The sequence below is a fragment of the Heteronotia binoei genome, chromosome 19, assembly GCF_032191835.1.
Source record: "Heteronotia binoei isolate CCM8104 ecotype False Entrance Well chromosome 19, APGP_CSIRO_Hbin_v1, whole genome shotgun sequence".
NCBI classification, from domain to species: domain Eukaryota; kingdom Metazoa; phylum Chordata; class Lepidosauria; order Squamata; family Gekkonidae; genus Heteronotia; species Heteronotia binoei.
This window is the reverse complement of record NC_083241.1, coordinates 6,036,604-6,179,757: the sequence shown is the minus strand read 5'-3', so window position 1 is coordinate 6,179,757 and position 143,154 is coordinate 6,036,604. Positions and strand designations below refer to the sequence as shown.

At 48.7% G+C, this 143,154-nt stretch overlaps 2 protein-coding genes across 2 annotated transcripts in view; one reads left to right on the top strand and one right to left on the bottom strand.

Moving 5' to 3' along the window:
• The first annotated feature begins 64,806 nt into the window (after positions 1-64,806).
• ANKDD1A (ankyrin repeat and death domain containing 1A) lies at positions 64,807-126,294 on the top strand. Its single transcript, XM_060260338.1, has 17 exons — positions 64,807-65,119; positions 80,397-80,589; positions 85,712-85,769; positions 87,009-87,110; positions 88,562-88,657; positions 89,628-89,726; positions 99,393-99,497; positions 101,503-101,601; positions 105,101-105,199; positions 105,708-105,806; positions 107,476-107,574; positions 111,317-111,415; positions 115,806-115,904; positions 118,624-118,719; positions 119,968-120,169; positions 122,840-122,971; positions 125,974-126,294. Exons 1-17 carry the CDS (start codon positions 64,807-64,809, stop codon positions 126,033-126,035), a joined length of 2,052 nt encoding a protein of 683 aa, XP_060116321.1. The 3' UTR covers positions 126,036-126,294.
• A 2,676-nt stretch (positions 126,295-128,970) lies between these two features.
• Positions 128,971-143,154, bottom strand: part of SPG21 (SPG21 abhydrolase domain containing, maspardin) — a 42,471-nt gene continuing 28,287 nt past the window's right edge. Inside the window, exons 3-9 of the mRNA XM_060260372.1 lie at positions 140,694-140,855; positions 139,428-139,508; positions 136,824-136,969; positions 135,183-135,291; positions 134,888-134,995; positions 131,308-131,448; positions 128,971-129,697 (exon numbers count right to left, since the gene is read on the bottom strand). Of these exons, the coding sequence (XP_060116355.1) occupies positions 129,572-129,697; positions 131,308-131,448; positions 134,888-134,995; positions 135,183-135,291; positions 136,824-136,969; positions 139,428-139,508; positions 140,694-140,855 (873 nt within the window). The 3' untranslated portion in view covers positions 128,971-129,571. The remainder of the gene's footprint in view (positions 129,698-131,307; positions 131,449-134,887; positions 134,996-135,182; positions 135,292-136,823; positions 136,970-139,427; positions 139,509-140,693; positions 140,856-143,154) is intronic.

Below are 143,154 nucleotides of genomic sequence, written 5' to 3'. Positions count from 1 at the left end.
GCTAAGTCTAGACTATTCAAGCTATTTTTATTTTCATAAATTCACATAAAGAGATGTATTGATTTTCTGCTTTTTTCAATACATTGCGGGAGTGACTTTCAGAGCAAAAGCAATTAAAAACACTGCTATTCAGGGCTTTTTTTGTAGAAAAAGCCCAGCAGGGGCTCATTAGCATACAAGACCACATCCCCTGATCCCAAGCCAGCTGGGAGGAGGAGGAGGAGAAGAAGACTGCAGATTTATACCCCGCCCTTCTCTCTGAATCAGAGACTCAGAGCGGTTTACAGTCTCCTCCCACAACAGATACCCTGTGAGGTGGGTAATCTCCTGACAAAAATATGTAATCTTTCATTGAAATCTGCCTCCGTTCCTGAGGACTGGAAGGTAGCACATGTCACCCCCATCTTTAAAAAGGGTTCCAGAGGAGATCCGGGAAATTACAGGCCAGTCAGTCTGACTTCAATACCGGGAAAGTTGGTAGAAGCCATTGTCAAGGACAGAATGAATAAGCACATTGATGAACACAAGTTATTGAGGAAGACTCGGCATGGGTTCTGTAAGAGAAGATCTTGCCTCACTAACCTGTTACAGTTCTTTGAGGGGGTGAACAAACATGTGGACAAAGGAGACCCAATAGATGTTGTTTACCTTGACTTCCAGAAAGCTTTTGATAAAGTTCCTCATCAAAGGCTCCTTAGTAAGCTCGAGAATCATGGAGTAAAAGGACAGGTCCTCTTGTGGATCAAAAACTGGCTAATTAATAGGAAGCAGAGAGGGAGTATAAATGGGCAGACTTCAAAGTGGAGGATGGTAAGCAGTGAGGTGCCGCAGGGCTCAGTACTGGGTCCCATGCTCTTTAACTTGTTCAGTAATGATTTGGAGTTGGGAGTGAGCAGTGAAGTGGTTAAGTTTGCAGATGACACTAAATTGTTCAGGGTGGTGAGAACCAGAGAGGATTGTGAGGCACTCCAAAGGGATCTGTTGAGGCTGGGTGAGTGGGCGTCAACGTGACAGATGAGGTTCAATGTGGCCAAGTGCAAAGTAATGCACATTGGGGCCAAGAATCCCAGCTACAAATACAAGTTGATGGGTTGTGAACTGGCAGAGACTGACCAAGAGAGAGATCTTGGGGTTGTGGTAGATAATTCACTGAAAATGTCAAGACAGTGTGCAATTGCAATAAAAAAGGCCAACGCCATGCTGGGAATAATTAGGAAGGGAATTGAAAACATATCAGCCAGTATCATAATGCTCCTGTATAAATCGATGGTGCAGTCTCATTTGGAATACTGTGTACAATTCTGAAAGAAGAGAAAGAAGTCCTTTTCTCCCTTTCTCACAATACAAAAACTCGTGGGCATTCAATGAAATTGCTGAGCAGTCAGGTTAAAACAGATAAAAGGAAGTACATTTTCACCCAAAGGGTGATTAACATGTGGAATTCCCTGCCTCAGGAGGTGGCGGCGGCTGCAAGCATAGCCAGCTTTAAGAGGGGACTCAATAAATATATGGAGCAGAGGTCCATCAGTGGCTATTAGCCACTCTCTTGGTCAGTCTCTGCCAGTTCACACCCCCTCAAAGAAATGTAACAGGTTAGTGAGGCAAGATCTTCCCTTACAGAACCCATGCTGAGTCTTCCTCAATAACCCGTGTTCATCAATGTGCCTACTCATTCTGTCCTTGATAATGCTTTCTACCAACTTTCCCGGTATTGAAGTCAGACTGACTGGCCTGTAATTTCCAGGATCTCCTCTGGAACCCTTTTTAAAGATGGGGGTGACATTTGCTACCTTCCAGTCCTCAGGAACGGAGGCAGATTTTTGTTAGAAGATCCACAAGTTCAACTTTGAGTTCTTTCAGAACTCTCGGATGTATGCCATCTGGACCCAGTGACTTATTAGTTTTTAATTTGTCTATCAGTTGTAGGACCTCCTCTTTTGTCACTTCAATCTGACTCAGGTCTTTCAACACCCCTTCCAAAATTAGTGGTTCTGGGGCGGGCAAAAAGTCCTCATCTTCCACAGTGAAGACGGAGGCAAAAAATTCATTCAGCTTCTCAGCCATTTCCCTATCCTCCTTCAGTAACCCTTTTACCCCATGGTCATCCAAGGGCCCCACTGCCTCCCTGGCTGGTTTCCTACTTCTAATATATTTGAAGAAATTTTTATTGTTGGTCTTTATGTTTTTTGCAATATGCTCCTCATAGTCCCTTTTTGCCTGCCTGATCACAGTCTTGCATTTGATTTGCCACAGCCTGTGTTTCCTTTTACTAATCTCACTTGGACTGGTTTTCCACCGCTTAAAGGAGTCCTTCTTACCTTTTACAGCTTCCATTACTTTGTTTGTTAGCCTTTTCTTATGCCTGTTTGTGCCTTTCCTAACTTGTGGTATGTATTTTATCTGAGCTTCTAGGATTATAGTTTTAAATAGTCTCCACGCTTCCCCAAGGGTTTTGACCGTATTTACCTTTCCTTTCAGTATCCTCCTCACATGCCTCCTCATCTCAGTGTATTTACCCCTTTTAAAGTTAAACGTGGTTGTGGCAGTCTTTTTGGGCAACTCCCTATTTATACAAACGGTGAAATCAATAACGTTATGGTCACTGCTCCCAAGCGGCGCAATCGCTTTTACATCTCTCACCAAGTCTTGGGCATTACTTAGGACCAAATCCAGGATCGCCCCACCCCTGGTAGGTTCTGAGACCATGTGCTCCATAGCACAGTCATTGAGAGCATCAAGAAACTCAATCTGTTTCTCTCGACCAGAACACATATTGACCCAATCAGCTATGGCTGATTCAAGGCCATTCCAGCAGCTGCAAGTGGGGGAGTGGGGAAAAACCCGGTTCTCCCAGATAAGAGTCTGCACACTTAAGCACTACGCCAAACTGGAAGTGCGTTCCTGTGCATTCCTGCTCAAAAAAAAAAAAAAGCCCTGCTGATATTTGTATCAATGGAGAATCTAATCACCTTCACACACACACATACACACACAAACGCCTCAACTGTAGAATGCATAAGCAATACTGACCTGGATTTCAATACTCGCCACCTACACTTTGGTTACGCAACACAGAGGATTCTGCAGCTTTTCACATGGGAGTGCGAAACATTGCGTGGGAGGAAATTCCCTCTTTGGTATAACTGCAGGAGGCGCGATAGCCTAGCCCTCTCTGGTCATCCAAAGCACGAAAAGGAGCCTGAGATCTCAGCACAGGATTTCATGGCTCATATACAGGAGAGGCTGCGGCTCAGTGGTAGAGCACGCAGAAGGTCCCAGCCCAGGTTCAATCTCTGGCATCTCCAGTTAAAAGATCATTTAGCAAGTGATGTGAAAGACCCCTGCCTGAGATCCTGGAGAGCAGCTGCCGGCCTGAGCAGACAATTCTGACCTTGATGGACCAACATGATTCAGTATAAAGCAGCTTCAGGTATTCCCTGAGGCAGCTCTTTTGTTCTTTTGCATTAAAAAAAAATAAATGAAATCCCTCTGAAAGTACGGTATAGCAACCATAATAATAAAAAAGCCTATGTTTTCAAATGGACATCTGTTCTATTTATCTTAGCGGGAGGCAGAAAGAAGACAAACAGAAAAATACAATCCGGCACGGAGCTCATTTCTATTTACACCCACAGCAAACAAAACAGAAGGCAGAATGGAGGCGGGAGGAAAATTAAAGAAGCAACGTCTCGCAGGGCTGATTCGAAAGTGGGGGATTTGGGGCTTCGTCTAATGTGGAATCTTAGTAACGTACTGAATTGAAAGTTAGTTTGGCCTAGACTAGAATCAGTTTAGAATTGCAGAGCTTTCACAACCCCGTGGGGTAGTTACAGCCAGGGCAGTTTTTGTAGTAGGAACTCCTTTGCATATTAGGCCACACACTAGGGTTGTCAAATCCAACTCAAGAAATATCTGGGGACTTTGGGGGTGGAGCCAGGAGACTTTGGGGGTGAAACCAGGAGACTTTGGGGGCGGAGCCAGGAACAAGGGTGTGACAAGCATAATTGAACTCCAAGGGAGTTCTGGCCATCACATTTAAAGGGACAGCACACCTTTTTGAATGTCTTCCTTCCATAGGAAATAATGAAGGATAGGGGTACCTTATTTTGGAGCTCATAGAATTGGACCCCCTGGTCCAATCATTTTGAAGCTTTGGGGGTACTTTAAGGGAGAGGCACTAGATACTATACTGAAAATTTAGTGCCTCTACCTCAAAAAACAGCTCCCCCAGAGCCCCCGAAACCTCCAGATCAATTCCCCATTATACTCTATGATAATCGATCTCCACATAGGGAATAATGAAGTGCTCAGCAGACGTTCCTCCCCCCCCCCTTTTCTGGCGACTCTGAAGTGAGGGATTGGCCTCTCTACTCACGAGTTGCAGCCAACTTCTTCCATGTAACACAGACACCCCATCCCAAGAGGAAGCCTTTCCAATCAGAGACTGGAGCCTCCTGAGGGGGATAGTCACATGGTGGCTTTGGGGGCGGGGCTTCCCCCCCACCGGCCAGCTGACTGGGGGTGGGAAGCAGCCTGGGAAAGCGAAAGAACCCCCGCTGGGACCTGGGGATTGGCAAGCCTACCACACACCCCTGATGTAGTCAATCCTTCTGGAGCTTAAAGGAGGCCCTGTACTAAGAGGCCTGTGAGCTTCTGGAGGACTGGCTCCATTGGAGGGTGTGGCCTAATATGCAAAGGAGTTCCTGCTACCAAAAAAAGCTTCCACAAGGTCTTGCATAAAGGACTCGATCGACTTTATTAACAAACAGAAAAGAGCAAATTCCATATGAGTGGATTACAATTGAACATATGAAGCTGCCTTACATTGAATCAGGTCCATCAAAGGCAATCTTGTCTACTCAGACCGGCAGCGGCTCTCCAGGGTCTCAAGCGGAGGTTTTCCACACCAAGGATTGAACCTGGGACCTTCTGCTTACCTGGCAGATGCTCTATCACTGAGCCACTGTCCTTCCCCAAAATCCCAGTGACCCGTTTATTTACTTCCTTATTTACAAAATTTGTAGCCTGGCTTTCTGCCCTTCTGAGGGCCACCACGGTGGCGAACAATCTAAAACATCCGTGATAGAAATCACATTTTAAAATCTTTAACATCAAGTTGCCTGGCCGACATGCGTCATTAAAACAATTTTTAAAAAAGAGTTGAAATACATATAAAACATAAAAAACATAGCAGAATAACTCTCTCTCCGATGAATCTTTATCCTACCCTTCCACTAAGACGCTCACTACACACGGTTCATTTTGTTCTCATAACAACCCTGTGGGGTAGGCTGGCCCAAGATCACCCACTGAGCTTCAAAGCAATGCAAGCATTCGAACCCAGGTCCTAGTACAATACTTTAACCAATATTCCACACTAGATGGCAACATGTTTTTTTATGGGGCTTTATTTCCCTTGAGAGGTAAGGCAGATCTTGAAAGCTAAGAAGGGCCAGTACTTAGATGGGAGACCACCAAAGAAGACTCTGCAGAGGCAGGCAATGGCCAACCACCTCTGCTTCTCGCTGGCCTTGAAAGCCCCTTGCTGGGGCTTCCATAAGGCTTGGATGGGAGACCACCAAGGAAGACTCTGCAGAGGCAGGCAATGGCCAACCACCTCTGCTTCTCACTGGCCTTGAAAGCCCCTTGCTGGGGCTTCCATAAGGCTTGGATGGGAGACCACCAAGGAAGACTCTGCAGAGGAAGGCAATGACCAACCTCCTCAGCTTCTCACTGGCCTTGAAAGCCCCTTGCTGGGGCTTCCATAAGGCTTGGATGGGAGACCACCAAGGAAGACTCTGCAGAGGCAGGCAATGGCCAACCACCTCTGCTTCTCACGGGCCTTGAAAGCCCCTTGCTGGGGCTTCCATGAGGCTTGGATGGGAGACCACCAAGGAAGACTCTGCAGAGGAAGGCAATGACCAACCTCCTCAGCTTAATCACTGCCCTTGAAAGCCCCTTGCTGGGGTCACCCTAAGTCATTTCTGATGTGACAGCATGTGCCTATGTATATTTTCCTTGATAAAAGCCAATCTTGTGCAGACACTCACCACTTCTGCCCTGGCACAAGGAGAGGTAATTTGTGAAAAGCCCAGCTATAGCGAGAATCCAGGGGCTCTCCTGCACATACACTACAGCTGAGATTTGCAACCTGCATTCTTAGGAACCCTGTAGCGCATGAGAACATTAAGTGCTGTGCGGGGAAAGGGCTTTTAATAGCCAAACAGCTTCCCTGAAGGACAGATGGCCCATCGCTCCCCATCTCTGCTGGCAATGCACTGCCAAATGGATAATGCACAGACTTACGGCAGAGACAGATGTGCTGGGCTGGACATGGATTTGCTCCAATCATGTGACAGAGAGAATCCTAAGCCCTATTCAACTGCTACAGTGAATGGACAGACATCCTCTGCATTGTATGGACTTGTGTCTACTTCTAGGAAAGAACCAATGCATATTTGCTTTACGAATGAAACTGGGGGGTGTGGGGGGGGAATACTTGGATGAATTGTTGGGGTTGGAAACACACATTTACAGACGCACCTGCATTTCAGAAGAAGAAGACTGCAGATTTATACCCCGCCCTTCTCTCTGAATCAGAGACTCAGAGCGGCTTACAATCTCCTATATCTTCTCCCCCCACAACAGTCACCCTGTGAGGTGGGTGGGGCTGAGAGGGCTCTCCCAGTAGCTGACCTTTCAAGGACAACTCCTGCAATAGCTACGGCTGACCCAAGGCCATTCCAGCAGCTACAAGTGGAGGAGTGGGGAATCAAATCTGGTTCTCCCAGATAAGAGTCCACACACTTAACCACTACACCAAACTGGCTCTTTGAACGCAACTGGAGCATGACTCAACACATGTAAATAAAGGAGTCAGTACACTGTGTATTAATTTCAAGTGGGAAGAAGAAGAAGGAGGAGGAGGAGTTGGAGATTGGATTTATACCCCACCATTCACTCAAAGTCTCAGAGTAGCTCACAATCTCTTTTCCCTTCCCCTCCCCACAACAGACACCCTGTAAAGGAGGTGGGGCAGAGAGAGCTCTGAGTGAACTTCTCATGAGAGAGCACCTCCTTCAAGAACTGTGACTGACCTAAGGTCACTCCAGCAGGTGCATGCAGAGGAATGGGGAATCAACCCCAGTTCTCCCAGATTACAGTCCACACATTTAATCACTACACCAAACTGGCTCCAAGCTGCAGCCATGTCGGTCTACAGTAGAAACGTATGACTTGAATCCAGCAACACCTTAGAGGCAAACAAGATTTCCAGGGTATAAGATTTCAAGAATCAAATTTCCCTCAGTTTGATACATCAAGGTGCTACTGACTTGAAGCTTGCTCTTCTCCCCCCCCCCTTTTACGCCAACAAGCAGGGCTTTTGGCCACACCCCTTGATGCATATTAGGCCACACCCCCTGATGTAGCCAATGCTCCTGGAGATTACAGCAGGCCCTGTAAGAAGAGCCCTGTAAGCTCTTGGAGGATTGGCTACATCAGGGGTATGTGGCCTAATATGCAAAGGAGCTCTTGCTAGAATTCCGTCCCTGGGCCGCACACCCCTGATGTAGCCAATCCTCCTAGAACTTACAGCAGGCCCTGTAAGAAGAGCCCTGGAAGCTCTTGGAGGATTGGCTGCATCAGGGGAGTGAGGCTTAATATACAAAGGAGTTCCAGCTACAAGAAAAGCCCTGCCAACAAGTCACACCTGACTTAGATGACCTCATAGAGTTTTCAAGGCAAAAGACAGTCAGAGGTGGTTTGCCTTACCTGCCTCTGCGTAGCCACCCTGGCCTTCCTTGGTGGTCTCCCATCCAAACACTAACCAGGGCTGACCCTTCTTAGCTTCTGAGATCTGATGAGACTGGGCTAGCCTGGCCTATCCAAAGCAGGCTTCCTCTTCAACTGTCCATTTATAGAAGGAGGACAAGGAGGAAGAGAAGGAGGAGGAGAAGAAGCAGCAGCAGCAGAATGAAGATATTGGATTTATATCCCGCCCTCCACTCAAGAGTCTCAGAGCGGCTCACAATCTCCTTTCCCTTCCTCCCCCACAACAGACACCCTTTGAAGTAGATGAAGATATTGGATTTATATCCCGCCCTCCACTCCGAAGAGTCTCAGAGCGGCTCACAATCTCCTTTCCCTTCCTCCCCCACAACAGACACCCTGTGAGGTAGATGAAGATATTGGATTTATATCCCTCCCTCCACTCTGAAGAGTCTCAGAGCGGCTCACAATCTCCTTTACCTTCCTCCCCCACAACAGACACCCTGTGAGGTAGATGAAGATATTGGATTTATATCCCTCCCTCCACTCTGAAGAGTCTCAGAGCGGCTCACAATCTCCTTTACCTTCCTCCCCCACAACAGACACCCTGTGAGGTAGATGAAGATATTGGATTTATATCCCTCCCTCCACTCTGAGGAGTCTCAGAGCGGCTCACAATCTCCTTTACCTTCCTCCCCCACAACAGATACCCTGTGAGGTAGATGAAGATATTGGATTTATATCCCGCCCTCCACTCCGAAGAGTCTCAGAGCGGCTCACAATCTCCTTTACCTTCCTCCCCCACAACAGATACCCTGTGAGGTAGATGAAGATATTGGATTTATATCCTGCCCTCCGCTCCAAAGAGTCTCAGAGCGGCTCACAATCTCCTTTCCCTTCCTCCCCCACAACAGACACCCTGCGAGGTAGATGAAGATATTGGATTTATATCCCGCCCTCCACTCCGAAGAGTCTCAGAGCGGCTCACAATCTCCTTTACCTTCCCCCCCCCCACAACAGATACCCTGTGAGGTAGATGAAGATATTGGATTTATATCCCACCCTCCACTCCGAAGATTATCAGAACGGCTCACAATCTCCTTTACCTTCCTCCCCCACAACAAACACCCTGTGAGGTAGATGAAGATATTAGATTTATATCCCGCCCTCCACTCAAGAGTCTCAGAGCAGCTCACAATCTCCTTTACCTCCCTCCCCCACAACAGACACCCTGTGAGGTAGATGAAGATATTGGATTTATATCCCGCCCTCCACTCCGAAGAGTCTCAGAGCGGCTCACAATCTCCTTTACCTTCCTCCCCCACAACAGACACCCTGCGAGGTAGATGAAGATATTGGATTTATATCCTGCCCTCCACTCCGAAGAGTCTCAGAGCGGCTCACAATCTCCTTTACCTTCCCCCCCCCCCACAACAGATACCCTGTGAGGTAGATGAAGATATTGGATTTATATCCCACCCTCCACTCCGAAGATTATCAGAACGGCTCACAATCTCCTTTACCTTCCTCCCCCACAACAAACACCCTGTGAGGTAGATGAAGATATTAGATTTATATGCCGCCCTCCACTCAAGAGTCTCAGAGCGGCTCACAATCTCCTTTACCTCCCTCCCCCACAACAGACACCCTGTGAGGTAGATGAAGATATTGGATTTATATCCAGCCCTCCACTCCGAAGAGTCTCAGAGCGGCTCACAATCTCCTTTCCCTTCCTCCCCCACAACAGACACCCTGTGAGGTAGATGAAGATATTAGATTTATATCCCGCCCTCCACTCCGAAGAGTCTCAGAGCGGCTCACAATCTCCTTGACCTTCCTCCCCCACAACGGACACCCTGTGAGGTGGGTGGGGCTGAGAGCTCTCCCAGAAGCTGCCCTTTCAAGGACAACTCTGCGAGAGCTATGGCTGACCCAAGGCCATTCCGGAAATGGGGTATCAAACCTGGCTCTCCCAGATGAGAGTCCACGCACTTAACCACTATACCAAACTGGTTCTCAGTTTGTAAGAACATTCATTGTGATTTGTCAACAGAACTCTGAACAGCACTGAATTGCATGCTGAAGATGATGTCACTGGAGTGGTGTTCTCCTTACTTGGGCATGGACATCGCTGCAGCAGATCTGCGCACTTGGCATGCGTGCTTTCGAACATCGCCCTTGTCCTCCTCCCAGGGAATCCATCACAGCCCCGCCTCTTCCCCCCACCCCCCGTGCTCCAAATCAACAACTGCATTAACATTCTCTGGGACTCTCCTGGCAGGAAACTGCCGCTGAATATAAGCAAAGAACCATTTCTTCCTCACTACTGAATAAGTGCTGCGGTGCTCTGAAGACACTGAGCATTACAACCAGGGGTCATTGAAGGGGGACCCCTGAATAATTAATGAATACCCCTATAATAATGAATAAAAGCATGCTTATGCCTTCAAAAAGAGAATGTCTGATGCAATGTTTGAAGCAACTGTCCGTTAGAGGCCAGATAGTCTCAGTGGGTGTGGATTCAAGGTTGTAAAGTAGATAACAAAGAGGCCTCAGAGAAGCTTCTTGCAAGAGCTGATAACACATGGAGACAGAAGAGAGAAGGAGAGCAAGGAGGGTGGAGAATGTTGAGTTAGATAAGCTGCCTGCTTGTTTTGGGGTGTGAATAAAAATGGTCTGAATAAAAATAACTTTAACTTAGTCATATTGGGCCAATGGCTGGCTAAGTTCTGCCTTGATATCAAAGTAAGATTCGTTTCAACCCAGCAATGTGCGGACCTCGTTATTTCTCTGCTTCATCATCTTATAGAAAAATAGGTGACGGAGCTCATTAGCATAACTCATTAGCATATGCCACCACTACCCCCCAGCCAGTTTGGCATAGTGGTTAAATGCACGGACTCTTATCTGGGAGAGCCAGGTTTGATTCCCCACTCCTCCACTTGCACCTGTTGGAATGGCCTTGGGTCAGCCATTACTCTGGCAGAGGTTGTCCTTGAAAGAGCAGCTGCTGTGAGAGCCTTCTCAGCTCCACCCACCTCACAGGATGTCTGTTGTGGGGGGAGAAGATATAGGATATTGTAAGCTGCTCTGAGTCTCTGATTCAGGGAGAAGGGCAGGGTATAAATCTGCAATTCTTCTTCTTCAATTCTTCCAAAAGCAACCCGATGCAAGAAAGGAGAGACCTGAGCAAGCGAGGCCTGTTTGGGCTGGATAGAGATCCAGCCAGCCCAAGCAGGTCTCGCTGTCCTGGGGCTCTCCTGGGCCGACCCCTCCGCCTCCCCCAGTCAAAAGGCCAGCAAGCCACCCACCACCCAAAATCACATAAGAAGTGTAGCCAATCCTCCTGGAGTTTACAGTAGGCCCTGAACTAAGAGCCCTGTAAGCTGCTGGAGGATTGGCTACATCAGGGGTGTGTGGCCTAACAGGCAAAGGAGTTCCTGCTACAAAAAAAGGCCTGGACTGTTATCCACTTTTGTTGCATGATTTCCAGGGTTGTTGGGGGTTTTTTTGTTTTGTTTTGTTTTTTTTTTTTAAAAAAAAGCAGGAACGCACAGGAACGCAGTTCCGGCTGGCTTGGTGTCAGGGGATGTGGCCTAATATGCTAATGAAGTCCTGCTCGGCTTTTTCCTACAAAAATCCCTATGTCAAACAATGGTGACATCAAAGGGTTGTGGCCTAATATGCAAATGATTTCTATTGTCTTGATGATTTCTATCGTCTTCCTCATTTTGTCTTCTGCACTGATCTGACTTTCTGCCCCGAAACCTACCCCACAAACCCGCAGCCTCCTATTTGATGCAGAAGGGCGGGGTGGGGGGGGTGTCTGTGGATGCAGAAACCGTATTCAGAGTCCAGAGCCACTCCAGAGTCCCTTGACCGACATGCAAATAAGCTTTCGGAAGGAGGCATTTTCCATGCATTGCAAGGCATTGTTCCCATATAGCATTTCCCCCCGCCCCCCGGGTAGGCACATGGCCTGAGCCTCCCCCCTCCCTTCTGCATTTCCGCTTTGGCAGCAGTATTCTTTCCCTCGGTGGGATCTGAGCTGTTTTCCACCTGCCTCGAGGGGCAGCTGAAGGCCTTCCCTGCTTCCAAAGCCAAACGGGAGCTCCGCTTGGAGGCAATATAAAAAATTTTGTGTTATCATCCCCTGGTTTTTATTGCAGAGGTCTCTTTCCCCTCCCTCCCCACTAGGGTTGCCAAGTCCAATTCAAGAAATATCTGGGGACTTTGGGGTGGAGCCAGGAGACATTGGGGGCGGAGCCAGGAGCAAGGGTGTGACAAGCATAATTGAACTCCAAGGGAGTTCTGGACATCACATTTAAAGGGACAGCACACCTTTTAGAATGCCTTCCTTCCATAGAAAATAATGAAGGATAGGGGCACCTTCTTTTGGGGCTCATAGAATTGGACCCCCTAGTCCAATCCTTTTGGGGAGAGGCACTAGATGCTATACAGAAAATTTGGCACCTCTACCTCAAAAAACAGCCCCTCCAGAGCCCCTGACACCCGCAGATCAATTCCCCATCATTCCCTATGCGAATCGTTCCTGGAGGTGCATAATGGCTGTGGGGGTGGAGCTTCCCCCGCCGGCCAGCTGGCTGGGGGAGGGGGGAAGCCTGTAAAACCAGGGGATCCCCCGCTGGGACCTGGGGATTGGGAAGCCTACTCCCCACCCATGCGAACTTACGCTGCTGTGCCTGCCTGATACTTGTACTCAGGGGTCGTTTTGTAGAAAAATAGGTGGTGGAACTCATTAGGATAACTCATCAGCATATGCCCCCCACCAGCCAAAAGCAACCTGATGCAAGAAAGGAGAGCCCCAGGTGAGCGAGGCCTGCTTGGGCTGGCTAGAGATTGATCCAGCCTGCCTAAGCAGCCCTCACTTACCTGGGGCTCTCCCGGGCCGCCCCTCCCCCCAGTCAAAAGGCCAGCAAGCCACCCACCACCCAAAATCAGAATAAGAAGTGGAGAAAGGGTGGTGTGGGCTTCTCCAGGGGTTAATTCCAGAGAAAGCCAGTTTGGTGTAGTGGTTAAGTGCGCGGACTCTTATCTGGGAGAACCGGGTTTGATTCCCCACTCCTTCACTTGCAGCTGCTGGAATGGCCTTGGGTCAGCCAGAGCTCTCTTATCTGGGAGAACCGGGTTGGATTCCCCACTCCTCCACTTGCAGCTGCTGGAATGGCCTTGGGTCAGCCAGAGCTCTCTTATCTGGGAGAACCGGGTTGGATTCCCCACTCTTCCACTTGCAGCTGCTGGAATGGCCTTGGGTCAGCCATAGCTCTGGCAGAGGTTGTCCTTGAAAGGGAAGCTTCTGGGAGAGCTCTCTCAGCCCCACCCACCTCACAAGGTGTCTATTGTGGGGGAAGGAGATATAGGAGATTGTAAGCTGTTCTGAGTCTCTGATTCAGAAAGAAGGGCAGGGTATAAATCTGCAATTCTTCTTAATGAGGGCTGCTGGAGTGTGTGTGGCAAAGCCCCTGGTGGCTGGCTGGCTGCCCACTCTCCTAATCCAGGGATTGTTATGCAGCTGCACCTCCTATTCAGTGGACAAGTCAGAGGCAGCACCTCATACTGCGGGACCAGCTGCAGAGGGCGGGATGCTTGTAGCTTCAAAAACGTACAAAAATGAGCCAAACTACAGGCCCGAGTAGTCCTGCAGCATCCACTATGACCAGAAGCAGCTCTCCAGAGACTCAGACAGAGACAGATCATTCCAAACACTGGCTAGCTAAGAATCTTTGACCTGGAGGTGCCAGAGACTGATCTGGGAGGCATCCTACATGTTAGGCAAATGCTTGACCAACTGGGCTACAAGCAGGCCTCTAATTCAGCAGGAGCTCACAGGAGCACAGCTCCTGAACCCAGAAGCCCTCCTTAACCCCTGGAGAAGCCCACCCCACCCTTTCTCCACTTCTTATGTGATTTTGGGCAGTGGGTGGCTTGCTGGCCTTTCGACTGGGGGGGAGGGCAGCCCAGGAGCAGTCTTCCCTCTAAGCTGAGTTAGCGTGAGCTAGCTCACAGATTTTCAGCCTCCAGCTCACACATTTCTTTCTTAGCTCAGGAAGGATGACCCCAGAGCACACTCATTTATGCAACAGCTCACAACTTCAATGCCAGAAGCTCACAACTTTAATGCCAGTAGATCAAAAAGTAGAATTTTTGCTCACAAGTTCCTGTAGCTTAGAGGGAACATTGCCCAGAAGAGCCCCAGGAGAGCCCCAGGTGAGAGAGGCCTGCTTGGGCTGGCTGGATCTCTAGCCAGTCCAAGCAGGCCTCGCTCGCCCAGGGATCTCTAGTCAGTCCAAGCAGGCCTCGCTCACTCAGGGCTCTCCTTTCTTGCGTCGGGTTGCTTTTGGCTGGGGGGGTGGCATATGCTAATGAAGAAGAAGAAGAAGAAGAAGAAGAAGAAGAAGAAGATATTGGATTTATATCCCGCCCTCCACTCCAAAGAGTCTCAGAGTGGCTCACAATCTCCTTTACCTTCCTCCCCCACAACAGACACCCTGTGAGGTGGGTGGGGCTGGAGAGGGCTCTCACAGCAGCTGCCCTTTCAAGGACAACCTCTGCCAGAGCTCTGGCTGACTCAAGGCCATTCCAGCAGGTGCAAGTGGAGGAGTGGGGAATCAAACCCGGTTCTCCCAGATAAGAGTCCACACACTTAACCACTACACCAAACTGGCTCTCCAATATCTTCTTCTTCTTCTTCATATGCTAATGAGTTATGCTGATGAGCTCCACCACCTATTTTTCTACAAAACGAGCCCTGCTTCCTTGAATCTCGTAACACCAGAAGGGCATTCACACTAGCTAGAAGCCTGTCCTTACCGTCAGCTGTGTTAGATGGGAAGTATAAAGCAATTCCTTACACTAGGAGACTCTGTTCATGCCCCTTACAAGAAATTGACACATTAGAACATAGCTTTTTTTTTTTTCAATTGTCCATATTATAGGAGAATAAGAGAAGAAGTCATTAATCCCCTGACAGAAAGATCAATCAAAACTGTGTTGGAATATTTGCTTTCAGATAACAATCATGCCACTTACAACACGCCAGGTTGCGAGATGCTGTGCGCAGGTTTACAAACGTCGAACGCTATAGGTGGTCATTTGAGCAAGGCCTGTTTTTTAGGTCGACAACTTAGGATTTTATTATAGTACAATATATAATTTGTTTAGAATCAGGGGTGTCAAACCTATCCCTGAGTGCTGGAAGAAATGTAAGCAGGAAGGGTCATTTTTTGCATTGTTGGTGGCTATGCCCGGAAGTCAACAAATTTTGGAAAGAAATTAAACCCATAATAGATAACATTATAGAGGGTGATATTCCTTTTACTCCAGAATCCTTTCTTTTAAATTACTGGCCAAATACAAAACTTTCTCCATTTGAAAAAAAGAACTGGCAACTCTTCTATTGATGGCGGCTGTAAAGTACTGGGGTCGGCGCAGTAAGAGACCAGATTCTGAGAGTGATTTCAGCAAGCTTTACTTCAGGAAAACACACACAACAGCAACCCTGTTCAAACTTCCCGCTCCTTTATACAATTCTTGCCCCCTTCTGATTGGTCCTTAACTATCTACACGGATTGGCTATTTACAGGGCCCTAAGGGCCTATCAGGGTACAGTATGAGCCTGGATGTTGATTGGCTACTTATGTTTCAATCCTTCCCCTGATTGGGCACGCTTAGGACTTCTCTGGAACCCTGGTGTGGAGTTCAAGCTCTGGCTTGTTCGGCTTCCCTCCAAAAGTAACAGTTCTCCCATTTGAACCTAGGACACAACAGCGGCCAAGCTTTTGATTGCCCAATATTGGAAGCGAGATGTGTCTCCCAACAAACTGCACTGGATGTCCAAAGTATGGGAAGTAGCAGCTTTAGACAAATTAGCCATACAAATAAGGGTACTTGGTATACAGCAGACGAACAATAATTTTGTTGAGAAATGGTTCCCCTTTTTTAACTATATAAATTCAGAAGAAGACTTTGAAAAGCATATTCCAAAGAAATATATTAATTTCTCGTACTATTGAAGAATTTTTTTCCTAAATCCCATGCTATATAATGAATGACAATGTATTGGAAATATGGATGATATATACAACATTGTGAAATGATAGAAAAATGTAGAGGTGCTCTGCTTAGTACTAATGAGAATTATGCCATGGATATAATGTATGTATTTTATTGTAATTGTTTTGTTGTTTAGTGTGTATTAAGGTTGTTGGTTATGGTTGAAAATTAATAAAAAATTTAAAGTTTTTTTAAAAAAAAAAGAATCAGGGGTGTCGAACTCATGAGGGCTGGATCTGACATAAAGGAGACGTTGGGCTGGGCCATCTCGGGCCGGGCCCTGTGTCTACCTATTTAAGATAAGGTAGCAGAGACATAAACTTTTTAAAGGACACAAACAAACGCAACTAAAGATTTTTTTTTAAACCCTTAAAATAAAACATGCTTAAAATGTTAGCACTCGTTGGTCTTAAAGGTGCTTTCTTCGTATTTCTCCCATGGGATCCAGGGAACTGGGCAAAGGAAGCTCTGGCTCTTTCCTTCCTTCTTCAGGGGACCAGAAGGGGGAGGAGCCTCAGCCAATAGAAGGAAGAGAGGCTTGGCTCAGTTGCTCTGCTGTGTGATTGAACAAGCCTTGCAAAGCAAGTTGAGATGCAGAAGGAAGCAAGAGGGAGGGAGAAGGAGGCAGATGACAGCCAGTTGCTCAGGGGCCTGATAGGAACCCTCCAGGGGCCTGATTCGGCCCCTGGGCTGCATGTTTGACACTCCTGGTTTAGAGTTTAATATTGAAGCTAAGATGTTAAATTTTAAATCTTAATTGATTTCCTAATATGACTTGTCCTGTTTCTTTGGACTGTACCGGTCGTTGAATGCAATAATAAAGTATGAGTGTGACTTAAAGCGTACTCCACCTTCCATACATGTGGTGGACACGCAGATGAATAAGCATGCTAGGAGAACCCCCAACCCAGCAGCCCCTCTCAAACAGACGCCAAGAGATCCCTTAAGCGATAAAGGACAGTGTTTCCGCCACTGTGTTTTATGAGGCCAGCTGCCTCGGCCTCCTGATTTCAGACTAAAAAGCAGCTGTAAGCTACATAAATCAGCAATGCAATTGCACATCGCTGCCAGAGTTTCATCGTAGGTTTGTAAAAACTTCAGGGCAGCGGCTTTTCTTCCCAGCACCGCAAGCTGGCCCTGCCAGCAATCCAAAGACGCTCCGTCTGCATGTGCAAGCAGAAGAAGAAGATACTGGATTTATATCCCACCCTATAATCTAAATCTCAGAGTGGCTCATGATCTCCTTTACCTTCTTCCCCCACAACAGACACCCTGTGAGGTGGGTGGGGCTGAGAGGGCTCTTCCAGCAGCTGCCCTTTCAAGGACAGAATCTCAGAGTGGCCTACAATCTCCTTTACCTTCCTCCCCCACAACAGACACCCTGTGATGTGGGTGAGGCTGAGAGGGCTCTTCCAGCAGCTGCCCTTTCAAGGACAACTCCTGCAATAGCTATGGCTGACTCCCTTTCTCACAATACAAGAACTTGTGGGCATTCGATGAAATTGCTGAGCAGACAGGTTAAAACGGATAAAAGGAAGTACTTCTTCACCCAAAGGGTGATTAACATGTGGAATTCACTGCCACAGGAGGTGGTGGCGGCCACAAGCATAGCCACCTTCAAGAGGGGTTTAGATAAAAATATGGAGCAGAGGTCCATCAGTGGCTATTAGCCACAGTGTGTGTGTGTGTGTGTGTGTGTGTATAAATTTTTTGCCACTGTGTGACACAGAGTGTTGGACTGGATGGGCCATTGGCCTGATCTAACATGGCTTCTCTTATGTTATGTTCTTAAGGTCATTCCAGCAGCTGCAAGTGGAGAAGTGTGGAATCAAACCCGGTTCTCCCGGATAAGAGTCTGCGCGCTTAACCACGACACCAAACTGGCATGAGTTTCTGGCACCTCTGGAGCAATGCAGAAGTTGTCCTCGAGGCCCCTCCGATCTCCAAGAGATCGGTTTAAACTTTACGCCGCCAGTGCAAATAATACAACCCCCTGCCGGATACAAGCAGCCCATCGCTGCCCCAAATCAAAAGGGGTTCATGAGCAGATGCATGAAGCTGCCTTCTACCAAATCAGACCCTTGGTCCATCACAGTCAGGAATGTCTCTTCTGATACGTAGCGGCTCTCCAGGGTCTCAGGCTGATCCTTATCATTGGAGACGCTGGGGATTAAACCTGAGGTTTTCCGCAGGAGAAGCAGCTGCTCCGCCACTGAGCCATGGAGTCAGTCTTGTCTATTCAGACCGTCAGCAGCTCTCCAGAGTCTCAGGCAGAGTCACACCACTGCCTACCTGATTCTTTTAACTGGAGAAGCCAGTTATGCCAAGCAGATGCTCTACCACTGAGCCACAACCCTTCTGCATTGGTCTCCAAGGCCTCAGGCTGAGGTCTTTCCCATCACCTACTGCCTGATCCCCTTTAAATGGAGATGCTGGGGTTTGAACCTGGGATCTTCTGCATGCCAAGCAGAGACTTTACCACTGAGCCACAGCCGTTCTCCATTGGCCTCCAGGGTCTCAGGCTGAGATCTTTCACATCATCTCCTGCCTGATTCTTTTAACTGGAAAAGCCAGGTATGCCAAGCAGATGCTCTACCACTGAGCCACAGCCCTTCTCCATTGGTCTCCAAGGTCTCAAGCTGAGGTCTTTCCCATCACCTACTGCCTGATCCCCTTTAAGTGGAGATGCTGGGGTTTGAACCTGGGATCTTCTGCATGCCAAGCAGAGACTTTACCACTGAGCCACAGCCCTTCTCCATTGGGTGCAAGTGGAGGAGTGGGGAATCAAACCTGGTTCTCCCAGATAAGAGTCCGCACACTTAACCACTACATCAAATGAGCAGCCAGCCAGCCACCAGGACTTTGCCATGCCCCCAGCAGCCCTCATTAACCCCTGGAGAAGTCCATGTCCCACCTTTTCTCCACTTCTTATGTGATTTTGGGTGGCGGGTGGCTTGCTGGCCTTCTAACTGGGGGCGGTTACCCAGGAGAGCCCCAGGTGAGAGAGGCCTGCTTGGGCTGGCCGGATCTCTAGCCAGCCCAAGCATGCATTGCTCACCCAGGAGTCTCCTTTTTTGCATCGGGTTGCTTTTAGCTGGGGTGACATATGTTAATATGCTAATGAGCTCCACCACTTATTTTTCTACACAACGATCCCCGACAGCAGATCTCTGAGGTCTCTGGTCTTTCACATCACCTCCCACCTGATCCTTTTTTAACTGGAGATGCCAGGGATTGAACCTGGGACCCTCTAAATACCAAACAGACGGTCTGCCACTGAGCCACGAATTCTTTCTAAATGAAGCTGACTTCCACTGATCAGAGCGAGGGCTTTTTCTGTTGCAGGAATTCCTTTGCATATTAGGCCACTCCCCCCTGATGTAGCCAATCCTCCCTGAACTTACAGTAGGCCCCGTAAGAGGCGGCCTGTAAGCTCTTGGAGGATTGGCTACATCGGAGGGGTGTGGCCTAATATGCAAAGGAGTTGCCGCTACAAAAAAAAAAGCCTTGAGCAAACGTCTTTCAAGGTCACTGTTGTCTATGGCTCTCCAGGGTCTCAGGCAGAGGTGTTTCCCATCACTTTTCAGCTGGTAGTTTTAGCTGGAGATGTCGGGGATTAAAGCCAGCCCGTTCTGCATGCCAAGCAGAGGCTCCTCCACTGAGCCACAGTCCCTTTGAGCAGAATTCAAGCAGCTGTATAAATCAAGTCCAACACTTTGAAAACCCATCTTCTTGCCTCTAGAGGAACCAGGCAAAGGAACAGACAATCAATCTCCCGAGTTTAGCTAGCAACGATGCATCATAGACCGGGCAGCAGCTGCATCTTATAGAATCAGAGGGACCCAGGCCCTGTCTCCTGCTTCCTCTGGAGCAAGCAACAGTGATGGAGAGGCATGAAGAAACAGCTGTTTAGAGGGCCAAGGTGGTGTAGCAGTTAGAGGAGAGGTGTCAAATATGTGGTCCGAGGGCTGAATCAGGCCCCAGAGAACTCCTATCAGGCTCACGAGCAACTCACTGTCATCTGTTTCCTTTTCTCTTCCTTCTTTCTGCATCACAGCTTGCTTTGCCAGGCTTGTTCAATTGCACACAAGAGCTGCAGAGCAAAGCCTCTATTTTCTCTATAGGCTGACCAGCGCATGAAGCAACTTACGCACACAAGCTCGCAATGCCCAGCCATTTCGTGTTTTCCCCTGGGTCTTAGGCTCAAAGCATTGAGCATGAGATTTCTGTAACGAATGTCAATAAATCAAAAGTAGGTTTGCAACTTACAATCACGCACCTGAACAGCATACTCAAGATTGTTACAGCACAGACATTGTCCTCAGACTTTGATGCAATAATTCAGAACAAGAGGCGTCAGTTATCAGAAGTTGTCACAGAAACAAAATATTGCAAGAGTCTGATCTTTTAAGCATATTTGAAGGGTTTTTTTAAAAAAAAAACTTTAATTATGTTTGTGTCCTCTATAAGGTTTATATCTCTGCTTCCTGGCATTATATTTTATTACACAGATGGCCCGGCTCAACAAGGTCTCCCATATGTTGGATTCGGCCCTCATAACAAATGAGTTCATCGGCCCTGAGCTAGAGCATTGGGCTAGAACTTGAGACGGCCTGGCTCAAATCCCTCACTTAAGCGTGGATGCCTGCCAGGTGACCTTAGGCCTCTCACAAACTCTCAGCCTAACAAGGTTGTCGTTCAGACCATAAAGTAGAGGAAGGGGAAACTGTTTGAAAAACTGCTCTGGATCCCTGATCACAGACAGAAGCAGGCTGTATCATTTCTTTAAAAAATGACGGTAGCTACAGAAATAATTGTAGGGAGTGGAGGGGGTCAAGTCTGTTCATTGTAACCGCAGATCACTTGATGCCTATCAGTAAATTTAGAATTCCAGAGAGGGCATGAATGGGGATCATCTGATAACTCACAGGTGAATGAGCGAACCAACCCTCCCCCACCACCACCAAGAGGCAAAATGCAAGCGTGCCCATTCACACATGCATGGTTCACAACCCATGTGGCACATGATGAACACAGAGGGATGTGAGAAACAGAAGTTGGGGTACCACAGCATGTTTGTCTAATACTCCCAAACCTAACATTGGGAACCTGGGATGAACCTGTGGGGCTACTGATCAGATTTCCTGCCTCCGGTATCGATCTGCCCACCCCAGGGGTGGCCAAACTATGGCTCAGGAGCCACATGGGGCTCTTTCACACATATTGTGTGGCTCTTGAAGGTCACACCACCCTGTCAGCCGGCTTGGAGAAGGCATTTGTCTCTTTAAATCACTTCGCCAAGCCAGCTTTGAGAATGTGTTTAAATTTGCTTTCTTTCCACCTCTCCCTCACCCATCTGTTTGCCTTCCTTCCTTCCTTCCTTCCTTCCTTCCTTCCTTCCTTCCTTCCTTCCTTCCTTCCTTCCTTCCTTCCTTCCTTCCTTCCTTCCTTCCTTCCTCCCTCCCTCCCTCCCTCCCTCAAACATCTGGCATTCATGTCTTGTGGCTCTCAAACATCTGATGTTTATTCTTTGTGGCTCTTATGCTAAACAAGTTTGGCCAGCCCTGGAATAGCCTCCCCAAGAAACCCTAGAATAATAAATTTATTTATATCCCGCCCTCCCCGCCTAGGCGGCTCAGGGCGGCTAACAATATTTCATACATTTACATTAGTAGATAAAAACTTTAGATTTAACAATTAAAAGATTAAACATATAAAAACCAGTTAATAGATTTAAATACATAGTTTAAATTTGATTAAATTTATATTTATCTGGCAGCAATAGTGATATTCTGACGCTGGTTCTGCCAGTTTGAGTGGTTCCATAGTAGTGTAGTAATGTAGATGGCGAATCCTTTATTCACAGCAATTCAGCAGTCAATATCGATGTACGCTTGTTTAAAAAGGACGGTCTTGCAGGCCCTGCAGAACTGGTCAAGGTTCCGCAGGGCCCGCACTTCCTCCGGAAGCTGATTCCACAGTGCAGGGGCCGCAGCTGAAAAGGCCCAGGCTCTGGTGTTTTGGAGCTGCTAGTTCAGCTGGGGAAGGAAAGAGCTCTCCGTGGTGCTGATCTAAAGTTTGTGATAATCGCCAGCCTAGACTTTGGTTCTCCCGCCCTGGCTGTTTATGGCTCAGCTTCGAAAGGGCAGATGTTTGTAAAATGTGAACCACGACATATGAGTTGGGGGCTGTAGAAAGGATAGGGCACAGACGGTCTTACTGGGTTGCCACCCTTCTCCAGCATTCTTTGCAGTTCCCTTCTCTCACGCTATTCCGAGCTACTTAAAAGACCTAACAATCCCGCATCATAACAAAGCAGGAGTCCAGTTGCACCTTTCGGACCAACAAAGTTTTATTCAGAACGTAAGCTTTCGTGTGCTAGAAGCGCACTTCGTCAGACCAAAGTATGGAACAGCGAGCAGTCCTAAAGACAGAGAAAGTGGGCAGTGAGTTCGTATGCAGAGTCATGGAAACAACAATTATTCCAACTTTGTTATTGTTGTTTCAGTCCAGTTAACATAAACTAACCAGATCCCCAACTTGTGACTCTTTTAATATGCTAAAGAGCATTTCCATGACTCTGCATACTAACCTCACTGTCCACTGTCTCTATATTTAGGACTATAATAATAATAATAATAATAATAATAATAATAATAATAATAATAATAATAATAATAATAATAATAATAATAATACATTTTATTTATACCCCGCCCTCCCCGCCGAGGCAGGCTCAGGGCAGTTTACAGGACATGGCAAAAGCATGGCAAAAAAACAATAAAACAAGATAATACAATTCAATACAATTAACAATTAAATATCTAAATAATCTAAAAACAGTCTAAAAATATACTCTTATAGTGCTACTGTCTCAGTTATATTAATGATGGCATGATGCTTATTCCAAGCTCCATCTCGGAAGGCTAGCCGGAAGAGGGCGGTTTTGCAGGCCCTACGGAATTGGCTAAGGTCCCGCAGGGCCCGCACCTCTTCCGGCAGCTGGTTCCACCATTTGAGGTGCCTTTATAGAGAAGGCCTGTTTCCCTAGTTGTTTTTAATTTGGCCTCCTTTGGCCCAGGTGCTTCCAGAAGGGACTGCTTGCGGTTCCATTCTTTGGTCTGATGAAGGTGTGCTTCTAGCACAGGGGCGGCCAACGGGAGCTCTCCAGATGTGTTTTTGCGTACAACTCCCATCAGCCCCAGCCATTGGCCACGTCTGGCTGGGGCTGATGGGAGTTGTAAGCAAAAAACATCTGGAGAGCTACCGTTGGCCACCCCTGTCCAGCACATGAAAGCTTAGATTCTGAATAAAAACGTGTTGGTCTTAAAGATGCAACTAGACTCTTGCTTTGTTCTACTTGCTTCAGACCAACACGGCGGCACAGCTGGATCTATCCCTCATTATAGCCAGTTTGGTGCAGTGGTTAAGAGTGGCAGATTCTAATCTGGAGCACCAGGTTCGATTCCCCCACTCCTCCACATGCAGCCAACTGGGTGACCTAGGGCCAACTGCAGTTCTCAGAGATCTGCTCTCTCCAGAGCAGTTTCTCTCAGAGCCCTTCTCAGCCCCACCTGCCTCACAGAGTGTCTGTTGTAGGGGAGGGAGAGGGGAAAAGAGATTGTAAATCACTCGGAGACTCCAAGGGAAGTATAAAATCCAGCCCTCTTCTTCTTCTTCTTATGCCCACCATGGAGTTCTTAGGGAGCAGAAAGACCACGGAGAGGGGCAAATTACATAATTTCCTCCCCCCACCTTGCCTTCAATGTAGTCATTATTTTTTTAAAAAGAATGCCTTCAACTTAACCAGAAGATCCCCGTGGTGCAGAGTGGGTAAAGCTGCAGTACTGCAGTCGGAGTCCTCTGCTCACGACCTGAGTTCGATCCCCAGCTTCACCCGGTTCAGGTAGCTACTAGCTGGCTCAAGGTTGACTCAGCCTTCCATCCTTCTGAGGTCGGGTAAAATGAGGACCCAGCTTGCTGGGGGGAAAGTGTATGATGGCTGGGGAAGGCATTGGCAAACCACCCCGTAAAAAAGGTCTGCCGTGAAAAACGTTGTGATGCGACATCACCCCAGAGTCAGAAACAACTGGTGCTTGCACAGGGGACCTTTTCCCTTTCCTTTCAACTTAACCAGACCAGGGCTTTTTCTTGTAGCAGGAATTCCTTTGCATATTAGTCCACACATGCCTGATATAGCCAGTCCTCCAACAGCTTACAGTAGGCCCTGTACTAAGATTTGGGGGTGGCATATTTGCTACCACTATGGGTGGGAAGAACATAAGAGAAGCCATGTTTGGATCAGGCCAATGGCCCATCTAGTACAACACTCTGTGCCACACAGTGGCCACAAAAAAAAAATCCCAAATGCCATCAGAAGGTCCACAAGTGGGGCTAGAAGCCCTCCCACTGTGCCCCCCCCAGCACCAAGAATACAGAGCATCACTGCCCCAGACAGAGAGTTCCAACAATATGCTGTGGCTAATTCGGACCCTGAACCTCTGCTCCACATGTTTATCCAATCCCCTCTTGAAGCTGGCTATGCTTGTAGCTGCCACCCCCTCCTGTGGCAGTGAATTCCACATGTTAATCACTCTTTGGGTGAAGAAGTACTTCCTTTTATCTGTTCTAACCCGACTGCTCAGCAATTTCATTGAATTTCCACGAGTTCTTGTATTGTGAGAAAGGGAGAAAAGGACTTCTTTCTCCACCTTCTCCATCCCATGCATAATCTTGCAAACCTCCAACTGCATGTCACCCCGCAGTCGACGTTTCTCCAAGCTAAAGAGCCCCAAGCGTTTTAACCTTTCTTCATAGGGAAAGTGTTCCAACCCTTTAATCATTCCAGTTGCCATTTTCTGGACTTTTTTCCAATGCTATAATATCTTTTTTGAGGTGCGGTGACCAGAATTGTACACAGTGTTTCCCCAGGGCTTTTTTTTTGTAGCAGGAACTCTTTTGCCTATTCAGCCACCCCCCCCCCCCCCCGATGTAGCCATCCTCCAAGAGCTTACAGGGCTCTTAGTACAGGGGCCTACTGTAAGCTCCAAGAGGATTGGCTACATCAGGGGTGTGTGGCCTAATATGCAAAGGAGTTCCTGCTACAAAAAAAGCCCTGAATCAGATCATCAGTCCATCAAGGTCTACTCAGATTGGCAGTGGCTCTCCTGGGTTCCAGGCAGAGGTCTTTCCCATCACCTACAACTACAATTTGCTTTTGAGCTGTGGTGCTGGGAGAAGTCCAAATCCGTCAGTCCTAAGGGAAATCAACCCTGACTGTTCCTTGGAAGGTCAGATGCTGAAGCTGAAGCTCAAATATTTTGGCCACCAAATGAGAAGGGAGCACTCACTGGAGAAGACTCTGATGCTGGGAACGACAGAAGGCAAAAGAAGAAGGGGACGGCAAAAGGTGAGATGGCTGGACAGCGTTACTGATGTAACAAACATGAATTTGAGCAGACTTAAGAGCCCCGTGGTGCAGTGGTGAAGCTGCAGTACTGCAGTCCTAAGCTCTGCTCACAACCTGAGTTCGATCCCGGTGGAATCTGGGTTCAGGTAGCCGGTTCCAGGTTGACTCACCCTTCCATCCTTCCTTCCGAGGAAACCACCCCATAAAAAGTCTGCCATGAAAACGTTGTGAAAGCAACATCACCTCAGAGTCCAGTAAAGTCCCCCAGTAAAGGGGACTACCTTTACCTTTAGGAGGAGGATGGAGGAGAGGAGGGCCTGGCGTGACTTGGTCCATGGGGTCGCAAAGAGTCAGACTTGACTGCGACTGAACAACAACAACACAGCCAGATCCTTTTTAACTGGAGATGTTGGGGGATTGAACTGGGGACCTTCTGCATGCCAAGAAGATGCTCTACCACTGAGCCACAGCCCTTCCCTAAGAATCTTTAAGCATCTTCTAAACTGTTGTTCCACTGTGTTGCTTTTTTATTGTAGAAGAAGAAGAAGATAGAAGATATTGGATTTATATCCTGCCCTCCACTCCGAAGAGTCTCAGAGCGGCTCACAGTCTCCTTTCCCTTCCTCCCCCACAACAGACACGCTGTGAGGTAGATGAAGATATTAGATTTATATCCCGCCCTCCACTCCGAAGAGTCTCAGAGCGGCTCACAATCTCCTTTCCCTTCCTCCCCCACAACAGACACCCTGTGAGGTGGGTGGGGCTGGAGAGGGCTCTCATATCAGCAGCCCTTTCAAGGACAACCTCTGCCAGAGCTATGACTGACCCAAGGCCATGCTAGCAGGTGCAAGTGGAGGAGTGGGGAATCAAACCCGGTTCTTCCAGATAAGAGTCCGCACACTTAACCACTACACCAAACTGGCTCTCCGTACACCAAACTGGCTCTTCTTGTATTGAAAACTCATTTGTTTTGGAAACTGCTTCTGGTCATTTTAAGCAGACGCTGTCTAAAAGGTGACCCTGAAGCGGTCACACTGCCAGCATGACCTACCTCGTAGGGTTATTGTGTGGATAAAACAGAGGAGAATGTTGCAAGCTGCTCTGGACCCCTGTCAGGGAGGAAGGCGGGGCATAAGTGAAGAAAATAAACAAACAACCATAGCCCCACTAAAGTTCCCTCTACGTTGAGTTAGTGTGAGGTAGCTCACAGTTTTTTAGCCTCTGGCTCACCCATTGTTGTCTGAGCTCAGGAAGGAGGGCCCCAGAGCACACTCATTGATGCAGCAGCAAAATCGCTCCCTCGCAACGTTAATGCCAGTAGCTCACAAAGTAGAATTTTTGCTCACAAGCTCAAAGGGAGTACTGGCTCCTACCAGATTGAATTATGAGGCTGGGGGTCTTACCCTCGACCATATAAACAGCCTTGTCCTAAACCGAGTTACAGCAAGTCCATTTAAATCTGTGGGCTTAGGAGGGTGTAATTCCTCTTCCAGCAGCACCGCTAATGGATCAGTTAATCTGCCCCACAAATGCATTCTAGCACTTTCCAAGGCCCCAGAAAAGCTTTGCTATAGCGGCGGCCATCCAGATGTCCAATAGTAATTAAAAACATATGCTTTTTAAAAAAAAATAATAAAAAAGGAAATCTCATTAACCGGATTGGTGGCTGCTCAGTTCAAGATTTCTCACTGTCCCCTTTAAGTAATTGTTTCCCCTGCAAATGAAGACGGTGCTTGGCCTACAGTAAAAAAAAAAACCAGCTTGTCATTTTTCCCCATCTGGAGGGCCAAGGCTGGCTCCCAGCCTCTCACATTTCATCCTAACAGCACTGCTTTTCCCAAAGAAGGGGAAGGCCATAAAAGTGATTTGTGGGCAGGAACGAAAGTGGACTGAAAACCCAAGCAGGGCCCTGAGTCTGAAGCGAGTGTTTTTCCACTGGAGAAAGAGAACAAGACACCTAGGTTTGGGAAGGGTGGGGATTTAAAATGGCATTGATACATTTGGAAATGATAGCATTGCCATTCCCCCGTCGGAGGACTTTCCCCCACTTCAGGGTTACCAGAAAGCGGGGGGGAGGGGAAATATCCACTGAGCGCTCCATTCTACCCTATGGAGATCAGTCCCCATAAGGTATAACGGTGAAACAATCTGTGGGCATTTGGGGCTCTGGGCTGGTTTTGGAGGTAGAGGCACACATTTTCAGCATAGCATCTGGTGCCTCTCCTCAAAACATCCCCCCAAGTTTCAAAAAGATTGGACCAGGGGGTCCAATGCTATGAGCCCAAAAGAAGGTGCTGCTATCCTCCATTATTCCCAATGAAGGGAAGGCATTTGAACATATGAAGTAGCCTTCTACTGAATCAGACCTTCGATCCATCAAAGTCAGTATTGTCTACTCAGACTGGCAGTGGCTCTCCAGGGTCTCCAGCTGAGCTTTTTCACGCCTATTTGCCTGGACCCTTTTTAGTTGGAGATGCCGGGGATTGAACCTGGGAGCTTCTGCTTACCCAGCAGATGCTCTACCACTGAGCCACAGGCCCAATCATGGCTCTCCAGGGTCTCAAGCTGAGGTTTTTCACGCCTATTTGCCTGGACCCTTTTTAGTTGGAGATGCCGGGGATTGAACCTGGGACCTTCTGCTTACCCAGCAGATGCTCTACCACTGAGCCACCGTCCCTTTCAATGTTATGGCCAGACCTCCCTTTGGAGTTCAATCGTGCTTGCCACAACCTTGCTCCTGGCTCCACCCCCAAAGTCTTCTGGCTCCACCCCCAACATCCCCAGATATTCCCTGAGTTGGACCTGGCAACCCTAGGAGACAAACACCTTGTGAGCAAGCCCTGCCTCCACAAGAAGCACAGATGCCATTGACTGCAGTTCAGTAGCACCAGCCAGCCATTCCCTCCCATCCTGTGCAAAAGGAGGAACAGCAGAGGACTCTTGGTGCCACCCGGGGTGGGGGGTGGGGTGGGAAAGGCTCTTCCATTTGCAAGGTGAGAAAGATGAGAAAGTAGAAAGGGGAAGAAACTGCAGGCCAGCAGGCTTTTCTCTGGCAGCTCATCAGGGCAATGTCGGTAGCCAGCGTTTCTGCCATCCAAAAGACTGCTGAAGCTTTAATGGAAAGGAAAGGAAAGGTCCCCTGTGCAAGCACCAGTTGTTTTCGACTCTGCGGTGACGCTGCTTTCACAACGTTTTCACAGCAGACTTTGGGGGTGGTGGTTTGCCATTGCCTTCCCCAGTCATCTACGCTTTCTCCCCAGCAAGGTCATTTTAACGACCTTGGAAGGATGGAACATATGAACATATGAAGCTGCCTTATACTGAATCAGACCCTCGGTCCATCAAAGTCAGTATTGTCTTCTCAGACTGGCAGCGGCTCTCCAGGGTCTCAAGCTCAGGATTTTCACACCTATTTGCCTGGACCCTTTTTTTTGGAGATGCCAGGGATTGAACCTGGGACCTTCTGCTTCCTAAGCAGATACTCTACCCCTGAGCCACCGTTCCTCCCCCAAGGCTGAGCCAACCTCGAGCTGGCTACCTGAACCGGGCAAAGCTGGGATCGAACTCAGGTCATGCGCAGAGAGCTCGGACTGCAGTACTGCAGCTTTACCACTCTGTGCCATGGGGCAATTTTGTAGCTTTAACGAGGAAGCTATAAACAAACACCGGGAAGAGCTTTTGTTCTGCTCGGCTCCACCCTGATGTTCTAAAAGCCCTTGGAAATTTGGGGGAGGAGGGCGGGCGCCGGTATTCCCTCTAAGCTGAGTTAGTGTGAGCTAGCTCACAGTTTTTTAAAACTCCAACTCAAGACATTTTTTTGTCTTAACTCAGGAAAAATTGTCCCCAGAGCAAGTTATTTTATGCAGGAGCTCACGAGTCACAACTTTAATGCCCACCGCTCACAAAGTAGAATTTTTGCTCACAAGACTCCGCAGCTGAAAGGGAGCGTTGGTAGGTGTGTCTTTTCTCTACAGGGAATGGGAGGAGGGGGACAACGAGAAAAGATGTTCCCCTCTGAGAAAGCAGTTCCTAAACATCTTTGTTTGGGCACCAGCCAGTTTGGTGTAGTGGTTAAGTGTGTGGACTCTTATCTGGGAGAACCGGGTTTGATTCCCCACTCCTCCACTTGCACCTGCTGGAATGGCCTTGGGTTAGCCATAGCCCTGGCAGAGGTTGTCCTTAAAAGGGCAGCTGCTGTAAGAGCTCTCTTAGCCCCACCCACCTCACAGGGTGTCTGTTGTGGGGGAGGAAGGTAAAGGAGATTGTGAGCCGCTCTGAGACTCTTCTGAGTGGAGGGCAGGATATAAATCCAATATCTTCATCTACCTCACAGGGTGTCTGTTGTGGGGGAGGAAGGGAAAGGAGATTGTGAGCCACTCTGAGACTCTTCGAAGTGGAGGGCGTGATATAAATCCAATATCTTCATCTATCTCACAGGGTGTCTGTTGTGGGGGAAGAAGGTAAAGGAGATTGTGAGCCGCTCTGAGACTCTTCTGAGTGGAGGGCAGGATATAAATCCAATATCTTCATCTACCTCACAGGGTGTCTGTTGTGGGGGAGGAAGGGAAAGGAGATTGTGAGCCGCTCTGAGACTCTTCGGAGTGAAGGGCGGGATATAAATCCAATATCTTCTTCTACCTCACAGGGTGTCTGTTGTGGGGGAAGAAGGTAAAGGAGATCGTGAACCACTCTGAGACTCTTCGGAGTGGAGGGCGGGATATAAATCTAATATCATCTTCTTCTTCTTCAAATAAATAATTAAATACATAATCCAAGAAGTACAGACGTCCTGAACTGATGTTGCTTGTTTCGATGTAAAGCCATTCTGTGTATGCTCACAACTGAGAATGTCCCGATGCGGCTTTTTGCTCCTCAGCCTCATGCGCAGAAGGGGCCGCATATTATCATGGATTGAAAATGTGCACCTTGAATTCTCAAGGTTCCTACAGCTGCCACAATCTTGAGCATAAACAATTTTATTAGTAACATATGGTAGTAGAACTATATCTACAACTTATAAAAGGCTTAAGATAAAAAAAAAACATCATTCTACCCCACATCTTACTTTTCTCTCACCCCTCCCCCCAATACTTGACCCCCGCCAGTGTTATTTTTTTTTGAAAAAAACAGATATTAAAGGTACCTTTAACTATCAAGAAAAAACAAAAATTGATAAAGAAAAAGATCCCCCCTTCAAAAGTTATATTTTTGTCTTAAATGTCTTAATCATCAAAAATTGTCCAATGTCCTTTTATTTTCCACTCTTTTTCTACATATCTTCTGAATTTCTTCCACTCCCGATTAAAAAGTTCTAGATCGCAGTCTCTTAGTTTTCTTGTTAATTTGTCCATTTCTCTCCATGACATAACTTTTATAGTCCAATCCCATTTTTCTGGTATTTTTTCTTGCTTCCACAACTGCGCATACAGTGTCCTAGCAGCTGAGAGCAAGTACCATATTAAAGTTCTATCTTCTTTTGGAAATTTTTCCATTTGTAATCCCAGCAGAAAAGTCTCTGCTTCTTTGTTAAATTCATATCCCAGGATCTTAGATATCTCTTGTTGAATCATCTGCCAAAACATTTTAGCTCTTTCACAAGTCCACCACATATGGTAGAAAGAACCTTCATGCTTTTTACATTTCCAGCACCTATCTGGCATCTTATTGTTCATCTTTGCTAATTTTTTTGGAGTCATATACCATCTATACATCATCTTAAAACAGTTCTCTTTAATACTATGACATGTTGCAAGTTTCATAGAGTTTTTCCACAGATATTCCCAAGATTCCATCTTTATTTCTTTATTTACATTAATTGCCCATTTTATCATTTGAGATTTCACTACTTCATCTTCTGTAGTCCATTGTAAAAGTAATTTGTACACTTTTGAAATTAATTTCTCATTATCTCCAAGCAGAACTCTTTCCATTTCTGTTTGCTCTTTCCTTATTCCTTCAGCTTTAATATCATTCTCCATCAAGCTTTTTATTTGTTGCATTTGAAACCAATCATATTTATAATTCAATTCTTCTGCAGTTTTCAGTTCTATTTTCCCACTTTGTATTTTTAGTAGTTGGTTGTATGATAGTTGCTTTTCCTTAACTGTTTTGGCCATTAACTTTATCACTTCAGCCGGCACTATCCACAAAGGTCTTCTCTCATCGCCATATTTCTTGTACTTTATCCACACATTAGTAAGCTACTCCTTATATAATGGTGAGAGAAAAGACCATCCATCTTCTTTTTCCCATAATACAAGTAGGCATGCCAGCCGAATTTTTTTCCATGGCCTTCTAACACTAGAAGTTTTTTATTTAATAGCGTTATCCATTCTTTCAACCATACTAAACAAATTGCTTCATGATACAGTTTCAGATCTGGTAATTGAAACCCACCTCTCTCTTTTGCATCTATCAGGACTTTCATTTTAATTCTGGGTTTCCTCCCGGCCCACACAAATTCCGAGATTTTTCTTCTCCATTTATCAAATTGCTTAGCATCTTTCACAATGGGGATGGTTTGAAACAAATACATAATCCTTGGTAAGATATTCATTTTTACTGCAGCTATTCTGCCCAACAATGACAAATTGAGCTTGTTCCATTTTAGCATATCTTCTTCTATTTTACGCCAGAGCTTTTCATAGTTGTTCCTAAACAGATCAATATTTTTCATTGTTATCTCTACCTCTAGGTATTTTACCTTAGAGGTAACTTCACAACCCGTTAGTCTTTGTAGTTCTTGTTGTCTATTTTTCTGCATATTCTTACATAAAATTTTTGATTTTTCTTTGTTTATGTAAAGTCCCGCCAACTTCCCAAACTCTTGTATTCTCGTTAACAACAACGGTGTAGCTTGTAAGGGATTTTCATTTATAAACATTATATCATCCGCAAATGCTCTATATTTATAGGTATACCCTTTTATTTGTAGTCCTTCTAAATACCCTTTTATTTGTAGTCCTTCTGCCACAATCTAATGTGCACTCTCTTCTTTTTCCCGCTTTTCCAGGTTATGTATTTTCAACCCCACTGCATCATGGGGCCGCATCCCATCATGCAACGCTCTGGGTAAGTTGCAGACACAATCCATCAAAAGCAGGAAGAGACAGACACCGTTTAGAAAAGCACTTGGGCAGTAACAGACCTCTATCTGGAGAGTTGTCCCCATTGAATTCAGAAGGTCTGATTCAGAAGGCCAGTTTGGTGTAGTGGTTAAGTGTGCGGACTCTTATCTGGGAGAACCGGGTTTGATTCCCCACTCCTCCACTTGCAACTGCTGGAATGGCCTTGGGCCAGCCATAGCTCTGGCAAAGGTTGTCCTTGAAAGGGCAGCTGCTGTGAGAGCCCTCTCAGCCCCACCCACCTCACAGGGTGTCTGTTGTGGGGGAGGAAGGTAAAGGAGATTGTGAGCCGCTCTGAGACTCTTCTGAGTGGAGGGCAGGATATAAATCCAATATCTTCATCTATCTCACAGGGTGTCTGTTGTGGGGGAGGAAGGTAAAGGAGATTGTGAGCCGCTCTGAGACGCTTCTGAGTGGAGGGCAGGATATAAATCCAATATCTTCATCTACCTCACAGGGTGTCTGTTGTGGGGGAGGAAGGGAAAGGAGATTGTGAGCCGCTCTGAGACTCTTCGGAGTGGAGGGCAGGATATAAATCCAATATCTTCATCTACCTCACAGGGTGTCTGTTGTGGGGGAGGAAGGAAAAGGAGATTGTGAGCCGCTCTGAGACTCTTCGGAGTGGAGGGCGGGATATAAATCCAATATCTTCATCTACCTCACAGGGTGTCTGCTGTGGGGGAGGAAGGGAAAGGAGATTGTGAGCCGCTCTGAGACTCTTCGGAGTGAAGGGCGGGATATAAATCTAATATCTTCTTCTACCTCACAGGGTGTCTGTTGTGGGGGAAGAAGGTAAAGGAGATCGTGAACCACTCTGAGACTCTTTGGAGTGGAGGGCGGGATATAAATCCAATATCATCTTCTTCTTCTTCTTCAAATAAATAATTAAATATATAATCCAAGAAGTACAGAGGTCCTGAACTGATGTTGCTTGTTTCTATGTAAAGCCATTCTGTGTATGCTCACAACTGAGAATGTCCCGATGCGGCTTTTTGCTCCTCAGCCTCATGCGCAGAAGGGGCCGCATATTATCATGGATTGAAAATGTGCACCTTGAATTCTCAAGGTTCCTACAGCTGCCACAATCTAATGTGCACTCTCTTCTTTTTCCCGCTTTTCCAGGTTATGTATTTTCAACCCCACTGCATCATGGGGCCGCATCCCATCATGCAACGCTCTGGGTAAGTTGCAGACACAATCCATCAAAAGCAGGAAGAGACAGACACCGTTTAGAAAAGCACTTGGGCAGTAACAGACCTCTATCTGGAGAGTTGCCCCCATTGAATTCAGAAGGTCTGATTCAGAAGACCAGTTTGGTGTAGTGGTTAAGTGTGCGGACTCTTATCTGGGAGAACCGGGTTTGATTCCCCACTCCTCCACTTGCAGCTGCTGGCATGGCCTTGGGTCAGCCATAGCTCTGGCAGAGGTTGTCCTTGAAAGGGCAGCTGCTGTGAGAGCCCTCTCCAGCCCCACCCACCTCACAGGGTGTCTGTTGTGGGGGAGGAAGGTAAAGGTGATTGTGAGCCGCTCTGAAACTCTTCGGAGTGGAGGGCAGGATATAAATCCAATATCTTCATCTACCTCACAGGGTGTCTGTTGTGGGGGGGGGGAGGTAAAGGAGATTGTGAGCCACTCTGAGACTCTTCGGAGTGGAGGGCGGGATATAAATCCAATATCTTCATCTACCTCACAGGGTGTCTGTTGTGGGGGAGGAAGGGAAAGGAGATTGTGAGTCGCTCTGAGACTCTTCGGAGTGGAGGGCGGGATATAAATCCAATATCTTCATCTACCTCACAGGGTGTCTGTTGTGGGGGAGGGAGATAAAGGAGATTGTGAGCTGCTCTGAGACTCTTCGGAGTGGAGGGCGGGATATAAATCCAATCTCTTCATCTACCTCACAGGGTGTCTGTTGTGGGGGAGGAAGGGAAAGGAGATTGTGAGCCGCTCTGAAACTCTTCGGAGTGGAGGGCAGGATATAAATCCAATATCTTCATCTACCTCACAGGGTGTCTGTTGTGGGAGGGGGGGGAGGTAAAGGAGCTTGTGAGCCGCTCTGAGACTTTTCGGAGTGGAGGGCGGGATATAAATCCAATATCTTCTTCATCTTCTTCATCTTCTTCATCTTCATCAACAAGTCTGATGAAGCATGTGCCGTAAATATGAAAAGACCACCTGATCTTTAGATGGAAAACCTCTTTGAAGGGCTTGCCTGGGCTATCCAGGTCAGGGTGAATTTGAATTGTTTTTACAGGCATGATTAGATATAAAAAGAAAAGTTTTACTCTTTGTGTTTCTTTTCTGGGCAGTATTAATATCATGACTTTTTTGTAGCAGGAACTCCGTTGCATATTAGGCCACACACACCCTCCAGCCAATCCTCCTGGAGCTTAAAGTAGGCCGTGTAAGAAGAGCCCGGTAAAATCTTGGAGGACTGGCTATATCAGGTGGGTGTAGACCAGGGCTTTTTAAATAGCAGGAACGCAGCTCTGGCTGGCTTGGTGTCAAGGGGTGTGGTCTAGTATGCAAATGAGTTCCTGTTGGGCTTTTCTAAAAAAAAAAGCCCTGTGATAAACTATGGTAACATCAGGGTGTGTGGCCTTAATATGGGAGGGATAGTGGCTCAGTGGTAGAGCATCTGCTTTAAGCAGAAGGTCCCAGGTTCAGTCCCCGGCATCTCCAAAAAAGGGTCCAGGCAAAGGGGCGTGAAAAACCTCAGCTTGAGACCCTGGAGAGCCGCTGCCAGTCTGAGTGGACAATACTGACTTTGATGGACCAGTGGTCTGATTCAGTAGAAGGCAGCTTCATATGCTTCATATGTTCATATGCAAATGAGTTCCTGCTGGGCTTTTTCTACAAAGATAGCCTTTGCACTAATATGCAACGGAGTTCCTGCTACCAAAAAAGCCTTATTATTATTATTATTCATTTTATTTCATGATTATTACTGAAAATAATTTTGTTGTATTGAGGAGGGGCCCAGATGTGGATAACCCCAGCCTAGCCTGATCTTGTCAGATCTTAGAAGCTAAGCAAGGTCAATGCAGAGGCAGGTAATAGCAAGCCATCTCCAAACATCTCTTGCCTTGAAAACCCTACGGGGTGTCAAACATGTGGTCTGGGGGCCGAATCAAGCCCCCGGAGGGCTCCTATCAAGCCCCCGAGCAACTGGCTGTCATCTGCTTCCTTCTCCCTCTCTCTTGCTTCCTTCTGCATCACAGCTTGCTTTGCCGGGCTTGCTCAATTGCTCAAAAACTTAAAAAAAAATAAAACACGATTAAAACATTAGCACTCTTTGATCTTAAAGGTGCTTTCTTTGTATCTCTCCTATGGGATCCAGGGAACTGGGCAAAGGAAGCTCTGGCTCTTTCCTTCCTTCCCCGGGGGACCAGTCAATGGAAGGAAGAGAGGCTTGGCTCTGTAGCTTTGCTGCACAATTGAGAAGTCCTGAGAAAGCAAGCTATCCCTCCATTCCCCCAAGGGAGGAATCTCAGCAAATGGAAATAATAGAAGCTTTGCTCTGTAGCTCTTGTGCGATTGAGCAAGCCTTACAAAGCAAACTGTTATGCAGAAGGAAGCAAGAGAGAGGGAGAAGGAAGCGTATGACAGCCAGTTGCTCGGAGGCCTAATAGGAGCCCTGCGGGGGCTTGATTCAGCCCCTGGGCCACATGTTTGACACCCCTGATCTAGGACAAGAGGATTCATTCCCTTAATATCAACCTTCCTTTCCAGCACTACCTCTGTCTTGTCCAGATTCAGCTTCGAAAGTGCAGTACTTTCAATAGGGTTGCCAAGTCCAATTCAAGAAATATCTGGGGACTTTGGGAGTGGAGCCAGGAGAAAGGGTGTGACAAGCATAATTGAACTCCAAGGGAGTTCTGGCCATCACGTTTATAGGGATCGCACATTTTTAAAAATGCTTTCCTTTTTTTTAAAAAAAAAGGAAATAATGAAGGATAGGGGCACCGTCTTTTGGGGCTCATAGAATTGTACCCCCTGGTCCAATCTTTTTGAAACTTGGGGGGTATTTTGGGGAAAGGCACTGGATGCTATACTGAAAATTTGGTGCATCTACCTCAAACCACCCCCCCCCCCCAGAGCCCCAGATACCTGTGGATCGATTCTCCATTATTTCCTATGGGAATTAGACTCCGTATATAACAGTATAACAGTTCCTAGCAGGCATTTCCCTCCCCTCCCCCTGCTTTCTGATGACCCTGAAGCGGGGGGAGGGCCTCCAAACTGGGGGATCCCCTGCCCCCCTCTGGGGATTGGCAACCCTAACTTCCAAAATACCAACTGTATTTTATGCAACTGCCACAAGCTTTGTTTCAAATTTCTGTAATTCTTAGTTGCATTGCATTGCTTATGAAACCCATCCTCCGTCTGACTGCATTGATTTAAATGGTGTCGCCGGCCCCGATTCTCAGTGAAAAGCGGACTATAAATAATGTGAATAATTACATAAGGCTGGTAGTTCGCATAAGAGAATACAATATTCGATTTTTAACCCCGGAGCGGGTTTGTAAGCCGCTACTTGTTCATTATCCCCAAGCGAGTAATAGAGCAGCCCTAAACGGACCCTGAAAAGCCCGAACTAAGCTGATCTTGTTCGATTTTGTAAGCTAAGCAGGGTCGGCCCTGGTCAATACTTGAACGGGAAACCACCAAGGCAATCCCAGCTTGCTATGCAGAAGCAACCTTCTCTTCTGGCTTGAAAACCCCATGGGGGATCACTGTGAGTTAATTGTAACTTGACAGCACTCAATAATTATATTAAGCAAAATCACATTCTTCTGACTCCAATGAACGTGGCTGGGCATAATTCTCCTTAGAACTATAGTGTAAGCATTCTTCTCTGGACAACTAGATAGAAAAAGTAGGTCTTTTCCCCGCTACCAGGGCTTTTTTGGAGCAGGAACTCCTTTGCATATTAGGCCACACACTCCTGATGTAGCCAAAAACTCCTGGAGCTGACAGTAAGCCCTGCACTAAGAGCCCTGGAAGCTCTTGGAGGATTGGCTGCATCTGGGGTATTTGGCCTCATACGCAAAGGAGTTCCCGCTACAAGAAAAGCCCTGCCACTACCTACTTTTAAGACACATAAAAGCATTTGGCCAGGCAAGCCGGCGGAAGGGTACTGAAGACCTGTTAATCTCTGTGTGCTTACTTGCTGAACTGATAGACTGAGGTCAACCGGGAAAAACCTAATGACTGCCCCTGGGCCGAAGGAAATTAAATATCAGAGTACCAGAGCACGGGCCTTTTCGATCGCGGCCCCTACCCTGTGGAACCGACTCCCAGAGGAGGTGCGGGCCCTGCGGAACCTTGAACAGTTCCGCAGGGCCTGCAAGACCACCCTTTTTAAATTAGCATACTCGGACTGCTAGGAAAAACGGTAACCAAGGGTCCGCCAATGCGGTCTAAAGATCTATACCGCATCACAACTGTATTACTGGATTGGTTTTAAGTTAATATTTTAATGTTTTATTGCTCTATATTGTAATTTTAAGGTTTTACTTGTTATTGTATGATTGTAGAATGTTGTTAGCCGCCCTGAGCCTGCCGTGGTGGGGGAGGGCGGGATATAAATGAAATAAATAAATAAATAAATAAATAAATAAATAAATAAATAAATAGACGCCCAAGCCAACAGAAATAAAATTACAATTCCCGGGAACCATTTGAGCTTCTGTGTTTCCACTACTTTTTACCAACTCAACCAACCAGAAGTTCAGTCTCTCCAATTAATCCAGAATGAGAAATGGTTCTTTTCCTTCAACAACAAAAAAACCACTTCCGAACCCGGAAGTTGCAGCTAGTGCAGAACGCTGCCACCCGGCTGTTATTAGGGCTCCCAAGATGGGAGCACATTCAGCCGGGGCTTCGGGGACTGCACTGGCTGCCAATAATATACCGAGTTCAGTACAAGGTGCTGGTCATTACCTTTAAAGCCCTATATGGCCTAGGACCTGCCTACCTTAGGGACCGTCTCTCCCCACATGTTCCCCAGAAAGTGCTGAGATCGGGTTCTCAAAATCTCCTTACAATCCCCGGGCCGAAGGAGGCCCGTCTGAAGTCAACTAGGGACAGGGCTTTTTCGATCACAGCCCCTTGCTGGTGGAACCAGCTGCCGGAAGAGGTGAGGGCCCTGCGGAACCTTGGGCAGTTCCGCAGGGCCTGTAAGACAGTCCTCTTCCGGTTGGCATACAACTGACCGGCATCTGAATACTTCTAAGGAAGACTATGGGATAGCACATCGACGAATTGTTGTTTATTTTTATTGTTTAAATTATTAATGTATTTTAATTCTTAATTTTATTGTTAGAATTTTTGTGCTGTGAGCCGCCCTGAGCCCGCTTCAGTGGGATAGGGCGGGATATAAATCGAAATAAATAAATAAATAAATACTTGTAGTTTTGGAATATTAGTCAACATTCTTATGCCTTGCTTAGAGCTTTAATTTTAAGAGGCACAGGCTGGGATCCCCAGGGGCTTACTTATGTGCAGCCCTGCTTAAAAGTGCTCCCCTCGATGTTTAACCCGGTTGCTCTCTCTGCCCCGCCTGAACTTTCCTGCACATGAAGACAATTTGTTTCTTTTACGTATGCCAGATTTAAAGCAAAGGCTATTAGACAGAAACCCATGCAAAGCAGCCTCTCTAGGGATTAGCAAAAGACCCAGCTGCTTGGTAGAAGAGACTGTCCTAGAGGTTTAATGTGACTGTCCTATAAACCTTCAGGGATCTGGGACACAATTAGTATAGCTAGCTGCACAGTGGAGACAGTGTGGGGGTTTTTTTGTTTGTCTTCAGCAGCTACAGATATTTGTGCTTTAGGGCAATGTGCATGCGCTGAGACAGTGGTGGCTATACTGGATTCTGGTCTGCATGCAAACACGTTTAGCCCAGGCCGGTCCCATTAGAAAGCCAGCACGAATCCTTTGCAAAAGCGAGCACGAATCCTTTGCGAAAGCAAGCACGAATCCTTTGCGAAAGCAAGCACGAATCCTTTGCGAAAGCCAGCACGAATCCTTGACGAAACTTCGCCATTGAAAGTCGGGAAGCTTTTTGACATATTCCCAACTCTCTGTGGCAAGACCCAAGCACCACTCATTGCAGATGGGTTCTGTCCAACACTGGGAAATCTAAAGGACTGAGTCACAAACCTGTCTTTGGGTTCGCCAGCCACACTTCTTGTTCCACTCACACGTGACGGTTTTCTCTTGCTGGGACAGACCCTCGGCCAACCTAGCACAGCCACAGTGGTTCAATCTTAAGACTTTTGCTTTCATTTAAAAAAAAAAAAATTAAAGGCCACCTTTATTTTTATGAAATGTCACGATTTGGGGAGAGCTGCCAACGGTTTGTTCTCTCTGCTCTGCTTTCCAGACTGCCTTGGGCGTAGACCGCAAAGCCATCATTTTTCAGAAGGAAATGCAAATTCCCAAACAGCGTAATATTCACACATACAAAATAACTTATGGCCCAAAACCTTTTTTTTCCAGTTAGCTGAAAGTTATCAATAACAGACTAGTGAATCACAGTCATCTCTAGATTCCCTGGTATCTTCCCCCCCCCCCCTCGTTTTGGAAATTCATGCCAGGAAAACGAACGCTCTAGAAAATATAAGTCAGCGTTTGCTGCCGAAACTTGCTTATGTGAAGACAAAAATCTTGAAATGGGTCTCCTCTGATTTTCCTGGAAATGGGTTTCACTACTGACCTGCACCAAAGACCTATCCGGAAAAGGACATTTGCTAGAAACCCGTAGCTAACTGAACAAAAAACACCCAATCACACCATGGCAGAAGGAAGCTTTCCAAATCTGCTGCTGAGATCAAAATGCTACCCAAACCGTGGCACACCAGAGAGGCACAGAAACCAGCCACACACCCACCTGCCACCCTTCCGGCTGCCCAGACAGACTCCCGGGTTTATCCATTATATTATCCAAAAGTCTCGAGATCAGGTATCAGCTGCCGGGACTTGGCCCCCAGAGAGAATTGTGTTGCGAGGACTTCATGCTCTGCTGTCTCTCCACCGCCCTTTTCCACCATGCATGCCCAGCCCTGCCTTTTCTCTCCGGGTGCCTCCTCTCTTCTTACTTCCAATTGGGCCGCACGCAACAGAAATCCCACAAAACCAGAAGAGAAAGAAGAAAACCCGCCTTACCAGAAGTCATCAAGGTTTCATTCCACAGCCACTGGGTCATTCAGTTTTCCATACGGCGGTCATTTCCTCCCCTTTTTCTTCTGCTTTACCCTCCTGGCCACTGGGATATGGCCGTCGGGAGGGATTAGGAGAAGCCACTGAGCTGCAAAGCCCAGGTGATCATCCCACCAAGGACAGACTTCCAGGTAAGGAGGCACCAGCCGGCAGAAAGGCCATTGGCAAGGCAGCCGAAGACGCTCTCCCGTTCACGTACATGCGCTTCCACCACCACCGAAGCTGAAGGGGAGAGCAGGGAGGCTGCAGGCAGAACAGATGGGAGGGGTGGGAGGGAGCCGGGCGGCACATAGCACATGACAGATGTGTTGACTTTAACTTGCACAGGAAATTGATGATGCTCGGCCCGGAGGGGTGGAGGCACGGAGGGGAAAGACAATAGCTGGCATCGCAAGGAGAAGCCAGGTTTTGCACGCTGGGCTCAGGTGTCTTGTCTCTCTTTCCCCTCCCCCTCCCTCCGTATCTGAGGATCAAAAGCAGCAATAACGGATGCGGAAAAAAAAATGCTTTGCTGGGGGAATTGAGAGCGTCCCTTCCGTTCACCCCCCGCCTTTTGCAAAAACAGAGCGCCGTTCGCCAAGATGGAGGGCAGGGGCCGAAAGCATGGGAGTCATCCTCTGTGGCTCCCATGGACAATTCTCTGGTGGTTGTTTAGCCACCCCCGGGGCTGCCCACACATGGGTGGGGCTCAGTACAAGAAGCCGAAGTGTGCTGCGGTCCCTGATACCCCTCTGCCTACTCTGATGTCTCCTACCTCGCAGGACACTTTGCTCTGATCCTGTTGGCAGGAGTGGACTGGCCAAAAAGGGATTGGATGAACATCTGGAGCAGAGGTCCATCAGGGGCTATTAGCCACAAGGTCAAGATGGAACTCTGTTTGGAGCAGTGATGCTCTGGATTCTTGGGGTTTGTGGGGGGGGGGCGGGAAACAGTGGGGGGACTTCTAGTGTCCTGGCTCCATGGTGTATCTCCTGACAGCGCCTGGTTTTTTGCCACTGAGTGACATAGAGTGTTGGACTGGATGGGCCGCTGCCTTATCCAACATGGCTTCTCTTATGTTCTTATGTCTGCGGTAGTGATGCTCTGTATTTTGGTGCTTGGGGGGCACATGGGAGGGCTTGTAGTGTCCTGACCTTATTAATGGACCTCCTGATGGCACCTGGGCTTTTTTGGTCACTGTGTGACACAGAGCATTGGACTGGAGGGGCCATTGGCCTGATCCAACATGGCTTCTCTTATGTTCTTATGTGACACAGAGTGTTGGACTGGATGGGCCATTGGCCTGATCCAACATGGCTTCTCTTATGTTCTTATATGACACAGAGTGTTGGACTGGAGGGGCCATTGGCCTGATCCAACATGGCTTCTCTTATGTTCTTATATGACACAGAGTGTTGGACTGGAGGGGCCATTGGCCTGATCCTACAGGGCTTCTCTTATGTTCTTATGTGGCACAGAGTGTTGGACTGGATGGGCCACTGGCCTGATCCAACAGGGCTTCTCTTATGTTCTTATGTGACACAGAGAGTTGGACTGGAGGGGCCACTGGCCTGATCCAGCAGGGCTTCTCTTATGTTCTTCTGTGACACAGAGTGTTGGACTGGATGGGCCATTGGCCTGATCCAGCAGGGCTTCTCTTATGTTCTTATGTGGCACAGAGTGTTGGACTGGATGGGCCACTGGCCTGATCCAACAGGGCTTCTCTTATGTTCTTATGTGACACAGAGTGTTGGACTGGATGGGCCACTGGCCTGATCCAACAGGGCTTCTCTTATGTTCTTATGTGACACAGAGAGTTGGACTGGAGGGGCCACTGGCCTGATCCAGCAGGGCTTCTCTTATGTTCTTCTGTGACACAGAGTGTTGGACTGGATGGGCCACTGGCCTGATCCAACAGGGCTTCTCTTATGTTCTTATGTGACACAGAGTGTTGGACTGGATGGGCCACTGGCCTGATCCAACAGGGCTTCTCTTATGTTCTTATGTGACACAGAGAGTTGGACTGGAGGGGCCACTGGCCTGATCCAGCAGGGCTTCTCTTATGTTCTTATGTGGCACAGAGTGTTGGACTGGATGGGCCACTGGCCTGATCCAACAGGGCTTCTCTTATGTTCTTCTGTGACACAGAGAGTTGGACTGGATGGGCCACTGGCCTGATCCAACAGGGCTTCTCTTATGTTCTTATGTGACACAGAGTGTTGGACTGGATGGGCCATTGGCCTGATCCAACATGGCTTCTCTTATGTTCTTCTGTGACACAGAGTGTTGGACTGGAGGGGCCACTGGCCTGATCCAACATGGCTTCTCTTATGTTCTTATGTGACACAGAGTGTTGGACTGGAGGGGCCATTGGCCTGATCCAACATGGCTTCTCTTATGTTCTTATGTGACACAGAGTGTTGGACTGGATGGGCCACTGGCCTGATCCAACAGGGCTTCTCTTATGTTCTTATGTGACACAGAGTGTTGGACTGGATGGGCCGCTGGCCTGATCCAAGATGGCTTCTCTTATGTGACACAGAACGTTGGACTGGATGGGCCATTGGCCTGATCCAACAGGGCTTCTCTTATGTTCTTATGTGACACAGAATGTTGAACTGGATGGGCCATTGGCCTGATCCAACATGGCTTCTCTTATGTTCTTATGTGACACAGAGTGTTGGGCTGGATGGGCCGCTGGCCTGATCCAACATGGCTTCTCTTATGTTCTTATATGACACAGAGTGTTGGACTGGAGGGGCCATTGGCCTGATCCAACATGGCTTCTCTTATGTTCTTATATGACACAGAGTGTTGGACTGGAGGGGCCATTGGCCTGATCCAACATGGCTTCTCTTATGTTCTTATGTGACACAGGGTGTTGGACTGGAGGGGCCATTGGCCTGATCCTACAGGGCTTCTCTTATGTTCTTATATGACACAGAGTGTTGGACTGGAGGGGCCATTGGCCTGATCCTACAGGGCTTCTCTTATGTTCTTATGTGACACAGAGTGTTGGACTGGATGAGCCATTGGCCTGATCCAACATGGCTTCTCTTATGTTCTTATATGACACAGAGTGTTGGACTGGAGGGGCCATTGGCCTGATCCAACATGGCTTCTCTTATGTTCTTATATGACACAGAGTGTTGGACTGGAGGGGCCATTGGCCTGATTCAACAGGGCTTCTCTTATGTTCTTATGTGACACAGGGTGTTGGACTGGAGGGGCCATTGGCCTGATCCAACAGGGCTTCTCTTATGTTCTTATGTGACACAGAGTGTTGGACTGGAGGGGCCATTGGCCTGATCCAACATGGCTTCTCTTATGTTCTTATGTGACACAGAGTGTTGGACTGGAGGGGCCATTGGCCTGATCCAACAGGGCTTCTCTTATGTTCTTATGTGACACAGAGTGTTGGACTGGAGGGGCCATTGGCCTGATCCAACAGGGCTTCTCTTATGTTCTTATGTGACACAGAGTGTTGGACTGGATGGGCCACTGGCCTGATCCAACAGGGCTTCTCTTATGTTCTTATGTGACACAGAGTGTTGGACTGGAGGGGCCATTGGCCTGATCCAACATGGCTTCTCTTATGTTCTTATGTGACTCAGAGTGTTGGACTGGAGGGGCCACTGGTCTGATCCAACAGGGCTTCTCTTATGTTCTTAAGTGTCCCAGCACAGGGAAAACCTTACAATCCAAAGAAGTGTCCTCACACAGGAAAGCTTATACCTTGAATAAAACTTTGTTGGTCTTAATGGTGCCACCCCTGGACTCGGACTTTGATTTACAACCAAAAGGTATGTGAGATAACGTTCCAGGCAGGGTTTTTTTTTTTTGGTAGAAAAAGCCCAGCAGGAACTCATTTTCATATTAGGCCACGCCCTCTGACAGCAAGCCAGCCAGAACTCCATTCTTGCTCAAAAAAGGCCCTGGTTTTAAGCATGGGGAATCCATGGGGCCACCATCACAAGTAAAGCTACTCTTCAGAATCTACCCAACAAATAGCAGAGGGGGAAGCATTTCTCCCAGGCAAGGGAATAGGCCTCTAATTATTTGGGGATAGTCAATTGATAAAAACAGAAGGGAAGAGCAGGGGAACAACGCCCCAAAAAAACCCAGAACATTGTCTATGAGCCCCAACAAAGGCTGATCTAAGGCCTCCCAATGCTCTAGCAAGGGAAAGTCTTGTGCCGAGATGGAGAGCAGAAACACAGCGACAACTAGGGTTGCCAAGTCCAATTTAAGAAATATCTGGGGACTTTGGGGGTGGAGCCAGGAGGCATTAGGGGTGGAGCCAAGATCAAGGCTGTGACAAGCATACTTGAACTCCAAGGGAGTTCTGGCCATCACATTTAAAGGGACCGCACACCTTTTCAATGCCTTCCTTCCATAGGAAATAATGAAGGATAGGGGCACCTTCTTTTGGGGCTCATAGAATTGGGCCCCCTGGTCCAATCTTTTTGAAACTTGGGGGGGTATTTTGGGGAGAGGCACTAGATGCTGTGCTGAAAATTTGGTGCCTCTACCTTAAAAAACAGCCCCCCCAGAGCCCCAGATACCCGCAGATCAATTCTCCATGATTTTCTATGGGAATAAATCTCCCCTGGAAGAGGAGATTTTTGAAACTTGAAACTTGGGGGGTATTTTGGGGAGAGGCACTGGATGCTATACTGAAAATTCTATACTGAAAATTTGGTGCATCTACCTCAAACCACCACCCCCCAGAGCCCCAGATGCCTGTGGATCAATTCTCCATTATTTCCTATGGGAATTAGACTCCGTATATAACAGTATAACAGTTCCCAGCAGACATTTCCCTCCCCTCCCCCCGCTTTCTGACGACCCTGAAGCGGGGGGAGGGCCTCCAAACCGGGGGATCCCTTGCCCCCACCTGGGGATTGGCAGCCCTAGCAACAACCCTAAAGTAGTTTATTTAGTTTATTAGTTTAGTTTATTTATAATTTATATCCCGCCCTTCTCACCAAAGTGGCTCAGGGCGGCTCACAACATACAGTACAGGATATAAGATCCAAAATTAACTCTCCATTGCAAAACTTAACAGTCAGAAAACAGAAAAGAAAGTAGAAGCTTCCCTGGAAAATAAAAAAAAAAAATCAAGAAAAGGTGGAAAGCCAACTTTCCCCAGCTTTCCAGTACCCATTTCCAACTATTGGAGGGTGGCGGGGGAAGCAATACAAGGCAAATTTGACTCAGCTCCTATTGTGCCTAACACCCAATAAAAACTGGGGTTGCCAGCCTCCAGGTGGGACCTGGGGATTCCCTGGAATTCCAGCTCGTCTCCAGACTACAGAGATCACCCTCTGTAGGGGTGAAAAGGCTGAATCGTATAAGGCTGCACTCAAAGACTGAAGACCAGGCACCACGCATGTGAAACAAAAATTATTAAGGGAGCTTCTGGGGAGGGGAGCACGGCACAGGGGTCTGCCCCAGGCCTGGGAGGTGAAGCCTGAAGAGGGCAGGGTTTGGGAAGGGGCGGGGTCTCAGTGGGGATGTGATGCCATACAGTTCATCCTCTGAAGCTGCTCATTTTCTCATAGAGTTTCTGGCAGTTCCTAGAGCTGCCCTGTATCACTTCTGGGTTCTGCACGGGAAAACCAAGAACCTCTCGCAAAAGATTGTTGGGAATGGCATAGATCGGCACAAGATTTAAATTGATTCGATTTAAATCATCTCCACCCTGCTCCGGAGTAAATGAACATTGTGCACCAAAGAGCAGCTGGAAACACCAGCAAAGGGAAGAAACAAGGCAACCATCCTAAACACGAGAGATCAGAAATGTCACATGGAAAACCTACGCCCGACAGAAGTGGTGCATTCATGTAAGTCGACTTTCGAAGCTGCCATCCATTTCGGTCTCTACACTCTTTACTCGACCACATTTTATTCTGCAAAAATGGTGGTAGCCTTCTGGAGCAGGAGAGGTTTGGCGAGGAGCTTAGAGGGCTTAATCCCCCCCCCCCACCACCAAGCAAGATAATTCGGGGAAAGAAGATTACCTGCCCTAAACCCAGCCCTCACCTAAATATAGACAGGTACTGCCTTTGCATTCCTTTCTGTCTAGCACAGGGATCTCTCTCTCTCTCTCTCACACACACACACACACATATACACACACACACAAACACACACGCAGACAGAGAGAGAAAGAGAGAGAGAGAGAGAGAGAGATCCTATTCTAGCTTTTGCAACTAATTTTTTTTTTTTTTTGCTATCCCAGCTGAAACACAGCCGGCTGGCTCTCTCCCACCCCTTTCTTCTCTCTCCCAAGCAATCTCCTTCTGGATTCTAAAGGCCCAAGTGAATTTTAATTCAGCGAACTGAATTCTAATCAAGTGTACGGAAAAACGTTTACATAACGTTTCGAAAGGAAAACCACCGAAAGGACCAAAATGGACAAAAATCTTATAACTCTGTTCACCCTTCAACGTACTATATCCCTTTAAAGTGCAAACAATCATCGAGGCAGAGGAGTTTTAAACAGCAAAAACCATGGAGGGGGGTGAAAGTGGGGTTGCCAACCTCCAGGGGGGGAAGAGAGAAAACGAGCCCTAAGGCATCCACGAAAGACCAGCCACAATATGAAAATATAAAGTTTTTCAAACAGTTTAAGCAAAAGTACAAAAAATCACCCGGAAACCCAATGTCCTTTCAATTCACAATAGAAGTTCATAGTCTTTATGATGGAGATCCGGGAAAGAAGCTGGCAAAGCCGTGAATGGAGCGTCCAACACTCCAGAGGTTTCTTTCAACACATGCCGGTGCAGAGACCATCGGCAGCCCAGCATAAGAACGCAACAGGGAGGCACGTATTGCGCTGTTTCACCAAACGCTTTTACAAGCTTCAAAATACATCCAAAAAATTTACAAGAGGCACAAAGCTCAAATATTCTGCAGAGTACAAATGGCCTCTTGTAAATTTTTGAAAATGGCTGCTTTAAAGGCGGCATGTTTGGCATTGTACCGTGCTGAGGCCCCTCCCCTCCCTAATCTTGCCCCCCCCAGGCTCCACCCCCTAAATCTCCAGATATTTCCCAATCCAAAACTGGGAACCCTAGATCAAGGGATTAAACCCCAGATGGCTCCAATCCAAAACAGGACTGTGCATGCTTTCCTTTTATGGATGCACACAGAGGTCATCAATGATCTTTACTGGGTCTACTTTGCTTCTAAAAACAGATATTCCACCTCCTAATATCACACCTTGTATGTAAAATGAAGAAGAAGAAGAAGAAGAAGAAGATGATGATGATGATGATGATGATGATGATGATGATGATGATGAAGATATTGGATTTCTATCCCGCCCTCCACTCCAAAGAGTCTCAGAGCAGCTCACAATCTCCTTTTCCTTCCTCCCCCACAACAGACACCCTGTGAGGTAGATGAAAATATTGGATTTATATCCCGCCCTCCACTCCAAAGAGTCTCAGAGCAGTCACAATCTCCTTTTCCTTCCTCCCCCACAACAGACACCCTGTGAGGTAGATGAAGATATTGGATTTATATCCCACCCTCCACTCCAAAGAGTCTCAGAGCGGCTCACAATCTCCTTTACCTTCCTCCCCCACAACAGACACCCTGTGAGATGGGTGGGGCTGGAGAGGGCTCTCACAGCAGCTGCCCTTTCAAGGACAACTCCTACCAGAGATAAGGCTGACCCAAGGCCATGCTAGCAGGTGCAAGTGGAGTAGTGCGGAATCAAACCTGGCTCTCCCAGATAAGAATCCGCACACTTAACCACTACACCAGACTGGCTCTCCAGTTTGGATTCCATTGACCAACGGGCCTATTAGAATATAGTACTGCAGCAGAGATCAAGCACTATATAAGAGTGCATTGCTAGATGCCGCAGACCTTATTATGAAATAGGATTGCCACTTCACAGGTGGATAAATTAAAAAAAAATGCTAAGAGACACCATAAATTTTAAACAAAAAAAACAGTGTAATGTAGAGGTCAGTGGTGTTCTGACAAGGCTTGCACGTCGAACTTCAAACAGACAAGAAAGAGCAAGTAGCAAAAAGACATTCACAGAAGACAGTTCAAAAACAGTCTTTCCAAGGAGTAACAATATTCCAGTATTTAGTTTGCGGAACTAAAAGAAGCCTTTCCAAAGACTTCTGTTCTAGATATCAAGACATTTCATCCGTCTTTTCTTCAGTCTGGAGGCTTATTTATCACTGGAAGTAAAACTATACATGAGCCCCAAAAGAAAGTGCCTCTACCCTCCATTATTTCCAATGGAGGGAAAGCATTTAAAAGGTGTGCGGTCCCTTTCGATGTGATGGCCAGAACTCCCTTTGGAGTTCAGTAATGCTTGTCCCAACCTTGCTCCTGGTTCCAGCCCAATGTCTCCTGGCTCCACCCCCACATTCCCCAGATATGAAACTTGACTACTTTCGAAGGAAGTCGTTTTCACAGGTTGCACCGCATGCACGTACAAACCATGTGTAGTATACACTCAACTGTTCGTTAGATTTGCACTGAAAAATTCTCATGTCGTAGTCAAGGCTTGTACTCATTTAGAACACCCGCATTTATCCCAATATTGGTCCCCGATTTAATTTGTTAGAACGAACTTGCATCGGCTCTTTCTTACAAATGGATGTATAGGCTGGGTTACCAAACTTTAAGTGGGGTCTGGAGTTCAAATCACAGCTGATCTCCAGATTACAGAGATCAGCGCCCCCCGAGAAAATGGTGTCTTTGGAGGTTGGTCTCTACGGTGGCCCATCCCTCCTTCCTCTCCCCAAAGCCCACCCCCTAGTAGGGTTGCCACGCCAGGTTCAACTATCAATCCAAGGGGTGGGGATTTGGACGGTATTCCCATGGTGGGCGGGGATGTCACACAGGGAATGCTCTGTTTTTTGGGCAAACCTGATGGTAAAATTGGGCTTAAACCATAGAGCTTTGCCCAAAAAATAGAGCGTCCCTGTGTGATGCTCCCGACACGATGACATTTCTGGGAGACTTCATCATGTGACCTCTCCTTTTTAGGGATGGGCAGGGGTGGAATTCTAGCAGGAGCTCCTTTGCATATTAGGCCACACATCCCGGATGTAGCCAATCCTCCAAGAGCTTGGAATTCTAGCAGGGGCTCCTTTGCCTATTAGGCCACACACCCCTGATGTAGCCAATCCTCCGAGAGCTTGGAATTCTAGCAGGGGCTCCTTTGCATATTAGGCCACACACCCCTGATGTAGCCAATCCTCCAAGAGCTTACAGGGCTCTTTTTTGCAAGCTCTTGAAGGATTGGCTACATCAGGGGTGTGTGGCCTAATATGCAAAGGAGCTCCTGCTAGAATTCCACCCCTAGGGATGGGGTTTCCCCCAAAACCAGGGGATCTCCTGCCCGGATCACAGCTTACTTCTTCAGATATTCCTTCAGATACAGATTCTTAAAAGCCACTGTAATGCCAAACTGCACATTAGCACCAAAGTAATTCCATAATCTTTTTTGTGCAGGGGGGAAATGCTATCAGGCTATTCTGTACATGATTGGGGAGGAGAAATTAATTAAGCAACACGCCGACGTTCAAAAGGCCATCTCTCTGTCGGATTTGTTGGCATTCTATCAGAATCCTATTATGCCAGATGCTCAAAGGAGATGGAGGGTGGTGTGAACAGCTACCAGGTTCATACCGCACGCCTTTTGGATGCTTAATCCACACCCGGGTGGCCTTAGCCTACTACTTCTTAGATACTACCTTAAAAGGTGCCACTAGGTTCAAACTTTGCAGACAAACATGGCTACTCACCTGAATCTACCAAGCTGAGATATATTGATTCAGTCGAGGAAGCCGTGGCCCTCCATTTGCAAGACCTGAACAAGGAAACAAGAACATAAGAGAAACCATGTTGGATCAGGTCAACACTGTCCCACAGTGGCCAAATAACTTGGTGCCATGTGGAGGTCCACCAGTGGGACCAGGACACTAGAAGCCCTCCCACTGTTGCCCCCTCCCCCGAAGCACCAAGAATACAGAGCATCACTTCCCCAGACAGAGAGTTGAAACAATATGCTGTGGCTTAGAGCCACTGATGGACCTTTGCTCCATATGTATAAGGCCAAAGTAATCCCGCAGTTCTTGCATGGTATTCCAACTTGGATTAGTGCCTTTGAGTCTGATATCGAAAGAGTTCAGTCCAAGTTTGCTAGGAAAACCATGGGCCCACCATGCTGTGTCTCAAATGCCACTCTTTGTCTAGAAACAGGCCTCAGACACTTCCCCAGACAGAGAGTTGAAACAATATGCTGTGGCTTAGAGCCACTGATGGACCTTTGCTCCAGATGTATAAGGCCAAAGTAATCCCGCAGTTCTTGCATGGTATTCCAACTTGGATTAGTGCCTTTGAGTCTGATATCGAAAGAGTTCAGTCCAAGTTTGCTAGGAAAACCATGGGCCTACCATGCTGTGTCTCAAATGCCACTCTTTGTCTAGAAACAGGCCTCGATATGTTAGAAACTAGAGCATGGCTTATATCGATGAAATATTGGCTACATGTGCACTATTCCGCCAACCGTGGGAGTTATTTATATCAAATGCTGTCTGAATCCTCCTCGTCCAAATGGATTTCCTGCATAGAGAGGAAAATAATTACCTTAGGTTTGCCGACGGATTCTCTTTGCATGCTTCCTCTTGCAAATGCATACTATGCAATTAAACGCGGAATTTTAGATAATGGATTACAAAAACTAATGAGTGCTGCGAACAAATCTTGCTCCCCTCTGAATTTTGGAATTTCCCCAACTGCTGGTCACCTGCCTTCTTATTTAGCAACTCTCCATGTTCCAAAATTGCGTAGAGCATTTACCCTTGCTAGATGAAATACAATCCCATCAGCGGTTACCTATGGTAGATATAAAAAAATCCCACTTTCATTATAATAATAATACTTTTTATTTATATCCTGCCCTCCCCGCAAAGCAGGCTCAGGGCGGCTCACAACACGTAAATACAATGTACAATAAAACCATATACAATAGTTACAATTTCAATTATAAAATCATCCTTAAAATCATTAAAACTTACATTAAGATTAACATTATGGTGCTATAGTTAAGATCGTCCATAAAATCCAGTGACTAACACATACAACATATCCAGCAGGACTTTCTTGGCTCGGTATTAAGTGAAGGCTATTTTAAAGAGGTAGGTCTTGCAGGCCCTGCGGAATTGGTCTAAGCATCGCAGGGCCCGTACCTCCTCCGGGAGTTGGTTCCACAGTAGGGGAGCTGCTATGGAGAAGGCCCGATCCCGGGTGGTCTTCAATCTGGCCTCCCTTGGCCCAGGGATATTCAGCTGGTTCTTTCCAGCTGACCTCAGCGCTCTCTGGGGTTCATACGGGGAAAGACGGTCCCTCAAGTAGACAGGTCCTCGGCCATATAGGGCTTTAAAGGTAATAACCAGCACCTTGTAACGAACTCGGTATACCACCGGCAGCCAGTGCAGTCCGCGCAGTATATGTAATTTAAAACAAGTTGACTCATTGTCCCAAATTCTTCTTTATTGTCCCCTATATGATACTCTACGTCTTAGGTTTCCAGATCCAATTCTGTTCAATATGACAGGCTGCTCACACATTGTAAAGGTTTGGCATCTTCTGAATGATTTGTCATCTGAAAGAACTGAAAGGGTTGCTTTATTCTTGAGTCTGGTAATCAAGGATCGATTGTCCAATGTATAGCTGCATCGGACTGTTTTATTATTTCTATATCTGTTTGTTTGTTTATAATCTGATGTATACCAATAAAGGTTTTTGATTGATTAATTGATTGATATGTTTATCCAATCCCCTCTTGAAGCTGGCTAGGCTTGCAGCCACCCCATCTCCTGTGGAAGTGAATGCCACGTATTAACACATTAAGTTCCTCAGGAACAATTTTGCATGGACTTTTATTGGGGACTTGTCTCTCCTTATTGTTTGTTTTATTTTAATATATACTAGTAATTGGGTGAAGAAGTACTTCCTTTTATCCGTTTTAACCTGTCTGCTCAGCAATTTCATCGAATGCCCACGAGTTCTTGTATTGTGAGAAAGGGAGAAAAGTACTTCTTTCTCTACTTTCTCCATCCCGTGCATAATCTTGTAAACCTCTATCCTGTCACCCCCTCAGTCGACATTTCTCCAAGCTGAAGAGCCCTAAGCGTTTTAACCTTTCTTCATAGGGAAAGTGTTCCGACCCTTTAATCTTTCTAGTTGCCCTTTTCTGCACTTCTCCCAATGCTATAATATCTTTTTGGAGGTGTGGTGACCAGAATTGTACACAATACTCCAAATGAGGCCACACCATTGATTTATACAGACATTTGGAAGGATATTGACACAACGAGTCAGAAGTCAAAAGCACCTGGATGGCACATAATACGCACAAATATATACACAATCCAGGTATACACACAATCTGCCTCCGCGTGCCTCTCTCTGTGTCACAAACATTCACACCTCAAGAGCTTGATCAGCGCTTCTCCGAACGAGATGAAGGAAGCAGATGGCAAATCCAGAGCCCAAAATTAGAAACTACTTCTCCGAAACCACGTTTCTTCTTGCTTAGCTGATGGGTTGAGCTACACTTTCTGAACAACCCGTGGGAAGGAAAGGGTTATTTGCAAAAGGCAGAGCTGAAGCTGGGCTTGGAGCGAGGAGACCGGCAGCGGGGAATAAACCCACATAACAGATCTCTTCTGATACCAATATCCCTCACACAGGCCTGTAACCGAGCAGAGCGCATACAAGAGCTCGCCCGCCTGCCTCACCCACGCACTCCCGCGCACAACCTGTCTGCACAACGCGCATGGCTTTCCCATAATGATCCCTTTCTCCATCCTAATCATTTGGAATGTTCCAAGCCTATGACTTGGAAAGAAGGAGGAGGAGAAGGAGGAGTAGGAGATTGGATTTATACTCCACCTTTCACCTTTATTGGATTGGATTTATACTCCACCTTTCACTCAGAGTCTCAGAGTGGCTCACAACCTCCTTTCCCTTCCCCTCCCCACAACAGACACCCTGTGAGGGAGGTGGGTCAGAGAGAACTCTGAGAGAATTGCTCTTGAGAAGATGATGCTGATGTTGTTATTGTTATTGTTGTTGTTGCTGTTCAGGGGTGGAATTCTAGCAGGAGCTCCTTTGCATATTAGGCCACACACCCCTGATGTAGCCAGTCCTCCAAGAGCTTACAAAAAAAGAGGACTGGCTACATCAGGGTGTGTGGCCTAATATGCAAAGGAGCTCCTGCTAGAATTTCACCCATGATGATGGTGATATTGGATTTATATCCCGCCCTTCACTCTAGATCTCAGAGTGGCTCACAATCTCCTTTATCTTCCTCCTTGACAACAGACACCCCGTGAGGTGGGTGGGGCTGAGAGAGCTCTCCCAGAAGCTGCCCTTTCATGGACAGCTCTTCAAGAGCTATGACTGACCCAAGGCCATTCCAGCAGCTGGAAGTGGAGGAGTGGGGAATCAAATAGATAGATAGATAGATAGATAGATAGATAGATAGATAGATAGATAGATAGATAGATAGATAGATAGATAGAACGAACCCAGTTCTCCCAGATAAGAGAGCTCTGGCTGACCCAAGGCCATTCCAGCAGCTGCAAGTGGAGGAGTGGGGAATCAAAGCCGGTTCTCCCAGATAAGAGAGCTCTGGCTGACCCAAGGCCATTCCAGCAGCTGCAAGTGGAGGAGTGGAAAATCAAACCCGGTTCTCCCAGATAAGAATCCACACACTTAACCACCACACCAAACTGGCTCACTTAACCACTACACCAAACAAGCACAAGAACTTATTGTGGGCAGGCAGCTGAGAAAGAGTACACTGAGTTTTCCGATATCCCAAAAATGCCAGCGTTTCCATCGACGAAAAAATGACCAATCACGGAGAGCACGGCTTCTTTACCATCCTCCTCCCACTGTGTCCCCAAATGCCACCCCACCACACCCCAAACGCTCAGTGGACATCTTGTGGCAGCAATAGAGAAAGTCAGACTCCACAAAACCCTTCGGTGGGCAGGAACGCTCCAGGGAATCCATGCCACGGATCTGCTTACAATTATTTCTGTGCATGCAGGAGTAGTTAGCTCATGCATCCAGCGGGCTACAAACTCCACATTTTGGCACCCCTTCGCTCCAGTTGCATTATAGAGTCTCATCTTACGACGTTTTTGCAGCAGAGAAAGCACGCTGGTGACAGCTGGGAGCCAACAGGTATGCCAAGGGAGGGCCAGAAGATGATAGATAAAGCCACAGGCCGCTTTCTTTTGACTCTGATGCAGTATTTCTGAACATAGGGTTGCCAATCCCCAGGTGGGGGCAGGGGATCCCCCGGTTTGGAGGCCCTCCCCCCGCTTCAGGGTCGTCAGAAAGCAGGGGGAGGGGAGGGAAATGACTGCTGTGAACTCTATTGTTCCCATAGAAAATCATGGAGAATTGATCCTCAGGTATCTGGGGTTCGGGGGGGGCTGTTTTGGGGGGTAGAGGCACCAAATTTTCAGTACAGCATCTAGTGCCTCTCCCCAAAATACCCCCCCCCTCCAAGTTTCAAAAAGATTGGACCAGGGGGTCCAATTCTATGAGCCTCAAAAGAAGGTGCCCCTATCCTTCATTATTTCCTATGGAAGGAAGGCATTGAAAAGGTGTGCCGTCCCTTTAAATGTGATGGCCAGAACTCCCTTTGGAGTTCAATGATGCTTGTCACAGCCTTGCTCGTGGCTCCACCCCTAATGTCTCCTGGCTCCACCCCCAAAGTCCCCAGATATTATCTTGAATTGGACTTGGCAACCCTATCTGAACATGATGTTACACCAGTGCAGGAAAAAAGCTTGCCCTTCATTTTGCAGGTGCAAAACCCCCTCACAGTCTCTTTTCCTGGGGCATCTCTGGCTAATCAAAGCAGATGTTGGAGGGGGGGGGGGAAAGACAGCTTGAAAAGAACTTGTTCTTCTTACCTGGAAGGAGAAGTTGAATGCTGCTGACGAAGCAACCGACTACCCCCCCACCCCAAGCCCCCGTTTCTCTGTATGCTTCTCAGCTCCAGGAAGAAAGGAACGCACCACAGCGGAATCTCCCCTCCGGGGTAGCGATGCAGTCTTGACAGGCCATGAATTTTAATGATGCGCCTGGAGGGGATCCCAGCAAAGGGGAAAGCGGGCTGGAGAAGAGACCTGCATCGTCCGTCCAAAGCACAAGAGAGAAAGAGGGACTTTAAAGGGCTGTGCAAAATGCAGGCAGAAGGAGGGACCGATACAGAGAAGAGCAGCCGGGGAGGGGGAGGAGGAAGGGGGGGGGGAGAGAGAAGGATGTGCTGGCTCATCTGGGTAATAAAATAGCCAGTCCATTTCTTCGGTATTAAAGCCTTTTATGGGAGCTCTCTTCTTGCCAATGACAACCCTGCAAAGGGAAGTTGCCATTTCGGTAGCCGCTCTTTTAACTCTCTTTTCTGCTTTCCATCCCTCTCTGGTTTCGCCCCACCCTGAAGAACTTCCCTGCCGGTGTTCCTGCAATAACATTTTCACAAACCTTTTTTTGGCAGATAGCAGGAAAGACAGGTGGAAGCAGGGGTTGTTTTGTAGAAAAATAGGTCACGGGGCTCATTAGCATAACTTATTAGTATATGCCTTCCCCCCAGAGCCAAAAGCAACCCAATGCAAGAAAGGAGAGCCCCGGGCGACCGAGGCCTGCTTGGGCTGGCTAGAGATCCAGCCAGCCCAAGCAGGCCTCGCTCACCTGGGGTTCTCCTGGGCTGCTGCCCCCCAATCAAAAGGCCAGCAAGCCATCCAGCACCCAAAAACACATAAGAAATGGAGAAAGGGTAGTGTGGGCTTCTCCAGGAGTTCATGAGGGCTGCTGCGGGGGGGGGGGGGGGGTGGCAAAGTCCCTGGTGGCTGGCTGCTGCCCGCTCTCCTAATCCAGGGATTGTTATGCAGCTGCACCTCCTATTCAATGGACAAGGTAGGTGGGGAGGAGGGGGAACCCTCAGAAAGGTTCAGGAGCTGTGCTCCTGTGAGCTCCCGCTGAATCTGAGGCCTGGTTCCTGCAATAACATTTTTACAAACTTTTGTGGCAGACAGCAGAAAAGGCCGGCAGACGCATCAGTCAGCAGGCTGCTGTTAGAAGTTGCCAGAGCATAGGTTAATAGGAATTGGGGTGGGGGGAGCTCCTAGAGTGCAGAGAGGGATAACTATCTCTAGGGGCGTTTTCGCACTTACCTTAATCGGCAGCGACGCCCCTCTTCACCGCGCAGGGTCTGCACGGTTTTCACACTAATTGCTGCGGAGCACCCGGAAGAGCCGCAAAGTACCGCGGCTTTTGCGTCGCAAATGTAAATCGGGTTTTGGCCAAACTGTAGCTCGGGAGCCACCTGTGGCTCTTTCACACGTATTGTGTGGCTCTCGAAAACCCCCACTGCCCCGTCGGCCATCTGGGAGAAGGCGTTTCTTTCTTTCAATCGCTTCTCCAAGCCAAGGCAGCAGGCAGCTTGGCGAATCCATTTCAAGTTGCTTTCTTCCCACCTCTCCCCCCCATTCTATTTTCTTTTCTTTCCTCCTTCCTTCCCAGCCTTGTGGTTCTCGAACATCTGATTTTTATTCTGTGTGGCTCTTACGCCGAGCAAGTTAGGCCACCGCTGCCCTGTAGAGACCAGTCCCCTTATATAACGGAGAATAGATCTGTGGGTATCTGGGGCTCTGCGGAGGCCGTTATTTGAGGAGGAAGCACCAGATTTTCAGCATAGCATGTGGTGTGTCTCTTCAACCCTCCCCCCTCAAGTTTCAAAAAGATTGGATTTGAGGGGGCAACTCTATGGGCTCCCAAAGAAGGTGCCCCATCTTCCATTATTTCCAATGAACAGAAGGCATTTAAAAGGAACACAGTTCCTTTAAATACGATGTCCAAATCCCTTTGGAACTCAATTGTGCTTGTCACAACCTTGCTTTTGGCACCACCCCCAAAGTCTCCTGGCTCCACCCCCAAAGCCCCCAGATATTTCCTGAGTTGGACCTGGCAACCCTGTTCCATTGCACACGTGCATATACACAATATATACAATAAATATGCCACAGCCGTGGAAGCTTGCCACTCACACAACTCTCAGACTCCTCGTCTTCAAGGGTGGAATTCTAGCAGCAGCTCCTTTGCATATTAGATCGTTTGCATGCAAGGCTCTTTTTTGTAAGCCCTTGGAGGATTGGCTACATCAAGGGGGTGTGGCCTAATATGCAAAGGAGGTCCTGCTAGAATTCCACCCCTGCCTACCTCACAGGGTTGTTGTGAGTATAAAGTGGAGGCGAATCGAGTTCTTTCCTCTACTGAGGCAAAACAAGATGCCAAAAATCCCACCCAGGTTTCCTGTTTGCTAATTAACTTCCTGTTGCTAATTGACTTCCCGTTGCTAATTAGGCTCCCAAATCAGATTAAATCTGCAAGTCGCCTGTCAAGGCAGGAACAGGACAGCCGATTGCAAAGCCCCACAGCGGAGGGTCGGCCATCTCCCCCACAAGGAATCGCCTGATTGGCTTAGCTCCGGGCAGACAGACACCAGAGCACCTATTGATACAAGGGGGTGTGGCCGTAGCAAGACAGACAAAGCCCTAATTGGTGAAGGGAGGGCCCGTGGCCTTCCTCAGGAGCAAGCAAGGGAGAGGAGCCCCTTGCAAGGTTTAGGCCTAGGTTAGGCTGTGGCTCACTATCTATGGGAAAGGGTACGTCTTCATGGGAACCAGTTTGACTGGATTGTGTTAGATTTCTGCAGTCTTTGAGTGTTTCTGGGGGTGTCAACCTCCAGGTTTGGGAGGGGGGAAGTCAGGAGTTCTCCTGGAACTACATTTGTTTTCCAGTCTACATAGATTATTTCTACTGGAGAAAATTCAGATTTAGAGTGCAAACTATATGGCAGGGATGGCCAAACCGCAGCTTGGAAGTCACATATGGCTCTTTCATACATATTGTGTGGCTCTCGAAGCCTCCGTCGCCCTGTCAGCAAGCTTGGAGAAGGTATTTGTCTCTTTAAATATCTGACGGCTTGAAGAAGAAGAAGATATTGGATTTATATCCCGCCCTCCACTCCGAAGAGTCTCAGAGCGGCTCACAATCTCCTTTACCTTCCTCCCCCACAACAGACACCCTGTGAGGTGGGTGGGGCTGGAGAGGGCTCTCACAGCAGCTGCCCTTTCAAGGACAACCTCTGCCAGAGCTCTGGCTGACCCAAGGCCATTCCAGCAGGTGCAAGTGGAGGAGTGGGGAATCAAACCCAGCTCTCCCAGATAAGAGTCCGCACACTTAACCACTACACCAAACTTGGAGAATGCATTTAAAGTTGCTTTATTTCCACCTCTCCCATCTATTTTCCTTCCTTCCTTCTCTCAAACATATGACGTTCATGTCTTGCAGCTCTCAAACCTCTGACGTTTCTTCTATGTGGCTCTTACGCAGGGCTTTTTTGGTAGTCAGTAACTTCTAGCTAATTGGTCAATAACTTCTAGCTAAGGGTCAGGAAAAAAGACCTTTCAGAACTGCTCATAGGAACAGAAAAATGACCATTATAACATGGAACCTGAACTTCTAGTTTTCTGCTGAAAAACATAGTTGGCCTCTGTTGTCTATAGAGAATGAAGAATGGTGTCTCTCCATGGTCAAATCCTGCACGCTGGGAAATACAGTGAAAACCAGTTCGGTCTTATACTAGAAGGGGAAGGACCGTGGCTCAGTGGTAGAGCATCTGCTTGGGAAGCAGAAGGTCCCAGGTTCAATCCCCGGCATCTCCAACTAAAAAGGGTCCTGGCAAGTAGGCGTGAAGAACCTCAGCTGGAGACCCTGGAGAGCGGCTACCAGTCTGAGTAGACAATACAGACTTTGATGGACCCAGGGTCTGATTCAGTAGAAGGCAGCTTCAGATGTTCATATGTCTGCGGGAGGGACGGTGGCTCAGTGGTAGAGCATCTTCTTGGGAAGCAGAAGATCCCAGGTTCAATCCCCGGCATCTCCAACTAAAAAGGGTCCAGGCAAGTAGGCATGAAAAACCTCAGCTTGAGACCCTGGAGAGCCTCTGCCAGTCTGAGTAGACAATGTTGACTTTGATGGACCGAGGGTCTGATTCAGTAGAAGGCAGCTTCATATGTTCATATGTAGGTCACTACGGATGCCTTCATGAGGAACGTATCTTCTGGATGCCACTGCTTCATCAGAATTCATACAAGTGGTCTCCTGGTTCCCGGTATGTTTTCCAGCTAGCAAATTGATCCGTAAACTGGGGGCACCAGCAACTCTTTAAGCTTTCACCCTTCAAAAAGAGGGCTTATGGATTACACACCTTTCCTCTGAGCTGGAGAATCCCTGCAGCTATTCCTAGAAAACTGAAAGGGTTCTTCTGGCTCAGAAGGGTATGAGAAACCTTACCCTACAAGGGATATGTAGACCTTCCCCTCCCCCCCCCACAAGCATTTTCAGACCCCAGTTAAAGATACTCGATTCTAGCCACTTCCTGAAACTAGGGTTGCCAGACTCCAGGAGGGGCCTGGAGATCTCCCACTTTTACAACTGATCTCCAGCTGGCAGAGATCAGCTCCCCGGGGAGCAAATGGTAAATATCAACAGGTTCCGATGTAAGTGAAAAGAAAGTCAAAAAACACCGAGATAACAATAACACTTTTACACAATATAGTGTATATGCAACCTACATTTATCCAAATACATGCATAGCAATAATCATCATTAGTAACTATAACCACACCTAATACTAAACTCACAAATGCTCTTAATACAAACGCAGCTGGGCAAAGAGTTCTTTTCACTCCCCCACACTGTCTGCTGTATGAAGATAATAAGGTACAGTTCCTCAAAGGCAACTGCCTTCCTGCTGTTCTCCCTTATGTTCAGCAACTTGAGTGGAGTTCTCAGATCTCCAGCACAGCTTGTCTCCGAGAGAGTAAGGGACCGCAGCCCAGGATTCCTCACAGTTTCAGACCTTCGTCAGCCTTTTTCTGTCAGTATTTTATCCTGGAGCCTCAGTACAACATTTAACCAGTTGGATCAACGCATGTTAATTGCTCTTTTTGTTTCTGGCTTACTAATAATGCTTGTTGCTATGCATGTATTTTGATAAATGTAGGTTGCATATACATTATACTGTGGAAAAATGTTATTGTTATTCCAGTGTTTTTTAACTTTATTTCCCCTGGAGAAAATGGCTGCTTGGAAGGGTGGACTCTATGGCAAAGGTGTCGAACTCATTTGTTACGAGGGCCGGATCTGACATAAATGAGACCTTGTTGAGACAGGTCATGTGTGTCAAATGTAGTGCCAGGTAGCAGAGATATAAACTTTATAAAGCACACAGCCACAATTAAAGATTTAAAAGAAACTTAAAATAAAACATGCTTAAAACATTAGCATTCATTGGTCTTAAAAGTGCTTTCCTTGCATCTCTCCCTTGAGATCCAGGGAACTGGGCAAAGGAAGCTCTGACTCTTTCCCTCCCTCCTCAGGGGATGAGGAGGGGGAGGAGCCTCAGCCAACGGAAGGGAGACTTGGCTCAGTAGCTCTGCGGTGCGATTGAGAGAGCCTGGCAAAGCAAGCTATTCTTCCTCCCTTCCTCCTCAAGGGAGGAGCCTCAGCCAATGGAGAAAATAGAAGCTTTGTTCTGTAGCTTCTGTGTAACTGAGCAAGCCTGGCAAAGCAAGCTGTGATGCAGAAGGAAGCAAGAGAGGGAGAAGGAAGCAGATGGAAGCCAGTTGCTTGGGGGGGGTGGCTGATAGAAGCCCTCCGGGGGCCTGCTTCGTCCCCCAAGCCACATGTTTGACACCCCTGCTCTATGGCATTGGCCCTGCTGAAGTCCCTCCTCTCCCCAAAATCCATCCCCTCTCAGCTCCACCCCCAAAGTGTCCAGGTATTAGGGTTGCCAAGTCCAATTCAAGAAATATCTGGGGACTTTGGGGGTGGAGCCAGGAGACTTTGGGGGTGGAGCCAGGAGACATTAGGTGTGGAGCCAAGATCAAGGCTGTGACAAGCATCATTGAACTCCAAAGGGAGTTCTGGCCATCACATTTAAAGGGACGGCACACCTTTTCAATTCCTTCCTTCCATAGGAAATAATGAAGGATAGGGGCACCTTCTTTTGGGCTCATAGAATTGGACCCCCTGGTCCAATCTTTTTGAAACTTGGGGGGTATTCTGGGGAGAGGCACTAGATGCTATACTGAAAATTTGGTGCCTCTACCCCAAATAACAGCCCTCCCAGAGCCCCAGATACCCGCAGATCAATTCTCCATGATTTTCTATGGGAATAAATCTCCATAGGGAATATTAGAGTTCCCAGCAGACATTTCCCTCCCCTCCCCCCGCTTTCTGACGACCCTGAAGCGGGGGGAGGGCCTCCAAACCGGGGGATCTCCTGCCCCCACCTAGGGATTGGCAACCCTACCAGGTATTTTCCAACACAGATCTGGCAACCTTACCTGAAACTGCAGTTCCCGGGAACTGTGACCCAGCAATTTTGGAATCGGTTTCAATTTACAGGTTAACATGTCCTATTTTTTTCCCCCTAAAATAAGGACAAGAAAAGTTCTGACAGTGGTGAAGCCGCGGGAGGAAAGGATGTTCTGAGACATGAGTTCAAACTAACAGGAAGGAAAGTTAGTGCTTGGGGAAAGAGGCCCTGACTTTCATGTCCAGAAGCCTGGGAAATGAAAAGATAATGAGGAAAGGCAGAGAATGAAGTGATAATGAGGAAGGGTGTTCATGGTGCATTATTGGCGGGTATTATCGTTAGTGCAGAGTTATAAGCTGCAGTACTGCAGTCCAGGCTCTCTGCTCACAACCTGAGTTCGATCCTGGGGGAAGCTGGGTTCAAGTAGCCGGCTCAAGGTTGACTCAGCCTTCCATCCTTCTGAGATTGGTAAAATGAATACGCAGCTTGCTGGGCAGAGCCAGATTAACAATTAGACCAAGTAGGCACTGGCCTATGAGCTACCACGCCTTTAAGGGCTCCGGGCTGGCTATTCCCCCTGGTTTCCCCCTGCTTGCACACACACACACACACACCCCGCAGCCTGCATGTTCAGCCAGCAACTGAGCCACTCTTTGCCCGTTTTGCCTGGTGTGGCTGCTGCTGGCGTCGTTGCCAAGTTTGCCTCTCTCTGCCTCTCCCCCACAGCTTTGTCAAAGGGGCTTTTGAGAAGGGGCCTGCGGGCAGCAGCAGGGGCTACGCGCAGTGGGGTGGGCGCTCCCACTCTGAGAAGCAAGATAAAATAGCAGAAAAAAATGGGACTGGATTATAAAAGTTATGTACTGGAGTGAAATGGACAAACTTACAAGAATCTTAAAAGACTATGATTTGGAGAAGTTTAAAATGGAGTGGGAGAAATTTCAAAGAGATGTTGAAAAGCACTGGAAGATAAAGGGACATTTAGCAATTTTTGTGAAGTTTTGTGGAAGAATGGACTAAATATTTAAAGGAACACTTCTCTTTTGTATTCTCTTTTGTTTTGGGGAGGGACGGTGGCTCAGGGGCAGAGCAGCTGCTTGGGAAGCAGGTTCAATCCCTGGCATCTCCACTAAAAAAGGGTCCAGGCAAATAGGCGTGAAAAAACCTCAGCTTGAGACCTCTGCTTCTCACTCACCTAGAAAGCCCCTTGCTGAGGTCACCATATGTCTTGGGTGGGAGACCACCAAGGAAGGCTCTGCAGAGGCAGACAACAGCCAACCACCTCTGCTTCTCACTTGCCTTGAAAGCCCCTTGCTGGGGTCACCATGTCTTAGACGGGAGACCACCAAGGAAGGCTCTGCAGAGGAAGGCAATGGCCAACCACCTCTGCTTCTCACTTGCCCTGAAAGCCCCTTGCTGGGGTCACCATAAGTCATGGATGGGAGACCACCAAGGAAGGCTCTGCAGAGGAAGGCAATGGCCAACCACCTTTGCTTCTCACTTGCCTTGGAAACCCCATGCTGGGGTCACAATAAGACTTTGATGGGGGACCACCAAGGAAGACCCTACAGAGGAAGGCAATGGCCAACCACCTCTGCTTCTCACTTGCCTTGAAAGCCCCTTGCTGGGGTCACCAGAAGTCTCGGTTGGGAGACCACCAAGGAGGACTCTGCAGAGGAAGGCAATGGCCAACCACCTCTGCTTCTCACTTGCCCTGAAAGCCCCTTGCTGGGGTCACCACAATTCTTGGATGGGAGACCACCAAGGAGGACTCTGCAGAGGAAGGCAATGGACAACCACCTCTGCTTCTCACTTGCCTTGAGAGCCCCTTGCTGGGGTCACCAGAAGTCTCGGTTGGGAGACCACCAAGGAGGACTCTGCAGAGGAAGGCAATGGCCAACCACCTCTCCTTCTCACTCGCCTTGAAAGCCCCTTGCTGGGGTCACCAGAAGTCTCGGTTGGGAGACCACCAAGGAAGGCTCTGCAGAGGAAGGCACTGGCCAACCACCTCTGCTTCTCACTTGCCTTGAAAACCGCTTGGTGGGGTCACCATAAGTCTTGGATTGGAGACCACCATGGAGGACTCTGCAGAGGAAGGCAATGGCCAACCACCTCTGCTTCTCACTCGCCTTGAAAGCCTCTTTCTGGAGTCACCAGAAGTCTCGGTTGGGAGACCACCAAGGAAGGCTCTGCAGAGGAAGGCACTGGCCAACCACCTCTGCTTCTCACTTGCCTTGAAAACCCCTTGGTGGGGTCACCATAAGTCTTGGATTGGAGACCACCAAGGAAGATTCTACAGAGGAAGGCAATGGCCAACCACCTCTGCGTCTCAATTGCCCTGAAAGCCTCTTTCTGGGGTCACCAGAAGTCTCGGTTGGGTGACCACCAAGGAAGACTCTGCAGAGGAAGGCAATGGCCAACCACCTCTGCTTCTCAGTTGCTCTGAAAGCCTCTTTCTGGGGTCACCAGAAGTCTCGGTTGGGAGACCACCAAGGAAGACTCTGCAGAGGAATGCACTGGCCAACCACCTCAGCTTCTCACTCGCCTTGAAAGCCGCTTGCTGGGGTCACCATGTCTTAGACGGGAGACCACCAAGGAAGACTCTGCAGAGGAAGGCACTGGCCAACCACCTCTGCTTCTCGCTTGCCTTGAAAACCCCTTGCTTGGGTCTCCATAAGTCGATTAAACTCCACCGCACCATAAATTGAGTAAGCTTAACATATATGTCATGCAAACATTGGCAGATGTGGGATTTGGGTCAGCATCCAGAGGCTGAGATGGAACAACCAGGCACCCAAACACCGCTCCTGCAGGTCTTTTATGTTCAGAGACATGTGGAGTACGAAAGCCGGGATCGACGCAAGGATGCACTGCTTTGCAATGCCATCGGGAGTGAATGCGTAAGTAAGCAGTATTACGGCTTACTTAGAACTGGTGACAGTGAGAAGGGTGTGGGGGGGACTCCTCCCTTTTTCTCCTCCGGCAACAGTTGGATGAGTGGCATCACAATGGGGTTTGGAGAGCACCCAGGGAGCTGGCAACGAGCCGGAGGGGAAATATTAATTACGGGCAGCATCCGCTCTCTGCGAGGTGAGTCACGCTGAGCGCAGCACATCTCGCGCCTGCTAATGGGATTCCCAGGGTTCCAGCTCCAGGAAAGAAGCAAGGCAAAGTGAACTGAGCAGGGTGTTTGTTTTGCAGACTGGGGCGAGATCAGCTTTGCATGACCTTCTTCTCCCAGGAGAACAGCTGCGTCCTGACATGCCCATTCTCCACTTTTGCCATGTGGCGGATTGCTATTTAAATGCAAGAGACCCCGAAGCAAAACAGAGTAGGATTGCCACAGCCACAGGAGGCGACAGTGGTTGCAAGCATAGACAGCTTCAAGTGGGGATTGGATACATATATGGAGCAGAGATCTATCAGTGGCTATTTGTTGTTGTTCAGTCGCACAGTCGATTCCGACTCTTTGCGACTCCCTGGACCAAGTCACGCCAGGCCCTCCTGTCTTCCACCATCCTCCGAAGTCTGCTCAAATTCATGTTTGTTACATCAATAACGCTGTCCAGCCATCTCATCTTTTGCCATCTCCTTCTTCTTTTGCCTTCTCTTTCCCAGCATCAGGATCTTCTCCAGGGAATGCTCCCTTCTCATTTGGTGGCCAAAGTATTTGAGCTTCAACTTCAGCATCTGACCTTCCAGTGAACAGTCTGGGTTGATTTCCCTTAGGACTGACTGATTGGATCTTCTTGCAGTCCAAGGAACTCTCAAGAGTCTTCTCCAGCACCGCATCTCAAAAGCATCTATTCTTCTGTGCTTGGCCTTCCTTATGGTCCAGCTCTCACAGCCATACATTACTACTGGGAATACCATTGCTTTGACTATACGGACTTTTGTTGGCAGGGTGATGTCCCTGCTTTTTATTTTACTGCTCAGGTTCGCCATAGCTGTCCTCCCAAGGAGCAAACGTCTTTTAATTTCATGGCTACTGTCACCATCTGCAGTGATCTTGGATCCCAGAAATGTGAAGTCTGTCACTACTTCCATGTCTTCCCCTTGCTATTTGACATCCTTGTCGAATCCTTTTCCTATTCTAAACCAATCAGTTGTTCCATATCCGTTTTGACAGTTGCTTCTTGACCCTTATACAGATTTCTCAGGAGGCATGTGAGGTGATCTGGTACTCTTATCTCTTTAAAGACTTGCCACAGTTTGTTGTGATCCATACAATCAAAGGCTTTAGCATAGTCAATGAAGCAGAAATAGACATTTTTCTGATACTCCTGTGCTTTCTCCATAATCCATCGAATGTTGGCCATTTGATCTCTAGTTCCTCTACCTCTCCAAAACCCAACTTAAACTTCTGGTAGTTCCCGATCTACATACTGCTGAAGCCTAGCTTGTAGGATCTTTAACATGACCTTGCTGGCATGTGAAATGAGTGCAATGGCGCGATAGTTTGAACTTTCCTTGGCATTACCCTTCTTTGGGATTGAAATATAAGCTGATCTTTTGGAATCTTGTGGCCACTGTTGTGTTTTCCAAATTTGTTGACATAATGTGTGCATCACTTTAACAGCACCATCTTTTAGGACTTTGAATAGCTCAACTGGGATACCATCATCTCTACTCGCTTTGTTGTTAGTAATGCTTTCTAAAGCCCATTTGACTTCACACTCCAGGATGTCTGGCTCAAGGTCAGCGATTTCACTGTCATGGTTGTCTGGGACATTGAGATCTTTCTTGTATAATTCTTCTGTGTATTCTTGCCACCCCTTCCTGATCTCTTCTGCTTCTATTAGGTCCCTATCATTTTTGTCCTTTATCATGGCCATCTTTGCACGAAACGTTCCCCTGATTTCTCCAATTTTCTTGAATAGATCTCTTGTCCTTCCCATTCTATTGTTTTCCTCCATTGCTTTGCATTGTTCCTTCAGGAAGGCCTCCTTATCTCTCCTTGCTGTTCTCTGGAAATCTGCATTCAGTTGGGTGACTCTTTCCTTTTCACCTTTGCCTTTTGCTTTCCTTCTTTCCTCAACTATTTGTAAAGTCTCATCAGACAGCCACTTTGCTTTCTTGCATTTCTTTTTCTTTGGGATGGTGTTGATTGCTGCCTTCTGTACAGTGTCACGAACCTCTGTCCATAGTTCTTCAGGCACTTTATCAACTCTAGTTCCTTAAACCTATTCTTCACCTCCACTGTATATTCATAAGGAATGTGATCAAGGTCAAACTTGAATGGCCTAATGACTTCCCCGGTTTTCTTCAGTTTAAGCTTGAATTTTGTGATGAGTAGCTCATGATCTGAGCCACAGTCACCTCCAGGTCTTGTTTTTGCTGACTATAAGGAGCTTCTCCATCTTTGACTGCAGAGTATATAGTCAGTCTGATTTCTGTGTTTCCCATCAGGTGATGTCCACGTGTAGAGTCGCCTTTTAGGTTGTTGGAAGAGCGTGTTCACAATGACCAGCTTGTTCTCTTGGCAAAACTCTATTAGTCCTTGCCCGGCTTCATTTTGTTCTCCAAGGCCACCTTTTGACTTCCTATTTTGGCATTCCAGTCCCCTATGATGAGGAGGACATCTTTTTTTGGTGTTAATTCTAGGAGGTGTTGTAGATCTTCATAGAACTGGTCCACTTCAGCCTCCTCTGCATCAGAGGTTGGAGCATAGACTTGGATTACTGTGATACTGAATGGTTTGCCTTGGATACGGACTGAGATCATTCTGTCATTTTTTAGATTGTATCCTATTACTGCCTTCCTCACTCTCTTGTTAACTATAAAGGCCACACCATTTCTTCTATGGGACTCTTGCCCACAATAATAGATGTAGTGATCCTCTGAGCTAAATTCACCCATTCCCGTCCATTTTAGTTCACTGATTCCCAAGATGTTAATGTTCATTCTTGCCATTTCTTGTTTGACAACATCTAGCTTACCTTGATTCATAGATCTTACATTCCACGTTCCAATGCAGTATTGTTCTTTGCAGCATCGGACTGTTCTTTCACCATCAGACACATTCACAGCTGAGCATCGTTTCGGCTTTGGCCCAGCCGCTTCACTCTTTCTGTGGTTACGAATGCTCTCCCCCAGTAGCATATTGGGCACCTTCTGACCTGAGGGGCTCATCTTCCAGCGCCATATCTTTTAGCCTTTTGTTTCTGTTCATGGGGTTTTCTTGGCAAGGATACTGGAGTGGTTTGCCATTTCCTTCTCCAGTGGATCACATTTAGTCTGGGTTCTCAGCTGTGGCATGTCCATCTTGGGGGGCCCTGCATGGCATAGCCCACAGCCTCATTGAACCACACAAGCCCTCTCGCCACGACAAGGCAGCAATCCATGAGAGGATTGGATACACATCTGGAGCAGAGGTCCATCAATAGCTATTAGCCACAGGATATTGATGGAACTCTCAGTCTGTGGCAGTGATGCTCTGTATTCTTGGTGCTTGGGGGGGAGGTGGGCAACAGTGGGAGGGCTTCTAGTGTCCTGGTCCCACTGATGGACCTCCTGATGGCACCTGTTTGGGTTTTTTTGGCCACTGTGTGTAGCCCCTGTGTGACACAGAGTGTAGGACTGGATGGGCCATTGGCCTGATCCAACATGGCTTCTCTTATGTCTGGGGCCAGTGATGCTCTGTATTCTTGGTGCTTTGGGGGGGGCACAGTGGGAGGGCTTCTAGTGTCCTGGCTCCACTGGTGGACCTCCTGATGGCCCCTGGGTTTTTTGGACCACTGTGTGACACAGTGTTGGACCAGATGGGCCATTGGCCTGATCCAACATGGCTTCTCTTACGTCTGGGGCAAGTGATGCTCTATATTCTTGGTGCTTGGGGGGCAATAATGGGAGGGCTTCTAGTGTCCTAGAATGGACCTCCTGATGGCGCCTGGGTTTCTTGGCCACTGTGTGACACAGAGTGTTGGACTGGATGGGCCACTGGCCTGATTCAGCATGGCCTCTCTTCTGATTATGTCTGGGGTAAGTGACGTTCTGTATTCTTGGTTCTAGGGGGGCAACAGTGGGAGGGCTTCTAGTGTCCTGGCCCCACTGATGGACCTCCTGATGGCACCTGTTGTTGTTTTTTTTGGCCACTGTGTGTGGCCCCTGTGTGACACAGAGTGTTGGACTGGATGGGCGATTGGCCTGATCCAACATGGCTTCTCTTACGTCTGGGGCAAGTGATGCTCTGTATTCTTGGTGCTTGGGGGGGGGGGGGAATAGTGGGAGGGCTTCTAGTGTCCTAGAATGGACCTCCTGATGGCACCTGGGTTTGTTGGCCACTGTGTGACACAGAGTGTTGGACTGGATGGGCCACTGGCCTGATTCAGCATGGCTTCTCTTCTGATCTTATGTCTGGGGCAAGTGATGCTCTGAATTCTTTGTTCTTGGGGGGGGGGGCAACAGTGAGAGGGCTTCTAGTGTCCTGGCCCCACTGATAGACCTCCTGATGGCACCTGTTTGTTTGTTTTTTTGGCCACTGTGTGTAACCCCTGTGTGACACAGAGTGTTGGACTAGATGGGCCCTTGGCCTGATCCAACATGGCTTCTCTTATGTTCTTTTGTGACATAGAGTGTCGGACTGGATGGGCCACTGGCCTGATCTAACATGACTTCTCTTGTGTTCTTATGCCAGATCTGTGTTAGAAAATAGCTGGAGACTTTGGGGGTGAGAGGGCGGAGTTTAAGGAGAGGAGGGGCATTAGCAGGGTCCAAGACCACAGAGTCCACCCTTCCAAGCCACCATTTTCTCCAAGGGAGCTGATCTAGGCCAGCTGGAGACCAGTTGTCAAATCAGGAGATCTCCAGGCCGGTTCTCCCAGATAAGGGTCCGCGCACTTAACCACCACACCAAACTTTAAATAGGACGGGCAGACCTCCCTTCAGAGTTCAATTGTGCTTGCCACACCCTTGCTCCTGGCTCCACCCCCAATGTCTCCTGGCTCCACCCCCAAAGTCCCCAGATATTTCTTGAATTGGACCTGACAACCCTTCCCAGAGTCAGTTCGGCCTCCCTGGAGCCTACCTCTGGCCATACTTGCCATGGTGCAATTTGGGGGCTTCCTCTCTGCACTGTGGTCCAAAAGCCTCTTTGAAAGAAGGAAAGAAATGCAGAGAGAGAGAAAGAGAGAGTTCCGTTCCTGGCTGCCTGCGCCGTTTGCCGTCTGTCAGCCGCGAAGAGGGATAATTAGAGCGAAAGCATGAATCGGGAAACACACCAACAATGCATATTTCATGACCCTGCCAGAGCCTTCATTTACACCGCAGTGCGCTGCTGCTGGGCGTGTGATGTATAAAATATGGGGCCGACTTCCCTTCGCAGAGAGGGGAGCAGCAACGGACGGGCGGCAGGGCCAGGGTTCCGGCAAGGAGTGCCTTCTCTCTTTGTCTCCGATTTTGGGTGAGGTAGAGAAGTTTCCAAACTGGCTGAAAACAACCTCGAAGAGTCTAGTGCAAGGTTTAGGGTTGCCAATCCCCAGGTGGGAGCAGGGGATCCCCCGGTTTGGAGGCCCTCGCCCTACGTCAGGGTCAACAGAAAGCAAGGCGGTGGGGAGAAGGAAATGTCTGCTGGGCACTCCGTTCTTCCCTATGGAAACCGATTCCCATAGGGTATAATGGAGAATTCATCAGCGGTTATCTGAGGCTCGGGGAGGGGGCTGTTTTTTTTAGGTAGAGGCACCAGACTTTCAGTATAGTATGTAGTGCCCCTCCTCAAAATCCCCACCAAGTTTCAAAGTGTTGGGCCAGGGGTCCAATTCTGTGAGCCCCAAACAAAGGTGCCCCTATCCGTCGTTATGTAAAGTATTTAAAAGGAGTGTGGTCCTTTTAAATGTGATGGCCAGAGCTCCCTTTGGAGTTCAATCGTGCTGGTCACACCCTTGCTCCTGTCCCCACCCCCAAGGACTAATGACTAAGGAGAGGAGCCCTTAGTCATGGTAGCGCTGCTAGGGAGGAGAACCGCTATGTGCCCCCTCAACTTTTTTACACCCCCCCCCCAACTTTTGAAATCCTGGCTACATGCCTGGAGTGGATGACTTCTCAAGAGACCCCTTGGCAACATTTAGGGTTCAAACAGACGCAAATCTATACCTTGTTCCACAGGACAGGACAGGAAAGGAAAGGAAAGGAAAGGAAAGGAAAGGAAAGGAAAGGAAAGGAAAGGAAAGGAAAGGAAAGGTCCCCTGTGCAAGCACCAGTCGTTTCTGACTCTGGGTTGACGTTGCTTTCACAACGTTTTCACAGCAGAATTTTTATGGGGTGGTTTGCCGTTGCCTTCCCCAACCTTGTTCCACAACTACAGTGCAAATTGCAGGTTTGTGTGGCAGGTTTGTGTGGCCTCAGGGCTGTCCAGAGAAGGGCGAGGTTTAACCCTTCTGCCGCCACTCAGTTTCACTATTCAAAACTCAACCCAGATGCCCAGATTGTAGTGCCTCTTGGCTAGGGTTGTTAAGTCCCCTGCAGCCTCTGGTGGGGGACTGTTTTGGGGCGTGCGATGTCGCCGGCGTGATGATGTCACCTGCGAGTGATGTCATCACGCTGGCGACATAAGAACATAAGAGAAGCCCTGTTGGATCAGGCCAATGACCCCTCCAGTTCAACACTCTGTGTCACATAAGAACATAAGAGAAGCCCTGTTGGATCAGGCCAGTGGCCCCTCCAGTTCAACACTGTGTCACAGAAAAACATAAGAGAAGCCATGTTGGATCATGCCGATGGCCCATCCAGTCCAACACTCTGTCACACAGTGGCCAAAAAAATTTGCCTTGACATATATATATACACACACACACACACTGTGGCTAATAGCCACTGATGGACCTCTGCTCCATATTTTTATCTAACCCCCTCTTGAAGGTGGCTATGCTTGTGGCCGCCACCACCTCCTGTGGCAGTGAATTCCACATGTTAATCACCCTTTGGGTGAAGAAGTACTTCCTTTTATCCGTTTTAACCTGTCTGCTCAGCAATTTCATCGAATGCCCACGAGTTCTTGTATTGTGCGAAAGGGAGAAAAGTACCTCTCTACTTTCTCCATAGTGCGCTGACCGCTCTAGGCATTTCTGGGAAAAATCTATGGTTTCCCCAGATGCTCTAGCATTTTGGGAGGTAAAAAACCTCTATGATGTACCATAGAGTTTTGCCTCCCAAAATGCTAGAGTGTCCGGGAAAACCATAGTGTTTTCCCGGAACCACCTAGAGCGGCTGGCGCACAGCGTCACTGGCACGATGACGTCACTCACGGGTGACGTCATTGCGCCAGCGATGTCATGGAGGTTCCCCCGACAGCCCAGGGTGGGCTGGCAGGTTGGGAATCTCCCAGGCGGAAGAACTCCCGCCCAGCCCGGGCAGATGGCCGTTATTGACTGGCACCTTTAGCTTAAGGGGACCCAATAAACACCAGCTGCCTTGCCATTGCTGAGTCGTAACCAGAGCTGCAGCAGTCTGGCGTGGGGGGAGTCCAGCAGTATCTGCTGAGTCACTAAAGTTGCCAAGAGGGGGAAATATGTCCTGCCTTTTAATAGAGGCTTCAAGTACGAAAATGGCCAAGTGAAGGTTTTCATGACATGGAGGTCAGTTAACTTCATCTGCTAACTAACGTCCTGTTAAGGGAGAAAGACAGACGGATGCCAATCTGAAAAAAGCAACTGTTGGGGGGGGGGGGGGCTGCAAGCCACAACATAGAAGTGGGGGGGTGGCATGCACCCCCCAGGCCGAACCCCTGTTCTAAAGTATGTGCATTTAAATAAACTGAAGTGTCTTCCAGCTGTTCAGCTCAAGAGACAAGCCGTCATCCCACAGACTAGGATTGCCAGGTCCAATTCAAGCCAGGAGACACTGGGGGTGGAGCCAGGAGACTTTGGGGGTGGAGCCAGGGGCAAGGCAGTGACAAGGATAATAGAACCCCAAAGGGAGTTCTGTCCGTCACACTTAATTGACCGCACACCTCTATTGGAAATAATGGATAGGGGTACCTTTTGGGGGGGCTCATAGAATTGGACCCCCTGGTCCAATCTTTTTTCAAACTTGGTGGGTGTTTTGAGGAGAGGTACCGGATGCTATGCTGAAAATCTGGTGCCTCTATCTCAAACAACAGGCCCCCTAGAGCCCCAGATACCTGCAGATCAATTATTCAGTATACCCTATGGGAATTGGTCTCCAAAGGGAATAATGAAATGAACATATGAACATATGAAGCTGCCTTATACTGAATCAGACCTCTCTTGGTCCATCAAAGACAGTCTTGTCTACTCAGACTGGCAGTGGCTCTCCAGAGTCTCAAGCTGAAGTTTTCCACGCCTATTTGCCTGGACCCTTTTTCGTTGGAGATGCCGGGGATTGAACCTGGGAGCTTCTGCTCTCCACTGAGCCACGGTCCGCCTAGCAGATATTTCCCTCCCCCCCCCTTTCTGATGACCCTGGAGTGGGGGGAGAGCCTCCAAGCCTCCCATCTGGGGACTGGCAATCCTGCCACAGAGAGCTCCTTAAAAACATGTAATATGTTGCAGTCGAAGCCACCAGCTGTTGCTGAATTTTCTTTCTTTCTTTCTGCAATGAATGAAATAATGAATTTTCTTTCTTTCTTTCTTTCTTTCTTTCTTTCTTTCTTTCTTTCTTTCTTTCTTTCTTTCTTTCTGCAATGAAATAATGAATTTTCTTTCTTTCTTTTTCTTTCTTTCTGCAATGAAATAATGAATTTTCTCTTTCTTTCTTTTTCTTTCTTTCGTGAAATAATTTCTTTCTTTCTATCTGCAATGAAATAATGAATTTTCTTTCTTTCTGCAATGAAATAATGAATTTTTTCTTTCTTTCTTTCTTTCTTTCTTTCTTTCTTTCTTTCTTTCTTTCTTTCTTTCTTTCTTTCTTTCTTTCATGAAATAAGCGACAATTTGCTCAGCGCTGGCTGCTGCGTCAGCGTTCTGTGTAATCATGCTGAGTGATGGCCCCGCTCGGCGTCTCCCTTCCCCTGGCAGCAGCTGCTTGAGAAACCGCCGTGGTCAGCAGGCAAGCTGCAGAAGAGCCCCCCCCCCCCCCCCGCTTGCCTTTCTCCAAAGAAATATTTCCAAAGCAGAAGGGTCAGGCAAGGCCCAGGGAAGAAGCAGGAGCTTGGGCTGCAGCGCCCCCTCCTGGGAGAAGTGCAAAAGTCCTGTCTTGTTGCAGCCAGTTTGGTGCAGAGGTTAAATGTGTGGACTCTTATCTGGGAGAACCGAATTTGATTCCCCATTCCTTGTTGATCAAATTTCAACAAATTCCTTGTTGAAAGGGAAAAACATTTGGGGGAAAAGGTGCTATAATGAATCCTAGAATCATAGAGTTGGAAGGGACCTCCAGGGTCATCTAGTCCAACCCTCTGCACAATGCAGGAAACTCACAAATTCCTCCCCCTAAATGCACAGGATCTTCAAGGATCTATTTTTCTAAAACTGAGAGCCAGTTTGGTGTAGTGGTTAAGTGTGCGGACTCTTATCTGGGAGAACTGGATTTGATTCCCCGCTCCTCCACTTGCACCTGCTGGAATGGCCTTAGGTCAGCCATAGCTCTGGCAGAGGTTGTCCTTGAAAGGACAGCTGCTGTGAGAGCTCTTTCAGCCCACCCACCTCACAGGGTGTCTGTTGTTAGGGGAGAAGATATAGGAGATTGTAAGCCACACTGAGTCTCTGATTCAGAGAGAAAGGCGGGGTATAAATCTGCAGTCTTCTTCTTACGGTGACGCTGTAGGGCAGGGGTGTCGAACTCATTTGTTATGAGGGCTGGATCTGACATAAATGAGACCTTGCTGGGCCGGGCCATGTGTGTAGCTATTTAAGGTTAGGTTTACACGTGAACGTGTATAAATACGTTTTAGTGCAAGCTTAAATGAAACTTAAAACTAAGGAACACTGAACTTTCAACACATGAAATTTCCCCACACAGTCTTTCAGTAGCCCTATAAATCGGCTTCCTTCGAGTAGACTCAGTTGTGGGTGAACGCTTTTCTCCTCAGTGCCTCTCTCTGCATCGATGGGAGTTGGGCACTGAGGAGAAAAGCATTCACTAGGGTTGCCAATCCCCAGGTGGGAGCAGGGGATCCCCCGGTTTGGAGGCCCTCCCCCCGCTTCAGGGTCGTCAGAAAGCAGGGGGAGGGGAGGGAAATGTCTTCTGGGAACGCCATTATTCCCTATGGAAATTTATTCCCATAGAAAATCATGGAGAATTGATCTGTGAGTATCTGGGGCTCTGTGGGGGCTGCTTTTTGGGGTAGAGGCACCAAATTTTCAGTTTAGCATCTAGTGCCTCTCCCCAAAATACCCCCCCAAATTTCAAAAAGATTGGACCAGAGGGTCCAATTCTGTGAGCCCCAAAAGAAGGTGCCCCTATCCATTATTTCCTATGGAAGGAAGGAATTGAAAAGGTGTGCCGTCCCTTTAAATGTGATGGCCAGAACTCCCTTTGAAGTTCAATGATGCTTGTCACAGCCTTGATCTTGGCTCCACCCCTAATGTCTCCTGGCTCCACCCCCAAAGTTCCCAGATATTTCTTGAATTGGACTTGGCAACCCTAGCTTTCACCCACAACTGAGTCTACTCGAAGGAAGCCGATTTATAGGGCTACTGAAAGACTGTGTGGGGAAACTTCTTGTGTTGAGAGTTCAGTGTTCCTTTGTTTTGTTTAAGTTTCATTTAAGCTTGCACTAAAACGTATTTATACACATTCCGGTGTAAATTTCATTGCTTCCGGTGGTTTTTCTATTATTTCCATTGATTACACCGGTTTCAGTTGTTTTAATCATTTAAGATTAGGTAGCACAGCAGAGACATAAACTTTTTAAAGGAAACACAACTAAAACAAACACAACTAAAGATTTTTTTTTTTTTTTAAATTAAAACATGCTTAAAACATGAGCACTTGTTGGTCTTAAAGGTGCTTTCTTTGTATTTCTCCCATGGGATCCAGGGAACTGGGCAAAGGAAGCTCTGGGTCTTTCCCTCCCTCCCCAGGGGACCAGGAGGGGGAGGAATCTCAACTAATGGAGAAAATGGAGGTTTTGCTCTGCAGCTCCTGTGCAATTGAGCATATGAAGCTGCCTTCTACTGAATCAGACCCTGGATCCATCAAAGTCAGTATTGTCTACTCAGACTGGCAGCAGCTCTCCGGGGTCTTAAGCTGAGGTTTTTTACAAGTACTTGCCTGGATATTTTTTTTGTTGGAGATGCCGGGGATTGAACCTGGGACCTTCTGTTTACCAAGCAGATTGCCTTGTCCAAAATGGTTCCCAAACTTTCTCGGATAAATGTGGTCTATACTGCCTTGTATGATTCATTGTAAGTAGGACCCTGTTACATTATTTTTGTACTGCTTGATGTGTCTTGTAAATACTTCTGCCCTGCTTCAGTTCTTTCTGGTGGGTTCCAGCCTTCTAAAATCCTAATGTACCAGCTATGGAATGTCCCATTTTGCTGATTGTATTGACTCAGGCTCTGTGAGAAGGACGGGCTAGAAATAATGCAAAGAAAGAAATAAGAAAGAATGCTTGCAACACGTGACTTAATGACTCTAAAGGTCAAGGTCGTCCCCTGTGCAAGCACCAGTCGTTTTCGACTCTGCTTTCACAACGTTTTTCAGGCAGACTTTTTACGGGGTGGTTTGCCATTGCCTTGAAGAGCCCCGTGGAGCAGAGTGTTAAAGCTGCAGTACTGCAGTCCTAAGCTCTGCTCACGACCTGAGTTCGATCCCCAGCAGAAGCTGGGTTTTCAGGTAGCCAGCTCCAGGTTGACTCAACCTTCCATCCTTCCGAGGTGGGTAAAAATGAGTCTCCAGCTTGCTGGGGGGAAAATGTAGATGACTGGGGAAGGCAATGGCAAGCCACCCCGTAAAAAGTCTGCCGTGAAAACGTTGTGAAAGCAACGTCACCGCAGAATCGAAAACGACTAGTGCTTCCGTAGGGGACCTTTCCTTTCCTTTCTTTGCCATTGCCTTTCCCAGTCATCTACACTTTCCCCCCAGCAAGTTGAGGACTCATTTACCAACCTCGGAAGGATGGAAGTCTGAGTCAATCCGAGCCGGTTACCTGAAACCAGCTTCCGCTGGGATCGAACTCAGGTCGTGAGCAGAGTTCAGACTGCCGTACTGCAGCTTTACCACTCTGCGCCACGGGGCTCTTTTAGTGACTCTAGCAGTGCTTTAACTTAGGTAGGTGGGCAGGCAACAATTATTGCGCGGGGCCAAAGGGCATTACAATTAGGATGCTCAAAAGGGAATGTAGACAAACGACAGCAAAAAGAATAACATTATAAAGTCATAAAAATACACGAGCACCTTCCCCATCTACAAATAAAGGGTTTCAGCCTTTAGAAGAAGAGTGGTTTCGTATCCCTACCCTCCACTGCCCGAAGGAGTCTCAGAGCGGCTTGAGAGCCAGTTTGTTGTAGTGGTGAAGTGTGCGGACTCTTATCTGGGAGAACCAGGTTGGATTCCCTACTCCTCCACTTGCACCTGCTGGAATGGCCTTGGGTCAGCCAGAGCTCTTGCAGGAGTTGTCCTTGAAAGAGCCAGTTTGGTGTAGTGGTTAAGTGCACGGACTCTTATCTGGGAGAACCAGGTTTGATTCCCCACTCCTTCACTTGCAGCTGCTGGAATGGTCTTGGGTTAGCCATAGCTCTGGTAGAGGTTGTCCTTGAAAGGGCAGCTTCTGGGAGAGCTCTCTCAGTCCCACCCTTCCCCTGACGTTGCCTCCTTGGATTCAGAGGTTGACTGTCCCTGAACGTGGAGGCAACCTCGACGTTCAGGGACAGTCAACCTCTGAATCCAAGGAGGCAACATCAGGGGAAGGTCTGACCTCTGTGCCCTGTCATTGGCCATCCAGAGGGACTGGTTGGCCACAGTGTGAGAAGACAGGTTGCTGGACTAGAGGGACCCTCACTGGTCTGATCCAGCAGGGCTCTTCTCATGTTCTTCTGAAGGCCTCAGCCTCTCTGCCCTGTTGTCAGCCCTCCAGATGGTTGGCCACTGTGTGAGGCAGGAGGCTGGACTAGATGGACCCTCCCTGGTCTGATCCAGCAGGGCTCTTCTGAGGTTCTTCTCAAGGGAAGGCCCTGGCCTCTATGCACTGTTGTTGGGCCTACAGAGGAACTGGCTGGCCACTGTGTGAGACAAGATGCTGGATTAGATGGAGCCTCACTGGTCTGATCCAGCAGGGCTTATCTGATGTTTTTATGAAGGCCTCTCTGCCCTGTTGTTGGCCCTCAGAGGAACTGGGTGGCCACTGTGTGAGACAGGAGGCTGGACTAGATGGACCCTCACTGATCTGATCCAGCAGGGCTCTTCTCATGTTCTTCTGAAGGCCTCGACCTCTCTGCCCTGTTGTTGGCCCTCCTCTCATGTTCTTCTGAAGGCCTCGACCTCTCTGCCCTGTTGTTGGCCCTCCAGAGGAACTGGATGGTCACTGTTGTGAGACAGGAGGCTGGACTACATGGACCCTCCCTGGTCTGATCCAGCAGGGCTCTTCTGATGTTTTTAGAGGACAGCTATCAATGCCACGGTGGCTGAGGGGAACTCCACCTTCAGAGGCCCTAACCCTCTGAATCCCAGAGCCAGGAGGCAACATGGGCATCTCTTCCCTGTTATTGGTTGTCCAAAAGAACTGGCCAGTCACTGTGTGAGACAGTAGGCTGGACTGGATAGACCAGGGGTGTCAAACATCTGGCCTGGGGACTGGATCAGGCCATTGGAGGGCTATCAGGCCCTTAAGGAACTGGCTGTCATCTGCTTCCTTCTCCCTCTCTCTTGCTTCCTTCTGCGTCACAGCTTGCTGTGCTAGGCTTGCCCAATTGCACAGGAGCTACAGAGCAAAGCCTCTATTTCTCCATCGGCTGAGGCTCCTCCCTTGGGGAGGAGGAGCTTGCATTGCCAGTTATCACAGCATTGCCAGTTATCACAATCACACCACAGAGTTACTGAGCCAAGCCTCTCTTCCTTCTATGGCTGAGGCTGCTCCCCCTCCTGGTCCTCTAGGAAGGAAGGAAAGAGCCAGAGCTTCCTTTGCCCAGTTCCCTGGATCCCATGGGAGAAATACAAAGAGAGCCCCTTTAAGAGCAGTGAGTGCTAATATTTTAAGCTTGGTTTAAAGTTTTTTTTTTAAAAAATCTTTAATTGTGTTTGTGTCCTTTATAAAGCTTATAACTTTACTAAAAAGGTAAAGGTAGTCCCCCGTGCAAAGCACCAGCCGTTTCCAACTCGGGTGACGCTGCTTTCACAACGTTTTCACGGCAGACTTTTGTATGGGGTGGTTTGCCATTGCCTTCCCAGTCCTCTCCACTTTCCCCCCACAGCAAGCTGGGTCCTCCTTTGACCTACCTCGGAAGGATGGAAGGCTGAGTCAACCTCGAGCCGGCTACCTGAACCAGCTTCCGCCGGATTGAACTCAGGTCGTCAGCAGAGGGCTCCGACTGCAGGACTGCGGCTTTACCACCCTGTGCCACGGGGCACTATATAACCTTACTATCCAATCTTAAATAGGTGCACCCAGGGCATTTTGGAGCAGGAACACACAGGAACGCAGTTCCAGCAGGCTTGGCACCAGGGGGTGCGGCCTAATATGCCAATGAGCTTCTGCTGGGCTTTTCCTTCAAAAATGCCCTATGCTTAAACAATGGTGATGTCAGGTGGTGTGGCCTAATATGAAAATGAGTTCCTGCTGGGCTTTTTCTATAAAAAGGCCCCAGGGAAACACATGGCCAGGTCCAACATGGCCCAGCCTATCAAGGTTTCATTTATATCCGATTCGGCCCTCATAAGAAACGGGTTCGACCCCCCCTGGGCTAGACCCTCCACGCTCTGATCCAGCTAGGGTTGCCAAGTCCAATTAAGAAATATCTGGGGACTTTGGGAGTGGAGCCAGGAGACTTTTGAGGGTGGAGCCAGGAGACATTAGGGGCGGAGCCAAGATCAAGGCTGTGACAAGCATCATTGAACTCCATAGGGAGTTCTGAAAGGGACGGCACAGCTTTTAAATTCCTTCCTTCCATAGGAAATAATGAAGGATAGGGGCACCTTCTTTGGGGCTCATAGAATTGGACCCCCTGGTCCAATGCTTTTGAAACTTGGGGGATATTTTGGGGAGAGGCACTAGATGCTGTACTAAAAATTTGGTGCCTCTACCTCAAAAAACCGCCCCCCCAGATACCCGCGGATCAATTCTCCATGATTTTCTATGGGAATAAATCGCCAATAGGGAATAACAAAGCTCCCAGCAGGCATTTCCCTCCCCTCCCCCCCTTTCCGACGACCCTGAAGGGGGGGGAGGGCCTCCAAACCGGGGGATCCCCTGCCCCCAGCTGGGATTGGCAACCCTCGATCCAGCTGCAGCGGGGCTCTTCTCCCGTCCTGCCAGGCTGCTCTGAGAGCGCGTTTCCCTCCAGCGCCCAGCGGCGAGGCGGAGCAGGAGAGGAGGGCGAGCCCGGCGGCTGCGTCTTGCGCTCCTGCCCGGGCAGGCGGGCGTCGGAGGCGGCGTCTGCCTGCCTGTCTCGGCGGCGGCGGCTGCTGGAGAAGCATGATGGACGACCTGGCTTCCGAGGAGGACACCCGTGAGTGCAGCTGCAGCAGCGGGCGGAGGAGGAGGAGGGGGAGGGATCGGGGCCCTGCAAAGCAGCACCAGCTGGGCGGAAGGCAGGGAGGGAAAGGCAGGATCCCGGCTGACTCCGAGGAGAGGGAAGGAAGGGAGGGGGATGCAGGCGGCGGAGGAGGAGACCCAACGCCGTGGCTTGCTGCTGCGCTCTGCTCTGGAGACCAAGCCTAGGAGGAAAGGTGGAAGGAGCTGGGCATGTTTAGCCTGGAGAGGAGGCGGCTGAAAGGCCGTAGGATCCCCAGCTTCAAGTCCTGGAAGGGCTGTCCTCGAGAGGATGGGGTGGGATTGTTTTCTGTGGCCCCGGAAGGCAGGACCAGAACCAGTGGGTTGAAACTGAAATCAAAAGAGTTTCCGGCTCAACCTTAGGAAGAACTTCCTGACCGTTAGAGCGATTCCTCCTTGGAACAGGCTTCCTCGGGAGGTGGTGGGCTCTCCTTCCTTGGAGGTTTTGAGACAGAGGCTAGAGGGCCATCTGACAGCAAGGAAGACCCTGTGAATTTAGGGGGAGGTGTTTGTGAATTTCCTGCATTGTGCCGGGGGGATGGACTAGATGACCCTGGAGGTCCTTCCAACGCTAGGATTCTATGAAACATCAGGAGGAGCTATCCACATCTTGCACAGGCTGCCACATGAACAGGCTTCCTCCTGGGAGTTGGCGGGCTCTCCTTCCTTGGAGATTTTTAAGCGGAGGCTAGATGGCCATCTGACAGCAATGAAGATCCTGTGAATTTAGGGGGAGGGGTTTGTGAGTTTCCTGCATTGTGCAGGGGTTGGACTAGATGACCCTGGAGGTCCCTCCCAACTCTAGGATTCTATTAGGAAGAACTTCCTGATGGTTAGAGCGGTTCCTCAGTGGAATAGGCTTCCTCGGGAGGGGGTGGGCTCTCCTTCCTTGGAGGTTTTGAAACAGAGGCTAGATGGCCACCTGACAGCGATGAAGATCCTGTGAATTTGGGGTAGGCATTTGTGGGTTTCCTGCATTGTGCAGGGGGGTTGGACTAGATGACCCTAGAGGTCCCTTCCAACTCTAGGATTCTATGACACATCAGGGGGGAGCTATCCACATCATGCACAGGCTGCCACATGAACAGGCTTCCTCCTTGGGAGGTGGTGGGCTCTCCTTCCTTGGAGATTTTTAAGCGGAGGCTAGATGGCCGTCTGACAGCAATGAAGATCCTGTGAATTTAGGGGGAGGGGTTTGTGAGTTTCCTGCATTGTGCAAGGGGTTGGACTAGATGACCCTAGAGGTCCCTCCCAACTCTAGGATTATGTGATGTCGGATCCCGGGCGGGAGGGGGCAAGCTCCAAGCACCAAGCTGCCCCGCGAGGAAGGCAGGATGCCCCGGGTGACCCCTCCCGAAGCTAGGGATGCCAGCCTCCAGGTGGGACCTGGGGATGCCCGAGATTCGCAGCTCGTCTCTGGACTGCTGAGACCAGTTTTCCCCTGGAGGAAAGGGATGCTTTGGAAGAAGGTGCACTCTAGGGCATTGGACCCCGTTGGGGTCCTTGTCCTCCCCAGGCCCCACCCCCAAATCTCCAGCTGGCAACCCTACCCCCTCATCCCCCACTGGTGGTGGAGGGGGACCTGGCAATCCTGAGGGGAGGGACTGGCTCTGGAGGGCAAGGGACAGGAGGGAGCGGGCTGATGACGAATGTCTGAAGAAGCTTACCCTAGTGGTTAGGGGGAGGTATCCCTGGAAGCCCCCTGGGTGACCCGGAGCAGATGACCAACTCCCAGACTAGTCCGCCTCGCAGGGTTGTTGTTGGGCATGGAGAAGGGGGTTGTAAGCAGTGTTCCCTCTCAGCTGAGTTAGCGCGAGCTAGCTCACAGATTTCTAGCCTCCGGCTCACACGTTTTTTGTCTCAGCTCAGGGAGGATGACCCCAGAGCATGCTAATTGATGCAGCAGCTCCCAACTTGAATGCCAGGCGCTCACAAAGCAGAATTTTTGCTCACAAGACTCTGCAGCTTAGAGGGAACATTGGTTGTAAGCAGTGTTCCCTCCGAGCCAGGGGTGGCCAAAGTTGCTTAACGTAAGAGCCACATAGAATAAACGTCAGATGCTTGAGAGAAGGAAGGAAGGAAGGAAGGAAGGAAGGAAGGAAGGAAGGAAGGAAGGAAGGAAGGAAGGAAGGAAGGAAGGGAAGGAGGGAGGGAGAGAGGGAGGGAGGGGGAGATGGAAAGAAAGCAGCTTTAACTTTAACTGCCTTCTCCAAGCCACCAGCTAACTTGGCTGGGAGAGGTGATTTAAAGAGAAATACCTTCTCCAAGCCAGCCAACGGGGCAGTGGGGACTTCGAGAGCCGCACACTATGTGTGAAAGAGCCACATGTGGCTCCTGAGCCACAGTTTGACCAAGCTGCACTTGTGAGTGGCCACTTGTGAACACTGGAGGCTCTGGCGAGCAGCAATCTGAAGCACGCAGGGCCTTGAACTGCAGCAGGGTATAAATAAAGTACAATAAATGCCTGAAAAGCTGTGCATCGTTACACCTAGTCCAGGGGTGTCGAACTCATTTGTTATGAGGGCCAGATCTGACAAAAATGAGATCTTGTCAGGCTGGGCCATGTCAGGCCAGGCATGGGTGTACCTATTTAGATTAGGCAGCAGAAATATAAATTTTATAAAAGGACACAAATAAGCACAAAGATTTTTTTTTAAAGCCTTAAAACGTGGTTAAAACGTTAGCACTCCTTAGTCTTAAAGGTGCTTTCTTTGCATTTCTCCCATGGGATCCAGGAAACTGGGCAAAGGAAGCTCTGGCGCTTTCCTTCCTCCCTCAGGGGACCAGAAGGGGGAGGAGCCTCAGCCAAAAGAAGGAAGAGAGGCTCGGCTCAGTCGCTCTGCTGTGTGATTGAGAGAGCCTGGAAAAGCAAGCTCTGCCTCTCCCAATGGAGGAGCCTCAGCCAATGGAGAAAATAGAGATTTTGCTCTGTAGCTCCTCTGTGATTGAGCAAGCCTTGCAAAGCAAGCTGTTGTGAAGAAGGAAGAGAGAGGAGAAGGAAGCAGATGACAGCCAGTTGCTTGGGGGCCTGATTCGGCACCCGGGCTGCATGTTTGATACCTGGGTGCTTCTCTTGACAATGAACCTCAGCAAAAACCAGACTGACTTAAATATAGAATGCGCTTTTATTTAATTGAACCTCGAAAGTGCCTTCTGCTGAATCAGACCACTAGTCCGTCCAGGTCAACATTGCCTACTTTGGCAGCAGTTCTCCAGGGTCTCAGGCAGAGAGGTCCTTCGCATCACCTCCTCCCTGATCCTTTTAACTGGAGATGCTGGGACTCAAACCTGGGACCTTCAGCATGCCAAGCAGATACTCTACCTCCAAACCGTGAACCATCCCTAAATGAAACAGGCTTCCTCGGGAGGTGGTGGCTCTCCTTCCTTGGAGGTTTTGAAACAGAGGCTCTATGGCCACCTGACAGCGATGAAGATCCTGTGAATTTGGGGTAGGCATTTGTGGGTTTCCTGCATTGTGCAGGGGGTTGGACTAGATGACCCTGGAGGTCCCTTCAACTCTAGGATTCTATGACTGTTAAGAACAGGCTTCCTTGGGAGGTGGTGGGCTCTCCTTCCTTGGAGGTTTGTAAACAGAGGCTTAATGGCCATCTGACAGCAATGAAGACCCTGTGAATTTAGGGGAGGGGTTTGTGAGTTTCCTGCATTGTGCAGGGGGTTGGACTAATGACCCTGGAGGTCCCTTCCGACTCTAGGATTCTATGACTGTTAAGAGCGGTTCCTCAGTGGAACAGGCTTCCTCGGGAGGTAGTGGGCTCTCCTTCCTTGGAGGTTTTTCAACAGAGGCTCTATGGCCACCTGACAGCGATGAAGATCCTGTGAATTTGGGGTAGGCATTTGTGGGTTTCCTGCATTGTGCAGGGGGTTGGACTAGATGACCCTGGAGTCCCTTCCAACTCTAGGATTCTATGACTGTTAAGAACAGGCTTCCTTGGGAGGTGGTGGCTCTCCTTCCTTGGAGGTTTGTAAACAGAGGCTTAATGGCCATCTGACAGCAATGAAGACCCTGTGAATTTAGGGGGAGGGGTTTGTGAGTTTCCTGCATTGTGCAGGGGGTTGACTAATGACCCTGGAGGTCCCTTCCGACTCTAGGATTCTATGACTGTTAAGAGCGGTTCCTCAGTGGAACAGGCTTCCTCGGGAGGTAGTGGGCTCTCCTTCCTTGGAGGTTTTTCAACAGAGGCTCTATGGCCACCTGACAGCGATGAAGATCCTGTGAATTTGGGGTAGGCATTTGTGGGTTTCCTGCATTGTGCAGGGGGTTGGACCTAGATGACCCTGGAGGTCCCTTCCAACTCTAGGATTCTATGACTGTTAAGAGCGGTTCCTCAGTGGAACAGGCTCCCTCGGGAGGTGGTGGCTCTCCTTCCTTGGAGGTTTTGAAACAGAGGCTCGATGGCCGTCTGACAGCAATGAAGACCTGTGAATTTAGGGGAGTGTTTGTGAGTTTCCTGCATTGTGCAGGGGTTGGACTAGATGACCCTAGGGGTCCCTTCCGACTATGAAACTGCCTTGTACTGATTCAGGTGGGCAGCCGTGTTGGTTTGAAGCAACAGAACAGAGTTGGAGTCCAGGGCGCCTTTGAGAGCGACAAAGTTTCATTCAGGGTATGAGCTTTTGTGTGCACATGCGCTTCCTGATTTTGGACCCCACCCCTTCCTTTGACCGGCAGATCCATTTTTTGCCCTCCCGCCCACGGCTTGTGAACTTTCCCTTGACTGCACTTCGGCCGCTGTTTGAAAAGTCCAGGAACCTCCTTAAAGAGGAAAAGGATTAAACCTGCAAATCCTTCTGACACCTGCCCCCGCCGTTCTTCTCAGCGCGCTCTCTCTTGTGTATACGATCGGCCGTTTATGGCCTTGTATAAACAGGGATCACAGGCCACGCCAAGAGATCTGTAAATAATATTTCTGTTTGCTCAAGACTATTTCCTTCTAGAGAGGCATTAATTGTTAGTTTAAGACTTCACACAACCCAGGGCCAGCAAACTTGGGGCATAATCCTCGAGGGCCACGGTTTTTGAAAAATGCAGACAATTAAAATGTGCTCCAAAACTCCAGTTTTGTCCCTCGTTCTGTACTGAACTTGATGGTGTTTGATAAAGCATCAGTTCAACTGGTATAGGGCAAAAGAGTGAGGATGTAGAAACAGGCGGAGAGTCTTGATGACAGACTTTGGGAAGAAAGCATTTGGACATATCTGTCAAACTGCAGAACAGTTCCTGAACCCCTGGAAGTAAGATATTTAAGATATTGGATTTATATCCTGTCCTATACTCTGAATCTCAGAGTGGTCACAATTTCCTTTATCTTCCCACCCACCCCCCCCACACCACAACAGACATCCTGTGAGGTAGGTTGGGCTGAGAGAGCTCTCCCAGAAGCTGCCCTTTCAAGGAGAACTCTTGCGAGAGCTCTGGCTGACCCAAGGCCATTCCAGCAGCTGCAAATGGAGGAGAGGGAATCAAATCTGGTTCTCCCAGATAAGAGAGCTCTGGCTGACCCAAGGCCATTCCAGCAGCTGCAAGTGGAGGAGTGGGGAATCAAACGCAGTTCTCCCAGATAAGAATCCACGCACTTAAACACTACACCAAACTGGCTTTAAAGCATCAGTTCACTTGGTGTAGCGCAAAAAAGAGTGAGGATAACAGACTTTGGGTAGAAAGCATGTGGACCTATCTGTTAAACTGCAGAAACAGTCCTGAACCCCTGGAAGTAAATGGGTTCTATAAACCAGCCTCAAAATCCCTTCTGCATCCAGGCTGTATAAATGTAAAAGAGATTGCTCCATATTTATTCCCGCTTGCTACCATTTTCAGTCTTATCACTAGTTCGTATTCCTAATACAGTCCAGCGCAAACAGAGAGCTGAGAGAAAAACTTCTAGTGGGTCACCAGAAAGAAATAACAAAAGGCGCAGAGCTTCCCGTTGTGCCTCTGAATGTTTCTTTACCGTGGCCTGACCTCCTTTCATTCAGCCTGGGAAAAGGCAGAATTTTCTGCCCTCATCTTTGCTGCAGGTGCAATTGGATTACCCTTCCAAATGGAGCCTGGTGCCCCAAATTTCAGAGGAGGCTCTCCGTTACATCTCTGTACGATGTGCTCTGACTTTTCTCTCTCCAGTCAGACTGCAGCGAGTGCATGCCAATTGTTCCTGTTACAGAGATGCAGACTAAATTACTCAGCCTCAGAGGCGCCAAACGGACTGGGCCGACCATCTGTTCTGTCAGAACATCCATGTGCCTGGCAGCGTGCACGCAGCGCGATGCTCCCTCTCGGATTTGATTTCTGGGCTTTATTAACGATCTGCAGCAGACAATCCGTCACATAGTTCTAAGCAAAATTTTCATTCTTTCCAGTGCTCCTTTCGGAAAAAGAGCTCCACGATGCAGCCAACGAAACGACACGATGCGCATGAAGAGCTGCTCCGGAGGGGGGTGGACGTCAATGCCAAGAATAATGTAGGTACTTATTGGCGGGGGGGGAGCAATCGATGGGCATGTCCCCATGCTCACTTTTCCCCAGTCAGAATGCTTGGCCCGTGGAACAGAGAGCATTGAACAAAGCAATTTGTGGAAATTTGTTTAGTTCTCCCAGCAAACAGGGCTGGCCCTAGACCGAGGTGGCCAAACCTGCTCAACCTAAGAGCCACGTAGAATAAACGTCAAATGTTTGAGAGCCACAAGACATGAATATCAGATATTTGAGAGCAGGAAGGAAGGAGGGAAGGAAGATAAAGAGCCACATAGAATAAACGTCAGATGTTTGAGAGCCACAAGACATGAACGTCAGATGTTTGAGAGCAGGAAGAAGGAGGGAAGAAGGAAGGAAGGAAGATAAAGTTAGAGCCACATAGAATAAATGTCAGATGTTTGAGAGCCACAAGACACGAATATCAGATGTTTGAGAGCAGGAAGGAAGGAGGGAAGAAGGAAGGAAGATAAAGTAAGAGCCACATAGAATAAACGTCAGATGTTTGAGAGCCACAGACATGAACGTCAGATGTTTGAGAGCTGGAAGGAAGGAAGGAAATAGATGGGGCAGAGGAAGGGAGAGGAGGAAAGAAAGCAACTTTAACTAAATGCCTTCTCCAAGCCAACCAACGGGGCAGTGGAGGCTTTGAGAGCCACACAGTATGTGTGAAGAGCAACATGTGGCTCCTGAGCCACAGTTTGGCCACCCCTGCCCTAAACCATCTGGCACCCTAGGCGAGACTAACTTCTGCCACCCTCCCCCACGCTGATAACATCACCCAGTCACATGGGGGCCCACCAAATTGAAAGAACAGAGCTAAAAAGACGTACATAACACAGCATAAAGCAAATTGCAACCTGAGGGAAGAAGGAAAGAAGGAAGGAAGGAATTCCAGATGAAACAAGAAAGTCTTTACCTACTGGTGGAAGACAGAGGCGGAAGGGGACAAACTTAATACCCTGAGAGAGAGAGAGAACCATCTTTTAGCACCACGACCAAGACGTCCCTCTCTCAAGTTGCCACCCCTCTAGCCTCAGAAATTGAGGGTGCCCAAACAGAGTTGCCAGATCCAATTTGGGAAACTCCTGGAGGTTTGGGGGCGGAGCCTGGGAGGGCAGGCACTGCAGTGAGGTAGAGTGCCCTAGATTCCACCCTCCAAGGCATCCATTTTCTCCAGGGCAAGTGGTCTGTGCAGTCTGGAGATGAGCTGTAATTCCAAGCTCTTTCCAGTTCCCACCTGGAGGCTGGCATCCTTTACGCCCAAGGCAAATGTCGCCACGTGGGTGGGAAAGGGACGGCAGACAGAGGGAAGAGGAGGCCTCTCTGTTGCCTGGAACGCTCGCACTGCCAAATGGCTCGTAACGTAGGACCTTCACTAACCACTGGCCAAATCCCCCCCTGTTTTCTTCCCCTGATTAATCTCTTCCTTTCCAGATAGACCCGAACCGCTCTCCACTGGGCCGCAGGAGCAGGGCATGAACAGGCGGTGCGCCTTCTGCTGGACCATGACGCCTTGGTGGACGATGAGGACATTGTAAGTCCCAGGCCTCATTCTGGGCAGGAGCTCACAGGAGTGCAGCTTTGGAACATCTAAATTTTATTGTGCTCTTTCTTTCTTTCTTTCTTTCTTTCTTTCTTTCTTTCTTTCTTTCTTTTCTTTCTTTCTTTCTTTCTTTCTTTCTTTCTTTCTTTCTTTCTTTCTTCTTTCTTTCTTTCTTTCTTTCTTTCTTTCTTTCTTCTTTCTTTCCCCCCAAAATGCTTTCTTCTGGGCTCCAAGGTTCAAACTCCATGTAAGAATTTTGCTGAACTCTTAAGATTTGACAAACTTTCTCATATTTTCCCCCACCCAAAATGGGGAAATAACCGAAACATATAAAGCAGACAGATGGAAATCTTCCTCAAGCCACTGTGGCCACATAGGAGAACGTCATTTTAAAAGTACGATGGATGTAAGGTTTTTAAAAGTATGATGAGAGTAAGGTTTGATGGGAGTAAGGTTTTTAAAAGTATGATGGGAGTAAGGTTTGATGGGAGTAAGGTTTTTAAAGTATGATGGGAGTAAGGTTTGATGGGAGTACGGTTTTTAAAAGTATGATGGGAGTAAGGTTTTATTATGACAGCTCGAATTCAAGAAGCATTTTAAGGTAGACATTGAGTTGATATAATTGAGTACACCTTCCGGCAGCATCAGGAGTGTGTGGCAAATGAATTGTGCAAATGAGTTATGCTAACGAGCTCCGGCACCTCTTTTTCTACGAAATGACCCCTGAAAGTCCCAACAGAAATATCTTTTGCTTCGAGTGTTTTTTTCCACCTGGGGCACTTAGAACTTGAATAATAATAATAGTGCTTCCTTCAAAATGCAAAAAAAAAAATGTTTATTGTTAATCCAAAAAGTTGCCCACCTTGGTGGAAAAGAGCAGGGAAGCATGGGCTGGCGTACTCGTTTCCGTTTTACTCTAGACGCAAAATGACATTTCTCCTGTCTCTTTCCGGCGGCCCAGTTTGGGATGAACGCACTCCTGCTGTCCGCCTGGTTCGGCCATCTGCGGGTTCTTCAGATCCTCGTAAACGCCGGGGCCAAAATCAGCCGTGCGAACAAGGTGAGGTGGCTTTCCCTGAGTGCCCCAGCATTCACGGCTCAGAGGTAGTCGAGACGTGTTGAGGAAAGAGATGCGCAAAGACCACTGCCAAAGATTTGTCTTGCCTTGGTCTGCGTTTGGAGTCTTCAGATTTATGAACGCCACTGGTGAAAGTCAGTTTTGCCAGTCTAGTCTCTCTCAAGATCCTTTGTGTATGTCTGTGTGTGTGTGCGCACATACGTGTGCTGTACCCGCTGTATCATGCTGGCTTGGTAGGTCTTGTGATGTTTCAGAAGGGTGCTGTTCATATGGTAGGGGAAGTCTGTTTTTGTCAGGCCTTTTGTCAGAGCCAGTTTGGTGTAGAGGTTAAGTGCACGGACTCTTATCTGGGGGAACCGGGTTTGATTCCCCACTCCTCCACTTGCAGTTGCTGGAATGGCCTTGGATCAGCCACAGCTCTGGCAGAGGTTGTCCTTGAAAGGGCAGCTGCTGTGAGAGCCCTCTCAGCCCCAACCACCTCACAGGGTGTCTGTTGTGGGAGAGGAAGGGAAAGGAGATTGTGAGCCGCTCTGAGACTCTGTCCTTGAAAGGGCAGCTTTTGTAAGAGCTCTCTCAGCCCCACCCACCTCACAGAGTGTCTGTTGTGGATGGTGGGGAAGGTAAAGGAGATTGTGACCACTCTGAGATTCAGAGTACAGGGTGGGATATAAATAGGGTTGCCAAGTCCAATACAAGAAATATCTGGGGACTTTGGGGGTGGAGCCAGGAGACTTTGGGGGTGGAACCAGGAAACATTGGGGCAGAGCCAGGAGCAAGGGTGTGACAAGCAGAATTGAACTGCAAAGGGAGTTCTGGCCATCACATTTAAAGGGACAGCACACCTTTTTAAATGTCTTCCTTCCATAGGAAATAATGAAGTATAGGGGCACCTTCTTTTGGGGCTCATAGAATTGGACCCCCTGGTCCAATCATTTTGAAACTTGGTGGGTACTTTGGGGAGAGGCACTAGATACTATACTGAAAATGTAGTGCCTCTACCTCAAAAAACAGCTCCCCCAGAGCCCCCGAAACCTCCAGATCAATTCCCCATTATACCCTATGAGAATCGATCTCCACATAGGGAATAATGAAGTGCTCGGCAGACTTCCCCACCCCCGAAGTGAGGGACTGGCCTCTCTACTCACGAGTTGCAGGCAACTTCTTCGAAGTAACACAGACGCCCCATCCCAAGAGGAAGCCTTTCCAATTAGAGACTGGAGCCTCCGGAGGGGGATAGTCACATGGTGACTTTGGGGCGGGGCTTCCCCCCCACCGGCCAGCTGACTGGGGGCGGGAAGGAGCCTGGGAAGGCGGAAGAACCCCCGCTGGGACCTGGGGATTGGCCACCCTAGATATAAATCCAATATCTTCTTCTTTTATTTTTCTAATTCAATCAAACTTTATTAAAAGAGTAAATACCAAAATATACATAACTTTCTTCGTATACCAGAAAGTGGTACATATAAAAACAAAGTACAAAGTCCATTTCCAAAATCTTGGGGGACAAAATGAATATGCTTCAACTTTGGGCCCTCCAGCTGCCTCAGGTCCCCACACTGCCCCCCAGAGGAACAGAGTGATCTGGCAAGAGGTATAGGTACCACTGGCCCCACTGAAGGCTGGGGGAAGATCACTAGCCCAGGCCACCAGCTATGCCTGGGCCCAGGAAGTAGATCAATTCATGGAGGAGAAGTCTATCATTAGCTCCTAGCCAGGTGACTGAGGCTAACCTCCACGTTTAGAGGCATTCAGCGTCTGAATCCCAGAGCCGGGAGGCAGCATCTGGGGAAGGCCTCGGCCTCTCTGTGCTGTTGTTGGCCTTCCACAGGGGAACTGTTTGGTCACTGCATGAGACAGGATGCTGGACTAGATGGACCATCTGATTTTCTTGTCACAGGAAGGCCTCAGCCTCTCTGCCCTTTTGTAGGCTCTCCAGAAGAACTGGCTGGCCACTGTGTGAGACAGGATGCTGGACTAGATGGACCATCTGATTTTCTTGTCAGAGGAAGGCCTCAGCCTCTCTGCCTTGTTGCAGGCCCTCCAGAAGAACTGGCTGGCCACTGTGTGAGAGATGATGCTGGGCTAGATGGACCATTGGTCCGATCCAGCAGGGCTCTTGTCCTCTGATTCTCAGAGCCAGGAGGCAACATCAGGGGAAGGCCTCGGCCTCTGTGCTCCATTGTTGGCTGTCCAGAGGAACTGGTTGGCCACTGTGTGAGACAGGATGCTTGCCTAGATGGACTATTGGTCTGACCCAACAGGGCTCTACTGATGTTTTTAAATGTCTTGGGAGAGGATGATATACAGGTATGGCTGAAGCCGTCAACTCAGCAAACGTATCCCATGCGAGAAGGTTTGCAGTGGCATTCCGAAGCCTTTTCGTTTCTCAATGTGTTTACCCAGTGGTCTCACTGTGAACTTGAACTGGCTTAAAGTGAGCAATTCCCCATGGCTGAGACATGCAGCGTGGATCATGCAAGCGGCCCACAGGAGTGGCTGAACTGAGACTTCCAACACGGAGCCTTCATGCAGACATGGGAGTGCGTTGGCTGGTTGTGTTTGTTCATAGGGTGTGCCGGACGCAAGGTAGTAAGAAACACAGCCTGCATCCCAGTGATGCCTATAAATGAGGGACTTGTGAGCTCTGCTTGGTTCTGAGAGCCTGTTTGGTGTAGTGGTTAAGTGTGCGGACTCTTATCTGGGAGAACCAGGTTTGATTCCCCACTCCTCCACTTGCAACTGCTGGAATGGCCTTGGGTCAGCCATAGCTCTCTTATCTGGGAGAACCGGGTTTGATTCCCCCCTCCTCCACTTGCACCTGCTGGAATGGCCTTGGGTCAGCCAGAGCTCTCTTATGTGGGAGAAGCGGGTTTGATTCCCCACTCCTCCACTTGCAGCTGCTGGAATGGCCTTGGGTCAGCCAGAGCTCTCTTATCTGGGAGAAGCGGGTTTGATTCCCCACTCCTCCACTTGCAGCTGCTGGAATGGCCTTGGGTCAGCCATAGCTCTCTTATCTGGGAGAACCGGGTTGGATTCTCCACTCCTCCACTTGCCCCTGCTGGAATGGCCTTGGGTCAGCCATTGCTCTGGCAGAGGTTGTCCTTGAATGGGCAGCTGCTGTGAGAGTCCTCATCCCCGCCCACCTCACAGGTGTCTGTTGTGGGGAGGGGAAGGGAAAGATAGATAGATAGTGTAATGTACTGGGAGACGAGACGTGGTGAAGGCATAGGTCTTTATTGGCTGGTACATCACACGCAACAACGAACACGCGGCCGGGTCCGCTAATATATACATGCCTCCCGGAACATCCCCTTCGCTGGCCAGCCCAATCCTGGCCAGTTAAACTTCCCGCCCTTGGTCAGGATTGGCGGTGGCTTTTCCCGCGCTGCGCACGGCGACCCGAGGGTGGCTCGGGTCGCGCGGCGCTTGCGCTGAGTCCGATACACTACACTCCTCCCCTCCTAGTTTAAACTACATAGTCCTGTAGGTACGCTGGCGTCCTGCGTTCCCGTGTTGATCTCCTCGGGGTTGCCGTTGGTGCGGGGCCCGATCCCAACGTGGGTGGCGCCGTTTCTGGCTGTTGCCGGCCCGGGTCGGGTGCTGGCTCCGGTTCTGGTCCCGCGGCTGCGGGGGCCTCGTACGTGGGTAGCTCCTGTATTGGCGGGGCCCCTTCTGGCGGTTCCGTTGCTGGCGGTTCCCTACTCTCTGCCTCTTCTGCCTCCTCGGGTAGGGTGCGGCGGCGCAGCTGGTCGATGTGCCGTCTCAGCACCTGGCCTCCGGTGGTGGTTACCTCGTATGACCGGGAGCCTGTCACCCTCAGAACCCTTCCCGCCAACCACTCGGGGCCGCTTGCGAAGTTTTTCGCATACACGGGGTCGCCCGGAAAGAATCCTCTCACTGCTTCCCGGACCTCGGGGGACCCGCGGACATCCGGCGCCCGGTCCGGGTGTAGCCTATCTAGACGAGTGGTCAGTTTCCTCCCCATGAGCAGTTCTGCGGGGCTGAAACCGGTTACAGGGTTCGGGGTGATCCTGTTGTGGAACAGGAATGCTGAGAGGCGGTGGTCCCAATCCCCATGTACTATACGGCCAAGGGCCTCTTTGGTGGTCCGCACCATGCGCTCCGCCTGGCCGTTGGTGGCTGGGTGGAATGGGGCGGACCTTATGTGCCTTATGAGGTACCGGTCGGTGAACTCCCGGAATTCCCGGGAGGTGAATGCCGTGCTGTTGTCCGTCACCAGGGTGTCAGGGATCCCGTGTGTGCAGAGGACCCTTCTGAGCGCCCTGACTGCTGCTGCGGTGGAGGTCGAGGCCACCGGGATTACCTCTAGCCATTTTGTATATGCGTCCACAAGTATAAAGAAGATCTGGCCCTGATACGGCCCCGCGAAATCCACATGGAGGCGGGACCACGGCCGCCCGTTCGACTCCCACCTGTGGACCGGGGCGGACGGCGGATTGGGTCTGGACTCCTGGCATGGTTGGCACCTTCTTACCCACCCCTCTATTTCGTCATCCATGCCCGGCCACCACACGTAGCTCCGGGCCAGGGCTTTCATTCTTACGATGCCCGGGTGGGTCTCGTGGAGATCCTCCAATACCTGTCTGCGCAGGGGGGGGGCACCACCACCCGGCTCCCCCAGAGTATGCACCCCTTGTGTGTCGATAGCTCGTCCTTCCTGGACGCGAACGGCCGAAATGCTTCTTCCACCTTGCCCGAGGGCCACCCCCTTCCCACCCAGTCCCTGACCCGTGCGAGGATGCGGTCTCTCCCAGTCGCCCGAGCCACCTCGTCCGCGTGCAGTGGGCGCTCGGGGAGCGACTCAATGAGCATCACCCCATGTGCCGGGGCGGGATCTGGGTCCGTTGTGGGTAGCGGCAGGTGGCTGAGGGCATCTGCGTGACCCATTGCTTTACCGGGGCGGTGTATCAGTGCGTAAGTGTATGAATTCAGGAACTGGTTCCACCTTAAAACCCTCTGAGACAGAATCTGGGGGGTCTGACGATCGGGGGCTAGGAGGCCGAGGAGCGGCTTGTGGTCAGTGGCGATGGTGAAACGCCTACCGTAGAGGTAGTCGTTGAACTTTTGCACCCCCGCCACGATCGCCAGGGCCTCCTTATCGATCTGGGCGTAGTTCCGCTCGGCAGGGGACAGAGTCCGGGAGTAGTAAGCGATCGGCGCCTCTCTCCCGTCCGGGAGTTGGTGCCCTAAGACCGCTCCTACTCCGTAGGGGGAGGCGTCGCAAGCCAGGATCAGGGGTAGGTTTTCATCGTAGTGATGCAGTACCGCGTTAGAGACCAAGAGGTCTTTCACTGCCTGGAACGCCGCGGCTTGGCGTTTACCCCAGACCCACGCGGCCTGTTTATCTAACAAGCGGTGCAAAGGTTCCGCCACGGCGGCTTTGTGTGGCAGGAATGCATGATAAAAGTTCAATAATCCTAAAAAACTCTGTAGTTCTGCCTTGCATTTGGGGGCAGGGGCCTGGACTATGGCCCTGGTCTTGTCCGCCGTCGGGTGAATTCCAGCCGCGTCCACGGCGAACCCCAGGAACTCCACTCGCGGAACACCCAACAAACATTTCTCCTTTTTGACTCTCAGCCCCGCCGCTTGGAACCGTCTGAGGACCTCTCGCAGGCGGCAGCTGAACTCTCCTTCGGTGGGGGCGGCGATTAAAACGTCGTCAAAGAAGGGTTGAACTCCGGGGATCCCTTTCAAGAGAGAGTCCATTATGCTCTGGAATATTCCCGGAGCTACACTGACCCCGAACTGCAGCCGTTTAACCCTGAACGCGCCCCTGTGGGTCACGATCGTCTGCGCCTCCGCTGTCTTAGCGTCGACCGGCAGTTGCTGGTATGCTTGTGCTAAGTCCAGCTTTCCAAAAACCCTCGCCCCGGCTAGTGCTGCTAGGACGTGGCTAACCACCGGGACTGGGTAGGGGTTGTCTTGCAGCGCCTTATTGATCGTGCACTTGTAGTCAGCGCAGATCCTAACCTCCCCGTTGGGTTTGACTGGCGTTACTATGGGGGTCTCCCATTCCGCGTACGTTACAGGTTCTAGGACGCCCTGGGCTGTTAGGCGGTCCAGTTCTGCCTCTATTTTAGGCTTAAGGGCGAACGGGACGCGCCTCGCTTTAAGCCTTATGGGCCTGACCATTGGGTCTATCGGTAAGGTGATGGGCGGACCCTTGTAGCTCCCCAAGGACCCGTCGAAGACCTCGGGGAACTCCCGGCAGACCCCGTCGAAATTGCTGGCCTGCAAGTGGTCCACCCCCACCAGCTGGATCCCCAGTGGATTGAACCACGCCAACCCGAGAAGTGTGGTCAGTTGGCGCTTGACCACTAGGATGTCTAGGGGCCCCCTAAAACCCCCTCTTTCTACATGCACCCGGGCCCACCCCACGATGTGTACTGGGTTCTTCTGAAAGTCCCTCAGTACGAAGTCCGCTGGCCTCGTTTGGATGCGGCGGCGGGGACATAGTTTCTTGAGGGTTTCCTCCGAAATGATAGAGATGGAGGAACCCGAGTCTACTTCCATGATGCAGGGGGCGCCCTCGATTAGGACCGACATTTTGACCTTGTCTGGGGCCGAGAGGGGCAAGTTCAATACCTGCAGACTGGTGGATGCCGTCGTGTGTGTGTCCAGGGAATCGTGATGCGCTGACGGTTGGCGGCGGCTGTTCTTGGCCCGGCAAGCCCGGGCGATGTGGCCTGTCTTTCCGCAGCTGCGGCAGTCCAGGTTGCGGTACGGGCAGTCCCGTCGCTCGTGGGGGTCGCCGCAGCTGGCGCACCTGGAACCGGTGGTGGCGGTGGCCCTCTCCGTCGCTCGTTGTCTCGCGGGGGCCCGTGTGTCCGTTCTCTGAGGCCTCCGGAGCTGAAACGCTTCTTCCTCTGCTCGGTCTTCCAGCTCTGTTTCTCCTTGGTGGACTGCTTCGCCGCGTGGCTGGCCGAACGCCTTGGTGGCCCTCTCGAACGCCGTCGCCTCGTTGAAGGCTTGTTGTAGCGTGAGCTCCTCCTTAGCGAAGAGCTTCTGCTGCAGTCGTTCGTCTCGGAGGCCCCAGACGAAACGGTCCCTCAGGGCTTCGTCCCTTTTGTCAAAATTGCAGTTCCCGGCGATCTGCCGAAGGGCCGCCAGGTAGACCGCCGCTGTCTCCCCCGACTTTTGGTCCCTCTTGTGGAAGAGGAATCGGCGGGCGACGATGGACGGTTGGGGCGAAAAGTGGCCCGTGAGGAGTCTCACGACTTCCCGGTAGGTCCTCTCGGTCAGCTTAGCTGGAGCGGAGAGGCCTCTTGCGATCTCGAAAGTTTCTTCTCCACAGACGCTCAGCAGGACGTCTCTCTTCCTGTCGTCATCTTCGATCAGGTTCGCCCGCAGGTAGCACTCGACCCTTTCTGTGTAGGTCTCCCATCTCTCGGGGTGCTCCGGGTTGAATTCCGCAAGATGGCCCGTCGTTACCGTAGAGCTCGCCATGGTGGCGGCGGGCTGTGCGATCCTGCGGTCTCACGCCTTCCTCGTCTCCGGCCCGGTCAGGTTCCCCTCGGGGCGGCCGGACCTATCTACATCCCACCTTCGTCGCCAGTGTAATGTACTGGGAGACGAGACGTGGTGAAGGCATAGGTCTTTATTGGCTGGTACATCACACGCAACAACGAACACGCGGCCGGGTCCGCTAATATATACATGCCTCCCGGAACATCCCCTTCGCTGGCCAGCCCAATCCTGGCCAGTTAAACTTCCCGCCCTTGGTCAGGATTGGCGGTGGCTTTTCTCGCGCTGCGCACGGCGACCCGAGGGTGGCTCGGGTCGCGCGGCGCTTGCGCTGAGTCCGATACACTACAGATAGATAGATAGATAGATAGATAGATAGATAGATAGATAGATAGATAGATAGATAGATAGATAGATTGTCATTGTTCTCAACAAAAAGAGAGCAATGAAATGAGGTGCTCTTCCACAAAACATACCAACACATCAAACACATATATTCATATTCATACCATTTAAATACATCTAAAACAGATAAACATTCATAAAACCATTAAAACCATTTAAATATATCTAAAACAGATAATCCTTCATAACCCTGCATTTAACCTAACCACAGCACTTGGATAGAAACTGTCCTTAAATCTGTTTGTCCTAGCCTTCAACACTCTATATCGTCTACCTGACGGTAAGATCTCAAATAGCAAATGGCCCAGATGTGAAGGGTCCCTTAGGATCATTTGTATCTTCCTTTTACATCCCATATTATACAGATCCACCAATGAGGGGAGAGAACATCCACAAATCTTTTGTGCTCTTCTCGTCACTCTTTGGAGCACCCTTCTCTCTGCTTCCGTGCAGCTCCCAAACCACGCACAGAGGCAATAAGATAAAATGCTCTCAATGGAACTACGATAAAAGGCAACCAGCAGACTCCCTGACAGTTGTAGTGATCTTAAGAGTCTTAAGTAGTATAGTCGTTGCTGGGCCTTTTTCTCTAGAGCTAAAGTATTTGCCCCCCATGTTAGATCCTGTTTCATGGTAATTCCCAGAAACTTCCATTCTGTCACCTGTTCTACCATAACACCATCAATAAACAACGGCTGGATGTCCAAACTATTCTTCCTGTAATCCACTATAATTTCCTTCGTTTTATTTATATTAAAAATAAGATTATTTACTTTACACCAAAGGGACAGCTGTTGAACTTCCCTCCTATACGCAGACTCATCATCCTCAGAGATGAGCCCTACCAACGTTGTATCATCTGCATACTTAATGATTTTGTTACTCAGACTGCTAGAAACACAATCAGACATGTAAATAGTGAAAAGAAGTGGACTCAAGACACATCCCTGAGGGGTGCCAGTATTTAAGATCTTCACGGAGGAAATATATCCATCCATTTTAACCCTTTGTGAACGACCTGACAAAAAATTCAAAATCCACTCACATATAGAGTCCGGCAGCTTCAAATCTTTAAGCTTAAACAACAATCTATGGGGTGATATTGTATTAAAAGCAGAACTAAAATCTACAAACAACATTCTAACATACGTCCCCTTTTTATCCAAATGTGATAAAGCAGTATAAAGAACAGTATTAACAGCATCCTCAGTAGATCTATTTTTCCTGTAAGCAAACTGATATTCATCAAAAATAACAGGAAGGCAGGAAATAATATATTTTCGAACTAATTGTTCAAAACACTTCATTATAACAGAAGTCAAGGCCACTGGCCTATAGTCATTTAAAACCTTTGCTGGCGTCCTCTTTGGTATTGGGACAATAAGGGAAGCCTTCAAACAAGTGGGAACAATGGATTGTGACAAAGAACGATTGAAAATCGCAGTCCACACCCTGGCTAACTGCCCTGCACATCCCTTTACTACACAACCAGGGATATTATCGGGACCTGCAGCCTTTCTAGAATTTACTGCCTTCATTATACCACCCATGATTTAACAGGAATCTAGGATTTTTGGCTCCCTAAACATGATAGTATCCTGCATGCCTTTCTGTATCCTCTGGTTGCATCAGCTCATCTAGCAAATCTGAAGTCTTTAAGGTGTGGCTAGACTGCAGCTTTTAAATCTGCGGTACCTTTTTTCACGCAGCCAAAGAGAAGTGGCGAAATAACTCAAACCTTCTCCCGCTGTCTTCCAGAACGGCTGCAACCTGCTGCATTGTGCGGCTCAGAGGGGTCACCTGAGAGTGATCAAGTTCATCATGGAAGACCTGGAGGATGTGCGGCTGGATAAGAAGGACAAGGTGAGCCCCACCAGAGCTCGGTCAGTGGGCTGCAAGTCCTGTTTGGAGGACCCCCTGAGGCTCCTCGGTGAGCAGATGAGCAGCAGCTGGTGAGATCCCTTGGCGGAACCAGTTTCAGAGGGGGTTTTTTTGGGGGGGGGTCCATTTTTTGGGGAGTAGCTCTCCTTTGCCTGTGCCCTTGCTCATGCCTCAGTTAGCACCTACCAGTGATCATGTCTGTGCTTCCTGAGACTGACTAATAGACAGCTGTATAACGTTTGATGGTCCCTTTTTCAGTGTCATTTGGTTTCCAGTGCTAAATAAAGCGAGGCAGTGTGTGTTGTGATGTGCAAATTCTATCTCCTCGAAACAGCATCCCCTTCGAAGCAGTACTGAATACCTTGCTGCCACAGGAGAGCTCAGTATCAGCATGAATCATGGCCCATGTTCCCTCTAAGCTTCAGAGAGTCAGTTTGGTGTAGTGGTTAAGCGCGTGGACTCTTATCTGGGAGAACCGGGTTTGATTCCCCACTCCTCCACTTGCAGCTGCTGGAATGGCCTTGGGTCAGCCAGAGCTCTCTTATCTGGGAGAACCGGGTTGGATTCCCCACTCCTCCACTTGCAGCTGCTGGAATGGCCTTGGGTCAGCCAGAGCTCTCTTATCTGGGAGAACCGGGTTGGATTCCCCACTCCTCCACTTGCAGCTGCTGGAATGGCCTTGGGTCAGCCAGAGCTCTCTTATCTGGAAGAACCGGGTTTGATTCCCCACTCCTCCACTTGCAGCTGCTGGAATGGCCTTGGGTCAGCCAGAGCTCTCTTATCTGGGAGAACCGGGTTTGATTCCCCACTCCTCCACTTGCATCTGCTGGAATGGCCTTGGGTCAGCCATAGCTCTCTTATCTGGGAGAACCGGGTTTGATTCCCCACTCCTCCACTTGCACCTGCTGGAATGGCCTTGGGTCAGCCATAGCTCTCTTATCTGGAAGAACTGGGTTTGATTCCCCACTCCTCCACTTGCAGCTGCTGGAATGGCCTTGGGTCAGCCAGAGCTCTTTTATCTGGGAGAACCGGGTTGGATTCCCCACTCCTCCACTTGCAGCTGCTGGAATGGCCTTGGGTCAGCCAGAGCTCTCTTATCTGGGAGAACCGGGTTGGATTCTCCACTCCTCCACTTGCAGCTGCTGGAATGGCCTTGGGTCAGCCATAGCTCTGGCAGAGGTTGTCCTTGAAAGGACAGCTGCTGTGAGAGCCCTCTCAGCCCCACCCACCTCACAGGGTGTTTGTTGTGGGGGGAGAAGATATAGGAGATTGTAAGCCGCTCTGAGTCTCTGATTTAGGGAGAAGGGCGGGGTATAAATCTGCAATTCTTCTTCTTCAGAGTCTTGTGAGCAAAAATTGTACTTTGTGATCTACTGGCATTAAAGTTGTGAGCTGCTGCATAGATTAGTGTGCTGTGGGGTCATCCTTCCTGAACTAAGACAAAAATGTGTAAGCTGGAGGCTAAAAATCTGTCAGCTAGCTCACGCTAATTTAGCTTAGAGGGAACACCAATCATGACCTTAAAGGAGGCAGGGTGGTTTAGTGGTTAGAGCATCAGACTAGAATCACCGAGAGCCTGCTTTGCCATGGAAGTTAGCTAGGTGACATGTCCAAGATTCTCACCCTAGCCCTAACAGGGTTGTTGTTACAAGGATCAGGGCTTTTTTTTCTGTAGCAAAACTCCTTTGCATATTAGGCCACACCCCCTGAAGTAGCCAATCCTCCAAGAGTTGACAGGACGCCCTGTACTAAGAGTCCTGTGAGCTCTTTAAGGATTGGCTATGTAAGAGGGGTGTGGCCAAATATGCAAAGGAGTTCCTGCTACAAAAAAAGCCCTGGCAAGGATCAAATGAAGAAGGCAAGACTGTTGGGAGCCGCTCTGAATCCCTGTTGGGAAGAAAAGGGGAACTGAAGCGTAAGGAAATAAATTATTCCCCCCCCCCATCCCATCTTGCGTGTACATTGGAATTGTTTCCTGCTCTTAAAGATGGACAGAACCGCGTTTCACCTGGCTGCAGAAAGCGGACATCTGGAAGTGGTGGAGTTCCTGATAGGCTGCGGCTGCAATTACAGAACTGAAGACAAGGTACGGAAAGAACAGAGGTGCTTCTGCTTCCTTTGGAAGGATTGAGCTCTTTGGATCCTCTGCCTTCACAACCTCATCAAATCCAACAAAGGGAGAGTTGACTCTCAAAAGCTTGTATCCCCCAAAATCTTGTGAGTCCCAACATTCCTGGACTCAAATATAACTTTTTGGCTGCAGACCAAGAGGGCTACTCTCTGAAATGGCCTTTGCATAGTTCCCTCTCCTGTTAATTTAATTTAGTTTTTAGACTTATATCCCGCCATATCCCACAAGCGGGCTCAGGGCAGCTCACAACAATAAAACAACAGAGTTTCATTTGGAGTACTGTGTGCAGTTCTGGTCGCCGCACCTCAAAAAGGATATTATAGCATTGGAGAAAGTCCAGAAAAGGGCAACTAGAATGATTAAAGGGCTGGAACACTTTCCCTATGAAGAAAGGTTGAAACGCTTGGGACTCTTTAGCTTGGAGAAACGTCGACTGCGGGGTGACATGATAGAGGTTTACAAGATAATGCATGGGATGGAGAAAGTATGAACATATATGAACATATGAACATATGAAGCTGCCTTATACTGAATCAGACCCTTGGTCCATCAAAGTCAGTATTGTCTTCTCAGACTGGCAACGGCCCTCCAGGGTCTCAAGCTGAGGTTTTTCACACCTATTTGCCTGGACCCTTTTTTGGAGATGCCAGGGATTGAACCTGGGACCTTCTGCTTCCCAAGCAGATGCTCTACCACTGAGCCACTGTCTCTCCCCCTAAGTAGAGAAAAGAAGTACTTTTCTCCCTTGCTCACAATACAAGAACTGGTGGGCATTCGATGAAATTGCTGAGCAGACAGGTTAAAACGGATAAAAGGAAGTACTTCTTCACCCAAAGGGTGATTAACATGTGGAATTCACTGCCACAGGAGGTGGTGGTGGCCACAATCATAGCCACCTTCAAGAGGGGGTTAGATAAAAATATGGAGCAGAGGTCCATCAGTGGCTATTAGCCACAGTGTGTGTGTGTGTGTATATATATATATATATATATATAATTTTTTTTGCCACTGTGTGACACAGAGTGTTGGACTGGATGGGCCATTGGCCTGATCTAACATGGTTTCTCTTACGTTCTTATGTTCTTATGAGTTAAAATAATATTATTATAAAAACAGACATTACGAAACAGGAGCAGCACAGCAAACAGTCTTACAGACCTGGGCAGTAGACAGCATGCGGTCGATAGCTAACAGCATAACATAACACCACAATGGTGAAATGCTGCAGGAAGTGATGACATTCAAAGGATGCCCGCTGGATTAATTAAAAGCCTGGTAGAAGAGAACATAAGAACATAAGAGAAGCCATGTTGGATCAGGCCAAAGGCCCATCCAGCCCAACACTCTGTGTCACATAAGAACATAAGAGAAGCCATGTTAGATCAGGCCAAGGGCCCATCTAGTCCAACACTCTGTGTCACATAAGAACATAAGAGAAGCCATGTTGGATCAGGCCAAAGGCCCATCCAGTCCAACACTCTGTGTCACAGAAGAACATAAGAGAAGCCATGTTGGATCAGGCCTGTGGCCCATCCAGTCCAACACTCTGTGTCACATAAGAGAAGCCATGTTGGATCAGGCCAAGGGCCCATCTAGTCCAACACTCTGTGTCACATAAGAACATAAGAGAAGCCAAGTTGGATCAGGCCAATGGCCCATCCAGTCCAACATTCTGTGTCACATAAGAATATAAGAGAAGCCATGTTGGATCAGGCCAGTGGCCCATCCAGTCCAACCCTCTGTGTCACAGAAGAACATAAGAGAAACCATGTTGGATCAGGCCAATGGCCCATCCAGTCCAACACTGTATGTCACATAAGAACATAAGAGAAGCCATGTTGGATCAGGCCAAGGGCCCATCTAATCCAACACTCTGTGTCACAAAAGAACATAAGAGAAGTCCTGTTGGATCAGGCCAAGGGCCCACCTAGTCCAACATTCTGTGTCACATAAGAACATAAGAGATCCATGTTGGATCAGGCCAGTGGCCCATCCAGTCCAACACTCTGTGTCACATAAGAACATAAGAGAAGCCATGTTGGATCAGGCCAGTGGCCCATCCAGTCCAACCCTCTGTGTCACATAAGAACATAAGGGAAGCCATGTTGGATCAGGCCAATGGCCCATCCAGTCCAACACTCTGTGTCACATAAGAACATAAGAGAAGTCATGTTGGATCAGGCCAGTGGCCCATCCAGTCCAACACTCTGTGTCACATAAGAACATAAGAGATCCATGTTGGATCAGGCCAGTGGCCCATCCAGTCCAACACTCTGTGTCACATAAGAACATAAGAGAAGCCATGTTGGATCAGGCCAGTGGCCCATCCAGTCCAACACTCTGTGTCACATAAGAACATAAGAGATCCATGTTGGATCAGGCCAGTGGCCCATCCAGTCCAACACTCTGTGTCACATAAGAACATAAGAGAAGTCATGTTGGATCAGGCCAATGGCCCATCCAGTCCAACACTCTGTGTCACATAAGAACATAAGAGAAACCATGTTGGATCAGGCCAGTGGCCCATCCAGTCCAACACTCTGTGTCACATAAGAACATAAGAGAAGCCATGTCGGATCAGGCCAGTGGCCCATCCAGTCCAACACTCTGTGTCACAGAAGAACATAAGAGAAGCCATGTTGGATCAGGCCAGTGGCCCATCCAGTCCAACACTCTGTGTCACATAAGAACATAAGAGAAGCCATGTTGGATCAGGCCAGTGGCCCATCCTGTCCAACACTCTGTGTCACATAAGAACATAAGAGAAGCCATGTTGGATCAGGCCAGTGGCCCACCCAGTCCAGCATTCTGTGTCACAGAAGAACATAAGAGAAGTCATGTTGGATCAGACAAGGGCCCATCTAATCCAACACTCTGTGTTACACAGTGGCCAAAAATCTCAAGTGCCATCAGGAGGTCCATCAGTGGGGCCAGGACACTAGAAGCCCTCCCACTGTCCCCCCCCCCACCAGCACCAAGAATACAGAGCATCCCTGTCCCAGACAGACAGTTCCAACAATACGCTGTGGCTAAGAGCCACTGATGGACCTCTGCTCTGTATGTTGATCCAATCTCCTCTTGACGCTGTCTGTGCTTGTAGCTGCCACGATCTCCTGTGGCAGTGAATTCTATAGACGAGCTCCATCTTACAGGCCCTGCGAAACCTTGTTAGGCTGGTCCATAGTTGGAAGGGACCTGCAGGGTCATGTGGTCCAACCCCCTGCAAAGTGCAGGAAATTCACAAATACTTCCCCCCCACACACGCACCCAGTGTCCCTTTCTCCATGCTCAGAAGATGGCAAAAAAAACCCCTCCAGGATCCCTGGCCTTGGCTTGTCAGTCCATTGAAACGGAATCCCCACGCGCCCGTCCTCCACCACCACTTGCTCAGCTCCCAACTGGCAGTTCTCTGTCCTTTTCTCTGACTGAGGCTGGGTGTGACATTGGTTTGCAGGAGAAGAATACGGCCCTCCACGTAGCTGCAAAGAACAGTCACACGGGGGTGGTCCAGAAACTCATAGAAGTCGGGATGAACCTTGACGAGAAAAACATGGTGAGTCCGTATCCTAATAATGAAGTCAGCGGAATCTCAGGACACTTAAATCGGGTGACCAGGGCTTTTTTTGTAGCAGGAACCCCTTTGCATATTAGGCCATACCACTCTGATGTAGCCAATCCTGGAGCTTACAGGGCTCTTAGCACAGGACCTACTGTAAGCTCCAGGAGGATTGGCTATATCAGGGGGTGTGGCCTAATATACAAAGGAGTCCCTGCTACAAAGAAAGCCCTGGTAACTTCTTCTTCTTCTCCTCCTCCTCCTCTTCCTCCTTTGGCCAACCCCTCCTTTTTAAACGTTTTGGTTCTTTTCCCCCCCGCTACTTTCTTGCTTCTTACTTCCTCGGTGCGGGCAGATAAAATTCACAATAACTTGTGAGATTTCTAGGCCCTCGTCCTTTCAGGCTTTTTTATTTGCGATGTGGTGGGGATTCAGTGTATATTCCGTATATTATTTCCCCTGAGCGAAACGCAATGTCTAAATGTTCCTTCCCCTGTCTTCCTAGGAAGGGCTGACCCCACTGCACCTGGCTGCCGAAGGGGGACATCTTGACATCGTGAGGCTACTCTTGGGAGCCGGGTGTGATGTTCATGCCCAAACGCAGGTAGATGAGTCCCTTTGAAGGGGAATTATCCAGGGCTACTTTTTGTAGCAGGAACTCCTTTGCATATTAGGCCATGCCCCCCTGATGTAGCCAATCCTCCAAAAGCTGACAGGGCTCTTCTTACAGGGCCTCCTGGAAGCTCCAGGAGGATTGGCTACATCAGGGGGCGTGGTCTAATATGCAAAGAAGGTCCTGCTAGAATTCCTTACAGGGCTCTTCTTACAGGGCCTACTGTAAGCTCCAGGAGGATTGGCTACATCAGGGGGTGTGGCCTAATAGGCAAAGAAGGTCCTGCTAGAATTCCTTACAGGGCTCTTCTTACAGGGCCTCCTGGAAGCTCCAGGAGGATTGGCTACATCAGGGGGCGTGGTCTAATATGCAAAGGAGTTCCTGCTACAAAAAAAGTCCTGAGGATTACCATCCATTCCCACACAGGAAAGGGGGCTGGGAAGCATTTGTGGCATCTAAGATTGAGCTGAAATAACTGGAACTAGGAGATGTAGGGTCAAACAACATGATTATTCCTGGATCTTTGATAAGGTCTTTCCAAGTGTAACTTAATAATAATAAAAAAAAAACCAGCATCCCCCCACACCAATGTGGCTGAGGGCCACAGAGTTATGGAAGAGGGTTTTTTTTAAAACTCCCCCCTGTGCCATTTCCTTGATCGAAGTTGGGCCCCTTCTTCAACTGCATTTAGTCCCAGTAGGGGAAAAAGACAGGCATGTGTATTGAGATTGTCTTCTTCCCCTTCAGAATACCAGAAGAGAGTTTCGAAACTGGGTAACAGTGAATCAGAGACCCAGTACCAGGGAGATGGTGTTAACTCTTCCACCCCCAAATTAAAACATTTTACCAGGCAACTGTTAGAACAGGACTGGCCAGCATAAGAGGCAACTGTTAGAACAGGACTGGCCAACATAACAACTTGCTTAACATAAGAGCCACATAGATTCAACATCAGATGTTTGAGAGCTGCAAGACATGAACATCAGATGTTTGAGAGCCACAAGACATGAACATCAGATGTTTGAGAGCAGGCAGGCAGGCAGGAATGAAGGCAAAGAGATGGGGGGAGGTGGAAAGAAAGTAACTTTAACTTTAAATGCATTCCCTAAGCTGCCGGCTGGCTTGCCTTGGAGAAGTGATTTAAAGAGACAAATGCCTTCTCCAAGCCGGCCATTGGGGTGGTGGGGGCTTCCAGAGCCATTCAAGATGTGTAAAAGAGCCACATGTGGCTCCCAAGCCACAGTTTGGCCACTCCTGTGTTAGAACAAGGAAGAAAGTAGATGGCACCAGGGCTTTTTTTTGGTATAAAAAGCCCAGCAGGAACTCATTTGCATATTAAGCCACACACACCCCTGGCAGCAAGCCAGCTAGAACTGCATTCCTGTGTGTTCCTGCTAAAAAAAAAAAGCCCTGGATGATACTGTATTAAACCTCTCTTCCCCAACTCCCAGGCTAAACGCAGCCAGAACAGAGGGGAGGGTACAGTTTGGTAAAGGGAAACAATGCTAGGAAAGACAGGTTAAAAGTTCTTTCTCCAACATCTCAGTCCCCTTCCTTACTAGAGGGGCGTGGCTGCTTTCTGAGACTAATCACCTGTTGGGGGCAGTGGAGCATGGAGCATCTTATCCTGGATTCTTGCCTCTCTGTTCCTTTTGCTCAGAAAAAGATGACCTGCCTCCATTACACCGCGCTGAACAGCTCCGAAGACATGGCCAGGGTCCTGATAGAAGCCGGAATCCACACCGACACACTGAATTACGTAAGAGACTTCTTTTAGCGCTGGAGGGGGTGCACACATCTGGAGCACCTTTGCACTTCCAAGCGGAGGGGGAAGGGATAAAGAATCCTTTGCCGTTTCAAAGAAGGCCTCCTTTTTAGCACTTGTACTGCAAAGCAAGGGTGGTTGCAGCAAGGCACAGCGGAGCTGTGTGTCAAGAACCCCAGCAGTTCAAAGAGCACAAGCAGCAAACTTCATCAATGGTTGTTTATTGACTCATGACAGCAGGTTATAGGCAGGGAGATCTTTGCGATGACTGGCAAGGCGGGTTTTCTGCCCTCTTATACAGGTTAACTTGAACCGTTACATTTTCAAAGGAAAGCAGGGAGCAAGAAAGCGGGAAGCAGCCATGTCTCCCCCCAAGACATTCCCGTCCCTTCCACAGGTGCTCCTAATCTGAAGGAGCGACCTTGGTTTCCCTTGGTAATCCTGCAGACCAATGTGAAAGAATTTAGACAACTATTACAAAGAGAGCTGTGTTAAAGCTGCAGTACTGCAGTCCTAAGCTCTGCTCACGACCTGAGTTCGATCCCTGGCGGAAGCTGGGTTTTCAGGTTGCCGTCTCGAGGTTGACTCAGCCTTCCATCCTTCCGAGGTCGGTAAAATGAGTACCCAGGTTGCTGGGGGGAAAGTGTAGATGACTGGGGAAGGCAGTGGCAAACCGCCCTGTAAAAAGTCTGCCAAGAAAATGTCATGATGTGACATCACCCCAGAGTCAGAAACGACCTGGTGCTTGCACAGGGGACCTTTCCTTTCCTTTTCCTTTCCCCCTGTAGACAGAGCACAGAGTGCTAAAGCTGCAGTCCTGCAGTCCTAAGCTCTGCTCACAACCTGAGTTCAATCCCTGGCGGAAGCTGGGTTTTTAGGTAGCCGGCTTAAGGTTGACTCAGCCTTCCATCCTTCCGAGGTCGGTCAAATGAGTCCCCGGCTTGCTGGGGGGAAAGTGTAGAGGACTGGGGAAGGCAATGGCAAACCACCCCGTACAAAGTCTGCCGTGAAAGCAACGTCACCCCAGAGTCGGAAACGATTGGTTCTTGCACAGGGGACCTTTCTCTTTTTTTTCCTTACTCTGAAGAGTCTGGGTGTTTTACTGGAGCCTTCATTATCAATGGAGGCCCAGATAACAGCCACTGCCAAGTCAGCATTTTTCCATCTGAGGCGGGCAAAGCAGTTGGCCCCTTTCCTGGAGCGTCGGGACCTAGCAACGGTGATCCATGCGACGGTCACCTCACGATTGGACTACTGTAACGCCCTCTACATGGGGCTGCCTCTGTGCCGGACCCGGAAGTTACAGCTAGTGCAGAACGCGGCGGCCAGGCTGTTGCTTGGTCTCCCAAGATGGGAACATGTACGGCCGGGGCTACGCGAACTGCACTGGTTACCGATTGTATACCGGGTCCAGTACAAAGTGCTGGTTATCACCTTTAAAGCCCTATATGGCCGAGGACCAGCCTACCTGAAGGACCGTCTCTCCCCGTATGAACCCCAGAGAGCACTGAGGTCAGTAGGAAAGAACAGACTGACTACCCCTGGGCCAAGACAAATCAAACTACAGAACACTCGCTCTCGGGCCTTTTCGGCCGCAGCCCCATATCTCTGGAACCAACTTCCAGAGGAGGTGCGGGCCCTGCGGAACCTTGATCAGTTCCGCAGGGCCTGCAAGACCACCCTTTTTAAATTAGCTTATGAATAACTGAATTATACTGATAACAAGAAAATCCGCCATCAGCATCAACTAGAAGAGCGTCAAGGATAGCGTTATAATATGTTTTAGTTAATTGTTTTAATCAGGTTTTTAAGGTCAATTAATGTTTAATGTTTCTAATGTAACTGTTTTATTGTTGGTGCACCATTGGTCACCGTATTGTTAGCCGCCCTGAGCCTGCTTCGGCAGGGGAGGGCGGGGTACAAATAAAATGTATTATTATTATTATTATTATTAAAGAGAGGCGTAGCAGAAGCGAAGAGACAGTGAATGTTCTTCGAAACAAAATGTCAAGGCACTTGACACTGTGTGGTTCAAATGGGAAACTGAGCTGTATCTCTCTCCCCATCCCCCCACCCCGGGCCAGCCCTAGGCTGTCTGGAACCCTAGGCAAGGCTAACTTCAAGTGCCTCCCCCTCCCCACACTGATAATGTCAAATGGAAGGTGCCCAATTTGGTACCCCCAGAAGACCAGCGCCCTATGCGGTTGCCTAGTTTGCCTAGTGACAGGACTGGCCCAGCCCCACTCAATTTGCTTAGGGCTTTTTTGTAGCAGGACTTCCTTTGCCTATTAGTCCACACCCCCTGATGTAACCAATCCTCCAAGAGCTTACAGGGCTCTTCTTACAGGGCCTACTGTAAACTCCAGGAGGATTGGCTACATCAGGAGGGTGTGGCCCAGGGACGGAATTCTAGCAAGAGCTCCTTTGCATATTAGGCCACACCCCCCGATGTAGCCAATCCTCCAAGAGCTTGCAGGGCTCTTCTTACAGGGTCTCCTGTAAACTCCAGGAGGATTGGCTACATCAGGGGTGTGTGGCCCAGGGACGGAATTCTAGCAAGAGCTCTTTTGCATATTAGGCCACACACCCCTGATGTAGCCAATCCTCCAAGAGCTTACAGGGCTCTTCTTACAGGGTCTCCTGTAAACTCCAGGAGGATTGGCTACATCAGGGGGGTGTGGCCCAGGGACGGAATTCTAGCAAGAGCTCCTTTGCATATTAGTCCACACCCCCTGATGTAGCCAATCCTCCAAGAGCTTACAGGGCTCTTCTTACAGGGCCTACTGTAAACTCCAGGAGGATTGGCTACATCTGGGGTGTGTGGCCTAGTATGCGAAGGAGTTCCTGCTACAAAAAAGACCCTGCTTATAGTCCAGTTTTCTCAGGCGCAGGGCAGATTCCAGAATTAGATTTTCAGTAGTAGCCTAATTCATATGAAATTCATGCAACGAAGACTGCAACGAAAGCCGCTCCGTTCATGCAACAAAAAATGCAGATTGAAAACTGGATCGCCAGACTAGGAAATGGCACATTGAAGTCCACATAGTAATGCACAAATGACACAAGGGGGAAAAAAAGAATGCTAGAATTTTTGCAGATGTTAAAGGTACGATCCTTCTCTTTTTGGAAAAACATTCTCCTGAAAGATGCAGCCTAATTCAGCACAATGAAAGAATGGACTGGATTGCCCAGGCGTGTTTTGCTATAGCAGTGCTTTCCTCTGGCGCTGAATATTCCTCTTGTAGCAGGAACTCCTTTGCATATTAGGCCACACGCCCCTGATGTAGCCAATCCTCCAAGAGCTTGGAATTCTAGCAGGGGCTCCTTTGCATATTAGGCCACACACCCCTGATGTAGCCAATCCTCCAGGAGCTGACAGGCCTTTTAGTACAGGGCCTGCTCTAAACTCCAGGAGGATTGGCTACATCAGGGGGTGTGGCCTAATATGCAAAGGAGTTCCTGCTACAAAAAAAGCCTTACTTTTGGGAAACAAGCCAATCACTGAAGGCAAACGTTCTTTGTGCCAAGAGGGTGGATTGGCTGGATCCAGCCCCGTATGTTAGCAGCGTTTCTGCCAGAGCTCAGTTTCCAGGGCCAAAGTATAATTCCGGAACATGGGAAGCAAAGAAGAATGCCTCTGTGCAAGTATAGAGTGATTCCCCGCCTATTCTGCGGGAGGTGATGTGTGAAGCAGGACTTTCCCCTCAATGTTCAACACCGTTGCTTTTCTCTGCAGCAAAACTCATCAGCTATGCACATCGCAGTACTGCACAACCAGCCAGCCATAGTAAAACTTCTCATCGATGCTGAATGTGACCTGGATATCCCTGACTACGTAAGTCCTTTAATTTAACCTATTTATTTATACCCGACTTTTCTCCCCAGCGGAGAGCCAAAGCAGCTTACAGCATTCTCCTCTCCTCCATTTTATCCTTACAACAACCCTGGGAGGTAGGTCAAGCTGAGAGAAAGAGAGAGAGACCAATTTCTCACTAGACTTGTTCCGGTCTTGGAGCCCTTTTCCCCCTTGCGCTTCTGTCCGATTTCACACAAGCTGCCGCGGGGCTGTGACTTGCCCTGCCTCTTTCCTGCGGCAAGCAAGATCCTCTGAAAACCGATTTCTGCTTGCCGTGGGAAAGAATGTGAAACCAGAGAGCTCACGGGTATGAGTAAGGTATATAGGAGAACACTCCGCGAGAGCGTTAACTAATATATATTGAAAACAATATTTCAAACAATATTTTAAATCACAATATTTCCACATTAATTTGAAATTATTTCACAGTCCGTTTTCCAATATACAGTGTTTTTCCTCGTTTGTAGGATTTCCTGAAGTCCAATTCACCAATGCAGGTGTGATTGTAGTTCCCAAATTGGTGTGGCCGCAACTGGACTGCTGCTTCCATCCACTTTCAGAGAATCCTAGGAGGTGGAGCCGTGCTTGATCCCTGGAGATAAACAGAGCAGAGCCAAATGGAAACTGTATCCCTTGGTGAGCTGCCTGAAGAAGGATTCTCTGAAAGTGGATGGAAGCAGCAGTCCAGTTGCAGCTACACCAGTTTGGGAACTACAATCACACCTTCAATGGTGATCTGGACTTCAGGAAGTCCTACAAACCAAGAAGATCATTGTATATTGTAAAACGGACTGTGAAATAATTTCGAATTAATGTGGAAATATTGTGATTTAAAATATTGTTTGAAATATTGTTTTCAATATATATTAGTTAAAGCTCTCGCGGAGTGTTCTCCTATATACCTTACACATACCCGTGAGCTCTCTGTTTTCACATTCTTTCCCGCGGCAAGCAGAAACCGGTTTTTAGAGGATCTTGCTTGCCGCAGGAAAGAGGCGGGGCGAGTCACAGCCCCGTGGCAGCTTGTGCGAAATCGGACAGAAGCACTAAGGGAAAAAAGGCTCCGAGACGAGAACAAACCTAGCGAGAAATCGGTCAGAGGGAGAGTGAGCAGCTGGCCAAGGTTACCCAACGACCTTCTATGACACAGTGGGGATTCGAACCTGGGTCTCCCAGATCCTAGTTTGGTGCACTAACTGCTACCCCACACTGTCTTTCAATCCTGTGCCTCAGAGCCTACTTTTGAACTGTATTGTTATGGTCGACTTCATCTATGCCCCACCTTTCTTCCCAAAGCGGCTTAGGTCATTGTCGATCCTTTCTCTAATTGAGCCTCACAACAACATCCCTGCGAGGTAGGTTAGACGGAGATAGCACAACTGGCAGAGTGGGGATCGAAGCCCAGGCTGTTAGCGTTTCATTTCACTCACTCCATTTATAGTCCATCTTTCTTGCTGAGACTCAATGCAGCAAGGACACACAAGTGGCTCTTCCACACATATTGTATGGCTCCCAGAGGTCAAGGAGGAACTTAATGCAGGCTTACTCTCAAGTAAGCATGCTTAGCATTGGGACCTCAGTCAGCCTCTGACCCAGAGGTAGGCAATTTCTGCTGTATGCGAATTGGGGAAGGAGGGGGAAATAGGCAGGCTTGCAATCTCTTTTCCACAGAGGAAACCTGGAGTGGGGAAAGAGAATGCAAGAACCAAAGGAGCTACTGGAAAGAGGGACAGAATTGATGAGGGTAGTGCAGGGTTCTCCCTTAGCTTCATAACTCTTGTAGGAGCTGTATTTACTAACCTTGGGGTCAAGGCAAAGAGAAGTGCAAAGTGATGCAAATGGTGGTCAGTGATTTATATGGTACATGTGTGTTTCCTTCTCTCACTGGTGCCAAAAAATAATTCCCTAACCTTTCCCTGTGTTGGTCTTTTGGGGACTGTTATTCCCAGCTTTTTTTTAATGTCTCCTAGCATGGTTGTGTTGCACAGTGTACACATACATATTTTATCTTTCTGCGCAAAGAAAGTATTAAGAGTTTTAAGAAAGACATGTGTTTGTAATATTTGTTCACGTCTTGTGGCTCTTACGTTGAGCAAGTTTGGCCACCTCTGGTATAATAATATTAAAAGCAATGCGAACGAGGATGGTATTATACAAAACAATACAATCGAACCAGATTGCAAAGGTAACCATGATACCCTCCCAAACATGTAAAGGATTCACAGGATTCAAACGGCTTAGTATCTGTTAACTTTTGCAATCCTTACAACTACCAACTTAGGACAGGTCAGTGTTTTTGTTCCAACACTGCAGAAGGGGCAAGGATAAGAGAAGGACTGCGATCTAGTTCACAAAACCTTCTGGAAATCCCTGGGCCTAAGGAGGCCAAACTAAAAACAACTAGGGAGCAGGCCTTCTCTATAAAGGCACCCCAATGGTGGAATCAGCTACCGGAGGAGGTGCGGGCCCTACGGGATCTTAATCAGTTCCGTAGGGCTTGCAAAACCGCCCTCTTCCAACTAGCCTTTTAAGATGAAACCTGGTTATAACATCAAGCCATCTTGTATAAACTGAGACTGTAGCACCATTAAGCGATACTGTTTTTAGATTAGTTATTTTAATTACTTAACTTACGTATTGTATTTAATTGCATTATCCTATTTTTATCGATTGCATTATTTTGTTTTATTGTCATAACATGACATTGTTATATCATGCCTTGTAAGCTGCCCTGAGCCTGCCTCGGCGGGGAGGGCGGGGTATAAATAAAAATTTATTATTATTATTATTAAGGCTGTTTTGGTAGGATTTGAACCCAGGACCTTCAGCACTCAAAGGGAATCACGTCCTTTGAACACGCTCACTTGGTGGTCGAAAGTGCCTTCAAGTCACAGCTGGCTTATGATGACCCCCTGAAGTTTTTTTTTTAAATAAATAAATCTTTATTAAAAACAAAGATCTTTGACTTACAAATGCCTTTGAAGAGCATAAAATTATATCATTCAAAAGCATTGCAAAAAATAGCCCGAAGAAATACTGCATAAAATAGCATGAACAGAGAAATAAGAACTAAATACGAGCCAACCAAATAATACACCCAGACATGCACCTCTCAGACCTTAAACAACTAAAAATGAAGCCAAGAATGATAAGTGTAGTTGGAAGGAAGAATACATTGTTCTGACATAAAATTTAAAAAATCGGGGCCCAAATAGATCTAAACTTGGTATGAGCGCTTTCTGAATTCGAAAAGTTGTGGTTCGCAAATGTCACAATTTTATGCATGATAAATTGATCCCAAACTTTATCATACCACAGACCCTTAATGAAGGAGGTGAGGGAGATTTCCATACTGAAGCAATAGTAATTCTTGCTGCCGCTATAAGTATGATGGTCAACTCTTTGTGCGAGACTGTATGAGAAGAATCATCCCACAAATTTAGGAGCATTAATTCCGGTGTCATTGAAAATGACTGTGAAGTGATTTTGGAGATTTGTCGAGTGATATCATTGAGAAATAACTGAGAACTAACTGGACGCTCCCACCAGCAATGCAGAAATGTTCCCAGAGACCCACAATTTTTCCCAACAAAGTGGACTAATATGCTGGTTTATTTGATGTAGCCATCTGGGGGAAAGGTACCATCTCGACATAGTTTTAAAGAACTGAAGTTGAATGTTAAAGTTAGCAGTGGAATTGACATAAAAGTCCCGGATTTTTCAGCCACGAAGAAGGAGGGGATGTCTTTAAGGGGGTCTTCATTCCAGGCTAATTGAAAGCCCCCTGAAGTTTTCAAGGCAAGAGGAGTTCAGGGGTGGTTTTGCCGTTGCCTGCCTCCGTGTCACAACCCTGGTATTCCCTGGACGTCTCCCATCCGAATACTAGTCAGGGTCAACCCTGCTTATCTTCCGGAATCTGAGATTGGGCTAGCCTCCAGCTCAGGAAATGTCCATTTGTTAGCTTCCATTCCTTTTTAAAGAATTGCCATCGTTTTAATTAGTGACGTACCTGTATTCTGTCTTTAGTTTACCTCCTATAAAAGGTAAAAGTAAAGGTAGTCCCCTGTGCAAGCACCAGTCGTTTCTGACTCTGGGGTGACATTGCTTTCACAACGTTTTCACGGCAGGCTTTTTACGGGGTGGTTTGCCGTCGCCTTCCCCAGTCATCTACGCTTTCCCCCCAGCAAGCTGGGGACTTCTTTTACCGACCTCGGAAGGATGGAAGGCTGAGTCAACCTGGAGCCGGCTATCTGAACCAGCTTCCGCTGGGATCGAACTCAGGTTGTGAGCAGAGGGCTCCGACTGCAGCACTGCAGCTTTACCACTCTCCTATGAATAATTACAAAGATTGCTTTCCGTTCGTTCTTAGAGGCAGCAAAGTCCTCTTCATATCGCTGCAGAACACGGCAGGCAGGACATCGCCGAGATGATCCTCATCACTGGGGTGAACTTAAAGCGAACAGATAAGGTAAATTCGTCCTGTTGCAGAAAATCCTCGTCGAACAACGAAGTGACAACTCGATGTTCTAAAAAAAAAAAAAAAAAAAGTCAGGGGTGGGGAACCTCTGTCCCGAGGGCCATATATGGCCCTCGAGGTCACTTGATGTGGCCCTCGGGGATTGCTGGACCGAACCGAGTCACGTGGCAGCCTCTCTCTGGAGCCTGGATGGCCGGTAAGGATCGTGGGGCCCAGCCGCGCTGTGCAGCAGCCTCCCCAGGGCCAGGCAGGGATCACAGGGCCCAGATGTACTGGGCGGCAGCCTCCCTGGGGCCTGGCTGGCCGGCCAGAATTGCTGCAGGGGATGGAAAAGTTACCGTCACAGTTCAGTTTGACACTTGATTATCCCAGAGGGTGTGGCCTAATATGCTGATGAGTGTATAACCTAATATGCTAATATTAGGGGATGTGATCTAATATGCTATTGAGTTCCTGCTGGGCTTTTTCTACAAAAAAGCCCTGGACCTAATCATTTGCCTAGGGCAGCAGGCTGGGTGTGTGTGTGTGTGTGTGTGTGTGTGTGTGTGTGTGTGCCAGATTAGGCTCTCCCCACATGACTTCAAATAGAAAAACAACTATTTGCGTTAATTTTGCCAGCCTGAATCGTTCTCCCTCGGCGAAGCGCTGTTTTTTAAGTTGATAATTTTTTATGGCCCGCGAATGATGTTATAAATATCCGTAGGGCCCTCTGCAGAAAAAAGGTTCCCCACCCCTGTTCTAAGTCTTCGTCTCAATATTTTTAAGAGTAGTTTTCTTATGTTCCCATGGACTGAATTTGGATGATGGCTGCTTAAGGAAATTTTCACGTTGTTGCCTTGCTTTTGAAATTTGGGGACTATAATAATTTTCTTTGTGATTTGTACATACATGATTAATATTGATACAAATTCCATTGCATAAGTGTCAGAACACAGAGTTGTTACTTTGGTATTCTAGATATTTCTGAGTTCTGCATCTATATCCCTCTCCATGCTGGCTGGAAAGCCAGTTTGGTGTAGTGGTTCAGTGTGCAGACTCTTATCTGGGAGAACCGGGTTTGATTCCCCACTTCTCCACTTGCACCTGCTGGAATGGCCTTCGGTCAGCCATAGCTCTGGCAGAGGTTGTCCTTGAAAGGGCAGCTGCTGTGAGAGCCCTCTCCAGCCCCACCCACCTCACAGGGTGTCTGTTGTCGGGGGGGGCGGGAAGGTAAAGGAGATTGTGAGCCGCTCTGAGACTCTTCGGAGTGGAGGGTGGGATATAAATCCAATATCATCTTCATCTTCTTCTGGTTATCAGAACCACTTAGAGTGCAAACTTTCAGATGTGTCTGGCACGCAGGAAGAACCTGTTGGGTATGAAATTGCCAGGCGTTTGAGGACTTTTGGCACCCGACGGCCACTGAACCTATGAAGAGGCGCTGGTGAAAGGAATTGTGTTTCAAGCAGTAGCACAGGGGTCCCTATGGGCACTTCTGGAATTCTAACACAGGATTGTGGGAGTGACAACAAAATGGCTGCCATGGGAAGTGGAGCCCAGCTTGTTAGGGAACCAAGTTATTTAGGGGGAGGTATTTGTGAGTTTCCTGCATTGTGCAGGGGGTTGGACTAGATGACCGTGGGGGTATCTTCCAACTCTATGATTCTATGTATAATAATAGCTCAGTTTGAGTCCAGGAGTGTCTTAGGACAGGGATCCCCAACCTCTGGGCCGTGGACCAGTTCCGGTCCGCGGCCTGTTAGCAACCGGGCTGTGCAGGGCCTCGCCACCCCTCCCTCCCTAATTCACAATTTTAAGGCCTGGTTTCACATGAAAGGGCTTTGTAGGTGATAGGCTTGCCAATCCCCAGGTCCCAGCAGGGGTTCTTCCGCTTCCCCAGGCTCCTTCCTGTCCCCAATCAGCTGGCCGGCGGGGGAAAGCCCCGCTCCCACAGGACCATGTGCCTTTCCACCTCCAGAGGCTTCAGTCTCCGATTGAAAGGCTTCCTCTTGGGATGGTGTGTCTGTGTTACTTTGGAGAAGTTGGCAGCAATTCGTGAGTAGAGAGGCCAATCCCTCACTTCAGAGTCACCAGAAACGGGGTGTGTGGTGGGGGAAAAGTCTGCTGAGCACTTCATTATTTCCTATGTGGAGATCGATTCTCATAGGGTATAATGGGGAATTGATCTGGAGGTTTCAGGGGCTCTGGGGGAGCTGTTTTTTGAGGGAGAAACACCAAATTTTCAGTATAGCATCTAGTGCCTCGACCCAGTACCCCCCAAGTTTCAAAACGATTGGACCAGGGGGTCCAATTCTATGAGCCCCAAAAGAAGGTGCCCCTATCCTTCATTATTTCCTATGGAAGGAAGGCATTTAAAAAAGTGTGCTGTCCCTTTAAATGTGATGGCCAGAACTCCCTTGGAGTTCAGTTCTGCTCATCACACCCTTGCTTCCCAATGTCTCCTGTCTCCACCCCCAAAGTCTCCTGGCTCCACCCCAAAGTCCCCAGATATTTCTTGTATTGGACTTGGCAACCCTAGTAGATGATAGACGGAACGTTGAATTGACTTCGATAACTTGAATTGAATTCGATAACCTTCAACTGAATTCAGGCAGTGGGCGCTGCGTTGCGTGTTTTGCCTGACCTCGACACGAACGAACTGGAGTTTCCAATTGCCCTTTAAGGGCTTAGTGTGATTGTGGGGTTGATCTCCTTCTAATTCTGCTTCCAGCAAGGGAAGACATCCCTGGATATCGCTGCTCGTGGCAACCACATCAACTTGGCCGACATGATCATCAAAGCGGACAGGTTTTATAAGTGGGAGAAGGTAGGTGATATTCCAGAGCACTCAGTCTCTTTCGGGGGGAGGGGAGGGAAGCCACTGTATTTAACCCCCCCCCCCTTCCCTCTGTTGACCCCTCTGTTGGAGGGTTTCCAATACATTCTGATTGGGCCAGCAGGATCCAAGGAAAAGGGAGAGAATGCGACCGCAAGAGAACAAGGGGGAGAGTGAGAGCGAGGGAATGAATGAGGGAGAGAGCAAGAGAGCAACAGAGAGCAAGAAAGTGGTAGAGGGAGCTGGGGCTGGGCAGGCGGGCTGGCTGCTGGAGCCCCGTGGCCCCACCACCGCCACGTTTTTTATCTCCCAGACCCCTCCACCCAAAATTTTCTGGCTACGGGCCTGAGTTGAGTGGAGAGAGAGTGATAGCCCTGAAGTAGGGTTGCCAAGTCCAACCCCAGAAATATCTGGGGACTTTGGGGGTGGAGCCAGGAGACTTTGGGGGTGGAGCCAGGAGACACTGGGGTGGAGCTAGGGGGGAGGGGGGAAACGGCACCGGGGAGCGTGGCCAGCCGCCCCGTCTCGGAGCGGGCGATGCCGCTGCGCCGCTGCCGCCTCTTCTCCGCTCGCCGTGGCTGCTCCTCCGAGATGGGCTCAGCCTGAGCCCATCTCGGAGGAGCAGCCACAGCGAGCGGAGAAGAGGCGGCAGCGGCGCGGCGGCCTCGCCTGCTTTGCTCTGCCTCTGGAATCGGACGGGTTGGAATCGGAGCAATTGACTTTAGGAAGGGGTGGGAAGAGAAACCAACACATTAAAGGTATTTGTGTAGGAGGAGCCAACATCAAAGCAAGTCTTTTTTTGCGGATGATATGACAGAAACCTCATCTCGACTTTATGAATAGCAGCAAAGAATGTATTAGCTACAAGTTGGCGGTCTCCTAATATCCCAGCATTGCACCAGTGGTATTTAAAGACCTGAAAATATTTTATGCTGGACAAAATTACAGATTGGGTGGAGCGATTTGAGGGTAAATCTGTTGTCACATAGTGTGATGAATACATGGTCAGCCTGGATACATGCTTTTTTTTTTTTCTGGCGAATCTCAAACATCTGGGACTGAAGACTGGCTTTCGTTTCATTGTCTAGTGAACTTGCTGCAATTTGTCGTAACAAGAATCCGTAATAGCATATTTTGTGTGGCGGTTTGAAAATGACATGTGAGACTGTCACTGTAATTTATTTGGTTGTCTATACTATCAAAGAGCTTAAAAATGAAAAAAAACAACAATGTTTGCAGGATAACCTGAACAGCGACTCGGACTCCTGGGTAGCCAAGCACTTAACCTTCAAGCAAGACCACCGCTTGGAGACGCAGCACATCCGCTCGGTCCTGTGGAGGCTCGCTACCAAATACCTCCGCCCCGGCGAGTGGAAGAAGTTGGCACTTTATTGGAAGTTCACCGAAGCCCACGTCCGAGCCATTGAACACCAGTGGGCAGGTATATTGGCTTGTGCACTGCGGAGTGCTTATTTACACGGTCCAAGAGGTTTCTCTGCACCTGGTTTGCCTTCCGAGCAAAGAGCGGGAGAATTATCTTTTGCATCCGAGGGGCCCGCTGTTTCTCTGCATCTCTCCGGCAGGAAGGAAGCATAGACCGACCAGGATAGACGAATGTGTAACTTTCAAACGGGATCCTATATCCTGATTCATTTGACCAATTTGGTGTAGTGGTTAAGTGTGCAGACTCTTATCTGGGGGAACCGGGTTTGATTCCCCACTCCTCCACTTGCAGCTGCTGGAATGGCCTTGGGTCAGCCAGAGCTCTCTTATCTGGGAGAACCGGGTTTGATTCCCCACTCCTCCACTTGCAGCTGCTGGAATGGCCTTGGGTCAGCCAGAGCTCTCTTATCTGGGAGAACCGGGTTTGATTCCCCACTCCTCCACTTGCAGCTGCTGGAATGGCCTTGGGTCAGCCAGAGCTCTCTTATCTGGGAGAACCGGGTTTGATTCCCCACTCCTCCACTTGCAGCTGCTGGAATGGCCTTGGGTCAGCCAGAGCTCTCTTATCTGGGAGAACCGGGTTTGATTCCCCACTCCTCCACTTGCAGCTGCTGGAATGGCCTTGGGTCAGCCAGAGCTCTCTTATCTGGGAGAACCAGGTTGGATTCCCCACTCCTCCACTTGCAGGTGCTGGAATGGCCTTGGGTCAGCCAGAGCTCTCTTATCTGGGAGAACCGGGTTTGATTCCCCACTCCTCCACTTGCAGCTGCTGGAATGGCCTTGGGTCAGCCAGAGCTCTCTTATCTGGGAGAACCGGGTTTGATTCCCCACTCCTCCACTTGCAGCTGCTGGAATGGCCTTGGGTCAGCCAGAGCTCTCTTATCTGGGAGAACCGGGTTTGATTCCCCACTCCTCCACTTGCAGCTGCTGGAATGGCCTTGGGTCAGCCAGAGCTCTCTTATCTGGGAGAACCGGGTTTGATTCCCCACTCCTCCACTTGCAGCTGCTGGAATGGCCTTGGGTCAGCCAGAACTCTCTTATCTGGGAGAACCGGGTTTGATTCCCCCACTCCTCCACTTGCAGCTGCTGGAATGGCCTTGGGTCAGCCAGAGCTCTCTTATCTGGGAGAACCGGGTTTGATTCCCCACTCCTCCACTTGCAGCTGCTGGAATGGCCTTGGGTCAGCCAGAACTCTCTTATCTGGGAGAACCGGGTTTGATTCCCCCACTCCTCCACTTGCAGCTGCTGGAATGGCCTTGGGTCAGCCAGAGCTCTCTTATCTGGGAGAACCGGGTTTGATTCCCCACTCCTCCACTTGCAGCTGCTGGAATGGCCTTGGGTCAGCCAGAGCTCTCTTATCTGGGAGAACCGGGTTTGATTCCCCACTCCTCCACTTGCAGCTGCTGGAATAGCCTTGGGTCAGCCAGAGCTCTCTTATCTGGGAGAACCGGGTTTGATTCCCCCCTCCTCCACTTGCAGCTGCTGGAATGGCCTTGGGTCAGCCAGAGCTCTCTTATCTGGGAGAACCGGGTTTGATTCCCCCCTCCTCCACTTGCAGCTGCTGGAATGGCCTTGGGTCAGCCAGAGCTCTCTTATCTGGGAGAACCGGGTTTGATTCCCCCCTCCTCCACTTGCAGCTGCTGGAATGGCCTTGGGTCAGCCAGAGCTCTCTTATCTGGGAGAACCGGGTTTGATTCCCCCCTCCTCCACTTGCAGCTGCTGGAATGGCCTTGGGTCAGCCAGAGCTCTCTTATCTGGGAGAACCGGGTTTGATTCCCCACTCCGCCACTTGCAGCTGCTGGAATGGCCTTGGGTCAGCCAGAGCTCTCTTATCTGGGAGAACCGGGTTTGATTCCCCACTCCTCCACTTGCAGCTGCTGGAATGGCCTGGGGTCAGCCAGAGCTCTCTTATCTGGGAGAACCGGGTTTGATTCCCCACTCCTCCACTTGCAGCTGCTGGAATGGCCTTGGGTCAGCCAGAGCTCTCTTATCTGGGAGAACCGGGTTTGATTCCCCCCTCCTCCACTTGCAGCTGCTGGAATGGCCTTGGGTCAGCCAGAGCTCTCTTATCTGGGAGAACCGGGTTTGATTCCCCCCTCCTCCACTTGCAGCTGCTGGAATGGCCTTGGGTCAGCCAGAGCTCTCTTATCTGGGAGAACCGGGTTTGATTCCCCCCTCCTCCACTTGCAGCTGCTGGAATGGCCTTGGGTCAGCCAGAGCTCTCTTATCTGGGAGAACCGGGTTTGATTCCCCACTCCGCCACTTGCAGCTGCTGGAATGGCCTTGGGTCAGCCAGAGCTCTCTTATCTGGGAGAACCGGGTTTGATTCCCCACTCCTCCACTTGCAGCTGCTGGAATGGCCTGGGGTCAGCCAGAGCTCTCTTATCTGGGAGAACCAGGTTTGATTCCCCACTCCTCCACTTGCATCTGCTGGAATGGCCTTGGGTCAGCCAGAGCTTTCGCAGGAGGTGTCCTTGAAAGGGCAGCTGCTGTAAGAGCTGTCTCAGCCCCACCCACCTCACAGGGTGTTTGTTGTAGGGGAGGAAGAAAAAGGAGATTGTGATCCACTCTGAGATTCTAATTCAGAGAGAAGGGCGGGGTATAATCTACAGTCTTCTTCTAATACCAGATGTAACATTTGGAGGGGGTTTTTGGTTCATGTCCCCAGGAACCAAAAGCTACAGGGAACACGGCCATAGGATGCTACTGATATGGCTTCATGGAGTGATTATGGCCGGTGAAAACCCAACCAAAGGACTCTACGAAGGCCTAATAGGAATTGGGAGGCGAGATTTAGCAGGTAAGGTGCCACCTTAAGAACATAAGAGAAGCCCTGTTGGATCAGGCCAATGGCCCCTCCAGTCCTACACTCTGAGTCACAGAAGAACATAAGAGAAGCCCTGTTGGATCAGGCCAATGGCCCCTCCAGTCCTACACTCTGAGTCACAGAAGAACATAAGAGAAGCCCTGTTGGATCAGGCCAATGGCCCCTCCAGTCCTACACTCTGAGTCACAGAAGAACATAAGAGAAGCCATGTTGGATCAGGCCAGTGGCCCATCCAGTCCAACACTCTGAGTCACATAAGAACATAAGAGAAGCCATGTTGGATCAGGCCAATGGCCCCTCCAGTCCTACACTCTGTGTCACAGAAGAACATAAGAGAAGCCATGTTGGATCAGGCCAATGGCCCCTCCAGTCCTACACTCTGAGTCACATAAGAACATAAGAGAAGCCATGTTGGATCAGGCCAATGGCCCCTCCAGTCCAACATTCTGTGTCACATAAGAACATAAGAGAAGCCATGTTGGATCAGGCCAATGGCCCCTCCAGTCCAACACTCTGTGTCACACAGTGGCCAAAAAACCCAGGTGCCATCAGAAGCTCCATTAGTGGGGCCAGGACACTAGAAGCCCTCCCACTGCCCCCCCCCCACCAAGCACCAAGAATACAGAACATCACTGCCCCAGAGAGTCCCTACGATAAGCTATGGCTAATAGCCACTGATGGACCTCTGCTCCAGATGCTTATCCAATCCCCTCTTGAAGCTGGCTATGATTGCAGCTGCCACCACCTCCTGTGGCAGTGAATTCCACGCGTTAATCACCCTTTGGGTGAAGAAGGACTTCCTTTTATCCATTCTAAGCTGACTGCTCAGCAATTTCATTCAGTGTCCACGAGTTCTTGTATTGTGAGAAAGAGAGAAAAGTACTTCTTTCTCTACTTTCTCCATCCCATGCATAATCTTGTCAACCTCTATCATGTCACCCTGCAGTCGACGTTTCTCCAAGCTAAAGAGCCCCAAGCGTTTTAACCTTTCTTCATAGGGAAAGTGCTCCAACCCTTGAATCCTTCTAGTTGCACCTTGCTTTGGTTAAGCCCCCCTGACCAGTCCTGCTCGCACCCCTTGGCATCCAATTTCATTTTATTCATTTGCTTTTTTTGTCACCATTCACCTGAAGGGTCTTGTGGCAACTTAAACCACACGAAAACACTAGGAAAACAAATAACAAATATTAAACATTGACATCAAATTATTAAAACATGTGGCTATCGCCATACCACTATTAAAACAGCCCAAACATATGGACACCTTCCGAAGGCCAACCCAAACATTTCAGCCTTGGGTGCCCTGTGGAAACTAAGCAAATCCGGCCGGGCTGTTATGTTAAGCAAGGTTAGCCACCCCTGGTCTAGCCTTTCCTCCTCTTTAGCATATTTCCTTAGACCTGGTTTTGGTACCACGTGCTGGGGGGGAAAGCGTAGATGACTGGGGAAGGCAATGGCAAACCAACCCGTAAAAAGTCTGCCATGAAAACGTTGTGAAAGCAATGTCACCCCAGAGTTGGAAACGACTGGTGCTTGCACAGGGGTCTGACTACCTTTACCTTTTTTTCAGGAAAGAAACCGATCCAAGAGCATTAGCAAACCAAATGGGCAAGAAGGTGCATATTTTCATAGGTCCCACCCCATTTGGCACAATTTCCCTTCCATTAGGCCGTTTCCATTGCTGAGCCACCAGAGGGCATTTATACAAATACTGGCGAATGCACAACTGAGCTAAAGCAATCCGTCACCGTCCTCTGAATTCCCAGCTTTCATTTTAAAAAACATCTCTGGCCTTTTTCGGACTGGAGATACATCTGCAACCAAAGAGCCTACAGGCTTTTTTTCAGAAGGAAGCAGCAGATGTTAGCAAATGCCTCTTATATCCATGGCAGCAATGACAGGGAAACGGGGGACATTCACCGCATCAATACAGCTGACGAAACAGATAACAAGAGGCTATAAGCATGGAGGGCTTCAAAAGGGGATTGGATAAACATCTGGAGCAGAGGTCCATCAGTGGCTATTAGCCACTGTGGGTATTGTTGGAACTCTCTGTCTGGGGCAGTGAAGCTCTGTATTCTTGGTGCTTTGGCTGGGAGGGGGCAACAGTGGGAGGGCTTCTAGTGTCCTGGCCCCACCGGTGGTCCTCCTGATGGCACCTGGGTTTTTGGCCACTGTTTGACTGTGTTGGACCGGATGGGCCATCGGTCTGATCCAACATGGCTTCTCTTATGTCTGGGGCAGTGATGCTCTGTATTCTTGGTGTTTGGGGGGGGGGGCAACAGGGAGGGCTTCTGGTGTCCTGGAGCCACTGGTGGACCTCCTGATGGCACCGGTTGTTGGGTTTTTTTGCCACTTTGTGACAAAAAATCCAACTGGATGGGCCATCGGTCTGATCCAACATGGCTTCTCTTATGTCTGGGGCAGTGATGCTCTGTATTCTTGGTGCTTGGGGTGGGGTGGGGGGCAACAGGGGGGCTTCCTGTCCTGGCCGCACTGATGAACCTCCTGATGGCACTTGGATTTTAGCCGCTGTGTGACACAGTGTTGGACTGGATGGGCCACTGACCTGATCCAACATAAGAACATAAGAGAAGCCATGTTGGATCAAGCCAATGGCCCATCCAGTCCAACACTCTGTGTCACACAGTGGCCAAAAAACACCCCCAAGTGCCATCAGAAGGTTCACAAGTGGGTCTAGAAGCCCCTTCCACTTTGCCCCTCCCCCTAAGCACCAAGAACACAGAGCATCACTGCCCCAGACAGTTCCAATAATATACTGTGGCTAATAGCCACTGATCCAACATTGCTTCTCTTCTGTGCTCTTATGTTTGACTCTAGTTTCATATGGGAAGGTCAGTGGTTTAAACTTGGTTCCTTAGAAAGATCGATACTGGGCTTATGAGCAGAGCAGATCAGGAAGTTTGGATGATATAATGCCTGTGGTCTTTTTTTAAAAAAAAAAAACAACCCAGAGAGCATCAGGAAACAAGCCAACGCCGATGTTGCTTCGCCACGGAAGTGTACGGCAATGTGACCTGTGGAACAACCATCTTTAGAAGCCTCGTTCCATGAACCGCATCAAGGAAGCATCACTGTTGCATACTGGCCAAAAGACATCTCTTATAACTTCTCGTAAGGGCTCCACGCCATATCGGATGGCAGCGTTTTCCATTCCAGATCAGGTATCGATAAGATCTACATCAGCAGCTTCTAGACACACAAAGTGCGGGGTATTCGGTTGTTTCCTCAGATACGGACACTGCCAAGGGGAAATAATCTCAAACTAGCAAGACGATGGGTAAGGTTGCATCCATCGACTTATTTACAGACAAAACCCATTGAAATCATGTAGGAAAATGTGATTAGGGATACACTGAAAGAGTATGCTCACAACATCTTTTTAAATCAGGTAAAAAATGAGATGAGGAATCCTTTCAAGTTTGCATTGCCACCCTGGTAGCATAGATAACAACTGCAGAGAAAGCTTGATTTTTTTGCTAAAAAGTAATTCTACAATTTGGAGCCCCGTGGCGCAGAGTGGTAAGCTGCAGTACTGCAGTCTGAGGTCTGCTCACGACCTGAGTTTGATCCCAGCGGAAGCTGGGTTCAGGTAGCCGGCTCTAGGTTGACTCAGCCTTCCATCCTTCCGAGGTCAGTAAAAGGGAGTCCCCAGCTTGCTGGGGGGAAAGTGTAGATGACTGGGGAAGGCAAGGGCAAACCACCCCGTAAAAAGTCTGCCGTGAAAACGCTGTGAACGCAACATCTCCCCAGAGTCGGAAACGACTGGTGCTTGCACAGGGGACTACCTTTACCTTTTTAATTCTATAGTTGCATGTCGTGGCTCACAAGCCAAAAATGCATTTAAGATTTTTTTTTTTTTGAATGGACCATCGTGTTCTAAATCATGTCCATTTTTAGTTTCAGTGTAAACTTTATATTTCATTTCTGTAACTGCACTTTTTTTTTAATAACGGGAAACTACAGGAAGGTGCATCCAACCCCTCTGCCCGCGTACACTCTGAAGGGCGTTCTGCTCAAGCGTTTTACTTTGGGCTGCCTTTGACAAGATCCCCGGAGCTGGATTTTTGGCAAATGCTAAAACAGCAAGGTTTGCAGTTTCTCTGCAGGTTCCTGTAACTCCCAAAGGGAAACCCTGTCGGTAGTAATGCGGTAATCGCTATGACTGGAAAAATAAGCAGATGCAAACGCTCTCTGTTGCAGGAACAGACATGTTTAAACTTTAAAAAAAAAAATACAGCATAACTTGGCTTAAGGATATACATGCCTGAACCACCGGGCAGCTACTTTGGACCACATTGTACCATGTTTCCAGAGGGGCAGCTACCTCAATCCACAGGGAGATTAAAGAACAGCCCTCCCAGTTGGGGAGAAACGAGATGGTTTTACAATCTACAGCCAATACTTTCGTAACAGCTCATGTTAATTTATGCACCTTAGCTATGCACATGGAGATCTCTCCTCCTTAGCACATGATGATCTGCCCAGTGGGGGTCCCTAACCTTTTGGAAGCCTGGGAGCACCTTTGGAATTCTGATCCAAGGGTGATGGGCGCATCCTCGAAATGGCTACTGCAGGGGCGAAGTCACACATGAAGAAGCTGGATAATTTAAAAAATAAATAAATTAGGAAAGAGCCAGTTTGGTATAGTGTGCACTCTTATCTGGGAGAACCGGGTTTGATTCCCCACTCCTCCACTTGCACCTGCTGGAATGGTCTTGGGTCAGCCAGAGCTCTCATAGGAGTTGTCCTTGAAAGGGCAGCTGCTGAGAGCTCTCTTAGCCCCACCACCCTCACAGGGTGTCTGTTACGGGGAAGGAAGGGAAAGGAGATTGTAGGCGGCTCTGAAACTCTGTCCTTGAAAGGGCAGCTTCTGGGAGAGCTCTCTCAGCCCCACCCCCCTCATTGGGTGCCTGTTGAGGGGGAGGAAGGGAAAGGAGACTGTAGGCTGCTCTGAGACTCTGTCCTTGAAAGGGCAGCTTCTGGGGAGAGCTCTCTCAGCTCCACCCACCTCACAGGGTGTCTGTTGTGGGGAAGGAAGGGAAAGGAGATTGTAGGCTGCTCTGAGACTCTGTCCATGAAAGGGCAGCTTCTGGGGAGAGCTCTCTCAGCTCCACCCACCTCACAGGGTGTCTGTTGTGGGGGAGGAAGGGAAAGGAGATTGTAGGCTGCTCTGAGACTCTGTCCTTGAAAGGGCAACTTCTGGGGAGAGCTCTCAGCTCCACCCACCTCACAGGGTGTTTGTTGCGGGGAAGGAAGGGAAAGGAGATTGTAGGCTGCTCTGAGACTCTGTCCTTGAAAGGGCAACTTCTGGGGAGAGCTCTCTCAGCTCCACCCACCTCACAGGGTGTCTGTTGTGGGGGAGGAAGAGAAGGGAGATTGTGAGCCACTGTGAGATTCAGAGTGAAGTGTGGGATATAAATCCAGTGCCTCCTTCAATGTTCTGGTGGCAGCTACTGCTGAAACATTGTTCTGACCTGCGCAGCCAATCAGAAATAAGAGCCCCACTTGGTCCCCGCCTTTTTTCTAAAAACAGGTGGTGAGTACCATGGGCACCGTGTTGGGGAACCCTGAGCCACACAGGCTCATGAAGGGGAGAGGGACAATAATGTCAGCTGCAGATATTCTTAAAGGGATGCTATACAGCCAGGGTGGTCTTGACGTAAATTTGAGTCAACAACAGCTAACAGGTTTGTTTGATACAAAGTACTCTTTTCTTAAATTTGTCATGAAGTTTTGTATTTTCAAGAGAACCTGTTTTCAAATAAACCAGTTTCCCCCTTGAACAAATCTCTTTTTTAAAACAAAAAAAAAATCAGTCTGTGCTTCTGAGGCTACCAACAGTTGAGATCTTTCCGCTGCACTGAAAAAAACAACTTTGCCATGAGAACCTGGTGGTGGATTTGTGTGTTTCAATGCTAATTCTTGCAGGTAAGGGGGGAAAAATTGCCTTTTTTTTTTTAACTGAAATTTTATTTGAAAGTTTCATTCTGAAAGCAAGGCAGTTTTACAAAAAAAAATTGAATGTTTCAGTCACAAACGGAGTCACCAGCTTGCAAAAAGGATATAAAAGAAAAGAGAAGGCAACACTGGCACATCAACATAGGTGTTTTTTTTTCTCTCAAAGTAAATATTCAAACGATTAAATGACCCTCTAGACAATTTGCTCATGATATATACATACAAACACACACATATACACACAGGGACACACAAACTCTATGTATAGTTAAAAAAAATAGTCTCTTTAAGAACACAGCTGTGAAGGCTTTGGTAGCAAAAGTTTGTCTTTGATTTTTTTTTTTTAAACAAGTCTTCCAAAGTTACATCCTTAATCATCCAAACGTAAAGGAGGACAGCCCGCTAACAGTGACGGGAGCAAGCGTTTGTACCTTTATTTCATTTAATGAAATCGGATTCAGGATACAAGCTCTCACCCATCAGTTAAAGTAGTAAGGAAAAAGGTGGACTGCAAAGATGCCACCGCAGATGGGGGGTGGGGAAGACTGCCAAAAAGATGCTCGGGATGAAGCGAGGCCATGAGTGCGAGAGCTACGGAGCCTGCTCTTGGTCGCTGCTGGCTTGAAGGTTGGCTTTCTGCACTGCAAGTTCTTCTGCGCTGACCATGGAGGGGTCGATGGCCGCGTATCTGGTACCGTGGAACTGAAGTAAGTGTATCTAGGGGAGAGCAGAACAAGTTACAAGGGTATCTTGCCCCCCCTTCCTACAAGCCATGGTGTTCTGTCAAAGGGTTCAACGCAGTGGGCCCTTAAGCCGTGGCTCACGGTCCGAAGTCAACTATCGCTGTAGGCCGAGGGCAACTTCTCACGTGCCTGACACAGGGCTACAGCTGTGCAACAGGAAGTGCGTGTCCCATCCCAGGAAGAGGCCCGTCTCTCTCTTCCCCAGTCGTGCCGAGGAGCCACACCAGCGAGAAACACAGCTGTGTCTAGTGGAAGGCAACAAAGTAGCCTCCTTATCACTAATAGCCAGGGGCATGGGGAGGTGTTGCCAGGTGAACAGACTGGTCAAAGTACTTCATTGTTGTAGCCGTAGGTCATAACCCCACCCCCACCCCAAAGTATACAGTGTACTTCCAGCCATAAAAATTAAAGCAATGAAGATCCTGTGAATTTAGGGGGAGGCGTTTGCGAGTTTCCTGCACTGTGCAGGGGGTTGGGCTAGATGACCCTGGAGGTCCCTTCCAACTCTATGATTCTATGAAACATCAGGGGGGAGCTATCCACATCATGCACAGGCTGCCACACGAACAGGCTTCCTCCTTGGGAGGTGGTGGGCTCTCCTTCCTTGGAGGTTTTTAAGCAGAGGCTAGATGGCCATCTGACAGCACTGAGGATCCTGTGAATTTAGGGGGAGGTGTTTGTGAGTTTCCTGCACTGTGCAGGGGGTTGGGCTAGATGACCCTGGAGGTCCCTTCCAACTATGATTCTAAGACAAAAAATACATAGCAAAATACAGTACTATGAACAAGATTTAAAACATATATAATAAAACAGTGTGACAGAATGAGGCTGTAACGTGGCCAAAATGTTTGTATGGGTGGCTGTAGTTATCTTCTTCCTTATTTTTATTGCTAAAAAGATGAAAGCAGCCACCTTAAGGGTAACATCTGGAATGGCATCGAGCAATAAAAATTTAACACATTCTTCTGATTGAAATTTTGTTACTACGCCTTCCATGAAAAACAACACCACCACCTTTCTTGCCACCGACAGTTAACCCATTTCAGCAAAGGAACCCTTTCGTGTGGCACAGGCTTGCCTCCAGAAGCAGGAGGCGGAGTGGTTTTAGAGCAAAAGCGTGGGAGACCCAGGTTTAGAGTCCCCACTCTGCCGCGGAAGCTGTCTGTGTGACCTTGGACCAGTCACACTCTCAGTCTAGCCTACCTCACAGTGTTGTTGTGAGGATACAATGGGGGAAGGGAGACCCAAGTGCGCTGCCCTAATTTCCTTATAGGATGGACAAGATAAACATTGGGGGGGGGGGGGTGGAGCCTGGGGAATGTGGGGTTTTGGGGAGGGGAGGGAACACAGCACGGCGCAATGCCACGGCGTCCACCCTTCAAAGCTGCCATTTTCTCCAGGGGACCTGATCTCTGTCAGCTGGAGATCAACTGTAAATGCGGGAGCTCTCCAGGATCCACCTGGAGGCTGGCAACCCTACTTAATAAACACTAGCTTTTAGGTAGCACCCCCTTTTCCCCGAAACCTCACTGCAGAGCTCTGGGTTTGCAACCAAGCACTAAAGGGGAAGCCGGAGAGACTTACTTGGACGTAGAGATTGACCTCAGCGCTTCTGCAGAGGTAGGGGAAGTTGCCCCCCGTCTTGAGGTGGGCCCTCCTGGCGTTGGGGTACAGCTTGTACATTTCTTCCTTGGCTTCAGTCGAAAGAGCACTCTGGTCAAAGACCTAGAAAGCAAGCGGAACTGGTCAGGCCCCCTTGATCTTCTGCACGTTGCGCGGATCTCTGTTCCCAAGCAGAGGGGACCACGCTTGGAGACTTCCCCGAGGAGCCGGACAGGACACACCTCGCGTCAAAAACCAGGACTGGGGTTCCGTGGCTGCAGTACATGGAGTCAGGAAGGGCATAAGCCCCTCAGAGACCATCAGTGAGCTAATATTGGCCAATACTGATCTAAGCCATTCTTTGCACTGGCTTGATGGCTTTTATAACATAACCCAGACTGAATGCTGGTTTGGATCCTGTTACCGTTAGGTGGATCTGGTTGACAGATGGCACCCAAAGAATGCTTATGAATGGTTCCTCATCCTCTTGGAGAGGAGTGACAAGCGGAGCACCTCAAGGATGATGATGATGATATTGGATTTATATCCCGCCCTCCACTCCAAAGAGTCTCAGAGAGGCTCACAATCTCCTTTACATTCCGCCCCCACAACAGACACCCTGTGAGGTAGATGAAGATATTGGATTTATATCCCGCCCTCCACTCCGAAGAGTCTCAGAGCGGCTCACAATCTCCTTTCCCTTCCTCCCCCACAACAGACACCCTGTGAGGTGGGTGGGGCTGGAGAGGGCTCTCACAGCAGCTGCCCTTTCAAGGACAACCTCTGCCAGAGCTATGGCTAACCCAAGGCCATTCCAGCAGGTGCAAGTGGAGGAGTGGGGAATCAAACCCGGTTCTCCCAGATAAGAGTCCGCACACTTCACCACTACACCAAACTGGCTCTCCAAACTGGATCTTTCCTGGGACCTGTTTTGTTCAACGTCTTATAAATGCTTTGGATGAAAGAATAGGGAAGGAAAGGAAAGGTCCCCTGTGCAAGCACCAGTCGTTTCCGACTCTGGGGTGACATTGCTTTCACAACGTTTTCACAGCAGACTTTTTACGGGGCGGTTTGCCATTGCCTTCCCCAGTCTTTTACACTTTCCCCCCAGCAAGCTGGGGACTCATTTTACCGACCTCAGAAGGATGGAAGGCTGAGTCAACCTTGGGCCAGCTACCTGAATCCAGCTTCCGCCGGAATCAAACTCAGGTCGTGAGCAGAGAGTTCAGACCACAGTACTGCAGTACTGCTGCTTTACCACTCTGGAATAGAGGGAATGCTTATTAAATTTGCAGATGATACACTGGGAGGGGTTGCAAATACAGTAGAAGATAGAAACTGGATACAGGATGACCCTGACAGGCTGGAAAACTGGGCTAAAACCAATAAAATGAAATTTTAACGGATAAATGTAAAGTTCTGCATTTAGTTAGGAATAATCCAACGCATGGTTATAGGATGGGGGAGACTTGTCTTAGCAGTAGTATGTGTGAAAAAGATCTAGGGGTCTTATGAATCCATGAATCTCTCTCCGGCTGGTGGCAGAGAGATTCTTCTTTTTTTTTTAATTTTTAAGTGCATATGTGTGCACCTGGAAGTCATGACCTCTGGTGACTGACCCCTACTGTGCCATACAATGTAACAACACCCGACAGTAGGCTTTTTTTGAGAATTAAATAATACAGTATCACTTTGTCTGTAAGTTCTGCCCATTCGGTCCCAGACGGAGACCCTGGGTTCTTTGGGGAGGGACGGTGGCTCAGTGGTAGAGCATCTGCTTGGGAAGCAGAAGGTCCCAGGTTCAATCCCCGGCATCTCCAAAAAAGGGTCCAAGCAAATAGGTGTGAAAAACCTCAGCTTGAGACCCTGGAGAGTCATGAATGGGGGTGTGGCTCAGGGGTAGAGCATCTGCTTGGTAAGCAGAAGGTTGCAGGGTCAATCCCCGGCATCGCCAACTGAAAAGGGTCCAGGCAAATAGGTGTGAAAAACCTCAGCTTGAGACCCTGGAGAGCCGCTGCCAGTCTGAGTAGACAATACTGACTTTGACGGACCGAGGGTCTGATGCAGTAGAAGGCAGCTTCATATGTTCATATGTTTATTATTCCATTTCAATATTATTTCTTCAGTGGTACAAGCGTCAATCAATTTTTATCAGACGCGATGCAACCTTATTCCATCAAAGCATCCATCTTTAAATATTTCTTTCCCATTTCTTTATACAGTATAATTCACGTACAAGTTATTTTGTATGTGGACTCAAGCCTCTAGTATCATCAAATGCGTCTGGATGATTCATGAGGCTTGAGTCCGCATACAAAATAATTCGTACGTGAATTATATAAAGAAACTGGAAATAAATATTTAAAGATGGATGCTTTGATTGAATAAGGTTGCATCGCGCCCGATAAAAATTGATTGAAGCTTGTACCACTGAAGAAATAATATTGAAACGGAGTAATAAAGAACCCAGGATCTCCGTCTGGGACCGAATGGGCAGAACTTACAGACAAAGTGATACTGTATTATTTAATTCTCAAAAAAAGCCTAGTGTCGGGAGTTGTTACATTGTATGACCCCTACTGGGAACATGGAGGATATTCAGAGAGGTGGCCGAATAAAGCCTGCCCCCACCTCCCGACTCTGGTATTCCGAGGCGGTCTCCCATCCAAGTACCTGCTCAGTTAAGATCAGGTTTGCCTGGGCTACCCAGGGCAGGGGGATGCTTCTTGGATACTGATGCAAGTTGCATTCATAGAACTCCGCCTGCTTACTGTTACAGATCTGGCGGAAATGGATTCGCTCTGAACAGCCACAAACATTGCTGAGTCATTCAGCATTTTAATGACTGAAGTCATGTAGTGGCACTAATCAGACTGGCACGGTTTCCCCAGGTTTTATCCATGTTTCTATAAGACCTCAAGGCTTCCTGGTTATCTTAAGCTCAGTCGGTGCTCTTACAGCTTCAAGAGGGAATCCGATAAACATACGGAGCAGAGGTCCGTAGCCCCAAGGTATAGAGGAAACACTCTGTCTGGGGCAGGGATGCTCTGTTTTCTTGGTGCTTGAGGGGGTCACAGTGGGAGGGCTTCTGGAGTTCTGGCCCCACTGCTGATGGCACCTGGGGTTTGGTCACTGTGACACAGAATGTTGGACTAGATCAGGGGTGGCCAAACTGTGACTCAGGAGCCACATGTGGCTCTTTCACACATATTGTGTGGCTCTCAAAGCCCACACCACCCCAGTGGGCCAGCTTGAAGAAGACATTTCTCTCTTTAAATCACTTCTCCAAGCCAAACTAGCTGGCAGCTTGGAGAATGCATTTAAAGTTAAAGTTGCTTTCTTACCACCTCTCCCTCCTCCCCATCTATTTTCTTTCCTTCCTTCCTTCCCTGAAGCTCTCATGTCTTGTGGCTCTCAAACATCCAATATTTATTCTAACAATAAGCAAGTTTGGCCAGCCCTGGACTAGATGGACCCTTGGCCTGATCCGAACATGGCTTCTCTTATGTTCTTATGTTGTCTTCCCCTGACCCACCAAATAGCCAAAGGAGAGATTACATACATCCATGATAGTTACAGGAATGTCTTTGATTTTGTGAGGTTCCACATATGAATTCTGGCAATTGAGGGTAAGTCTTGAAGCAAGCTCGCTTTGACCCAGGCTTTCCAGCTGTCAGAAAAGGGGGAAGAAGAGAGAGAAAAGAGACAGATTAATTCAGTTTAAGATAAGAGAATTATCCAGATGACGATTATTCATGCAATCAACTTGTTTATCCAGTACATTAAATGCCTTTTAGAATCAATCACGCGCGCACACACAAAATCAGTCATTCATTTGACATCCGGGAGTCTTTTACCCGATCAACCATGAAATCGATTCCATCGGCCATTTCTGGATCCATGGGGCCGGAAGCAAAGTTCCCAAGCACGATTTTCTTCAACATAAAGGCAGGCAGTAGCCAAAAGCTAAAAAGGAGAAGAGGGACGTAAGATGCTTTGGAGGCGACATTATTTCTCCTGTTGTCACAACGTACGTTGGCTTGTCACGTAAAACATTAGAGGCGCAAACGTTAAAACGGCACACACAGTGAAAGCTGAGTTAAGCAAAGACGGTTGCTGCCTCGTTAAACTCAAGTCCTTGTTTGTGTTAATGTGACCGTGGAGACATTTTAGCCTTATTAAAACATGGAAAACATTTCCAGCTCCAAAAGCTAATTCAAAAAAATCAGAACAGTTCTTGCTCCGCCCCCCCCCCCCCCCACAAAGTAACTTTACTACGGCAAAGGCAACATTCTCATTTGGTTTCCCAATCCAAGTTCATAAGCAGTCAATAGGACTGGAATGACATGCATTCCAATTTTGCTACAAAACAAGCCCAAGTTATTTGTGTATGGATTTCTGCATTTCATCGAATCACAGAGTTGGAAGGGACCTCCAGGGTCATCTAGTCCAACCCCCTGCACAATGCAGGAAACTCACAAATACCTCCCCCTAAATTCACAAGATCCTCATTGCTGTCAGATGGCCATCTAGCCTCTGTTGAAAAACCTCCAAAGGAGAACCCACCACCTCCCGAGGAAGCCTGTTCCACTGAGGAACCGCTCTAACGGTCAGGAAGTTCCTTCTAATGTTGAGCCAAAAACTCTTCTGGTTTTAGTCCTACCTTCTGAGGCCACAGAAAACAATTCCACAGCATCCTCTATATGACAGCTCTTCAAGTACTTGAAGATGGTGATCCTATCACCTCTCAGCCGCCTCCTCTCCAGGCTAAACATCCCCAGCTCCTTCAACCTTTCCTCATAGGACTTGGTCTCCAGACCCCTCACCATCTCCATCGCTCTCTTCTGGACCCATTCCAGCTAGTCTATATCCTTCTTAAAATGTGGTGCCCAAAACTGAACACAATACTCCAGGTGAGGTCTTACCAGAGCAGAGTAAAGTGATACCATCACATCACATGATCTGGACACCATACTTCTGTTGATATTTGAAGATGGTGATCCTATCACCTCTCAGCCGCCTCCTCTCCAGGCTAAACATGCTCGGCTCCTTCAACCTTTCTTCACAGGACTTGGTCTCCAGACCAGTGTTCCCTCTGAGCTGAGTCAGAATGAGCTAGCTCACAGATTTTTAGCCTCCAGCTCACTCATTTTTGCCTTGGCTCAAGAAGGATGACCCCAGAGCACAATGATTTATGCAGGAGCTCACAACTTTAATGCCAGCAGCTCACAGAGCAGAATTTTTGTTCACAAGACTTTGCAGCTTAGAGGGAACATTGCTCCAGACCCCTCGCCGTCTTCGTCGTCCTTCTTCTCCGGACCCCTTCCAGCTTGTCTATATCCTTCTTAAAATGTGGGGCCCAAAACTAAACCCAAGACTCCGGGTGAGGTCTTAGCGGAGCAGAGCAAAGCGATACCATCACTTCACGTGATCTGGACACCGTACAGCCCAAAAATTGCATTTGCCCTTTTTAGCTGCCATATCACAATCAATGTCACCTGTTTGCTGTCCACGTCTGGTTGAAGATTGAGGTGTCACTGAAAGCATTGCATAGAACCAGAGACTGGACTCTGGGCGATTTATGAGTGTATTCTGCAAACTTCTGGGCCAGGAAGCCTCCCAAAGAAGCACCAAACAGGTGGACCTGATTTTAGAACACAAAGACGGCTTAGCAGGATGCTGCCAATGTTTAACAGTAGCAATACTGAGCATCTATATATTATTATTATTGTTTGTTAAATTTATGAATCGCCTCCTCCTGGCCAATGCCAGGATGTACAACAAAAGGTACACATAAAATCAATAAAACCAATAATTTAAAACAGTTGCAACCCAATTAACCTACTTTATAGCGTGCTGTAATTCTGCTTTCCGGGCACTGGAAGTAGTTCCCCCCTTAAGTAGGGGGTGGAGGAGGGGGCCAGCCCAGTGTCATGGGTACTGGGGACCCTGCAGAAGAAACTGAGCCTGCAGAAGAAACTGTGCCCCTGCCACCTGCACCAGTGCCCCTGCCTCCTGCTGGAGAAGATCCAAGCCCCCCTGCCTCGCCCTCTCGGGTGGCTCGTGTGCGTGACCGCCTTCGTCAGGACCTCAGGGATCGGAGGAGGGCGGCACGCTCACGAGCAAGACGCTCCCTGAGCCCTGAGTTTTGAAAGGATTCTGGCCCTTCTAGGAGTGAGGATGCTTGAGTCTCAGCAGGATCCTGGCTGCCCTCTGAGTCAGCAATTAGCCCAAATGGGCAACAGACAGCAGAGGGCTCTATAGCTGTGGGCTTTGGGAGGAGGCTTTGTGGAAGCAACTAGTCACTTACCTGACCTTCTAGCATCCACTTCGGCTTTTGACTTTGGCTTCGGGACCCCCTGACTTTGGCTTTGACTTCTGGACCCCCTGACTTCGGCTTCTGAACCTCTGACCTGCGATACCTGGACTGTGATTCGGTTTTGGCGCCTTGGACCCTCTTTGCTCACCGGCTACAGACCTTGGACTGCCCCTGGACTTTGCCTGACCCGGCCCCAGCCCGTGACACCCAGCAGCCGTCGCTGTCCTCAAACAAAAGCCTGGCGGAACATCTCTGCTTTGCAGGCCCTGCGGAAATATAAAAGATCCCGCAGGGCCCTGGCGTCTTCCGGCAGAGAGTTCCACCAGGTTGGGCCAGGACTGAAAAAGTCCTGGCCCTCTTTAGGGCTGAGGATCGCCAGTAGATTTTGACCAGCAGAGCGTAGTGCTCGTCCAGGGACACAGTGGAGGAGGCAGTCCCATAGATACGTCGGTCCCAGACCGCTCAAGGCTTTAAAGCTCATAACCAAAACCTTGCATCTAACTCGGTACTCAATTGGAAGCCAGTATAACCGATGCAGCATAGGTAGAATGTCTGCAGTCCATGGCGTTCCCCTCAGGACTCGCGACGCCGCATTCTGGACCTGTTGGAGTTGCCGGGTTGAAGTCAAGGGTAGGCCAGCATAGAGCAAATTACAGTAGTCTAGCCTGGCGGTGACCGTCGCATGGATTACTGTGGCTTCTGAGTACCCAAAGCACTTCACATGCATTTATCTCAAAGTCTCACAACAGCCCCACAGGGCAGGGTAGAAGTGTTAGGCTGAGTTATGACGGGGCCAGGGACCGCCCAGTGAGTTCACAGCCAGAGATGACATATGTGGAGTCCCCAAAGCATATCTCTGGGCTGAAATCCTGAACACACGAGGGAGTCAGCAACACTGAGCTCAGTGGAAACGTAATTAAGATTGAAATGCAAATTGTTGGCAGCCGCAGAATCTGACCTAATGCCCACAAGATTAAGAAATGGCAATGTGCAAAAATGTCAAGAGGAATGGGACCGTATTTATAAATGGGTTAAAAGCAGAGGTGTCGGATCGGAGTAACCATGGGGTTTTTCCCCCTTTGCCTTTTTAGATGCTTAACTCTCTCCATCTCCCAGTGTGTATGGTTGGGTAGATGTTAGTTGTTAGATGTTAGTTTGCAGTTGATTGTTTGTACCTATCTTGTTTGTGGTTTGTGAGAGATGATTGTTTATGTATTCTCTGTCTATTTTTATTTTATTTCTTTGTCTTTTCTTTTATTTGTATTATTTCTTCTTAATAAAACTTTAAAATTCAGGAAAAAAAAAAAAGATTGAAATGCTAGCCCATTTGGCTCTCAGCGTCCGCTCAGAAACAAATCGACCGGATTTTTTGGCAGGCCGATTCCCTCTCTGACCGCTTGGCTTCTTTTGAACGCAGCAAATTACTAGCGTTGAAACCTTTTCCCCACAACAATAAAAGCAGGGACAGGAGCACTGACATTTGGTCAGTTGCTCTTTGTACGCGGCAGCTATCGTTGAACGACTCTGCATCTTCAAAACTGCTTGGTCACAGACCTGTCATAGCAGGAGATTGAGCAATTTCTATCTAGCAGCAGAAACCTAAAGAAGGAACTCAAGGGGGGGGGGGGGAGGTTCCTGAAAGCAGAAACGAAATTAATCAAAGATAACCGGGCAAATATTAACGGTTTCCCAGTTTTGGACCACTGAGTGTTATTCTGAATAAACTCTTTACACAACGTTCCTGTTGAAAGCACAGGCTATTTGTCAATCTAGGCACACTAACTTTATCCAGCTGCAGATGATCTAAGAGTTTTCGGAACCCGTCGCAGAACTCAAAGATGTCCCAGTAGACTGGATACTGCAACTAAAAGGATTGAGGGGAAAAAAGGTTAGCAAGATGGAAAGGGAGAGGCAAGTATATTTTCCCTCCACCCCCGCAACTTCAATTTTACGTCTGTATCTTCTGGCCATTTGCATCATAATTTAGGATTCAGCAGGCAACCTGAAGTACATGTTTGCATTCTAGACAGAGGCACACCCGTCTTTGTCTACTAATTCTACTGAAACCCCTTCATTTATTACAAATGCAAGGTCTGATTGTATCTGGATTTCATTTTCGCCCATCAGTCCCTAAAATATTTCAGGTTAGCTTCAGTATTAGGTGACTAGTTACAGCTGTCCTTACTCAGGAGTTACCCGACTGACAGCCTTCCACGATTTTCAGAATGATTTTCTAACAAGGACCTGTAGAACTCAGCTATGTTCTGAGCTCTCGGACTGCCCTATCCCAAGGGTTTGGTTTCTATTCCGTGAATATCACAAGCCCTGAACTCCCAATAAGGCCACGCACGTGATTGCAAATGGCCTAAGCTGGAGTAACAGAAAAAGAGTGTCAGGTCTATGACTATCTTCAATAAAAACACTCCATTTAATCAGGATTGGTGTTTTATTGTAAAGCAGGATAGTACCACTGGCAAAGCCAGTGACGAAATCAAGGTGGTTTGCAGGTGGATGAATATATATATAGAAGCAGTTAGCCGTTACACGCGCGCCTAACTTTCTGTCACGATATAAATTCAAAATACCAAATTGTTACAAGGGAGACATTCTCACAGTATAATAGTTGTTAGCAAAACACTCTAACAGATAGTAATGACCTTGACGGTCAGACAGCGTTAGGGCCTAAATACTTCCATTTTCTCAGTAAGCACTGCAGGTGTTTTAGAACAGAACAGCAAGATATCAAAACAGTACAATGGCAAGGGATCTGAGGGCGTTCCGAAAGTCTTATTCCTGAATGAAAACGGGGAGGCACATGGCGGCCTCCTCTATCAATCTTAAGTTTATTTTAAGCATTTATTGGTCACTTTTCTTCCTTAAGGGGCTCAAAGGGGCTGGCAATATGAACAAACAAAACAGAGTACATAAAAACACATAAACCCAACATTTAAATCACTCCATGCCAAGACATCAATACATATGGCTTTGAGAACATACAGCAAACCGGTTGGGTCCTCGCCATTCGAGCGGATTTCGGGGAAATACTCACGGCAATGACTCTGTAACCCCATCCTGACAGAGCTAAGATCTGCTGGAAGAAGACGTCTGCAGTGCCGCTGACGGGTGGGAGGAATATAAGGGGGCACCTGATGCTCCGCGGCCCCGCATCATAGAGCGACCACACTTTACTGTCGTCGTCATCTACGATAATCTGGAAGATAATTTAGAACATATGAAGTGACCTTTGTGTTCACGTAAGAACAGCACAGCTGGATTAGACCAGCGGTCCGCCTAGTTGGGCATCCTGTCTCACACAGCGGCCAACCAATTCCTCTGGAGGGCCAACAACACGGCACAGAGGCTAAGAGCTTTCCCTTGATGTCGCCTCCTGGCACTGGCTTTCAGAGGTTTACTGCCCATGAACGTGGAGGTTTCCTTTAGCCACCCTGGCTAGTAGCCGCTGAGAGACCTGTCCTCCCTCCCTCTGTCTAATCCCCTTTCAAAGCCATCTATGCACGTGGCCATCACCACATCCTCTGGCTGCAAATTCCACATTTGAACCACTCCTTGTGTAAAGAAATATTTCACTCAATGCACAGCAGCCAAGAAGGTCAGAGCGCCTGCTCCAGCTGCAACGCCACTGAGGATGTTCTCCGCCGCTGAGAACGAAACGTCTGGAAGAAAAACTTTCTCCAGTAGAACACGGCACTTGAGCCCGAAAGATTCTACAAACCCTAATAATATTTCCTTTGTTCATCCGGAACCTTGCCGCGCTGTGGCTACTTTTGAGACACGAAGTCTTAATTTTGCAGCTCCCTTCAGTGACACGCAACACGGTACGCACACAGCATTCGCCCCGAAGCAAGCTTGCCTTGCGTTTCCTCCTTAGAAGAACTTTGTGTGAATATTTATTGCATAGGATGCTCTTTAGGATCGGGGGGGGGGGGCAAACTTGCTGAATGCCTGAGCCACATAGAATCAACATTGAGAGCTGCAAGACATGAACATCGAATGTTTGAGAGCTGCAAGATAAAGAAGGCAGGCAGGCAAATAGATGGGGAAGAGGGAGGTGGAAAGAAAGCCTAGATCCCATGGGAGAAATATAAAGAAAGCACCTTTAAAACCAACGAGTGCTAATGTTTTTTTTTAAAAGATCTTCAATTGCGTTTGTATCCTTTACAAAGTTTATATCGCTGCCCCATGGCGCAGAGTGTTAAAGCTGCAGTACTGCAGTCTTAAGCGCTGCTCACGACCTGAGTTCGATCCCCAGTGGAAGCTGGGTTTTCAGGTAGCCGTCTTGAGGTTGATTCAGCCTTCCATCCTTCCGAGTTAGGTAAAAGGAGTCCCCAGCTTTCTGGGGTGGAAGTGTAGATGACTGGGGAAGGTGCAGTGGTGCAGAGTGTTAAAGCTGCAGTACTGCAGTCCTAAGCTCTGCTCACGACCTGAGTTTGATCCCCAGCAGAATCTGGGTTTTCAGGTAGCCGGCTAGAGGTTGATTCAGCCTTCCATCCTTCCGAGGTCGGTAAAATGAGTCCCCAGCTTGCTGGGGGGAAAGTGTAGAGGACTGGGGAAGGTGCAGTGGTGCAGAGTGTTAAAGCTGCAGTACTGCAGTCCTAAGCTCTGCTCACGACCTGAGTTCGATCCCCAGTGGAAGCTGGGTTTTCAGGTAGCCGGCTCGAGGTTGACTCAGCCTTCCATCCTTCCGAGGTTGGTAAAAGGAGGACCCAGCTTGCTGGGGGGAAAGTGTAGCTGACTGGGGAAGGCAATGGCAAACCACCCTGTCAAAAGTCTGCTGTGAAAACGTTGTGAGAGCAACGTCACCCCAGAGTCAGAGATGACTGGTGCTTGCACAGGGGACCTTTCCTTTCCTGCCTAATCTTCAATAGGAACACACATGGCCTGGCCCGACTTGGCCCAACAAGGTCTCATTTATGTCAGACCTGGCCCTCACAACAAATGCTCTAAGCTGAGTTAACTCAGGGAAATGACCCCAAAGCAAACTAATTTATGCAGCAGCTCACAACATTAATGCCAGGAGCTCCTGAAGAGGACTCCACAGGTTAGAGGGAGCACTGCTGGCGATACATCTTGTGCGAGTGGAAATGCAAAACGAAATGCAGTCGAGTTCCTTTCGAAAAAGGGCCACTTTGCAATCACTGCCCTGCATCTGCGCAAGAACTCTTGCGTGAGTGGAAGTGCTCTGTGGGATCCAAGCCCATTCTCTTCGTGACTTTTCTTTGCAAGCAGTGTAACGCTTTGAATGCAACCTCAACTCCCAGCTTCTGACGCTTCTGTCGCCAGCCTACCCATGGCTGCAGGCAGAACTGCAGTTGTGAAACCAAATCGGGCTGTTGGCTTTTTTTTAAAAACCTGAAAGCAGTTTTATAACTAAAGCCGCACGCGGTATTTGTGCATAATCCCCCATTATCTTTTAAGATCCCTTCTTGTAAATCAAGAGATGATAAATTATCTGATACCCATTTTGGATTGGAAGAAAAAGCATTAAGAGT

Bases quoted from the DNA above. Each gene is read 5' to 3' on its own strand.
- ANKDD1A (XM_060260338.1), top strand. From the start codon at position 64,807: ATGGAACAACCAGGCACCCAAACACCGCTCCTGCAGGTCTTTTATGTT. The intron at 85,770-87,008 runs GTATAGGGCAAA...CATTCTTTCCAG, and splicing joins ATAAAGCATCAGTTCAACTG to TGCTCCTTTCGGAAAAAGAG. The intron at 107,575-111,316 runs GTAAGAGACTTC...TTTTCTCTGCAG, and splicing joins ACACCGACACACTGAATTAC to CAAAACTCATCAGCTATGCA.